Here is a 142,695-nt window from a genome sequence, read left to right as displayed (position 1 = left end):
AGCCCAACCGGGATTGTAACAGGAGGCAAGGGATTAATTGTGTATGTCTGTGGATGTCTGTCCACGTATATCCGGACACCCGGATAAAATGGGAGGGGTGGGGCTTGGGTGGGGAGGGGCTGGGTGGGGAGGGGAGGGGCTGGGTGAGGGGTGGAGGGTGGGGCTCGGTGGGGCATGGGAGGGGTGGGAGGGCTGGGTAGGGAGGGGCTGGTCACCCCGTGGTGCCCTTATAAAACTCAACGTTTCACCAACTCACGCCGGCTTGTGCCCGCCCTCACAGTCGGGCATATTTGCTGAATGCACCACCACGTGGTGCATTCAGCCGCTGTTGACCCTGGCCATTGACCGAGCAACCCAACGTTCCTACCAGCCCCCTCCGCAGGAGAATGTGTTTCATGAGACTCAGTGATGAGTGCTCTTGCCCCGACAGTCCTGTAGGAGGCGACACGGGGGACCCTTGCGTTTGTAGCGACATCGTGGGAGGTTGCTGTGGAATGCCGCCCCCTAGCGGGTCACGGCGTGAGGTGTGACGACACCACGTGGGTGTGGGTGCCGCCCCTAGGGGGTCACGGCGAGCGGTGTGACGACACCGCTGGCACCACGTGGGTGTGGGTGCCGCCCCTAGGTGGTCACACCATGTGGTGTGACGACACCACATGGGTGTGGTGCTGCCCCTAGGGGGTCACACCATGTGGTGTGACGACACCGCTGGCACCACGTGGGTGTGGGTGCCGCCCCTGGGGGGTCACGGCGTGTGGTGTGACGACACCGCTGGTACCACGTGGGTGTGGTGCTGCCCCTAGGGGGTCACGGCGTGGGGTGTGACGACCCCGCTGGCACCACGTGGGTGTGGGTGCCGCCCCCTAGGTGGTCACACCGTGCAGTGTGACGACACCACGTGGGTGTGGGTGCCGCCCCTAGGGGGTCACACCATGTGGTGTGACGACACCGCTGGCACCACGTGGGTGTGGGTGCCGCCCCTAGGGGGTCGCGGTGAGCTCCGACTGACAGCGCTGGGTAGCACCACGAGGCTCGGCGTGCAGTGCCGAGCCCTACAGGACAGAGTGGTGGGAGTGCCGGCAGTAGGAATGAGGTCGTGGTTGACCCCTGAGGACACGTGACCGGTTAAGTCTACACAGGGGTGGCCCCACGTGGGGGCTCGGGGTGGTCACGTGGTCCGGGTCGAGATCCTGCGGGACGATTCTGGAAGGTGGGCGTGGCCAAGGGCGGAGCCAAGGGCGTGGCCAAGGGCGTGGCCAAGGGAGGAGCCAAGGGCGTGGCCAAGGGCAGAGGCAAGCACGTGGACAAGGGCGTGGCCAAGGGCGTGGCCAAGGGCGGAGCCAAGGGCGGAGCGAAGGACGTGGCCAAGGGCGTGGCCAAGGGCGGAGCCAAGGGCGTGGCCAAGGGCGGAGCCAAGGGCGTGGCCAAGGGCGGAGCCAAGGGCGGAGCCAAGGACGTGGCCAAGGGCGTGGCCAAGGGCGGAGCCAAGGGCGTGGCCAAGGGCGGAGCGAAGGACGTAGCCAAGGGCGTGGCCAAGGGCGTGGCCAGGGGCGGAGCCAAGGGCGTGGCCAAGGGCGGAGCCAAGGCGTGGCCAAGGGCGTGGCCAAGGGCGTGGCCAAGGGCGGAGCCAAGGGCGGAGCCAAGGGCGTGGCAAAGGGCGGAGCGAAGGACGTGGCCAAGGGCGGGGCCAAGGGCGTGGCCAAGGGCGTGGCCAAGGGCGGAGCCAAAGGCGTGGCCAAGGGGCGTGGCCAAGGGCGGGGCCAAGGGGCGTGGCCAAGGGCGGAGCCAAGGGCGTGGCCAAGGGCGTGGCCAAGGGCATGGCCAAGGGCGTAGCCAAGGGCGTGGCCAAGGGCGGAGCCAAGGGCGTTGCCAAGGGCGTGGTCAAGGGCGGAGCCAAGGGCGTGGCCAAGGGCGGAGCCAAGGGCGTAGCCAAGGGCGGAGCCAAGGGCGGAGCCAAGGACGTGGCCAAGGGCGTGGCCAAGGGCGGAGCCAAGGGCGTGGCCAAGGGCGGAGCGAATGATGTAGCCAAGGGCGTGGCCAAGGGCGTGGCCAAGGGCGGAGCCAAGGGCGTGGCCAAGGGCGGAGTCAAGGGCGTGGCCAAGGGCGTGGCCAAGGGCGGAGCCAAGGGCGGAGCGAAGGACGTGGCCAAGGGCGGGCCCAAGGGCGTGGCCAAGGGCGTGGCCAAGGGCGGAGCCAAGGGCGTGGCCAAGGGCGGAGCCAATGGGCGTGGCCAAGGGCGGAGCCAAGGGCGTGACCAAGGGCGGAGCCAAGGGCGTGGCCAAGGGCGTGGCCAAGGGCATGGCCAAGGGCGTGGCCAAGGGCATGGCCAAGGGAGGAGCCAAGGGCGTTGCCAAGGGCGTGGTCAAGGGCGGAGCCAAGAGCGTGGCCAAGGGCGGAGCCAAGGGCGTGGCCAAGGGCGTGGCCAAGGTCGTGGCCAAGGGCGTGGTCAAGGGCGGAGCCAAGGGCGTGGCCAAGGGCGTAGCCAAGGGCGGGGCCAACGGCGTGGCCAAGGGCGGAGCCAAGGGGCGTGGCCAAGGGCGGAGCCAAGGCTGGAGCCAAGGGCGTGGCCAAGGGCGGAGCCAAAGGCTTGGCCAAGGGCGTGGCCAAGGGCGTGGCCAAGGGCGGAGCCAAGGGCGGGGCCAAGGGCGTGGCCAAGGGCGGAGCCAAGGGCGTGGCCAAGGGCGGAGCTAAGGGCGTGGCCAAGGGCGTGACCAAGGGCGGAGCCAAGGGCGTGGCCAAGGGCGGAGCCAAGGGCGTGGCCAAGGGCGGAGCCAAGGGCGGGGCCAAGGGCGGAGCCAAGGGCGTGGCCAAGTGCAGAGCCAAGGGCGGAGCCAAGGGCGTGGCCAATGGCGGAGCCAAGGACGGAGTCAAGGGCGTGGCCAAGGGCGGAGCCAAGGGCGTGGCGAAGGGCGGAGCCAAGAGCGTGGTGAAGGGCGGAGCCAAGGGCGGAGCCAAGGGCGTGGCCAAGGGCAGAGCCAAGCGCGGAGCCAAGGGCGTGGCCAAAAGGCAGAGCCAAGGGCGTGGCCAAGGGCGGAGCCAAGGGAGTGGCCAAGGGCGTGGCCACGCCGTAGAAGATCTCAGCCAGGTCCCCCAGAGGGTCCGGCGCTGTCGTTCATCCTGAATAAATCTTCGTCTACTAGTGTAGTAACTAGTGTAGTAACTAGTGTAGTAGTGTAGTAACTAGTGTAGTAGTGTAGTGATTAGTGTAGTAGTGTAGTAACTAGTGTAGTAGTGTAGTAACTAGTGTATTAACTAGTGTAGTAACTAGTGTAGTAGTGTAGTAACTAGTGTAGTAGTGTAGTAACTAGTGTAGTAACTAGTGTAGTAGTGTAGTAACTAGCGTAGTAACTAGTGTAGTAGTGTAGTAACTAGTGTAGTAACTAGTGTAGTAGTGTAGTAATTAGTGTAGTAACTAGTGTAGTAGTGTAGTAACTAGTGTAGTAGTTGAACTCACTACACATTTGTACGACAATTAATTAATTAATGGAAGCTATCCAGGGTCGCGTTTCTTGACTCGGCTTCCTGCCGCGGTCGATAACAAAGATGAGGGCAAAGGTCCCCCGTGTAGCCCACGTGGGATTTTGTGGCAAGTGCTGTTCGCCCAGAGGAGCACCTTGCCAGGCGTTTAACCACGTGCACGATGCGCGCAGATGGCTCGTCGATGACGTCTAATAGAGTACGGACGTCTCTCATTGCGTGTGTAGACGTAGGTTTGGGTGTCTCTGTGTGAGTCTGTGGGTCTCTGTGTGAGTCTGTGGGTCTCTGTGTGAGTCTGTGTATGTGTGTGTGAGTCTGTGGGTCTCTGCTGTGTGAGTCTGTGGGTCTCTGTGTGAGTTTATGGGTCTCTGCTGTGTGAGTCTATGGGTCTCTGTGTAAGTCTGTGGGTCTCTGTGTGAGTCTGTGGGCCTCTGCTATGTGAGTCTGTGGGCCTGTGTGTTAGTCTGTGGGTCTGTGTGTGAGTCTATGGGTCTCTGTGTGAGTCTATGGGTCTCTGCTGTGTGAGTCTGTATATGTGTGTGTGAGTCTGTGGGTCTCTGTGTGAGTCTGTGGGTCTCTGTGTGAGTCTTTGGGTCTCTGCTGTGTGAGTCTGTGTATGTGTGTGTGAGTCTGTGGGTCTCTGTGTGAGTCTGTGGGTCTCTGTGTGAGTCTATGGGTCTCTGCTGTGTGAGTCTGTGTATGTGTGTGTGAGTCTGTGGGTCTCTGTGTGAGTCTATGGGTCTCTGCTGTGTGAGTCTGTGTATGTGTGTGTGAGTCTGTGTATGTGTGTGTGAGGCTGTGGGTCTCTGTGTGAGTCTGTGGGTATCTGTGTGAATCTATGGGTCTCTGCTGTGTGAGTCTGTGTATGTGTGTGTGAGTATGTGGGTCTCTGTGTGAGTCTGTGGGTCTCTGTGTTAATCTGTGGGTCTCTGTGTGAGTCTATGGGTCTCTGTGTGAGTCTGGGGGTCTCTGTGTGAGTCTGTGGGTCTCTGTGTGAGCCTGTGGGTCTCTGTGTGAGTCTGGGGGTTTCTGTGTGAGTCTGTGGGTCTCTGCTGTGTGAGTAGTCTGTGGGTCTCTGTGTGAGTCTCTGGGTCTCTGCTGTGTGATTCTATGGGTCTCTGTGTGAGTCTGTGGGTCTCTGTGTGAGTCTATGGGTCTCTGTGTGAGTCTGTGGGTCTCTGTGTGAGTCTGGGGGTCTCTGTGTGAGTCTGTGGGTCTCTGCTGTGTGAGTAGTCTGTGGGTCTCTGCTGTGTGAGTCTGTGGGTCTCTGCTGTGTGATTCTATGGGTCTCTGTGTGAGTCTGTGGGTCTCTGTGTGAGTCTGTGGGTCTCTGTGTGAGTCTATGGGTCTCTGTGTGAGTCTATGGGTCTCTGTGTGAGTCTGTGGGTCTCTGTGTGAGTCTGTGGGTCTCTGTGTGAGTCTGTGGGTCTCTGCTGTGTGAGTCTGTGGGTCTCTGTGTGAGTCTGTGGGTCTCTGTGTGAGTCTGTGGGTCTCTGCTGTGTGAGTCTGTGGGTCTCTGTGTGAGTGACGATGACGATGAAGATGAAGATGAAGCAGTGACCACCCTCTTTGTTTGACGTCTCTGACTGCTCCTTTTGTTGTGGATTTTAATCAAAGTCGCCCCGGGGTTCATGACCGCCCAGGCACGCGAAGTTTGGTTGACGTTTCCACTACACGGGTCTTATCGGCAGTGCCAGACGGAAATCGATTTAACGCTGAGCAGGCGTAGTATAATAACGCTTTCGTGACTCAATGTCCTGACCTTTGGGTCACCCTGAGTAATAATAACCCGCCGTGTACATCTTGACGTAAAGCTTTCGTGACTGCAGGAATTGATTTTCTTTTGGTCACGTAGATTGGTGCACATTAATAAAAAATAATAAATATAAAATAACGAACGAAGACGTTTCGATCACAACCCAAGTGACCGTCATCAGGAGGAAGGAGGGGGACAACTGCTGAATGCCGACCGTTTAATGGTGATGTTAATGTGACACATTAACATGTTAATGTGAGAGAGTGGCATGTTAACGTGAGAGATTGGCATGTTAATGTGTCACATTAACATGTTAATGTGACACATTAACATGTTAATGTGTCACATTAACATGTTAATCTGTCACATGTTAATGTGAGAGAGTGGCATATTAACGTGAGAGATTGGCATGTTAATGTGTCACATTAACATGTTAATGTGACACATTAACATGTTAATGTGAGAGAGTGGCATGTTAATGTGAAAGATGAGCATGTTAATGTGAAAGATTGGCATGTTAATGTGTCACATTAACATGTTAATGTGACACATTAACATGTTATTGTGAGAGAGTGGCATGTTAATATGAAAGATGAGCATGTTAATGTGAAAGATTGGCATGTTAATGAGAGAGATTGGCATGTTAATGTGAGAGAGTGGCATGTTAATGAGAGAGATTGGCATGTTAATGTGAGAGATGAGCATGTTAATGTGAGAGAGTGGCATGTTAATGTGAAAGATGAGCATGTTAATGTGAGATCGGCCTCCGCTTTGATCGGAGCAGTCCTGCGTGAGTCTGCGGACGCCGCACCAACGTGCCGGCCGATGTCCTGCCCCCACTGACCACCACCACCACCACTCTTCACAAGAGCCGCGAGGTTCCTCAGCCAATCCGCTAAGGGCGGCTGTTCCCCCCTCGTTTGGAGAGAACATTCCGCCGTGCCCCGGGAGTGAACTCGTGGCCTCAAATTTGGGGGTGCCGATCCTCGTCCCGGCCACTTCACACTGGGCATGAAATCGCTCTTGCGGGCACGCCGAGACGAGGCAAAGAGGAGAACGTCGCCCGCAAAGATCAGCGATGCCACCTCCGTGTGACCCCGTAGCGGAGACTCTCACGGCTGTGACCTTCATACCCTGCCCAGGAAAATCACGAACAGGAGCGGAGGCAAGACGCACTCTTGCTGGAGTCCAACTCCACCAAGACCTAACACCAACGATACTGACGCTGCTCTCGCTCCGGGAACAGGGGGGCAGGATAGCACGCGCAAGCGGCACCGGTACATCGGACTCCCGCAGCACCTTCCACAAGACATTCCGGAGAACGCGATCATTAGCAGAGGTAGACTGGAGAAGACTAATCCCATGACCCCTCAAATATCTGTGGGAGGGGAAAGAGCTGGCCCGTTGTTGCACGCCTCTCACGGAATCTGCATTGTTCCTCCTGAATGTAAGGCTCGCCGGCACTCTGGCGATTGGTGTTGTTACCTGGGACGCTGAGAAGTGTGATTCCTTTGTAGTCGGAGCACATTCCCTGGGCTCTTTTCTTCAAAATGGGGACCATGACCCCAGTCTGACAATCCAGAGGTACTGTAACTACCTCCCATGCAACATTGAAGAGGCGCGTTAGCCACGACACTCCGCTACGTACGGGGAAGTGCTTGCTGACGGCGCGGAGTTTGGGCAACGCTACCTCGACTTGCTGCTCGGGGCAGCAGAGCCGCTGATTTTGGAGTCCACCCGAATCCCGGCCCCCTCAACACCACCATCGGTGCAGCATGGGCTGATATGACAGGGCTTCGACACGCACCATCTCTTCATCACCTGCTCCTGAGGACGCTCTCCAGCCTCGGGCTTCTTCGAGGTCAACGTCAGAGACTGCATCGGCACCGTGGCTGCAGAGGCGGTAGGGGCCGCCGTTCACAGGTCAACCTTCAACCAGCCATCTCCTCTGACCTCTCGACGCCTCGCCTCTACGGATCTTCACATCCGCATTCACACATCCGCCTCGGCCTACTCAACTCACGCTCCATTACCAACAAATCAGCCCTGATTCACAATACCATCTCGGACCACCACATCGGCCCTTTGCTCATTACTGAGACCTGGTGCAGGCAAGGCTCCCCGCCAGCCATCTCTCTGGAAGTCGCGCCCCCGGGAAACAAGGTTCTTCATAAACCTCGCGCAACTAACCAGCGGAGTGGTGGCTTAGCGTTCGTCTACAATGCCCACTTGAGAATTACAGAGCTCTATCCACCGATGGCTCCCGCCACCTCCGAGGTCCAGTCCGTGTCCCTCATTACTAACACCGAGTGCTTCTCCATAATTTCCATCCATCGCCCTCCAGATGGCAGCATCACTACCTTCTTAAACGAGCTCTCCGAATTTATTTACCTCATTCCCAACCCATTTCACAGGCTCGTGCTTACAGGTTGCTTAAATTGCCCCGGCAATGCCCCCAGCCTCCATTGATAGTCACCTTCAGTCAACCTTGGCCTGCCATAACCTGGTCATCACAAACTCAGGCCCCACCAGAGCTTCCTCAACAAATGTCGAGAGCATGCTCGACCTGCTTCTGGAACATGACCAGCATCGACGCATCATTGCGCTGGGCGTTTTCCCAACCGGTTACTCCGACCACCGCCTCATACTTTTTTCCCTTCAAATTCCCAAGCCAATCACCACCAAATTCACCCGCCACTCCCGTGATTTCAAGGGCATCGAGTTTTCTGCTTTACACCACCTCCTTGCAAATTCGCCTTCAATGTTATCCCCATCATCGGATCCAACCGTCTGCGCTGTCCAACTAGAAGCCGACATGAGAGCGGCTCTGGAGAAACTGGCTCCATTAAGATCACGAACCGCTAGGCAGTCTTCCCACGACACTCACTGGCTCTCAAGAGATGCCATCATTGCTAAGCGAACCAGGAGGCGCCTTGAAAGTATCGCATCTCGCAGTGGTCGACCTGCTGATCGACTTGCCTACAGAGCTGCCTGCAGGAAAACTAACAAACTTATCCTTATTCTTAGCTCTTTCGGTAAAGTCACGTTGAAGGGAAACAATAAAATAACAATATATATAAAACAATAAAAATTCTCACGACGTTTCGACCATAACACAAACGGTCGTCATCAGGTGTCACCTGATGGTCGAAACGTCGTGAGAATATTTATTGTTTAATATATATTTTATTATTTTATTGTTTCCCTTCAACGTGACCATACCGAAAGAGCTCAGAATATGAATTACTGCAGTCACGAAAGCTTAAAATCAAAACTTATCCTTGTCTCACGTTCCTCCTACATTGAAGAACGCATCAAAACAGCAACCGGAAAACCGCGCATTCCATGGAAAACCCTCAAGGATCTTCTACACCCTGGTAGCACCATAGTCCCTCACCTTAGCGATCCCCTGGCCTCACTGAAACTTGCCACCTCTTTTGATACTTACTTCACCGACAAGCTGATCACCATCGCAAACTCCGGCACGTCTACCCACACATTGAACCGTAGTACCCCGCTGCAGTTTCCTGAGATTGTAACCATTCGTCCAGACACCTTTCTGACTACGCTCAAGCCGGTGTCTACAAAAGACGTTTTCTCTTTAATTGAATCACTTCACACGAAGTCATCTCCACTCGACGTGCTCCCCACGTTCCTTGTTCAAGCAATGTGCTCCGGAACTCGCCATCATGATCAGGAACATCGCAGACGCCTCAAATCTGTTTTCCCCCTTGTTAAAGAAACCAAGTCTCGAGCCGGATAACCCATCTAGCTATCGTCCCATCACTAATCTCTCGAACCTCTCTAAACTCCTTGAAACGACTCAGCCCTCGCCCAGCTCAAACCGCACATCACCTCCTCCCCAAACTACTGCTGCTTCCAGTCAGCTTACCGTCAAAACTACTCCGCAGAAACAGCCAGCACTCACCAGAGTGCTCGATGGCATTTGAACGATCATTGATTCCGGTTCCATTGTTGCACTTGTGAGTCTGGACATTTCGTCAGCCTTCGACACCCTGTAAACCACTCGCTCCTTACTTCCCTCCTGAAATCCGACTTCGGTAAATGTGTTTCAGCACTCAAGCGGATAGTTTTGTACCTTTCTGATCGGCAATACTCAGTCAGGGTGGGCACGTCCACATCGCCTGAAACAAAAGCATTACGTGGCGTCCCCCCGGGCTCCGGCCTAGATCCCCTGCTCTTCACAGCCTACACTTCCCCGTACAGCCGGCCCATCGCGAGCTTCGGTGTTAAGCACCACTCGTACGCGGACGACACTATTCTGTTCACCGCCATCGATTCTAGCAATGCACCTGGATTCGAGAGGCTCTCGGAATGGACCGCCGCCTTGCAACAGTGGTGCACTGCACACAACCCTAGCGTTTAATCCGAAAAAGTCAGTGGCCGTCATGCTAGGTACCAAGCAACATCTCAACTCATCAGCACTCCCGACACACAAACACATCTTTGGTCACAGCATCAGGCTCACCGATCACTTCAGCTACCTCGGTGTCATCCTAGATTCAACTTTATCCTTCGACCGTCAAACCAATCACATCATCAGTTCATGTAACTTTCACCTGAAGGCTCTCAGACACCTACGTCCTCTCATCTCCACTGAAACTGCCAACACATTGGCACGTTGCATAGTTGGGTCTCGCCTCGACTATCGCAACTCTGTCCTAGTCCGGACCCTCCACTGGCAACCTAAAAAAACTTCAAAGACTACAAAGCAACCTGGGACGCGTCGTCATTGGCCGCACTCATCCCCGTCTCGACTCACTTGGCCTGTCTCCGTGCCATCCGCTGGCTACCCATCGCCAGCAGGGTCACATACAAGATCGCCTGCCTCTGCCACCGCGCCTTCACCACTGCCTGCCCGCCGTACCTCTCTTCATTATTGACGACTTGCAGCTCAGCACATGGCAGACGCCCGCACAGTGCGACTCACGACCTCCTCTCGATACCAAGATCCAGGATGGCCACAGTCTGGAACGCCATCACCCCTCTGCACATTCGCAGCATCAACCTCAATCGTCTCCTTCAAGAGACACTTTAAAATCTCACCTCTACAACCACGCTTCTGGGTGACTCTGAGCTTGGCTCCGCGACCTCTGAGTTGCGGCCGTTACGTCCGCAAATGTGCGCGCGTTACAAATTGCATTGTTATTATTATTATTAACAACTCTGGGCGAATCTCGTTCATCCCAGCAGCTCTGCCGCTACGAAGGCCCTCGACCGCCGCAGCGACTTCAGCAGCCGTGATGGATCAGACAGCACCCAGCTGTTTCCATGGCTGCCTCCTGAGAGGAGGGAATGTCCAAAGTGTCCCTTCCACCTCCCGACGATCTCCTTTGTTGAGGTCAATGGGCCCACGGGGACGCACCGCGGAGCCATTTCTGGCTGGGCCCGACCGAGGTACGTGGGGGTCACCCGGCCACCAGCAGCTCACTGGTCAACACCACCCCAGGCCTGGCTCCTCGTCCGGGTGAGGTTCTCTGATTTTTGTATTTCAGAACCATTCATGAGGGGATTTCCTTTTGGACCGTGATTTGTCTGAAACCTCCCCCCCCCCCAGATGTGTTCGCCAAAGGAGACCGTGCCAGGAGTACAGCACTCCAGGCTCCATAGCTCTGAGGCTCATTGAAACACACAAACCCTACCACCACGATAAGGTTATGATCCTTGGGTGATGATGATGATGATGACTAAAATAATAATAATAATTATAATTTAAATGTATGAAGCGCCCTTAAACGATCAGTTGTCAGGGCCCATAGTAGGAGGCCGCCTCTCTGATGTACAGCAGCCCGAGCGTGCGAGACAAACCAAAGACGACGCCAATCGACGTCGGCCACTCAACTTGACATCAGCTCAACAGAGTGGCCGATGGCGTCATCATCATCACGTGGACATTTATAGTGGCAGCAGCCACAAACTCTCTAAACGCGTGGTGGTGATGTTGATTCTTAAAGGTGGAAAGGGGTGGGGAGACACCAGAGGATGCGGAGAAACATCCACGCAGTGACCACCAGCAGGCATCGTCAGGGGTTGGAATCGAACTCACGGCCTCCTGTATACCAGGTGAGGTAGTCAACATCTCCTAACGACCGTCATTATGATGAGAGAGGGAGCCGGAGACTTAAAATAAACTGCAGCAGGCATCGTCAGGGGTCGAGATCGAACCCGCGCCCTCCTTCATACCAGGCGAGGTGGCCAACATCTCACCGCAATCGAATGTAGGAACTGTGGAAGCCAATCACTGTTGGCCGCTCTTTATTAAAAATAAAATGAGAATCCGGGGCGTGGGTGATAGGCGTTTTTATTTCACAAGAAAATGAACAGCGCATGCGTGCAGGTGCCTGTGTTCTGTTGGCCCAGTCGGCACAGCAGAGGGTACAAGTGATGGTGCGTCGGCCAGTCATCTCAGTCAGTCAACCCATGGCATGTATCTACAGTGAGGGAAAAAAGCATTTGATCCCCTGCTGATTTTGTACGTTTGCCCACTGACAAAGAAATGATCAGTCTATAATTTTAATGGTAGGTTTTATTTGAACAGTGAGAGACAGAATAACAACAAAAAAATCCAGAAAAACGCATGTCAAAAATGTTATAAATTTATTTGCATTTTAATGAGGGAAATAAGTATTTGACCCCTCTCAATCAGAAACATTTCTGGCTCCCAGGTGTCTTTTATACAGGTAACGAGCTGAGATTAGGAGCACACTCTTAAAGGGAGTGCTCCTAATCTTAGCTTTTTACGTGTATAAAAGACACCTGTCCACAAAAGCAATCAATCAATAAGATTCCAAACTCTCCACCATGGCCAAGACCAAATAGCTCTCCAAGGATGTCACGGACGAGATTGTAGACCTACACAAGGCTGGAATGGGCTACAAGACCATTGCCAACAGCTTGGTGAGAAGGTGACAACAGTTGGTGCGATTATTCGCAAATGGAAGAAACATAAAATAACTGTCAATCTCCCTCAGCCTGGGGCTCCATGCAAGATCTCACCTCGTGGAGTTGCAATGATCATGAGAACGGTGAGGAATCAGCCCAGAACTACACGGAAGGATCTTGTCAATGATCTCAAGGCAGCTGGGACCATAGTCACCAAGAAAACAATTGGTAACACACTACGCCGTGAAGGACTGAAATCCTGCAGCGTCCGCAATGTCCCCCTGCTCAAGAAAGCACATATACATGCCCGTCTGAAGTTTGCCAATGAACATCTGAATGATTCAGAGGACAACTGGGTGAAAGTGTTGTGGTCAGATGATACCAAAATGGAGCTCTTTGGCATCAACTCAACTCGCGGTGTTTGGAGGAGGAGGAATGCTGCCTATGACCCCAAGAACACCATCCCCACCGTCACACATGGAGGTGGAAACATTATGCTTTGGGGGTGTTTTTTTCTGCTCAGGGGACAGGACAACTTCACCGCATCAAAGGGACGATGGACGGGGCCATGTACCGTCAATTCTTGGGTGAGAACCTCCTTCCCTCAGCCAGGGCATTGAAAATGGGTCGTGGATGGGTATTCCAGCATGACAATGACCAAAGACACACGGCCAAGGCAACAAAGGAGTGGCTCAAGAAGAAGCATATTAAGGTCCTGGAGTGGCCTAGCCAGTCTGCAGACCTTAATCCCATAGAAAATCTGTGGAAGGAGCTGAAGGTTCGAGTTGCCAAACGTCAGCCTCGAAATCTTAATGACTTGGAGAAGATCTGCAAAGAGGAGTGGGACAAAACCCCATTTGGTGGAGTCAGGAGACTGTATCCTTTGCCTTGGGGTTCCTCCAGAAACAGCAAAAACCACTGTTAGTGGCCACGTGGAATGTTCAAATGCTCAATGTGGAGGAGAGGCTGCCAATCGTCTGTCGGGAGCTGGACCGGTACCGCCTAGATCTCTGCGGCATTCAGGAGGTCCGGTGGATTGGCTCATGCCACCATGAGGGGTGGACAGTCCCTTACTGCCAAACAACAGGATGTGGCTCTTCTTCTGAACAAAAGAATGAAGGCGCGTGGCGGTAAGGTGTGGGAAGTTGTCAGGCCCAGGCTACTTTAGGCTTGCGTTTCCATCAACCTGAGGTGAGGAATGGTGGTCGTCGTTACTTATGCCCCCACTGAAGGCGAACATCAGCGGAGGAATTACAATCTGGTACAGACACAATGGGAGGCTGATCGATACCCTGGTGTGGTGAAAGGATGGCTTCCTACTGGTCAACCATGTTAAGTATGCCAATGAACTGGTGATTGCTGCTCACTCAGAGGAGGAGTTGGACGTGTTGCTGCTGAACTTGGAGCGTGCCACCAAGAGGTGGGGCCTTACCATGAGCCCCACCAAAACTAAGCACCTGCCTGGGTATTTTGTGCCACCACCGCAACTCCCAATTGGTGATGGGGCAGTTGTAGAGAGAGTGGAAATACCTGGGCAGTGTGCTCATGACCGGCTTGGGTTTGACAGCAGAGGTCTCACTCCGAATTAGCCGAGCGGCATTATATTTTCATCGACTGTGTAACGCTGTGTGGAAACTACTTGATCTGTCGCTCCAAGCGAAGCTTCAGGTTTTATTTCAGCCACGGTCATTCCCTCCCTTCTCTATGTTTGTGAAACATGGACCCACCTAATGGAACATCTTCGCCGGTCAGAAACATTTAGGTTGGCCTGCCAACGATCCATCCTGGGTTTAACCAGGCTGGATTGTGTGAGGAGCTCACAAATCCTTGAAAGATCTGGATAAAGTTATATCGGTGAGCTCTTCCAGCAGGCAAGGCTGCATTAGCTGGGTCTTGTTGCCCGCATGCCCAACCACCGCATACCTTAACAGCTTTTGTTCACCAAGATAGAGGGAGCTAAACAGGTGTGGCACGGGCTAGAGAAGAGACGGAGTGATGTGGTACAGGGGGACGTGGAGTTGAGTGGACTTGCCAATGACTGGTACCAGCGGTGTAAAGATCGGCCTCTGTGGAGGAGGCTCGTGAAGGACGCTACTGGGCAGCTGGAGGTAGTCGCTGAGGAGTGACACTCACAACAACGGGCGGAGCGTCGGGTGGATAAAGCACAGCAAGTTGGCACAGTAAGGGGCACAGGTGGTGCATTTGTCAGTCATCTCAGTCAAGTGACCCATGGCACCTGCAGGGTCTGTCCCGTTACCTCCTGCCAGTGGGCCTTCGACACTTCACGTACATAGCCTGGCACAAAGGCCATGGTGATGTCACCGCCACTTAGTGGTGAATGGCGGTTGTTGTTGTTGTGCGGGTGTTTGTGGGTGTCTGTGGGTGGATGTGCAGGTGTGTGTGCGGGTGTTTGTGGGTGGATGTGCGGGTGTGTGTGCGAGTGTGTGTCAATGTCTTGGTGTATGTGGAACAGTGGTGCGTTGCTCATGGTCACTAACACACCAGTGAAGATTATCTGAATAGAAACTGGGCCTCCCATAGGTCGATGCAGACTCAAATGAGTACCTTGTGCGGTGTATAAAATCATCACCACGGGGGAGACAAAGGCGGCCGGGCGTGGTGTTGGCCACCCACCCCCTCGTGTACTGTTCATGCTTTCATAGGTGCTCGCTAACAGCACTTTCCCCAACCGTGTGTTAAGGCTATCGGGGCTATCTTTGTCTTTGTGTGAGTGGGGAGCGGTGGGCGCAGTGAGGAGCGGACTCAGAGCCGGATTCAGGCACGGGGCTGTGGGGGGCTTCAGGCCAGGTGCTTCCTCCAGCTGGAGGGCCTCCAGAGATTAAGTGACAAGTTATTTCATTTGTGAATGCTGAATTTTATTTCTTGTTAGCCTTGTAAACATTCATGATATTTTTCTTTAATTTTTTTGAAAATATTACTGGAGGCCTCACGGTACCTGTAGCCCAGGGAGCCGTCAAAATCTTAATCCGGCCCCGAGCGCACTGCGCTTCGAGCCTCGCCATGAGGTTTGGGGCTGTAGTGCCACCTCTTGGAAGGCTAACAGAACTCTCATGTTCATCCCTCATACGGCCAGCATGAGAGAGAGAGAGACACCCAGACTCAGGGCTCGAACCCAGGCTCTCGGTGTCTGTGGGCCGTCTGCTAGAGGTGGCTGAGGTCATAGGGGAAGGTGAGGTCGCACCCTCTCATCTTCTCCGCGTACAGCTTGTCAAACCTCTCGCTCTGCTCCACAGTGAAGTAATTCTTCCAGTCTCCCACGGTGCCTGGCGGGGGGAGGGGCACGGTGGGGGGTGGGGGAGGGGGAAGGTGGTGAGGGGGGGTGCACGGTGGGGTGAGGGTCACGACCCATCACCTCGTGACCTTCACTCTCCGCACCTCCGATTAACGTGATTGGCTCCGTACGGTAGTGCTAAGGAGGTTCAACATACACACACATACACACACAGATACACACACATACACACACATACGCACACAGATACACACACACATACACACACATACACACAGAGATACACACATACAGACACATACACAAACATACACACACATACACACATACACACACACATACACACACATACACACATATACACACATACACACACATAGACACACATACACACATACACACACATACACACACATACACACACATACACACACATACACACATAGACAAACATACACACACATACACACACATAGACACACATACACACACATACACACACATACACACAGAAACACACATACACAGACACACACATATGCACAACAACCGCCATTCGCCACTAAGTGGCGGTGACGTCACCACGATGCTTGTGCCAGGCCATGTGCACTTTGAGGCTCGTGAAGTGTCGAAACACACACACACACATAGACACATAGACACACATGGCGCTGCAGGTTACTTTGTTGATGGAGTTAAAGAGCGATTTGTGATCGTGGGCCACTGAGGCAGACTCCATCTCCTCAGCAACCCGCGACCATCACCCATCCTTGCAGCGCCTCACGACTCTTCGAACCTCCGAGCGAAGGCTGCGGTAAGCCTCCTCATTCTCCGACGTGGGATGCTGTAGCCGATGAGAGTGGGCCTGTCGCTTTTTCTCAGCCAGCCTGAACACCTCCTCTGTCAGCCTTAGGTCTCTGGGGAGGTCTGGACCGTGTAGCCAAAGCAGCCATTGCAGCTGCATGAGCCACAGTCCTAAACCTCGCCCATTTCCCCTCGACATCAGGAGGAGTGGGGGACGATGCCAACCCCAGCCGCAAGTGATGATGAAATTATCGCTTGCAACTTTCATCAGATAACTGAGACCAGGCCACTTTAGGTTGGAATGGGGTCCTGGGTGTACACCCACCACCGGAGTGGAAGAATGGCAGGCGCATTTTACAGATGACAAGTCGATGGTCAGTGGGCAGATCAGCTCCACGGTAGGTCCTGGTGTCAAGGACATGGGCCTGCATCCGCTGGTCCGTCACTATGGGCTGCACAAAAATCGAGCAGCCTCCTACCGTTGTTATTGAGCTGATCTGGCCCATGCCTTCCAATCACTCCAGACCAGGTGCCAGCATCATGACCAACTCGGGCATTGAAGTCACCCAACAAGATGACTCTATCCCGAGGGGCCACTTTAGCCAGCACCTGTGACAGGAGGTCATATAAGGCATCTGACTCATCGGCCTTGCCTGCATCCCTCCACGGATGTTCGTCTTCGTAACCAAGACCACCATTCCTCACCTCTGGTGGATGGGAAGGCGAGCCCAAAGTAGCCTGGGGCTTACAGCGTCCACACCTCACCGCCATGCTCCCACACCCCCTTAATTATTTTGTTCAGAAGAAGAGCCACTCCTTGTTGTTTGGCAGTCTCCTGCCCGAAGTAGAGGACTTTCTCCCCGTCATGGTGGCAGGAGCCAGAGCCGGTCCACCGGACCTCCTGAATACCACAGAGATCCAGGTGGTACCGGTCCAGCTTCCGACAGGGGAGTGGCAGCCTCTCCTCCACAGTGAGCATTTGAACATTCCACGTAGCCAACCATAGTGTTTTTTTGTTGTTTCTGGAGGAGCCCTGAAGGTAAGACAGACAACAACAACAACCGCCGTTCGCCACGAAGTGGTTGTGAGCGTCGCTCCTCTGCCCTCTGTTCTTGCTGGAGGGTGAATGGTTCCAAATGCCCAGTAGCAGCGTTCTTCATGAGCCTCACAAAGAGACCCAAAGACTACTCGCACGTAGACCCATAGACTACGCACACAGAGACACGTAGACTACTCACACAGAGATCCATAAACTCACACAGAGACCCATAGTACTCACGCAGAGACCCAAAGATTAGTGACACAGAGACCCGTAGACTACTCACACAGAGACCCATAGTACTCACGCAGAGACCCAAAGATTAGTGACACAGAGACCCATAGACTACTCACACAAAGACCCGTAGACTACTCACACAGAGATCCATAAACTCGCACAGAGACCCATAGTACTCACGCAGAGACCCATAGATTAGTGACACAGAGACCCGTAGACTACTCACACAGAGATCCATAAACTCACACAGAGACCCATAGTACTCATGCAGAGACCCATAGACTAGTGACACAGAGACACATAGACTACTCACACAGAGACCCGTAGACTACTCATACAGAGACCCATAAACTCACACAAATACCCATAAACTCACACAAAGACCCATAGACTACTCACACAGAGACCCGTAGACTACTCACACAGAGATATATAAACTCACACAGAGACCCATAGTACTTATGCAGAGACCCATAGACTAGTGACACAGAGACCCGTAAACTACTAACACAGAGACCCATAGACTACTCACACAGAGACCTATAGACTATTCACACAGAGACCCATAAACTACTCACACAGAGACCCGTAGACTACTCACACAGAGACCCATAGACTACTCACACAGAGACCAATAGACTACTCACATAGAGACCCATAGACTACTCACACAGAGACCCATAGACTACTCATACAGAGACCCATAGACTACTCATACAGAGACCCATAAACTCACACAGAGACTCATAGACTACTCACACAGAGACCCATAGACTACTCATACAGAGACCCATAGACTACTCATACAGAGACCCATAAACTCACACAGCGACTCATAGACTACTCACATAGAGACCCATAGACTACTCACACAGAGACGCATAGACTACTCACACAGAGACGCCTAAACTCACACAAAGACCCATAGACTACTCACACAGAGACCACCATCACCACCACCGTCATCACCGTCACCTTTCCTCATGAAGGGCCCCTTGCTCAGGTCCACCAACCCCGCGGGCATCGCCTCGTAGTTGGTCATCTTGTTGACCCTCATGGAGGCGAAGGAGCAGTGGTGGACGATGGAGTCGATCGTGGAGTCGTCCTGCGGCCGGTCGAGGAAGCGCGACACGCGGAGCACGCTGCCTCGCAGGTCCTGCAACAGAGACCCGAGGGGTCGAGGGGGTCAAGGTGGACGAGGTGGACGAGGGGTCAAGGTGGACGAGGGGTCGAAGTGTTCCATGACTACATCGGCATTCATCTCCATGACCATTGATATCTCTACTGCGCCTCCCATTGTCACCACCACCACCTTCATCATCATCACCTCCACAGCCTCCATCATCACCACATTCATCATCACCTCCACGATCATCATCACCACCTCCATCACCACATTCATCATCACCTCCACCGTCACCTCCATCATCACACATTCAACATCATTACCGCCATAACTGGACACACACGAGCACATGATTGTTGAGCCACGCCACAGGGGCTCATGTGGGTGGCGTGAACACGAGGCCCTTGCGGCGTCATCCATTGTCAGTTTGTGTGTGACTTTGTCCTTGGCTTCCCGTGGTCGATTGCACGGCGTCATCCCCTTCTCTGGCGTTAGCCGAGGCGGCTCTCCTTCCCCTTGGCGCAGTAGTCACCAAGTGCGTTCGAGGCCTCTGATTGGTGCAGGGAGGTTCTCAAAGAGGATTCGTCACCGGCCACACAATTGAACTGATTGGTTCAGAACGTGAAACGTAAAAGGTGGAAAGGATTCTCTAGGGACAAAAACGGAGGGGAGAGACGAGGAATGCTTGGGGAGAAGACGAAAAGATTTCCACAATCTTAAACAAACACAAGATCCAGGTTCGTTTCAACACAGTACACAACATCCGTGATTTAATCCCATCTGTAAAGGATGTGATTCCTGACATGCAATACCCTGGTGTCTGCAAATTGAGTTGTGGTTGCGGCAGCAGTAACATTGGGGAAATGAAATGACATGTTTCGGACCGCATTCGTGAACACAAGGCAGATCTGAAACACGGTAGGACCAATACCTCTGCCGTTACTGATCATTGTTTTAACGCTGTGGGCTCACACGAAATTGATTTTTCCAAAACGGAGGTACTCTGCAAACCTACCGGCTACCCTCAAAGATTTGTTCATGAAGCCATCCAGATGTATGAACACAGACACAACTTTAACCGAGAAGATGGGTACAAACTGAGCAATCATTGGAAGGATGTTATTAACCAGGTAAAGTCTTAACTGACTGTGATGTTTCCATCCTACCTGCTATGTCAGCTGTTATTTCCGACTCGCTGTGTGTCTCTCTCTATGCCTCTCTCTTAGATCTCTGCTGCTTACCCTCTTTTTCTACACTTACATGCTAATTTCTCACGTTAAGTTTAACACGTAGAAGGCTTTTGCGACCAATATCCATAATAAAGGTTTTTGGGTTAGATGGCGTTATTTATAAATGTGCCATAACCCTCCACCACCCGACACGGCCAATCAGCAAAAAAGTGTCACGTTGACAAAAGACAAATAGTTCACTACAACATTTACAGTTTGAGTACGACGTTTCGCTGGTAAGTACCTACATTAAAATTAAACGAGATCCAACTAATACTTTGGAACGTAAGACTACTGCAATAATTGCAAATTCATTAATCCCTAAGAATGAGCAATACCAAATTAAGCCAAGGGCCTCAAAACCACCTAGACTATATGGGCTACCAAAGATTCATAAAATCGGCATCCCATTACGATCCATAGTCAGTACAATTGGCTCTACCACATATAAATTAGCAAAATATATAACTAAACAAATACAGCCCAACATCGGTAGGACATCTTCATTCATAAGAAATTCAGAACATCTTGTGAATGTGATTAAAGATATTAAAATTAATCCTAGCGATAATCTGGTAAGTTTTGATGTGATTTCTCTATTCACTAAGGTTCCAGTGAACGAATCGCTTAAATTACTTGATACACTAGTAATGAATACAGGTTTACCAAAAAATATTCCGAAACTTGCTGACCATTGTTTAAATAACACTTACTTCTTATGAAGAGGGGATTTCTTTAAATAAAAGGAAGGAGCAGCAATGGGCTCTCCTTCATCCCCTGCTATAGCAAATCTGTACATGGAAAACTTTGAAATAAGAGCACTTGCCTCGAGCACATTAAAACCATCTTTTTGGTTTAGATATGTGGTTGACACATTGGTTGTCTGGCCACATGGTAAAGATACACTTAATGATTTTCTAAATCATCTCAATGCACAAAACGCAGCCATCCAGTTCACCATGGCAATGGAGGTGAATAACACACTCCCGTTACTAGATATTTTGCTTGGACATGGCCTAAACGGTAAAATAACACACAGCGTTTACAGAAAGCAAACGCACACTGATGCTTATCTGAATGCAGATTCGCATCATCATCCAGCTCAGAAATCCTCTCTTATCAAGACGCTCGTACATCGGGCTAAAACAGTGTCAGATGGTGAAAGTCTAGTGAGAGAGATCAAACACGTTAAAGAAGCACTACGACAGAATGGCTACAATAATGCTCAAATTAACAGAGCACTGAATGCCAAATCACGATCTCAAAGCAATACTGCTGAAAGCGATCAGATTGTTAAAACAATTAAAATTCCATATATCTCAGGAGTAACTGACAAATTAGCCCGTATTTTGCAAAGCAAAACATTACAGTAAGAATTGGTACAGTACACAAAAATCAAAAACTAGTATCTTGCACTAAAGACGCATTTCCTAAATTATCAATAGAAGGTGTATATCGGATTAATTGTTTATGTAGCAGATGCTATATTGGACAGACGGGACGTAACATCGGCATCAGACTAAAATAACATCAAAGAAATATTAAATTATCTCAAACACAACTGTCGGCAGTGGCAGAACATGCTTGTCAACAAGGACACCCAATTTATTTTAATAACGTTGAAGTGTTGTGTGAAACGAATTATTACTGGCAAAGGCTAGTTAGAGAATCCATTGAAATTGAGAGAAACAGAAATAACTTTAATCGCTCTGACAGCTACAGGCTTAGTGCGGCTTGGAAGCGTATTATTAAATAATACATATTACAATTCCTTATAGGGGAAACACATACTAATTAACGGATTACTAACGTAGCATATAATCACAATAACACACATTACAACTAATTGCTAATCTACAACTCATTACTAATCAAAACCATTGACTTATTACCAATCGACTATATTATTACAATACCCCCCCCCCCCTCCGCCTCAAATCACTGCACCTGAAATGAGTTAAATGATGACGTCACCCTGCTGCTGCTCTATTTAAGACCGTGAGCAAGTGGAGAGGGCTTCACCATTCTGGCGAATTGCCCGATGATGCTGGATGCAGTTACCAGCGGAACCCGTTCCCGTTCTTCCTGAAGTGCCACAGCGGCACACGTCGGCGTCCCGTGGACTCTCCGGCCACCCCGGGGTTTGCGGGGGCCCCAGGCCGGACGGCCGGGGGTGGCCTTGCTGCCGGAGGGTGGTGGGGGGATCTCACCGCAACGAGCGAATGGAGACGGCGGGGAAGGAGACGGGGACGCGGCGTGCGCCGAGGACCACGGAGGACGCCCGCGGGTCCGAGACAGACCGGAGGGACGGCGCGGGCCAGCCCGGGGCGGGGGAGGCGACGGGGGAGGTGCGGCGAGGGAAGGGTGCGGGGATGGTGGATGGACCGGAGGGGGCAGGGGGGGGGTAGGAGCGAAGAGGACGAGGAGAAACGTCGGGAGGCTGGGGAAGGAGCGCCCCCGAGCAGAGCGCAGGGGACGAAGCAGGAGGGATGCCATCAAGCCGGGGGCCGCGGGAGGGACAGAGGAGGGAGAGGACAGCGGACGCTGGTCCGGTGGGGGCGGGGAGACCCAGAGAAGGAGCGGGGAGGTGGCGCAGTGGAGCAGGGGCGGGCTTGACGCCAACGCACGCCAGGAGGCTCAACTGCGTCAGGATGGAGTTGAAGGACGACGTGGAGGAGGAGGTGACGATTGATAGAGCGACCTTCGTGAGGTCGGTGATGCTCGGGATGCTGCGGGTGGAGGTGGCGGACCTGTACTGTTTGATTGCTCTGCCGGGGGGGAGGGCTTTTGACGTGAGCTTCACTTCGAGCCTCCTGCTGCAGAATTTCCTCACCCGCTTCGAGGAGAGGGCGGGGGAGAAGCCTCTGGCATCCATGAGGACGCAGCTGCTGTCGGATCTGGAAACAAAGGTTGTGACTGTCTTCTTGTATAACGAGGCACTGCATGACCAGGACGTGGAGGTGTGGTTGAGGCAGCATTGCGTGCTACTATCCAACTGCAAGAGGGTGCAAGACTCTGTGGGGATATGGACCGGGGCCAGGCAATGGAGGGTGCGCCTGAAGATGGAGGGGGGGGGGGGGGGTGCTGAATCATATCCCGAGCGCCTTAAACATCGGGGGGAACGGGGTACGTGGTACACGCGGGCCAGCCCAAACTGTGTAGGAGGTGTGGGGGAAGGGGGCATCTGGCGGCAGCGTGCGAGGCACGGATCCGTTACAGGTGCAAGGCGCCGGATCACACGGTGGAGGAGTGCGGGGAGCCGGCCCAATGCAACCTCTGCGGTAGCAGAGGGCACCTGCGTAGGAACTGCTCGGAATCATCCGCCAACAGGGCGTGGGCGTACCGGGGTGGGCAGGAGGGGGAGGCGGTGGAGGCGGCGACCGGACGGGGATCGGACCGGGAGCTTGTGGGGGAGGGGGCAGAACCACCCCCCCCCCCGGGGGGGGGGGAGATGGAGGGAGATCTGCGGAGGGGGAAGCCACGACACCACCGGACCGGGAGGAGGGGGAGTAGGTGGAGGAGGGGAGGGAAGGCGAGGGAGATGCCCCAGGAATCCCCGTGGTGGACTGGGCAGAGGCAATGGGCGAGGAGGAGGAGGGCGAGAGGGAGCAACGGGTGGAGGAAGGAGCAGAAGGGGCGTGGGAGGAAACGACGGGGAGGAAGAGGACATTGGACGGAGCCCTAAAGGGGACTGGCCCCCAGCACGACACGGATCGTTCAGGCTCCTCACCGGACACGGAGGAGTCTGGGTGGAGGAGGACAGAAGGAGGGGGGCGTTTGAACCGGGGGAAGCCCCGGAGGTCGAGGGGGAGGAAGAATGTGCGGGAGAAGGTGGACAAGGACGGTTGCGGGGAGCGTGCAACAGAGTCGGAGACGGAACAAATTACACTCCGGCATGGACCTCTCGGCGGCGTCCATTAACGTGAGAGGAATGAAGGGGAAGGGAAGGAGGGGAGCAATTATGCAACTGTTAAAAGCCACCAGAAGGGACGTGACCTTCCTTCAAGAGTGCCACCTACCGTACACCCTGGGTTCAGAAAGACCTGCTGGAAGATCGGGACGGCCACTGCTTATGGTCGGGCAGCAACCGGAGTCGGTGCACTGGGGTAGTTACCCTCCTAGGCAGGAGGGGATTGAAGGGTGGAGGGAACCCAAGAGATGATCCCGGGCCGACTCCTTTGTGTGGACGTGTCCTACCGAGGCGTGGAGCTGAGGCTGGTGAATGTGTACGCCCTGGTACGATGCATGGAAAGGGCAGAGTTGTGGGATAGCTTAGCGACCCTACTGGTTACTAGGCGACAAGTCATCGTAGGCGGAGACTTCAACTGCCCGCTATACTTAACGGACCTGGTGTCGGCAAAGGGGAGGAGGAAACTGGACTCTTCCTCCAGAAAGCTGAGAGAACTGATGGCGGACCTCGGCATGATTGACGCTTTCAGGAGGGTGCATGGTGCAAGGCCCGGGTACACATGGTCGGACAGAAGAGGGGGAGCGCAGTCGCGGATAGACTTTATCTTCGCCTCTGCCAAAGTAGAAGTGGAGAGTGCGGGGGTGGAGCCGTTCTCCCTCTCGGACCACAACATGGTCGTGGCAGGGCTCGCGATCCCAGGTGGGGCGAGGAGAGGAGAAGGAATGTGGAAAATGAACGTGGGTCTATTGGATGACAAGAAAGTGGTGGGGGAGTTTGTGGAAAAATACAACGACTGGAGGACCTTGCAGGACTGTTTCCCCACGAGGGTGGAATGGTGGGGCCAGGTGAAGGGCAGGGTGAAAGCGTTTTTCCAGTACCATAGTAGGAGGAGGGGAGTGAACAGGGAGTTGAGGCAGTGAAATGCCAGGCTGGAGAGGATGTACAGGTTGCTTGAGCTAGACTTCCCAATGGGGGAAAGGATAGAGGAGTTGAAAGGGAGGGTAGCCTCAGTGTTGGAAAGGAGAGCTAGGCAGCTAGTGTACAGGGCGAGGGTTAGGGCAACGGAGGAAGGGGAGAAGTGCACGAGGTTCTTCTTCAAAGCAGGTAGGGAGGGGGATAACGCAGTTAGGGAATTGGTAAGCCCTGCCAGGGGCAGGCAGACGACGACGGCAGGGATGATGAGCGTAGCGGAAGACTTTTATAGGGAGCTTTACCGGAGGAAAGGGACAGATGGGGGGAAGCAGAAGGAGTTGCTGGGGGCACTCGGGAGGAGGATTGGGAACCTGGAGCCGCTGGGGGAGAAGATCCGGCAGGGAGAAGTGGAAGGGGCGGTAAAGGGCCTGAATAGGAATAGAACCCCGGATGGTATCCCAGCGGAATTCTACGTCAAGTTCTGGGAGCTTCTGAAGGAGGACATGCTGCAAATCTGTAGGGAGACTTTAGAGGGGGGCCGGGTGACGGACGATATGCGGGAGGGTTTAGTTACGCTGATTTATAAAGGGAAGGGGGATCGCAAGGACTTGGGAAGCTGGCACAAATTACACTCCTAGACACGGACTACACGATTTTAGCAAGGATAGTCGTGGCGCGATTAGGGGAGGTGGTGGTGGGGGGGGGGGTGGTAGAGCCGGATCAGACGTGCGCGGTCCCGGGGAGGAGGATCGCGGACTCTCTGGTGGTGCTGGGGGAGGCCATAGAAGGGGAAAGACAGAGGGGGTGTCCACTGGGGATTCTGAGTTTGGACTTGGACAAAGCCTTTGACCGTCTTTCGCATGAGTATATGCCGGCAGTGATGGAGAGAATGGGAATGAGTGGGCCCCTGGTGGAGTGGGTGGCACGGCTCTACAGTGGGCTCAGGGCTAGGATTTTGATCAACGGGGAACGCTCGGGGGTGATTCGAGTGGAGTCCGGGGTGCGGCTGGGGTGCCCGATGTCCCCGGTCTTGTTCGTCATGAGCATGGAACCTCTTGCGCAGACAACAAGGGATAACCAAAGGATTAGGGGGGTGACAATCCCGGGCAACAAGGAGCAAGGGAAAGTGACTTTGTACATGGACGACGTGGCCGTGCTGTGCAGGGACGCTGCGTCGGTGTGGAGAGCTATGGAGGAGACAGGGCGGTTCTGTGCGGCCTCCGGCTTGAAGGTCAACGCGAGGAAGAGCAAACTCATGGCCTTTGGGGACTAGAGGTTGTTCGAGGGTCGGCCGCCGGAGTTGAGGCTGCAGACGGAAGAGATCACGGCGCTGGGGGTGACCTTCTGTAGGGATAGATCAGCGGAACGTAACTGGGAGAAAAGGATGAGGAAGGCGAAGGGACGTTTGGGTAAGTGGGCAGGGAGGCGGCTCACGATGGCTGGGAGGATCATGGTGGTGAAAGGTGGAGATGCTGCCAACGCTAAACCACCTGGCGCAAGTATTCCCACCTGGTAGGAGGGAGGTCAAGGCCTTGACGACGACGCTATTCGGATTTATCTGGGGGGGAGGGATGGAGAGGGTTAGGAGGGCCGTGCTGTGCATGCAGGTCGGGAACGGGGGGAGGGGCGCCCCAAATGTGGAGTACAACCTGACCACGACCTTTGTGTGTAACGCGCTGAGACTGTTCTTCTCCGCAGAGCCGCGAGGCAAGGCGGCGTGCTACACGAGGTATCGCCTGACGTGGCTCCTGCGGGGCCTCGGGCTGACCCAGGCCGAGAGGAGCACACCCTTGGACCGGCCGGGGGGCCGGCTGAGTGACGTGGTGGGGGGCTACGTGGGGCAGCACGGCCTGAACCGGTGGGGGGGGGGGCCGGTGGAGCCCCAGAGAGGTGCGGGCCGAGGCGGAGAAAGGGGAGGCCTGTGAGGAGGTGCCAGGGGCGAGGAGGGCGGTACACCGGCAAATCTGGAGGAACGTGTCGTCGGCGGCACTCACAAAGGAACAGAGGGAGCTGTCCTGGCTGGCGGTCCGGGACGAACTGGGGACGAGGGGCTTCAGCTACGCCCGCCAAATGGCGCGCACCCCCCAAGTGCCCGAGGGGCTGCAACGGGTACGAGAGCGCAGTACACGTGATGGTGGCTTGCCCCTTCGCCCAGGAGGTGTGGAGGCGGAGCGGACCGTTGCTGGCCCGGTTCGCCCCGTCGAAGGCGACAACGTGGGACGTTATGTGGGGGGAATTGCCGGGAGTGCGAGGGGAGGACAGGGACCGGGGCGTGGGCCATGATAGGCGACAACAAAGGAGGCCTCGTGGAAGGCCCGCAAGAAGGATCTGGAGGGGTCCCAGATGTCCCCTTGGGAAACGTGCCACGTGGCGAGGAGGTTGTTGGAGAGGGTGGTGGAGGTGGCCCGGGTGAGGCTGGGACACGAATCCGCACGGGAAAAGTGGAAGTGGCCGCTGCCCAGGGTGGGTTAGGGCGGCCTGGGATGGGGGGGGTGGGCCGTTACGGGCGCCCGGGGGCGAGGTCGCGCGTGGCTGGAGGGGCGGGGCAGCCCCTCCATGCACAGATGTGACTCAGCGCTGTGTCGGGGGGGTGATTCCGGTCTCGCGGACGAGTCGGTGGCCGGGTGGGGCCTTCGGGGCCTGCGGGAGGGGGCGGCCCCTCGATCTTTGTTTTCTTTTTGTTCTCTTCGCCGTGAAACTGAATAAAAAATTTTTTAAAATCGTAATTACCAGCGAAACGTCGTACTACTCAAACTGTAAATGTTGTGGATTCACTCTTCAGCACACCGCTGTGCTAAAGTAGTGAACTATTTGTCTTTTGTCAACGTGACACTTTATTTGTTCTCACATTAACATCGCTAGCCCCAGCCACTGCGTTGTGACCCGTGGGCTACACCCATTTCAAACCTTTAAAAACAGTCTGGCTCAGCAGCAGCAGCAGCAGCAGGTCACGGCTTTCCCACCTGATGACGGACGCTTGTGTTGCGCCCGAAACGTCGTGATTTATTGTATTGTATGCCTACTACGTGGTGACTTCACCGACAGAAACAAAGAGTATAGAAGACGAAGTTCAAGCCTCGTGAGCCCCAAGTAGCGTTGTGCCCAAAATCAAGGCTCTTTGTGACACAACAACGCCTGTCAGCGTCACGATTCTCATACTGCTGCTGATGATGATGCTGCTGCTGCTACTGATAATGCTGCTGATGATGCTGCTGCGAATGCTGATGCCGCTGATGATTATGATGGTGCTGATACTAATGATGCCACCGCTGCTGCTCCTGCTGATGATTATTCTGCTGCTGCGGATGCTGATGCTGCTAATAATGCTGCTATATTATGCTGATGTTGATGCTTTTGCTACTGCTGATGATGCTGGTGATTACCTTGATCAGCTCTTCGTAAGTCACGAAGAGAAAGTTGGCCTTGTGTCTCATCTCGTACCATTCACGCACGTGCTTGAACCACGTCTCAGAGTTGTCTTTCGCTGCCATAGCGGAAGGTCAATAACAAAGAGACACAAAAGACAAAGATCCCCCATGTAGCCTCTATCATGTTGTAGGGGCAACAACATTGCCAACACTACCATCATCACCACCACCATCATCACCACCACCATCATCATCACCACCACCACTACCACCACCACCATCATCACCACCACCATCATCATCACCACCACCACTACCACCACCATCATCACCACCACTACCACCACCATCATCACCACCACCACCATCATCACCACCACAACCACCATTATCACCACCACCATCATCACCACCACCATCATCACCACCACCACCATCATCATCACCACCACCACCACCAGCATCATCATCACCACCACCACCACCATCATCACCACCACCACTACCACCACCATCATCACCACCACCACCATCATCATCACCAAGATCATCATCACCACCGCCATCATCACCACCACTACCACCACCATCATCACCACTATCACCTCCATTATCTGGTGCAGTGTGCAAACATCGCCAATGGAGAGACAAAGACGTCCAGGCGTGGTGCTGGCCACCCAGCCCCTCGTGTGGCACAGTGACGGTCTTCATAGGCGCTGCTGCTACTCGCTAACAGCACTCGCCCCTACATCCTGTAGGTAAGTGTGAGTTAGTGTGGTTGAGTGAGTGAGGGTGTGTGAGTGTGAGTGGAGTTTGTATGATCTCCTCGTGTTCTACAGAGTGAGTGGAGTTTGTATGATCTCCCCCTGTTCTACAGAGTGAGTGGAGTTTGTATGATCTCCTCCTGTTCTACAGAGTGAGTGGAGTTTGTGTGATCTCCCCCTGTTCTACAGAGTGAAAGTGAGTGGAGTTTGTGTGATCTCCCCCTGTTCTACAGAGTGAGTGAGTGGAGTTTGTATGATCTCCCCCTGTTCTACAGAGTGAGTGGAGTTTGTATGATCTCCTCCTGTTCTACAGAGTGAGTGGAGTTTGTGTGATCTCCCCCTGTTCTACAGAGTGAGAGTGAGTGGAGTTTGTATGATCTCCCCCTATTCTACAGAGTGAGTGAGTGGAGTTTGTATGATCTCCCCCTGTCATTCAGAGTGAGTGGAGTTTATATGATCTCCCGCTGTTCTACAGAGTGAGTGGAGTTTGTATGATCTCCCCCTGTTCTACAGAGTGAGAGTGAGTGGAGTTTGTATGATCTCCCCCTGTTCTACAGAGTGAGTGAGTGGAGTTTGTGTGATCTCCCCCTGTTCTACAGAGTGAGTGAGTGGAGTTTGTGTGATCTCCCCCTGTTCTACAGAGTGAGTGAGTGGAGTTTGTGTGATCTCCCCCTGTTCTACAGAGTGAGTGAGTGGAGTTTGTGTGATCTCCCCCTGTTCTACAGATTGAGTGAGTGGAGTGTGTGTGTGATCTCCCCCTGTTCTACATAGTGAGTGAGTGGAGTTTGTGTGATCTCCCCCTATTTTACAGAGTTAGTGGAGTTTGTATGATCTCCCCCTGTTCTAAAGAGTGAGTGGAGTTTGTATGATCTCCCCCTGTTCTAAAGAGTGAGTGAGTGGAGTTTGTGTGATCTCCCCCTGTTCTACAGAGTGAGTGAGTGGAGTTTGTGGGATCTCCCCCTGTTCTACAGAGTGAGTGAGTGGAGTTTGTTTGATCTCCCCCTGTTCTACAGAGTGAGTGAGTGGAGTTTGTGTGATCTCCCCCTATTTTACAGAGTGAGTGGAGTTTGTATCATCTCCCCCTGTTCTAAAGAGTGAGTGGAGTTTGTATGATCTCCCCCTGTTCTAAAGAGTGAGTGAGTGGAGTTTGTGTGATCTCCCCCTGTTCTACAGAGTGAGTGAGTGGAGTTTGTTTGATCTCCCCCTGTTCTACAGAGTGAGTGAGTGGAGTTTGTGTGATCTCCCCCTATTCTACAGAGTGAGTGGAGTTTGTATGATCTCCCCCGTTCTAAAGAGTGAGTGGAGTTTGTGTGATCTCCCCCTATTCTACAGAGTGAGTGAGTGGAGTTTGTGTGATCACTGTGATCACTGTATAGCCCACCAGCTGTTTAGATAGACATCACTGTATAGGCCACCAGCTGTGTAGGTAGACATCACTGTGATCACTGTATAGTCCACCCAGCTGTGTAGATAGACATCGCTATGATCACTGTATAGTCTACTAGCTGTGTAGATAGACATCACTGTGATCACTGTATAGTCCACCAGCTGTGTAGATAGACATCACTGTGATCACTGTATAGTCCACCAGCTGTGTAGATAGACAGCACTGTGATTACTGTATAGTCTACCAGCTGTGTAGATAGATATCACTGTGATCACTGTATAGTCACCCAGCTGTGTAGATAGACATCACTGTGATCACTGTATAGTTACCCATCTGTGTAGATAGACATCACTGTGTTCACTGTATAGTCCACCTGCTGTGTAGATAGACATCACTGTGATCACTGTATAGTCCACCAGCTGTGTAGATAGATATCACTGTGATCGCTGTAAAGTCCACCAGCTGTGTAGATAGACATCGCTATGATCGCTGTATAGTCAACCAGCTCTATCGTCAATGAGCGTTTGTAACCTGTGACTGTCATTAAAGTTGTAGCTGTTAGCCGATCAGATTTAAATATGAAGCCCTCTAAAGTTCGTGTCTCTGAAGTCATTACGTTACACTTGTAGTGAGTGGTGATGGTGATAATGATGCTGCTGCTGCCGACGATGATGATGATGATGGTGATTGGAGACCAACCTTGATCTTCGAGGAATATCTCAACGTATGTTTCGAAATCGCGAGGATCTGGAATGTGGCAGGAGATTTTGCAGAATTCGTATAAGGACACCAATGTGTCCTTGAGATTCCTTGCCAAGTAAATGACCTAGCCGGTTCACACATCAGAGAATCGTGGTCACGATCGTCGTCGTCATCATCATCAGCAGAATAATCATCAGCAGCATAATCATCATCAGCAGAATCATCATCATCAGCAGCAGATTAATCAGCAACAGCAGAATCATCATCAGCAACAGCGGAATCAATGTTCTATAATTATAATTCTCATCAGGACAGGGCCACTGTGAGCCCCGCTGTGAGAGATAGACAGAGAGAGAGACAGGGAGAGACAGAGAGAGAGACAGAGAGAGAGACAGGGAGAGAGACACAGGGACAAAGACAGAGAGACAGACAGAGATACAGAGAGACAGACAGCGAGAGACAGGGAGAGAGAGACAGGGAGAGAGAGACATGGAGAGAGAGACAAAGAGACAGGGAGAGAGAGACAGGGAGAGAGAGACAGGGAGAGAGAGACAGGGAGAGAGAGACAGGGAGAGAGAGACAGGGACAAAGACAGAGAGACAGGGAGAGAGAGACAGGGGGAGAGAGACAGGGAGAGAGACAGAGAGAAAGACAGCGAGCGAGAGACAGAGAGAGACAGGAAGAGAGAGACAGGGAGAGAGAGACAGGGAGAGGGAGACAGAGAGACAGACAGAGATACAGAGAGAAAGACAGCGAGAGACAGGGAGAGAGAGACAGGGAGAGAGATGGAGAGAGAGAGAGAGGACGCGCTTCGTTTGAGCTCCCCGTGGTAACTTTATAAATCTAACATACCCTCTTCTAATTAATTTCTTTTCTTCAAGTTTTTACTCAGCAGGAGTAAAAATTCTGCCTTTTGCACACACAAGTAGTACTTTTTGTGTGTTGCTCTATTTTTCTTAACTTTTGTTAAGCTTAACAGTTCAGGGTGAGGCCATTGCCTTTTGAAACACGGTGGTGTTTCTTAGGCGATGGGCTCAATTCCATAGTTAATTAAAGCATCGTTTTCATACTTTCCAGGTATTTTTTATACTCTACTTATTGTTCCTTTATTCTTCTGCTATTGTTTTTAATCTCAGTTTACGAATCTCAAACTATTTGAGATTTGTTATAACTTGCATTTTGTGTGAGCCACGTGGAGGCATCTACACTGTAGCGCAGAAATTTAAGGCCACACAAACAATTGTTTACTTTGAGGCTAAAGCAACCTATTAGTTAATGATTCCTTAACACACTGCGTTTTTTTTGTTTGCCTCCACGAGTGTGCAAGGACTCCAAGTTATATTTATTTAACGATGAGTGAATGTATTTAATAAACACATTTTTCTAAAAAGTAGATTTGTTTGCAAAATACATTCATTTATTTAACACGCAAATTTATAATTAGAAATCACTATCAAATTATTTTTTTAGTTACTGCTTCATAATTTATTAAATAAAAATAGTATATTGAATAAATAAATATATCTCTTTCCTTTTTTTTCATTATTTTCTTAAACGAGGATTCTTTATTCATCCTCAGTTTACATTCTCTCAAGGGCAGCTCTGTATAGAAGCACAGCACCACAGTCAGGTAGAAATTGAAGGCAGCAGGAACAAAATGGCCACCTACGCAAAGGTCGCAGCTGCCAATCTGCCTGGAGTCACGAGGCCCCCCACCAGGGCCTCTGCTCCAAGGCCAACCCCCCCAAGCACGCTGCGACCACTGCCGCTGCGTGAGAACGGCATCCGCTGCTACGCCTCGAGCTCCGTCACGATCGAGGCGTACGTCGAGGCCCTAGCCGCCATCGTCCCGCCAGCCACCATCACCCACGCCTCGAAGGTCAGCGGGAAAGCCGTCTTCTTCCTGACGACGAAGAAGGTGGCCGATGCGGCCGTCGAGAAGGGGATGACCGTGGGGGGACTCCACGTCCAGCTGGAACCCATCGCTTCGGTGGCGGCGCGAATCGTCGTTTGGAACGTGCCGCCCTACATCCCCGACAAGGCCGTGTTGGAGCACGTGTCCAAGCTGGGCACCATCGTGGTGCCAGTACGTGCCCTGGCACTGGGGTGCAGACACCCTGCTCTCAATCACATTTTATCTTTCAAGAGGCAGGTGCACGTCCTGCTGACTCCCGGACAGCAGGAAGAGGACTCGTTTGTCATTGTCAATGCAGGCATTGCCCATAGACTGTTTTACGCCAAAGATTGCATCAGATGCAATGATTGCCTCAGATGCAATATTTGCAAAGAAGAGGGGCACTTCCGAAGGGATTGCCCTAAACCGACGACGGCGAGGGTCAGAGAAAAGAGCGGGGAGGAGGGAGGCAGAGCAAGGGGGGGCAAAGCAGCAAGAGCCCCCATTGCAACAAGCCCCCCAACAGCCCACACCGGATCCGCGAGCCACGAATCCTCCTACACCTGAAGTCGTGGCCCCAACTTCGCCGCCTCAAGCTACAAATCGCAATAGGAAGAATACAGAAGGACCCGGATCTCAAGGGTCAAATTCAGAGGAGGAACCGCTCCCAGACCTCGAACAGGAAGAAGCGGTGAAACCCCCCACACCAGGGGAGGAGGCAGAACAGCTGCCAGACGCCGAAGACGCGGTTTTTGCCTTCCCGGACGCCACGCCGAGTGAGGCGCGGGCGGCGAGGAAGAAACCCGCCAAGAGGAAGAAGCAGCGTGCGTCTGGGGAAGGGTTTCTACAGCAGGAGACCGTGGACGTGCCTGCAGATCTAAGCTACCCGTCGGAGGCCGTTTGACTGTGGGAAGGGCTGCGTGCAGGTGCAGCACTTGTCGTAGTTATAAAGAAAAAAAAGAGAGAGAGCGAGAGAGAGCCAAATGGAGTAGGAAGAGAGGGGGCAGAGAGAAAGGGCGGGCGGAGAGGGGGGTAGAGAGAAAGGAGAGGCAGAGAGGGGGGTAGAGAGAGAGAGGGGGCAGATACAGGGGTAGAGAGAGAGGGGGGGGCAGAGAGGGGGGTAGAGAGAGAGGGAAGGGGAAAGGATAAAAAAATATTTTGTTGGGTCTTTCATTTAAGAGGGTGGGGGGGGGTTAGATAAAGCAAAGCATAAAAAAACGAAATGATGAATGGAGCAAAGTGCCGACTACACCGAGCATCTTCTTGTTTCCTCTGATCGTGAAAAAAAGAGAGAGACAGGGAGAGAGAGACAGGGAGAGAGTGAAGAGGGAGAGAGGGGAGAGAGAGAGGACGCGCTTCGTTTGAGCTCCCCGTGGTAACTTTATAAATCTAACATACCCACTTCTAATTAATTTCTTTTCTTCAAGTTTTTACTCAGCAGGAGTAAGTATTCTGCCTTTTGCACACACAAGTAGTACTTTTTGTGTGTTGCTCTATTTTTCTTTACTTTTGTTAAGCTTAACAGTTCAGGGTGAGGCCATTGCCTTTTGAAACACGGTGGTGTTTCTTAGGCGATGGGCTCAATCCCATAGTTAATTAAAGCATCGTTTTCATACTTTCCAGGTATTTTAGTACTCTACATATTGTTCCTTTATTCTTCTGCTTATGTTTTTAATCTCAGTTTACGAATCTCAAACTATTTGAGATTTGTTATAACTTGCATTTTGTGTGAGCCACGTGGAGGCATCTACACTGTAGCGCAGAAATTTAAGGCCACACAAACAATTGTTTACTTTGAGGCTAAAGCAACCTATTAGTTAATGATTCCTTAACACACTGCGTTTTTTTTGTTTGCCTCCACGAGTGTGCAAGGACTCCAAGTTATATTTATTTAACGATGAGTGAATGTATTTAATAAACACATTTTTCTAAAAAGTAGATTTGTTTGCAAAATACATTCATTTATTTAACACGCAAATTTATAATTAGAAATCACTATCAAATTATTTTTTTAGTTACTGCTTCATAATTTATTAAATAAAAATAGTATATTGAATAAATAAATATATCTCTTTCCTTTTTTTTCATTATTTTCTTAAACGAGGATTCTTTATTCATCCTCAGTTTACATTATCTCAAGGGCAGCTCTGCATAGAAGCACAGCACCACAGTCAGTTAGAAATTGAAGGCAGCAGGAACAAAATGGCCACCTACGCAAAGGTCGCAGCTGCCAATCTGCCTGGAGTCACGAGGCCTCCCACCAGGGCCTCTGCTCCAAGGCCAACCCCCCCAAGCGCGCAGCGACCACTGCCGCTGCGTGAGAACGGCATCCGCTGCTACGCCTCGAGCTCCGTCACGATCGAGGCGTACGTCGAGGCCCTGGCCGCCATCGTCCCGCCAGCCACCATCACCCACGCCTCGAAGGTCAGCGGGAAAGCCGTCTTCTTCCTGACGACGAAGAAGGTGGCCGATGCGGCCGTCGAGAAGGGGATGACCGTGGGGGGACTCCACGTCCAGCTGGAACCCATGGCTTCGGTGGCGGCGCGAATCTTCGTTTGGAACGTGCCGCCCTACATCCCCGACAAGGCCGTGTTGGAGCACGTGTCCAAGCTGGGCACCATCGTGGTGCCAGTACGTGCCCTGGCACTGGGGTGCAGACACCCTGCTCTCAATCACATTTTATCTTTCAAGAGGCAGGTGCACGTCCTGCTGACTCCCGGACAGCAGGAAGAGGACTCGTTTGTCATTGTCAATGCAGGCATTGCCCATAGACTGTTTTACGCCAAAGATTGCATCAGATGCAATGATTGCCTCAGATGCAATATTTGCAAAGAAGAGGGGCACTTCCGAAGGGATTGCCCTAAACCGACGACGGCGAGGGTCAGAGAAAAGAGCTGGGAGGAGGGAGGCAGAGCAAGGGGGGGCAAAGCAGCAAGAGCCCCCATTGCAACAAGCCCCCCAACAGCCCACACCGGATCCGCGAGCCACGAATCCTCCTACACCTGAAGTCGTGGCCCCAACTTCGCCGCCTCAAGCTACAAATCGCAATAGGAAGAATACAGAAGGACCCGGATCTCAAGGGTCAAATTCAGAGGAGGAACCGCTCCCAGACCTCGAACAGGAAGAAGCGGTGAAACCCCCCACACCAGGGGAGGAAGCAGAACAGCTGCCAGACGCCGAAGACGCGGTTTTTGCCTTCCCGGACGCCACGCCGAGTGAGGCGCGGGCGGCGAGGAAGAAACCCGCCAAGAGGAAGAAGCAGCGTGCGTCTGGGGAAGGGTTTCTACAGCAGGAGACCGTGGACGTGCCTGCAGATCTAAGCTACCCGTCGGAGGCCGTTTGACTGTAGGAAGGGCTGCGTGCAGGTGCAGCACTTGTCGTAGTTATAAAGAAAAAAAAGAGAGAGAGCGAGAGAGAGCCAAATGGAGTAGGAAGAGAGGGGGCAGAGAGAAAGGGCGGGCGGAGAGGGGGGTAGAGAGAAAGGAGAGGCAGAGAGGGGGGTAGAGAGAGAGAGGGGGCAGATACGGGGGTAGAGAGAGAGGGGGGGCAGAGAGGGGGGTAGAGAGAGAGGGAAGGGGAAAGGATAAAAACATATTTTGTTGGGTCTTTCATTTAAGAGGGTGGGGGGGGGGGGTTACATAAAGCAAAGCATAAAAAGACGAAATGATGAATGGAGCAAAGTGCCGACTACACCGAGCATCTTCTTGTTTCCTCTGATCGTGAAAAAAAGAGAGAGACAGGGAGAGAGAGACAGGGAGAGAGTGAAGAGGGAGAGAGGGGAGAGAGAGAGGACGCGCTTCGTTTGAGCTCCCCGTGGTAACTTTATAAATCTAACATACCCACTTCTAATTAATTTCTTTTCTTCAAGTTTTTACTCAGCAGGAGTAAGTATTCTGCCTTTTGCACACACAAGTAGTACTTTTTGTGTGTTGCTCTATTTTTCTTTACTTTTGTTAAGCTTAACAGTTCAGGGTGAGGCCATTGCCTTTTGAAACACGGTGGTGTTTCTTAGGCGATGGGCTCAATCCCATAGTTAATTAAAGCATCGTTTTCATACTTTTCAGGTATTTTTAGTACTCTACATATTGTTCCTTTATTCTTCTGCTTATGTTTTTAATCTCAGTTTACGAATCTCAAACTATTTGAGATTTGTTATAACTTGCATTTTGTGTGAGCCACGTGGAGGCATCTACACTGTAGCGCAGAAATTTAAGGCCACACAAACAATTGTTTACTTTGAGGCTAAAGCAACCTATTAGTTAATGATTCCTTAACACACTGCGTTTTTTTTGTTTGCCTCCACGAGTGTGCAAGGACTCCAAGTTATATTTATTTAACGATGAGTGAATGTATTTAATAAACACATTTTTCTAAAAAGTAGATTTGTTTGCAAAATACATTCATTTATTTAACACGCAAATTTATAATTAGAAATCACTATCAAATTATTTTTTTAGTTACTGCTTCATAATTTATTAAATAAAAATAGTATATTGAATAAATAAATATATCTCTTTCCTTTTTTTTCATTATTTTCTTAAACGAGGATTCTTTATTCATCCTCAGTTTACATTCTCTCAAGGGCAGCTCTGTATAGAAGCACAGCACCACAGTCAGGTAGAAATTGAAGGCAGCAGGAACAAAATGGCCACCTACGCAAAGGTCGCAGCTGCCAATCTGCCTGGAGTCACGAGGCCCCCCACCAGGGCCTCTGCTCCAAGGCCAACCCCCCCAAGCGCGCAGCGACCACTGCCGCTGCGTGAGAACGGCATCCGCTGCTACGCCTCGAGCTCCGTCACGATCGAGGCGTACGTCGAGGCCCTGGCCGCCATCGTCCCGCCAGCCACCATCACCCACGCCTCGAAGGTCAGCGGGAAAGCCGTCTTCTTCCTGACGACGAAGAAGGTGGCCGATGCGGCCGTCGAGAAGGGGATGACCGTGGGGGGACTCCACGTCCAGCTGGAACCCATCGCTTCGGTGGCGGCGCGAATCGTCGTTTGGAACGTGCCGCCCTACATCCCCGACAAGGCCGTGTTGGAGCACGTGTCCAAGCTGGGCACCATCGTGGTGCCAGTACGTGCCCTGGCACTGGGGTGCAGACACCCTGCTCTCAATCACATTTTATCTTTCAAGAGGCAGGTGCACGTCCTGCTGACTCCCGGACAGCAGGAAGAGGACTCGTTTGTCATTGTCAATGCAGGCATTGCCCATAGACTGTTTTACGCCAAAGATTGCATCAGATGCAATGATTGCCTCAGATGCAATATTTGCAAAGAAGAGGGGCACTTCCGAAGGGATTGCCCTAAACCGACGACGGCGAGGGTCAGAGAAAAGAGCGGGGAGGAGGGAGGCAGAGCAAGGGGGGGCAAAGCAGCAAGAGCCCCTATTGCAACAAGCCCCCCAACAGCCAACACCGGATCCGCGAACCACGAATCCTCCTACACCTGAAGTCGTGGCCCCAACTTCGCCGCCTCAAGCTACAAATCGCAATAGGAAGAATACAGAAGGACCCGGATCTCAAGGGTCAAATTCAGAGGAGGAACCGCTCCCAGACCTCGAACAGGAAGAAGCGGTGAAACCCCCCACACCAGGGGAGGAAGCAGAACAGCTGCCAGACGCCGAAGACGCGGTTTTTGCCTTCCCGGACGCCACGCCGAGTGAGGCGTGGGCGGCGAGGAAGAAACCCGCCAAGAGGAAGAAGCAGCGTGCGTCTGGGGAAGGGTTTCTACAGCAGGAGACCGTGGACGTGCCTGCAGATCTAAGCTACCCGTCGGAGGCCGTTTGACTGTGGGAAGGGCTGCGTGCAGGTGCAGCACTTGTCGTAGTTATAAAGAAAAAAAAGAGAGAGAGCGAGAGAGAGCCAAATGGAGTAGGAAGAGAGGGGGCAGAGAGAAAGGGCGGGCGGAGAGGGGGGTAGAGAGAAAGGAGAGGCAGAGAGGGGGGTAGAGAGAGAGAGGGGGCAGATACGGGGGTAGAGAGAGAGGGGGGGCAGAGAGGGGGGTAGAGAGAGAGGGAAGGGGAAAGGATAAAAACATATTTTGTTGGGTCTTTCATTTAAGAGGGTGGGGGGGGGGGTTACATAAAGCAAAGCATAAAAAAACGAAATGATGAATGGAGCAAAGTGCCGACTACACCGAGCATGTTCTTGTTTCCTCTGATCGTGAAAAAAAGAGAGAGACAGGGAGAGAGAGACAGGGAGAGAGTGAAGAGGGAGAGAGGGGAGAGAGAGAGGACGCGCTTCGTTTGAGCTCCCCGTGGTAACTTTATAAATCTAACATACCCACTTCTAATTAATTTCTTTTCTTCAAGTTTTTACTCAGCAGGAGTAAGTATTCTGCCTTTTGCACACACAAGTAGTACTTTTTGTGTGTTGCTCTATTTTTCTTTACTTTTGTTAAGCTTAACAGTTCAGGGTGAGGCCATTGCCTTTTGAAACACGGTGGTGTTTCTTAGGCGATGGGCTCAATCCCATAGTTAATTAAAGCATCGTTTTCATACTTTCCAGGTATTTTTATACTCTACTTATTGTTCCTTTATTCTTCTGCTATTGTTTTTAATCTCAGTTTACGAATCTCAAACTATTTGAGATTTGTTATAACTTGCATTTTGTGTGAGCCACGTGGAGGCATCTACACTGTAGCGCAGAAATTTAAGGCCACACAAACAATTGTTTACTTTGAGGCTAAAGCAACCTATTAGTTAATGATTCCTTAACACACTGCGTTTTTTTTGTTTGCCTCCACGAGTGTGCAAGGACTCCAAGTTATATTTATTTAACGATGAGTGAATGTATTTAATAAACACATTTTTCTAAAAAGTAGATTTGTTTGCAAAATACATTCATTTATTTAACACGCAAATTTATAATTAGAAATCACTATCAAATTATTTTTTTAGTTACTGCTTCATAATTTATTAAATAAAAATAGTATATTGAATAAATAAATATATCTCTTTCCTTTTTTTTCATTATTTTCTTAAACGAGGATTCTTTATTCATCCTCAGTTTACATTCTCTCAAGGGCAGCTCTGCATAGAAGCACAGCACCACAGTCAGTTAGAAATTGAAGGCAGCAGGAACAAAATGGCCACCTACGCAAAGGTCGCAGCTGCCAATCTGCCTGGAGTCACGAGGCCCCCCACCAGGGCCTCTGCTCCAAGGCCAACCCCCCCAAGCGCGCAGCGACCACTGCCGCTGCGTGAGAACGGCATCCGCTGCTACGCCTCGAGCTCCGTCACGATCGAGGCGTACGTCGAGGCCCTAGCCGCCATCGTCCCGCCAGCCACCATCACCCACGCCTCGAAGGTCAGCGGGAAAGCCGTCTTCTTCCTGACGACGAAGAAGGTGGCCGATGCGGCCGTCGAGAAGGGGATGACCGTGGGGGGACTCCACGTCCAGCTGGAACCCATCGCTTCGGTGGCGGCGCGAATCGTCGTTTGGAACGTGCCGCCCTACATCCCCGACAAGGCCGTGTTGGAGCACGTGTCCAAGCTGGGCACCATCGTGGTGCCAGTACGTGCCCTGGCACTGGGGTGCAGACACCCTGCTCTCAATCACATTTTATCTTTCAAGAGGCAGGTGCACGTCCTGCTGACTCCCGGACAGCAGGAAGAGGACTCGTTTGTCATTGTCAATGCAGGCATTGCCCATAGACTGTTTTACGCCAAAGATTGCATCAGATGCAATGATTGCCTCAGATGCAATATTTGCAAAGAAGAGGGGCACTTCCGAAGGGATTGCCCTAAACTGACGACGGCGAGGGTCAGAGAAAAGAGGGGGGAGGAGGGAGGCAGAGCAAGGGGGGCAAAGCAGCAAGAGCCCCTATTGCAACAAGCCCCCCAACAGCCAACACCGGATCCGCGAGCCACGAATCCTCCTACACCTGAAGTCGTGGCCCCAACTTCGCCGCCTCAAGCTACAAATCGCAATAGGAAGAATACAGAAGGACCCGGATCTCAAGGGTCAAATTCAGAGGAGGAACCGCTCCCAGACCTCGAACAGGAAGAAGCGGTGAAACCCCCCACACCAGGGGAGGAGGCAGAACAGCTGCCAGACGCCGAAGACGCGGTTTTTGCCTTCCCGGACGCCACGCCGAGTGAGGCGTGGGCGGCGAGGAAGAAACCCGCCAAGAGGAAGAAGCAGCGTGCGTCTGGGGAAGGGTTTCTACAGCAGGAGACCGTGGACGTGCCTGCAGATCTAAGCTACCCGTCGGAGGCCGTTTGACTGTGGGAAGGGCTGCGTGCAGGTGCAGCACTTGTCGTAGTTATAAAGAAAAAAAAGAGAGAGAGCGAGAGAGAGCCAAATGGAGTAGGAAGAGAGGGGGCAGAGAGAAAGGGCGGGCGGAGAGGGGGGTAGAGAGAAAGGAGAGGCAGAGAGGGGGGTAGAGAGAGAGAGGGGGCAGATACAGGGGTAGAGAGAGAGGGGGGGGCAGAGAGGGGGGTAGAGAGAGAGGGAAGGGGAAAGGATAAAAAAATATTTTGTTGGGTCTTTCATTTAAGAGGGTGGGGGGGGGTTAGATAAAGCAAAGCATAAAAAAACGAAATGATGAATGGAGCAAAGTGCCGACTACACCGAGCATCTTCTTGTTTCCTCTGATCGTGAAAAAAAGAGAGAGACAGGGAGAGAGAGACAGGGAGAGAGTGAAGAGGGAGAGAGGGGAGAGAGAGAGGACGCGCTTCGTTTGAGCTCCCCGTGGTAACTTTATAAATCTAACATACCCACTTCTAATTAATTTCTTTTCTTCAAGTTTTTACTCAGCAGGAGTAAGTATTCTGCCTTTTGCACACACAAGTAGTACTTTTTGTGTGTTGCTCTATTTTTCTTTACTTTTGTTAAGCTTAACAGTTCAGGGTGAGGCCATTGCCTTTTGAAACACGGTGGTGTTTCTTAGGCGATGGGCTCAATCCCATAGTTAATTAAAGCATCGTTTTCATACTTTCCAGGTATTTTAGTACTCTACATATTGTTCCTTTATTCTTCTGCTTATGTTTTTAATCTCAGTTTACGAATCTCAAACTATTTGAGATTTGTTATAACTTGCATTTTGTGTGAGCCACGTGGAGGCATCTACACTGTAGCGCAGAAATTTAAGGCCACACAAACAATTGTTTACTTTGAGGCTAAAGCAACCTATTAGTTAATAATTCCTTAACACACTGCGTTTTTTTTGTTTGCCTCCACGAGTGTGCAAGGACTCCAAGTTATATTTATTTAACGATGAGTGAATGTATTTAATAAACACATTTTTCTAAAAAGTAGATTTGTTTGCAAAATACATTCATTTATTTAACACGCAAATTTATAATTAGAAATCACTATCAAATTATTTTTTTAGTTACTGCTTCATAATTTATTAAATAAAAATAGTATATTGAATAAATAAATATATCTCTTTCCTTTTTTTCATTATTTTCTTAAACGAGGATTCTTTATTCATCCTCAGTTTACATTCTCTCAAGGGCAGCTCTGTATAGAAGCACAGCACCACAGTCAGTTAGAAATTGAAGGCAGCAGGAACAAAATGGCCACCTACGCAAAGGTCGCAGCTGCCAATCTGCCTGGAGTCACGAGGCCTCCCACCAGGGCCTCTGCTCCAAGGCCAACCACCCCAAGCGCGCAGCGACCACTGCCGCTGCGTGAGAACGGCATCCGCTGCTACGCCTCGAGCTCCGTCACGATTGAGGCGTACGTCGAGGCCCTGGCCGCCATCGTCCCGCCAGCCACCATCACCCACGCCTCGAAGGTCAGCGGGAAAGCCGTCTTCTTCCTGACGACGAAGAAGGTGGCCGATGCGGCCGTCGAGAAGGGGATGACCGTGGGGGGACTCCACGTCCAGCTGGAACCCATCGCTTCGGTGGCGGCGCGAATCGTCGTTTGGAACGTGCCGCCCTACATCCCCGACAAGGCCGTGTTGGAGCACGTGTCCAAGCTGGGCACCATCGTGGTGCCAGTACGTGCCCTGGCACTGGGGTGCAGACACCCTGCTCTCAATCACATTTTATCTTTTAAGAGGCAGGTACACGTCCTGCTGACTCCGGGACAGCAGGAAGAGGACTCGTTTGTCATTGTCAATGCAGGCATTGCCCATAGACTGTTTTACGCCAAAGATTGCATCAGATGCAATGATTGCCTCAGATGCAATATTTGCAAAGAAGAGGGGCACTTCCGAAGGGATTGCCCTAAACCGACGACGGCGAGGGTCAGAGAAAAGAGGGGGGAGGAGGGAGGCAGAGCAAGGGGGCAAAGCAGCAAGAGCCCCTATTGCAACAAGCCCCCCAACAGCCAACACCGGATCCGCGAACCACGAATCCTCCTACACCTGAAGTCGTGGCCCCAACTTCGCCGCCTCAAGCTACAAATCGCAATAGGAAGAATACAGAAGGACCCGGATCTCAAGGGTCAAATTCAGAGGAGGAACCGCTCCCAGACCTCGAACAGGAAGAAGCGGTGAAACCCCCCACACCAGGGGAGGAGGCAGAACAGCTGCCAGACGCCGAAGACGCGGTTTTTGCCTTCCCGGACGCCACGCCGAGTGAGGCGCGGGCGGCGAGGAAGAAACCCGCCAAGAGGAAGAAGCAGCGTGCGTCTGGGGAAGGGTTTCTACAGCAGGAGACCGTGGACGTGCCTGCAGATCTAAGCTACCCGTCGGAGGCCGTTTGACTGTGGGAAGGGCTGCGTGCAGGTGCAGCACTTGTCGTAGTTATAAAGAAAAAAAAGAGAGAGAGCGAGAGAGAGCCAAATGGAGTAGGAAGAGAGGGGGCAGAGAGAAAGGGCGGGCGGAGAGGGGGGTAGAGAGAAAGGAGAGGCAGAGAGGGGGGTAGAGAGAGAGAGGGGGCAGATACGGAGGTAGAGAGAGAGGGGGGGCAGAGAGGGGGGTAGAGAGAGAGGGAAGGGGAAAGGATAAAAAAATATTTTGTTGGGTCTTTCATTTAAGAGGGTGGGGGGGGGGGGTTACATAAAGCAAAGCATAAAAAAACGAAATGATGAATGGAGCAAAGTGCCGACTACACCGAGCATCTTCTTGTTTCCTCTGATCGTGAAAAAAAGAGAGAGACAGGGAGAGAGAGACAGGGAGAGAGTGAAGAGGGAGAGAGGGGAGAGAGAGAGGACGCGCTTCGTTTGAGCTCCCCGTGGTAACTTTATAAATCTAACATACCCACTTCTAATTAATTTCTTTTCTTCAAGTTTTTACTCAGCAGGAGTAAGTATTCTGCCTTTTGCACACACAAGTAGTACTTTTTGTGTGATGCTCTATTTTTCTTTACTTTTGTTAAGCTTAACAGTTCAGGGTGAGGCCATTGCCTTTTGAAACACGGTGGTGTTTCTTAGGCGATGGGCTCAATCCCATAGTTAATTAAAGCATCGTTTTCATACTTTCCAGGTATTTTTATACTCTACTTATTGTTCCTTTATTCTTCTGCTATTGTTTTTAATCTCAGTTTACGAATCTCAAACTATTTGAGATTTGTTATAACTTGCATTTTGTGTGAGCCACGTGGAGGCATCTACACTGTAGCGCAGAAATTTAAGGCCACACAAACAATTGTTTACTTTGAGGCTAAAGCAACCTATTAGTTAATGATTCCTTAACACACTGCGTTTTTTTTGTTTGCCTCCACGAGTGTGCAAGGACTCCAAGTTATATTTATTTAACGATGAGTGAATGTATTTAATAAACACATTTTTCTAAAAAGTAGATTTGTTTGCAAAATACATTCATTTATTTAACACGCAAATTTATAATTAGAAATCACTATCAAATTATTTTTTTAGTTACTGCTTCATAATTTATTAAATAAAAATAGTATATTGAATAAATAAATATATCTCTTTCCTTTTTTTTCATTATTTTCTTAAACGAGGATTCTTTATTCATCCTCAGTTTACATTCTCTCAAGGGCAGCTCTGTATAGAAGCACAGCACCACAGTCAGGTAGAAATTGAATGCAGCAGGAACAAAATGGCCACCTACGCAAAGGTCGCAGCTGCCAATCTGCCTGGAGTCACGAGGCCTCCCACCAGGGCCTCTGCTCCAAGGCCAACCCCCCCAAGCGCGCAGCGACCACTGCCGCTGCGTGAGAACGGCATCCGCTGCTACGCCTCGAGCTCCGTCACGATCGAGGCGTACGTCGAGGCCCTGGCCGCCATCGTCCCGCCAGCCACCATCACCCACGCCTCGAAGGTCAGCGGGAAAGCCGTCTTCTTCCTGACGACGAAGAAGGTGGCCGATGCGGCCGTCGAGAAGGGGATGACCGTGGGGGGACTCCACGTTCAGCTGGAACCCATCGCTTCGATGGCGGCGCGAATAGTCGCTTCGAACGTGCCACCCTACATCCCCGACAAGGCCGTGTTGGAGCACGTGTCCAAGCTGGGCACCATCGTGGTGCCAGTACGTGCCCTGGCACTGGGGTGCAGACACCCTGCTCTCAATTACATTTTATCTTTCAAGAGGCAGGTGCACGTCCTGCTGACTCCTGGACAGCAGGAAGAGGGCTCGTTTATCATTGTCAATGCAGGCATTGCCCATAGACTGTTTTATGCCAAAGATTGCATCAGATGCAATCTTTGCAAAGAAGAGGGGCACTTTCGAAGGGATTGCCCTAAACCGACGACGGCGAGGGTCGGAGAAAAGAGCGGGGAGGAGGGAGGCAGAGCAAGGGGGGCAAAGCAGCAAGAGCCCCCATTGCAACAAGCCCCCCAACAGTCCACACCGCACCCGCGAGCCACGCATCCTCCTACACCTGAAGTCGTGGCCCCAACTTCGCCGCCTCAAGCTACAAATCGCAAGAGGAAGAATACAGAAGGACCCGGATCTCAAGGGTCAAATTCAGAGGAGGAACCCCTCACAGACCTCGAACAGGAAGAAGCGGTGAAACCCCCCACACCAGGGGAGGAAGCAGAACAGCTGCCAGACGCCGAAGACGCGGTTTTTGCCTTCCCGGACGCCACGCCGAGTGAGGCGCGGGCGGCGAGGAAGAAACCCGCCAAGAGGAAGAAGCAGCGTGCGTCTGGGGAAGGGTTTCTACAGCAGGAGACCGTGGACGATGAAGGCGACATCACCACGGAAATCGACCCGTCTACTGTTGTCATAGAGACTCACTCCCCACTAGATATACAGGAAGCCCTTGACCAAGAGGAAGAAGTTGGCGGAGAGAAACTCACCAAGGGCAAGGACGAAATGGATGGGAATGAGGAGGAAGGTCCCCATCCCACTGCTGATCCAAAACCAGCGGAAGAGACACCGGGCCATCCACCGGAAGAGCCTGAGCAGGAGCCATCCCAGGCCATCCCTGACGCCGGGGGAGAGGACGCCGCTGGGCCATGCGCCAGCCCAGCCGCTGCAGCTCTTCCAGTGGAGCCGGACGTCGAGGAAATCGATTCAGATCGGGAAGACTGCTTCAGCGTGGGGAGCGAGAGCAGCCAGGGGTCTACACTCCTTGACCCTCAGACTCCCCTTATCTCCTCGGAAGATCTCTGGAAATTCCTCGATGAGACCAACATGAGGAAGGACAGAGCGGACATTGCCTTGGCTCGATGGAAGGACAGCAAGGCAATAAAGGCCTCTGTGACTCAAGCAGAGAGACTCCTTGTCAAGCAGAGACTCGAGTCCCGGGGCAAGGAGAGGGCAAAGCTGAGATTTTTCCGCAAACAAATTATAAGGTGGGAGGCCACGGGGGAAAGGAACAAGCAACGCCTATGTATATCGGCTCCCTGAACGTGAACGGGTGCAGGGAGGCAGTGCGGAGGTTTTCCGCAATGTCTCTTGCGAGGAAACACGCTGCCTCTGTCTTCTTCATTCAGGAGACGCATCTCACGGTCGAGCACGAGGATGACTGGAGGAAGGAGTGGGGAGGGGACTCCTTCTACAGCCACCTTGACAATACCTCCTGTGGAGTCGCGACCCTGTTCGCTAAAGGGTTTCATCCCGAGCTCATCACCCACACCGAAGTGGTGAAGGGAAGGCTGCTCGCGGTAACGGTCAGGGTGGGCGATGTCACCACCCACCTACTGAACGTGTACGCGCCTGTGACCAACAAGGAGAAGATCCCGTTTCTGCACCTCCTGAGGAGGCACCTGGCCGGGATCCCGGACAACGAGTGCGTGATTGTGGGTGGCGACCACAACTGCACACTCGGCACCCTGGATCGTTCGGGGGGACAGCCGGGGGGAGTAGGGCCTAAGAGGAAAATGCAGGGACTCCTGGAGGACGCCGCCTTGGTGGATGTGTGGTGCATACATCACTCGGGCCAACGCCAGTTCACGTACACGAGGATGAGGCGCGATGGCTCCGTGACGCAGTCCAGGCTCGACAGATTTTACATCTCTAAGAGCTTTGTGACGTGCACCATAACGTCTGGCATCAGGGCGGCACCCTTCACGGACCACAACCTCATTGTGCTCCATGTCAGGCTGGAGAGGGCCCGTGAGGGCGCGTCCCACTGGCATTTTAACAACTCACTGCTGGAGGATGGCACCTTCTTAGAAATGTTCGAGGACTTCTGGGAAGAGTGGCGAAAAACCAAAACGCAGTTCGACTCTCTGGCCCAGTGGTGGGATATGGGGAAAGTGCACACCAGGCTATTGTGGCAACAATACACCTGGGGGAGCACCAGACTGAAGAACGCGGACATCACCGACATGGAAGCCCGAGTCCTCAATTTGGAGGGTCGCCTCGCCGAGGACAGCGACCCTGCTCTTCTCCAAGAATACGAGGAGAATAGGGAGCGTCTCAAAGGGCTACAGGAGGAGCAGACAAGGGGAGTGTTTGTGCGATCCCGGGTGAAGCTCATCACCGACCTCGACACGGGATCCCCGCTTTTCTACTCCCTCGGGAGGCAGAATGGGAGACGCATATCCATGGAGTGCCTCTTTGATGGTGACGGTGTCCTGGTGCACGAACTCCAGCAGAAGTCGACCATCATCAGAGACTTCTACGGCAGCCTGTTCTCCCCTGATGAAACATCGGAACCAGCCCAGGCGGAGGCATGGAGTGGTCTACCCACCCTGGGTGAAGACGGGAAAGAGCTGCTAGAGCAAAAGCTCACCAGGACTGACCTTAACGCAGCTGTAAGAGGACTGGCCCCGAATAAATCCCCAGGGTTAGACGGGCTAACAGGGGAGTTTTACGCCGATTTTTGGCCATCCCTGTGGGAGGACTACAGAGAGGTGCTGGAGGAAGCCTCAGTCACTGGGGTGATGCCTCAGTCTTGGAGGAGGGCGGTGCTCACTCTGCTTCCCAAGAACGGAGACCTGAGGCACCTACAAAACTGGCGTCCGGTGTCCCTCCTGAACACAGACTACAAAATATTGACGAAGGCTCTCTCCCTGCGACTGAAAGGGGTGATTACACAAGTCGTAAACGGGTACTAGTCCTAGACCATCCCCGGACAAACCATCCACGACGGCATCTTCCTGGTCAGGGACCTCATCGCGGTGTCCCAGAGGTTGGGCATCCCAATCGCGTTTCTGGCTCTTGACTAGGAAAAGGCGTTTGACAGAGTGGACCACAAGTACCTGCTGGGAACCCTCAAGACCTTGGGTTTTGGGGATGCCTTTGTCCGAACGATCCGCCTACTCTACACCAAGGCGGAGTGCATGATCAAGATCAACGGCGCCCTCACTGCCCCGGTCAAATTCGAGCGAGGAGTGAGACAGGGATGCCCATTGTCGGGCCAACTTTATGCCCTGGCATTAGAGCCTTTCCTGAGTCTCATAAGGCAGAGACTCAGCGGCCTGGTGCTGAGGGAACCAAGCGTCAAGTTGGTCCTGACGGCATACGCCAACGACGTCCTCCTCATCCTGCGCTCCCTGGCTGATGTCGCCCTGCTGCATGACTGCCAGGAGGTCTTTTCGAAAGCCTCCTCATCAAAAATGAACTGGCAAAAGTGCAGCGGCCTGCTGGTGGGAGCCTGGGACATGACCGTGTGTCCCGAGAAGGCAAAAGCCATCAATTGGAGCACAACATCGCTGCACCACCTGGGAGTGTTCCTCGGACCAGAGGAGGAACCACCGCAGAGGAACTGGGTCGAGCTGGAGGAGAAAGTGAAGGAGCGGCTGGGCACCTGGGGTCGCCTGTGCAAGTTCCTGACCTTCAGGACAAAGACGTTGGTGGTGAACCAGCTGGTGACGTCCATGCTGTGGCACCGACTCTTCTCCCTGCACCCCCCATGAGCCTCGTCAACGCACTTCAGAAGCGAGTCCTCGACTTCTTCTGGTCGGGTGGAGGACACCGGGTTGCGGCTGGGGTCCTGGCCCTGCCACTGGACGAGGGCGGTCACGGGCTGGTGTGCGTGCGGAGTCAGCTGGCCACCTTCCGACTGCAGGCAGCGCAAAAGTTCCTGCACGCCGCCCAAGCACCGGCCTGGAGCGTCACGGCCTCCTTCCTCCTGAAACAGCTGGGTGGTCTGCAGTGCTCCAAACAACTATTCTACATGGACCTGCAGGGCCTCCCGCTGGGACAGCTGCCACCCTTCTACAGAAGCGTCCTGCAGACATGGAGCTCCCTCGACCGTCAGGAGGCTGAACCAACCGCGATCGGCCAAGGATCTGGTCTTCGAACCGATCCTCAGGAACCCACAGACAAAGCTGCCATCCACCACCAACACTCCTGGCATGGAGAGGCGCCTCGCCAACGCGCGGCTCACCAGAATGGGAGATCTGGTGGAGCCTGAAACACGGGGCCGGTGGCTCGGACCAGCAGACATGGCCGCAAAGACAGGGCTGCAGTCGCTCCGGGTGGCTGCCCAGATCCTGGCCGAAGCCAAGGGGGCCTTCTCAGTGGCAGCGGGGAGAACGCCCCCCATCGGCGTTGGGGATGACGAGTCCCCTCTCGATCCCCCTCCACCGGAGCTCTCAGTCGTGCCGCTGCATCGCCAATGCCGACAAACGAAGGCGGATCACAACCTGTGCCGGCTAGAAGACCTGCCGGAGGTGGCCTTCGCAAATGTATAGAGGAAGGTGCTCTACTCTTACATGGTCCGGTTCCACCAACAGGACACCCTGAGGAGCCACAAGGACCATGCCTGGAGGAGAGCCCTGCCCTGCGTCTCTCCGGAGAGGCCTCGCTGGAGGCAACTCTACTCCAGCCCGACGTACAACCGCATCGGCGACCTCAGCTGGAGCATCGCCCACGGCACCATCACCACCAACGTCTCCCTGGCGCGCTTCACCGACACGTCCCCGGAGTGCCGGTTCTGCGGTAAAGTGGAGACGGTGGCGCACCAATACGTGGAGTGCAAGAGCCTGGACTCGCTGTTCAAGGTCCTGAGAAACATCCTCCTAAGATTCAGCCTCCACTTCTCCCCGACGGTCCTCATCTTTGGATACCCAAAGGGCGGCGGACCCCAACATCTTCAGGGGCTGGTCAACGTGCTCTTCGGCTACGCCAAGCTCGCAATATACAGGGCGATGAAGGTGACACTGGAGGGGCAACGTCCAGCCAGCAGCCTGGGCATCTTCTGTGCTCTGGTCGGAGCCAGGGTGTGGCTGGAGTTCCGCCATGCGCGGCTGACCCACGCCGTGCCGGCATTCAAGGAGCAGTGGGCACTGGAGGAGGCCGTGTGCTCGGTGGCAGATGACGGAGAGCTCTGCATGCAGATCTAAGCTACCCGTCGGAGGCCGTTTGACTGTAGGAAGGGCTGCGTGCAGATGCAGCACTTGTCGAAGTTATAAAGAAAAAAGAGAGAGATCGAGAGAGAGCCAAATGGAGTAGGAAAAGAGGGGGCAGAGAGAGAGGGGGGGCGGAGAAGGGGGTAGAGAGAGAGGAGAGGCAGAGAGGGGGGTAGAGAGAGAGGGGGGGCAGAGAGGGGGCAGAGAGAGAGGGGGGACGGAGAAGGGGGTAGAGAGAGAGGAGAGGCAGAGAGGGGGGCAGAGAGAGAGGGGGGGGGCAGAGAGGGGGTTAGAGGGAGAGGGAACGGGAAACGAGAGAAGAAAAAAAAGGAAAAAAAATTGTTGGGTCTTTCATTTAAAAGGGGGGGTTTACATAAAGCAAAGCATAAAAAAAGAGACAGGGAGAGAGAGAGACAGGGAGAGAGAGACAGAGACAGACAGAGATACAGAGAGAAAGACAGCGAGAGACAGGGAGAGAGAGACAGGGAGAGAGAGACAGGGAGAGAGACAGGGAGAGAGAGATAGGGAGAGAGAGACAGCGAGAGAGAGAGACAGAGAGAGAGACAGGGAGAGAGAGACAGGGAGAGATAGACAGGGAGAGAGAGACAGGGAGAGAGACAGGGAGAGAGAGACACACAGAGAGACAGACAGAGACACGGCCACCCACGAGTCCCGGCCTCACCTTGCCCTTGCCGCCCTCTGTGAGCTGCTGTGGGGCCAGATGGAGCTGCAGGTGCGTGGTCATGAGCCGGGGTGAGGGCTGCAGCTCGAGCTGCTGCTGCTTGAAGGCACCCTCCAGGTAGGGGGCCCTCGCCCAGGTGCACGACGTTGCCACCGCCTCCAAGTCACCGTCGCTCAGGAGCAGGCTCACAATCTCCTGCATCCACGTGGTGCCTGTGGGGGTCAGGAGAGAGGTGGAGAGAGAGAGAGGTAGAGAGAAGTAGCAAGACAGAGTGGTGGACAGAGAGCCTCGGAGAGACTTTTGACTTTTAAACCACTTTTACTGCCGCCAGCAGCACCAGCAAGCATAGCACACAAAAACCGCCACATGGTGGTGGTATTCCTGCATGCCACGCCGATGACCGAGCGTTCAAAGAAGACGCACGCGTCACCGGCATGTGAGTGGTACACTTGCTCCTTGAGCAAGGCCACGAACACTGGAACCACAGAACAGCCATCAGTATCGCCTTGCGACATCGTTTTCTTCGTCTTGTACACCGCCATCTTCGCTTGAGCGCAGAGAGGGAGAGCGAGGTGATGGCGCTTGTTAGGCAGGTAAAGCACCCCATTTACGAAGCTGCTGTTGTAGAAGGGCACCTCCGATTTCCTAAAAATGGTCCACCAAAAGACGGAACATTGGATTGAGTCGCTGGCAGTGTAAGTAGGGGGCAGATCCTATCTGGCACCGCAGAAAGTGCACAAATCTGTTATTCCCGGCGAGATTCGGCTGAGCGACACGGCCGATGGCAACGTGCAGTGTGCCAATCTCCACCGGAGGTCACCACAGCGTTTGGCTACGGGAGACTTTGTACATGTGTAGTGGAGTAAACAATACGCATAGGAATTGGCCACATACAATACATACAGACAGACAAGGAGAACGGGTCACTTGAGGTCGAACAGGTAGTCGAGTCGCGGGTGGCGTAAACAACCCGAAGTAATTAAGGGAGTCGTGGCACGAGGGCTGTGATTGGTCGAGAGGCTGTTAGTGTTAAGTGGTGGCGTCTGGATGTCTGATGGAGGGGACAGGTGCGAGCTGGCGGGAAACGGCCAGCGAGCCACGTGGCAATTAATTAAGGCTAATGCGAAAGGGGATAAAACGCGAGGTGATTTGAATGGAGTGGAGTTGCTGCTTGGGAGTTGTTGTTGGAGAGTTGTTGCTGGGCAGTTGTTGGCGAGATACGAAGAAGACAGCTGGCAATGTTAGGGAAGAATAGATAGAGAGCCGGACCCCCAAGACAGTAAATAGCGATAGGGTGAGTCAGCGTTAGCGGAGATAGAGTCACTGTGTGTGAATAGATAGATGGAGTCACTGTGTGTTAATAGATAAATGAGGTCACTGTGTGTGAATAGATAGATGAGGTCACTGTGTGTGAATAGATAGATGGAGTCACTGTGTGTGAATAGATAGAAGGAAAGTCACTGTGTGTGAATAGACAGACAGGATAAGGTGTGTGAAGAGATAGAGGAAGAACCACTGTGTGTGGAAGGAAAGTCACTGTGTGTGAATAGACAGACAGGATACTGTGTGTGAATAGAAGAAGAACCACTGTGTGTGGAGGGGAAGTCACTGCGTGTGAAGAGATAGCGGCGATACTGTGTGTGAGGAGATAGAAGACGAAACACTGTGTGTGGAAGGGGATGCACGGACGATGCTGAAGTAAATCGGAGTGTCCGAGTTGGCGGAGCACGGAGAGAATTACTGTGTGTACGGAACGATGGAATAAAAGTGACGGCGGAAAAAGAGACGGTTGTCATCCGAGTGAATTCACGGCACTACACAGGTAACGAGCTGAGATTAGGAACACACTCTTAAAGGGAGTGCTCCTAATCTCAGCTTGTTACCTGTATAAAAGACACCTGTCCACAGAAGCAATAAATCAATCAGATTCCAAACTCTCCACCATGACCAAAGAGCTTTCCAAGGATGTCAGGGACAAGATTGTAGACCTACACAAGGCTGGAATGGGCTACAAGACCATTGCCAAGCAGCTTGGTGAGAAGGTGGTCAACAGTTGGTGCGATTATTCGCAAATGGAAGAAACACAAAAGAACTGTCAATCTCCTTCGTCCTGGGGCTCCATGCAAGATCTCACCTCGTGGAGTTGCAATAATCATGAGAACAGTGAGGAATCAGCCCAGAACTACACGGGAGGATCTTGTCAATGATCTCAAGGCAGCTGGGACCATAGTCACCAAGAAAACAATTGGTAACACACTACGCCGTGAAGGACTGAAATCCTGCAGCGCCCGCAAGGTCCCCCTGCTCAAGAAAGCACACATATACATGCCCGTCTGAAGTTTGCCAATGAACATCTGAATGATTCAGAGGACAACTGGGTGAAAGTGTTGTGGTCAGATGAGACCAAAATGGAGCTCTTTTGCATCAACTCAACTCGCCGTGTTTGGAGGAGGAGGAATGCAGCCTATGACCCCCAGAACACCACCCCCACCGTCAAACATAGAGGTGGAAACATTTTGCTTTGGGGGTGTTTTTCTGCTAAGGGGACAGGGAAACTTCACCGCATCAAAGGGACGGTGGACTGGGCCATGTACCGTCAAATCTTGGGTGGGAACCTTCTTCGCTCAGCCAGGGCATTGAAAATGGATCGTGGATGGGTATTCCAGCATGACAATGACCCAAAACACACAGCCAAGGCAACAAAGGAGAGGCTCAAGAAGAAGCACATTAAGGTCCTGGAGTGGCCTAGCAAGTCTCCAGACCTTAATCCCATAGAAAATGTGTGGAGGGAGCTGAAGGTTCAAGTTGCCAAACGTCAGCCTCGAAACCTTAATAACTTGGAGAAGATCTGCAAAGAGGAGTGGGACAAAATCCCTCCTGAGATGTGTGCAAACCTGGTGGCCAACTACAAGAAACGTCTGACCTCTGTGATTGCTAACAAGGGTTTTGCCACCAAGTACTAAGTCATGTTTTGCAGAGGGGTCAAAAACGTATTTCCCTCATTAACATGCAAATCAATTTTTGACATGCGTTTTTCTGGATTTCATTGTTGTTATTCTGTCTCTCACTGTTCAAATAAACCTTCCATTAATATTATAGACTGATCATTTTTTTGTCAGTGGGCAAACGTACAAAATCAGCAGAGGATCAAATACTTTTTTCTCTCACTGTAGGTAAAGACTTAGAGAGAGAGACACCCAGACCCAGGGCTCGAACCCAGACTCTAAGTATCTCTGACACGGCCATCGTGAACCGCCTGAGAGAGAGAGAGACCCAGACCCAGGGCTCCAACCCAGTCTCTGAGTGTCTCTGACACGGCCATCGTGAACCCCCTGAGAGAGAAACAGACACCCAGACCCAGGGCTCGAACCCAGATTCTCAGTGTCTCTGACACGGCCATCGTGAACCCCCTGAGAGAGAGAGACACCCAGACCCAGGGCTCCAACCCAGACTCTCAGTGTCTCCGACACGGCCATCGTGAACCCGCTGAGAGGGAGAGAGACACCCAGAACCAGGGCTCCAACCCAGACTCTCAGTGTCTCTGACACGGCCATCGAAAACCCCCTGAGAGAGAGAGACACCCAGACCCAGGGCTCCAACCCAGACTCTGTGTCTCCGACACGGCCATCGTGAACACCCTGAGAGAGAGAGAGAGACACCCAGACCCAGGGCTCCAACCGAGACTCTCAGTGTCTCCGACACGGCCATCGTGAACCCCCTGAGAGGGAGAGAGACACCCAGAACCAGGGCTACAACCCAGACTCTCAGTGTCTCTGACAAGGCCATCGAAAACCCCCTGAGAGAGAGAGAGAAACCCAGACCCAGGGCTCCAACCCAGACTCTGTGTCTCCGACACGGCCATCGTGAACACCCTGAGAGAGAGAGAGACGCCCAGACCCAGGGCTCCAACCCAGACTCTCAGTGTCTCCGACACGGCCATCGTGAACCCCCTGAGAGGGAGAGAGACACCCAGAACCAGGGCTACAACCCAGACTCTCAGTGTCTCTGACAAGGCCATCGAAAACCCCCTGTGAAAGAGAGAAACCCAGACCCAGGGCTCCAACCCAGACTCTCAGTGTCTCCGACACGGCCATCGTGAACCCCCTGAGAGAAAGAGATACCCAGACCCAGGCCTCAAAACCAGACTCTCAGTGTCTCTGACACGGCCATTGTGAACCCCCTGAGAGAGAAAGACACCCAGACCCAGGGCTCCAACCCAGACTCTCAGTGTCTCTGACACGGCCATCGTGAACCCCCTGAGAGAGAGAGACACCCAGACCCAGGGCTCCAACCCAGACTTTCAATGTCTATGACATGGCCATCGTGAACCCCCTGAGAGAGAGAGAGACCCAGACCCAGGGCTCCAACCCAGACTCTCAGTGTCTCTGACATGGCCATCGTGAAGCTCCTGAGAGAGAGAGACACCCAGACCCAGGGCTCAAAACCAGACTCTCAGTGTCTCCGACACGGCCATCGTGAACCCCCTGAGAGAGAGAGACACCCAGACCCAGGGCTCCAACCCAGACTCTCAGTGTCTCTGACACGGCCATCGTGAACCCCCTGAGAGAGAAACACCCAGACCCAGGGCTCCAACCCAGACTCTCAGTGTCTCTGACACGGCCATCGTAAACCCCCTGAGAGAGAGAGACAGACACCCCGACTCTATTGTGTTTGTTGTTGTTGTGACTTTCTGACCTTCCCCTACTGGGTATCTGTGACAAAGATCTTGACGGCTCATCACTCCAGTATATAAATAATCTTCTGATTCTGACACTGGGACACCTGCGGCAAAGAGCTTCATGGCTCATGGGATTTCCTCGCTCCTCCTGACCCTGGTGGTAGACTCGGGGCGTCGCAGGGAGTCTCTCACCGGACTTGGCATAGGTGGCGATGAAGACGTCGTCATTCCGCACGTGCAGGGAGCGAACCCGCAGGACGGACTCGGGGGTACAGAGCGGAGAGATGAACTGCATGCCTCCCACCTCGAACAGCCCCGAGGCCGGAACGTCGGTCGACATGGCCCCCCTTAAACTCCAAAGGATAATTGTGAACACATGCACGCATACACACACACGCAGCAGAGACCGATAGACTCATCACACAGCAGAGACCAATAGACTCATCACACAGTAGAGACCCATAGACTCATCACACAGCAGAGAACCATAGACTCATCACACACAGAGACCCATAGACTCATCACACACAGAGACCCATAGACTCATCACACAGCAGAGACCCATAGCTCATCACACTGCAGAGACCCGTAGACTCATCACACTGCAGAGACCCATAGCTCATCACAGCAGAGAGCCATAGACTCATCTCACCGCAGAGACCCATAGACTCATCACACAGCAGAGACCCATAGACTCATCACACAGCAGAGACCCATAGCTCATCACGCAGCAGAGACCCATAGACTCATCACACAGCAGAGACCCATAGCTCATCACGCAGCAGAGACCCATAGACTCATCACACAGCAGAGACCCATAGACCAACTCATACAGCAGAGACCCGTAGACTCATCACACAGATACCTATAGTTTTGGGGTATCTGTGCAAGTCTACGGTCTCTGCATGAGTCTATGAATTTCCATGGATTTCACAATCCCGCGTGCTCACCTCTCTTCCTCTCTCTCTCCCTGTGGGTGACTTTAACACTGGGACCAGAGTCTAACCTCGACTCTCCTAGGGCTAAGGACGCTGCTGTGCGTTGTGTGTCCCTGTCCTATATAAGAAGTCCGTGGCAGTGAGCTCCGCCCTGCCGCACTCAAGCGGATCGGGGGAGTAGCCACGCGCTGTGCATCAGGTGCTCTCAGGCCATGACCAAGACCTTCGAACCCAGAGATCAATGCCACTGTTAAATTATTTCAAGAGACCTTGGAACTTGTATCTTTGTGCAACTCAATCACCCACTCACCAACTTACTCAACTCACTCACTCACCCAGCCACTCACTGTCTCACCCACTTACCCACTCATTCACCCATTCAATCATCCACTCACCATCTTACTCACCCACCCACCAACTATTTTCCTCGCTCACCTGCTCACCATCTCACTCCAATACCAATGCTCGCCATTCACCACTAAGTAACGGTGACATCACCATGGCGCTGTGCCAGGCCAGGTGCACTTTGAGGCCACGTGAAGTGACGAAGTCTCGCTGACAGGAGGACTCGGGCTCAGACGCAGGTGCCATGGGTTGGCTGAGATGACTGGTGGATGCACCTCCAGCTGTACCCTCTACTGTGCCAACTTGCTGCGCTTTAGCCGCCCGGCGCTCCGCTCGTTGTTGTGAGCGTCGCTCCTCTGCCCTGCGTTGTTGCTCGAGGGGCGACTGCCGCCAACTGCCAAGTAGCAGCGTCCTCACGAGCCTCCTCCATCTCACTCACTCCCCCACTCACTCAATCACCCACCTACCCACACACCCACCCACCCACCAACCCACTCCCCCACTCACTCACCCACCCACTCACCCAGTCACCCAACCACTCACCCACTCACTCACTCACTCACCCACCCACCAATCCACTCACCCACCAACCCACTCACCCACCCACCCAGTCACCCACCCACTCACCCAGTCACCCACCCACTCACTCACCCACCCCCCCAGTCACCCACCCACCCAGTCACTCACTCACCCACTCACCAACCCACTCATTCACTCACCACCCACTCACCAACCCACTCATTCACTCACCACCCACTCACCAACCCACTCATTCACTCACCACCCACTCTTTCATCCACCTACCTACTCAGAAGCCCACTAAATCACCTACTCACCATCTCTTTCACCCACCCACTCACCCACCCACTCACTCACGCACCCATCCACCCACTCATCATCTCATTCACTCACCTGCCCACCTATTCAACCACTAATTCATTCAACCACTCACCATCTCACTGACAAACCCACTCACTCACCCACTCACCATCTCGCTCACCACCCACTCATCATCTCACTCACCCACTCCGTCACCCATCAACTCACTCACCCACTCACCATCTCACTCACCCATCCACCATCTCACTCACCCACTCACCATCTCACTTACCATCTTGTTCACTCACCCACAAACCCACTCACTCACTCACCCACCCACTCACTCACTAACCAACCCACTCACTCACCCACCCGCTCACTCCCCATCTGATTCAATCACCATTCCCTCCCCATCTCGCGTTGCCCATCCTCAAGGTCGCTCCCCACTGGGCCGACCTCTTCACCCCTCAGCCCGAGCCTCTCCCCGATAACAAAAGTCAAAGTTTTACTTTAACAGACAGTGGCCCCACAACTCAAAGTCAAATTCACGGTCCCCTCTGGGCCAGTTTTGACTTACGGTGTTTCATTGACAGGAGCGGCAGCAGCCCCAGCGAGGCGTTGCTTGTAAATCACAGCCGTTCAATGCAAGCCAAACAATTGGCCGGTTTGGTATGCAGCGGTGTAGAGAGTTCATCTCCCTGGCCTACTATACAGGAGGTCGTGGGTGCAATCCCAATCCTGACCCCTGCTGTATATTTGTTGGAGACACTGAGAGTCTGGGTTGGAGCCCTGGGTCTGGGTCTCTCTCTCTTTCAGTGGGGTTCTCAATGGCCGTGTCAGAGACACTGAGGGTCTGGGTTGGAGCCCTGGGTCTGGGTGTCTCTCTCTCTCAGGGGGTTCACAATGGCCGTGTCAGAGCCACTGAGGGTCTGAGTTGGAGCCCTGGGTCTGGGTGTCTCTCTCTCTCAGGGGGTTCACGATGGTCATGTCAGAGACACTGAGAGTCTGAGTTGGAGCCCTGGGTCTGGGTGTCTCTCTCTCTCAGGGGGTTCACAATGGCCGTGTCGGAGACACTGAGACTCTGGGTTGGAGCCCTGGGTCTGGGTGTCTCTCTCTCAGTGAGGTTCACTAAGCCAGAGACATTGAGAGTCTGGGTTAGAGCCCTGGGTCTGGGTGTCTCTCTCTCTCTCTCTCAGTGGGGTTCACTAAGCCAGAGACACTGAGAGTCTGGGTTGGAGCCCTGGGTCTGGGTGTCTCTCTCTCTCAGGGGGTTCACAATGGCCGTGTCAGAGCCACTGAGAGTCTGGGTTAGAGCCCTGGGTCTGGGTATCTCTCTCTCAGTGGGGTTCACAATGGCCGTGTCAGAGACACTGAGACTCTGGGTTGGAGCCCTGGGTCTGGGTGTCTCTCTCTCAGTGGGGTTCACAATGGCCGTGTCGGAGACACTGAGACTCTGGGTTGGAGCCCTGGGTCTGGGTGTCTCTCTCTCAGGGGGTGCACCAAGCCAGAGACACTGAGACTCTGGGTTGGAGCCCTGGGTGTCTCTCTCTCAGGGGGTTCACTAAGCCAGAGACACTGATAGTCTGGGCTAGAGCCCTGGGTCTGGGTGTCTCGCTCACAGTGGGGTTCTAAATGGCCGTGTCAGAGGCATGGGGGTGGGCGGGAGGATGGAGGGGCGGGGGTGCCTCCTTGTGTCCACCTCCCTGGTGGTCAAAGCTGCGAGTTGGGAGCCTCCCTGAATAACAACAGCAGCCATCATGATGAGATTTCTTTTCTACAGGAGTTGATTCAACAGAACACAGACGTTTCTAATTTAAAAGTTAATGTTCACGTAGTGAGTCCAACCGAGTCGCTGACGTTATCTTGGGAGCAACACTATTTATTCCGCAACACAACATTACACAATCTACACTTGGGTCACAAATGCCCATCTAACCACGCTACGGCAGCACCAGACAAGGTTCCCGGACTGCGTAGCTAGAGACTTCTTCTCCCCGACGTGGATCTTCTTCACAGCAGCACACCAAGAACCCCGTCATATCCCCCTGGGCCGGCTCCGCCCTTCGCCCCGCCCACCTTCCAGGTCTCTCGAGCTCCTTCTAGAAGGTTCCCGAGAGCTCCTTCAGACCACGTGACCGCCCAGCGGCCCCCGTCCACCGGTAGCCCCCCTCCAATATCATCCGGTCACGTGTCAGCAGGTCAACCGGCGTATCACGCCCCAACGTAACCCTGGCTGGCTCTCTCTCGCTCCCTCACCGGGAGCCCGCACGGCACACAGCACGTGGTGCTTCCACGTGAACCAGCGCTCACCCAAGCCCCGCTGGGGCTGGTACTACACCCCGTAACCGGGCTGCCCATAGTGACAACACATTACCCGCCGTGGCTCCTTAAGCCCGGCACCACACAGTGACAATTACAGTCACTGCATATATACACGTTAATACTTTAAAAGTTAACAAATATCAATAGCGAATGTTTGTTGAAGCGGGAATGATGCTGTGCCGTTTGCCTCGCACGGAAAGATGATGGGCGACGTCACGGAGCGTAACGATTCGTAATGCAGGGTGCTTCAAAACAATGTGAACACTTCAGAGAATTTGCAACAACACCACGTGGCATGTGCTGCTGCCTCTGGAGACCACCTGGAGGAGATTCCAGAACACGTGTTGACAATGATGGCGAACAAGCGGAGACTCTTTGACTTTTTTAACCTATGAACATACATTTGTTATCACGTTGAAGTGTATTGTCCGTTCGTTTTCCATTAAATCGATAGTCCCATGTAAGTGTTAACACATTTTTGAAGCACCCTGCAGTTGCCCTATCCATGGAAGCTGAAGCGGCGATTGATGCGGAGTTGTTCCGGCGTGGCGAGTCCCCGCACTCAGGCGACGCCGCTCGCCCAGCTCTTGAAGTGCCCTCTGCGGCGCTTTCGCTTCGAGCCTCCTTCAAGGCTCACGTTTATTGCCGCCACTATTATATTTTTGGTCAGCCGAGTCACGCTCGTGTGTAGTGTGGGTCGAGTCTAACGAGAGTAATGGATATCGAAACTGACGCGATTTCAGATGGTTTGCCTCATTCTAAAATGTTTTAGGCCAGCTCCCGCCGCCTGCTTTCACACCATAGCGTGTAACTGTACAACACGGTGCGCTTACGCTGTACCCCAGGACCACCCCCCCCCCCCCTATGTCTCCACACTCATAGCTGTGGCTACGTGTTCCCCAACACATGCCACACCGTTTAAGGCACGTTTAGCCTTGGCTGGCGTTTACCACCCACTTTTGGGCCACATTCTCAAGAAAGGCGACTTCGAGGTGACGCTCGGCGCCTGCTGGCTCTAACTCCACAGCAGTGCAGCGTCAGCCTCCCCGCGCTCCGCTGCCCGTCCCTGCTCCCCCACCTGGTGTCCAGGCTGGACGCTTGGGAGGTTTTTGGGGGCCGCTCCTGTTCAGCTCGCGAGCAGATATAGCTGGCGTCTTCCCCTACATTTACCCTCTACTGCCCTGGTGGGGGTGGGGTGGTCCCTATTTATAGGAAGCCGGCCGCACTTGTGTCGATTGCCAACTTGTTTGTTGCAGGCGTCTCGAATTTTCGTCAGCCGCTTTCCCGATCACAGGTGGACCCCACCCTCCATCGTGTTCTGCCTTTCCACTTATTCGTGCCATGTGACAGTCTCTCCGCGCTCCAACAGTTGACAGAGCCCTCCTCATGCCTCCAGGTGTGGCGTGTCACGCCCACCCCACTCCAGCAGTAGAGACTGGACCCACACCTCTCAGCACGGCACCCTCAGCCCCAGGTACCAGCACTCAAAGAGCTTCTGGGGCTGCACTGCTTGAGGCTATCGCAGCTCTGGTTGTGGTTCCTCCACACTCCCAACAGTGGACCAGGCCCTCGTGCTGGTTCCTGGTGGCTCCTGCGCTTGCTTCCTCCACCCCCCCCCCTTTTACAGCCGGTAAATGGGCATGAGTGGCCCTTTCCCACACACATTCTACTAAGACCGGTCCCCCCCCAGCTATCACTGACACCAGAGGGAAGCCAGGGGTGTGAGCCTCAACCTTCACGCCTCACACGGACGTTGCCCGTTACTTGCAATCAGCACAGCGGGTTTCTGGGTGACGCAATCCACATCAACGTCAGATTCGCTTAATGAGGTCGTGATGTGATTATTCGATGTGTGCTGGGTTAGGGATGATGACGTCACTGGGAGCATGTGGGTGCCATTTGGGGGGCCCCGGGCCCCCCTATATATGAAATGTCGGCTCGCCGTGTAGCTAAGGCTTTCCGCGTGGTTAAAAAAGGTAACCCTTTAACGGTGTGGATTTGTATTTGGAACGGACTTTAATTTTTATAAGATTACTAGCTTTACTGCCCGGCTTCGCCCGGGACTTGGATTCACCACGCCCGGCCGCCTTTGTCTCCCCAGTGGCGATGTTCACACAGCAGAGCAGTGACTCGTTTGAGGCTGAGTCGACCTAGGGGAGGCCCAGGACCGGTTAAAATAATCGTCACCGGTGGTGGCCGTCAGCGGGAATCGAACTCGGGTCGCCAGGTTCGTAGCGCAGCGCGCTGACCGCTACACTGCAATGCGTTACGCTTCCACATGCGCGGGTCACGTGACAGATTTGACGTCACAGCTCACTTGCCGTGCAAAAAAAATATGCATTGAGCTCCCCTCCTCCCAAAAAAAACAAAAGTCTATTTTTATGTTTGCATGGTGTACAGTCTGGAAAGTACCCATATGGCAAATTTCAGGTTTGTTGCATGTCGGGAAGTACGCTAAACATTTTGAACAGACACATAATCACAACTTGCCTTTAATATATATGGAGATGTACGTAGTTCTAGGCCACCTGGAGGTCAGAGTTATCTACTGCACCCTACACTCAACACGAACTTGGTGCTGAAACTGCCGCAACAAGGTGAGGTGACGTCACCACGGCGCTTGTGCCAGACTAGGTGCACTCCGAGGCCACGTGCAATGTGGAAAGCTCTCTGCTGGCAGGAGGTCACGGGACAGACCCAGGTGGCATGGGTTGACTGCCGTGCTAGGCTAGGTGCAGGATAAGGTCTGGGGACAGACCCAGGTGCCATGGGTTGAATGAGATCACTGACGGATGCACACACGCATGCCGAAAGACAGACTGTTCAGACAAGTGCTGGTCGCGAGCACCTATGAAGGCCGGCACGGCACACGAGGGGGTGAGTGGCCAATACCATACCCGGCCGCCTTTAGTGGCGATGTTTACACACCGCACCAGGTACTCATTTGAGACCGAGTCAGATGATCGTCACTGGTGTTGGCTGCAAGCGGGAACCGAACTCGGGTCATAGCCGGGTTCGTAGTGCAGTAGAGCGCTAACCGCACTACACCACCGCTTGTACACACACACACGGATGTGCACACACATGCATGTGCGCACCCACACATACACATGGATGTGCACACGCACACACACACATGCATGTGCGCACACACACACACACATACATGTGCGCACGCTAACACATACACAAGGATGTGCACACGCACACACACGCGGAGTCGTTGATGCTAAACGATGCTTGAAAAACTCACTCGAGACACGGGGGAGGGTTCTCGCTCACTTGTCAAATTTAGTGGCCGTTCCAGGGTTTAAAAAGTACTGTACTGTACCCGTACATTCCAAACGTCCTCATCGCTACGCTCGGCACGACGCTCGGCACGATCCCTCCCCCCCAAATCCCCCCCCCAAATCACCCCCCCCAAATCACCCCCCCCCCCCGCTAACCCCCCCGCAAGTGCTCACATTTCAACGTCAGTGCAACCCCGTAAAATTTCGCGAGAACTCACCCCGACCCTGAGACCTGGCCTCAACTCGAGACACCGACCCCGAGACTCGTTTCCGCTGCCACATCTGAGCCAAGCCAGCACGGTACAGGTGGTGTTTTTCCACTGCCACGTCCGAGCCAAGCAAGCAACCAACCGAGGCAGATCCCTAACCGCTGCTGCCGGCCACACTCGGGAGACGGAGTCTGAAGAATCTGGCTGGGGGCCAAGCAGGGCCAGGGGGGCGGGGCTAACGACGCAATCATTCACCGCACACAATCGGTCGGTACGCGGTGAGGATGCTGCGTCGTCACGACGTCATCATCGCTACGTCGTCACAGTGCCGTCACCGCTACGTCACCACGTCGTCACCGCTACGTCACCACGTCGTCACCGCTACGTCACCACGTCGTCATCGCTACGTCACCACGTCGTCACCACCACGTCACCGCTACGTCACCGCGTCACCACTACGTCACAGCTACGTCACCGCGTCACCACTACGTCACAGCTACGTCACCGTGTCACCACTACGTCACAGCTACGTCACCGCGTCACCACTACGTCACAGCTACGTCACCGTGTCACCGTTACGTCATCACGTCGTCGTCACCGCTACGTCACCACGTCACCACCACGTCACCACGTCACCACCACGTCACAGCTACGTCACCGTTACGTCATCACGTCGTCGTCACCACGTCGTCACCACTACGTCACAGCTACGTCACCGCATCACCACTACGTCACAGCTACGTCACCGCGTCACCGTTACGTCATCACGTCGTCACCACTACGTCACAGCTACGTCACCACGTCACCGTTACGTCATCACGTCGTCGTCACCGCTACGTCACCACGTCGTCGTCACCGCTACGTCACCTTCGTCATCGCCACGTGACCGCTACATTGTCACCGCTAATGTCACCGCCACATCACCGCACCGTCGTCACGGCGTGGTTGTCGCCGTCACCGCATCGAGGCGAGTCGCTCCGCCTTGAACTTGGAGACGCGTCTGGGTGGAGCAGGAGGCTCGCCGGAGTGCGAGCCGTCACCCACCGCCTCCGCACCTCCTCCCCTTCCGTCGTCGTGGCGTGCCGTGGCTGTCGGCGGCGGCGATGGCGGTGGAGCGCCACGGGACGGTGGCGGTGGAGCGCCAGGGGACGGTGGAGCGCCACGGGACGGCCGTGCCGATCTCTCCGAGACAACTCCAGAAAACGCCTGCGCAGAGGGGGGGGCAGACAGCACGGGGAGACACGGACAGGGAGACAGACAGGGAGACAGATGGAGACGCGTGAGGGATAAGGGGATACTAGGAAGGACGTGGGGACAGGGAGACAACATGGAGACATGGGACATGAAGATAAGAGTTCAAACGGAGATGCTGACGATGTTATTGATCACAATGCTGTTACCAATGCTGATGATGCTATTGATAATGCTGCTACCAATGCTGATGATGCTATTGATAATGCTGCTATCGATGCTGACGATGCTACTGCTATCGATGCTGACGATGCTATTGATAACGCGGCTGCTGCTGATGATGCTATGGATAATGCTTGTGCTGATGCTATTGATAATGCTTCTGCTGCTGCTATTCAGAATGCGTATGCTACTGATGATGCTATTGATAATGCTTCTGCTACTGATGCTACTGATAACGCTTATGTTACTGGTGATGCTATTGGTAACGCTTCTGCTGCTGCTGATACTATTGATAACGCTTATGCTGATGCTATTGATAACGCTTATGCTGATGCTATTGATAACGCTTATGCTGCTGCTATTGATAACGCTTATGCTGCTGCTATTGATAACGCGGCTGCTGCTGATACTCATGCTCACATCAGGCAGTTGACATCTTGACATCTCCTCCACCTCCTCGCTGCTGTTGTCAGTGGTGGTGGGCGACCGACTCGTGATGGATGACTCACAGGTGGAGTTGTTGTTGTTGTTGGTGGTGGAGTTGGTGGCAGCTGAGTTGGCAGTGGTGGAGTCGATGTTATTGTTGTTGCTGCTGCTGGTGACGTCGCTGGTGACGTTATTGTTACCGGTGATCATACCGACGATGTTGCCGATGATGTCGCCGGCTGTGTCGCCATCACCCTCCTCTGAAGGATGGAAGACCCCATCTCCGGCACAACCACCACCACCACCACTACCGGCAATGATAGCGCTAATGATGGAGTCGCTGATGCTGCCGTTGCTGCTACCGTTGTAGCTGCTGCTGCCGTTGCTGCTTCCGCTGTAGCTGTTGCTGCTGCTCCCACCGTGGCTGCCGTAGCTGAACTCGTCACTACCCAGACCGTCTTCGTGGCTGCGCGACTTCAGGATGGACTTACGTGGGCGGCGGTGACCGCTCGCCACGTCCACGAACCACCTGCTCCAGCCGGGGCACGCACACATGCACACACACATGCACACACGCACATGCACACACATGCACACACATGCACACACGCACACACGCACGCACACACACACGGGTAACTCGTTTAAGGCCGAATCGACCTAGGGGAGGCCCAGGACCAGTTCAGATAATCGTCACTGGGTGTTGGTAGCCATGAGCGGGAATCAAACTCGGGTCACTGGGTTCGTAGCGGAGCGTAGCGCTAACCGCTACACTACCGCTCCCCCTCGCATACACGGGCACAAATTGATGGACACACGCACAGATTTACACACACAAACACGGACACACAACAACAACACGGCGTCTGTGCCAGGCCAGGAGCACTCCGAGGCCACATGAAGTGTCGAAGGCTCGCTGACTCGAAGTCACGGGACACACCCAGGTGCCATGGGTTGATTGCTGTGCCAGGCTAGGTGCAGGAGGAGGTGGTCACAAGACAGACCCAGGTGCCATGGATTGACTGAGATGGCTGGCAGATGCACCACCTGTGCCCCCAACTCACTGCCTTCAATCCGCCCGGCGCTCCGCTCGTTGTTGAGCGTCGCTCCTCTGCCCTTAGTTGTTGCTGGAGGGCGAGACTGCCTCCAACTCCCCAGTAGCAGCGTCCTTCACGAGCCTCCCCCATAGAGACCGATCTTGAGACTGCTGGTACCAGTCTTTGGCAAGTCGACTCAGCTCCACATCCTCCCATGCCACATCAGGCCATGTCGCACCCGTTTAGCTCCCTCTATCCGGCCAAACAGAAGCTGCTTGGGCAAGCGGTGACTGGGCATGCGGGCGACGTGATCCAGCCAACGCATCCTTGCCTGCCAGAGGAGCTCCTCACACAATTCAGCCTGGTTAAACTCAGGATGGATCACTGGCAGGCCAACCTGAATGTTTTTAACCGGCAAAGATATTCCATTAAGGGGGTCTACGTTTTGCAAGCATAGAGAAGGGAGTGCATGATTGTGGCTGAGAAGACCCGAAGCTTCGTGTGGAGCGACAGACCAGGTAGCTTCCACACAGAAGCATTACGCAGCTGATGAAAATATAATGCCACTCGGCTGATTCGGAGGGAGACCTCTGCTGTCAAACTTGAGCTGGTCAAGAGCTCACTTCCCAGGTATGGAAAGCTTTACACTCCCTCCACAGCTGCCCTATCACGCAGACACACGGACACACAGACACACTGAGACACAGACATACACTCACACACGGACAGGACCTGTAGATGTCGGCCGGGGAGCGGAGAGTGGTGGTGCCGCCATTGCTACCACCGCTGTGCCTGCGCCGACGATGCTGCTGCTGCTGCTGCTCCCTCCGCTCGCTGAACTTGAGCGTCGTGTTCCTGCCGGTGTCGATACGCACCTGGGGGGAACGCGTGGCGGGTCGCTCGCCCACTCGCTCACCCGCCGGCTCACCAGCTCGCTCGCCAACCCACCTACCCAATCGCTCACCCACCCACCCACCCGCATACCCGTCCGCTCACCCACCCACCAGCTCGCACACTCGTTCGCTAACCCGCCCACTCACCCACTCATCCGCTCGCTCACCAACCCACCCACCCACCCGCTCGCTCACCTACCCGCTCGCTCACCTGCTGAATGAGTGCACTAATGAGTCACCGAATGAGAGCGAATGGGAGTACGAGTGAGCGTGGCCACCTTCTTGGGTTCCGTAGTGTGAGAGAAGCGAATGGTGGGCGTGCCCTCCCACTCCGTGACGTCTTCGCCAAGCCCCTCCCCATCCAACGCAGCCTCCTCCCACTCCTCTCTGGGTAGACAAAGACAAATATCCCCTGTGTAGCCTCTAACAGACTGCAGGGGCAAGTGTTCTGAGCGAGTAGCAGCGCCTATGAAGGTTGACACGGCACACGAGGGGGTTTGGTGGCCAGCACCACGCCCGGCCGCCTTTGTATCCCCAGTGACGATGTTTACTACGACACACCGCACCAGGTACTCATTTGAGGCCAAGTCGACCTAGGGGAGGCTCAGGATCGGATAAAATAATCGCCGTGAGTGGGAATCTAACTCGGGCGGCCGGGTTCTTAGCGTAGCGTGCTAACTGCTGCGCCATCTCTTTCTGGGTTTAAAGAGAAACATCCCCACCCTGTAAATGAGTGCATGAGTGAGTGACCGAATATGTAAACGAGTTAATTAAATGCTGAGTTAACAAATCTTTGAATGCGTCACTGAATGAGTCTATGGGTCTCTGTTTGTTGAGTTAATAGGACTCTACTGTGTGATGAGTCTATGGGTCTACTGTGTGCTTATTCTATGGGTCTCTACTGTGTGATGAGTCTATGGGTCTCTATCTGGTGAGTCTATGGGTCTCTATCTGGTGAGTCTATGGGTCTCTACTGTGTGGTGAGTCTATGGGTCAGTGTGACAATTCTATGGATGTTACTCACTTAGAACTTTTGGTGGTTACCGATAGGTGACGGTGTATTTGATTGGACTCTGAATCTTCCAAAATATCTCCACCACCACCAGCATTGTCATCAGCAATATCACCATCAACAACATCATCATCAGCAGGGTTGCTATCTTCTGCCCTGTTGGTAAAGATAAGGGTTTGGCATGATCATCATCAGCAACAACTACTGATATCACAACACTGCTATCATCATCAGCAGCGGTAATGAAAATCACCACCACTGCTTTCATGACTACTAACATTAAATACAAAGACGCCCCGTGGAGCCTTAACAGATTGTTGGGGCAAGTGCTGTTAGCGAGTAGCAGCAGCGCCTATGAAGGCTGGCACTGTGGCACACGAGGGGGTGGGTGGCCAGCACTACGCCCTACCAACTTTGTCTCCCTGGTGGTAATATTTACTACACACAGCACACCAAGAATGCATTTGAGGCCGAGTAAACCTAGGGGAAGCCCAGGACGGGTTCAGATAATCGTTGTCACTGTTATTGGTCATGAGCGGGAATTGAACTCGTGTCACAGGGTTCGTAGTGCAGTGCGCTAACCGTAGCGCCGCCGCTCCCTACCACCACCATCACCACCACCATCATCATCACCATCGCCACCATAACCACCACAATCACCATCATCACTGTTATCAAAGACAAAGGTCCCCCGTATAGCCGGAGCGAGTGGCACCGATGAAGGCCGGACAGAACGGCACACGAGGAGCTGGCGATGTTTACGAAACACTACCACACAAGGTACTCAATTTACGGCTCAGTCGATCTAGGGGAGGACCCGCGACCGGTTCAGATGATCGTTACCGGTGTTGGTGGCCTTGAGTGGGAATCGACCTCAGGTAGCTGGATTCGTAGCACAGTGTAGTGCTAACCGCTGCACTACCGCTCCCCATTGTCATCACCACCACCTTCACCACCACCATCATCAGCACCATCACCGCTACCACCAAAGAAAAAGATCCCCAGAGTGTTGGGGCAAGTGCTGTTAGCAATCACCTATGAAGGCCAGAACAGCACACGAGGGGGTGGGTGGCTAGCAACCACGCCCGGCCGCCTTTGTCTCCCCAGTGATGATGTTTACGCACCTCACCAGGTATTCATTTGAGGCTGAGTCGACCTAGGGGAGGCTCAAGACCAGTTCAGATAATCGTCACCGGTGTTGGCCGTGAGCGGGAATCGAACCCCGGTCGCCGAGTTCGTAGAGCAAACCGCTACACCACCGCTCCCCACGACCACCGCCATTACCACACCCACCATCACCTGTATACTTCATCCATCGCCTCCTCCTCCCTCTCCAGCTCATCCAGCCTCGCCCAGATACGATTCAACTCCTCCGCGTCCTCTTGCTGGTGACGGGGGCCGGGAGGTGCGGCCGGGGTCTCGCGGGGAGGGGCGGGGGACCCCGAGTGGGGGCTGTGGGCCACCCGCGGCTTTCCTGCACAGACAACGCTCCCAAGATGAGACTCCGGGTCCCAGGGTCAGAGGACCAGGTACCAGGGCCAGTGCCTCGCGTTGAACTCAGATCTCAGGGTCACGACCTCACCTTTCTTCCTCTGTTCATCTCTCTCCGTCAACTCCTCCCGTATTTCCATATTTCCCCTTTCCTGTTGACGGGCAAAAAAAATAAAGTCAACTCTTATTTGACGTCGACGAGGATGATGCTGACGAAGACAACGATGTGCAGGCTCCCCCATCTCTAACCTTGTCCAGCCTTGGAAGTTAATGACGATGATCACCATGACAACGACGATGACGTGAAGGCCACCCTTATCCCTCACCTTGTCGAGCCCTGCGAGCTCGCTGGTGAACCTCTGACGGGACTCAATGCTGCCCTGCGCTCTGCCCAGGTCGTCTATCGTCTTCTGGACGTCTGGGGAGACACGTGGGGGGGGTGGGTGGGTGGGAGGAGCAAGACAGACTCAGAAGATTTATACTGAAGGAATTCAAGAAGCTCTGAAGCTCTTTGGAACAGATGTTTCAGTAGGTTGCACAGGGGCAGAACATTACAACAAACACAATACACAAACACGACAGCGGTCAAAGTATAGGAAAAGCAAAAAAATTACTTAAAATATATATGTACAAACACAACAAAACTAGTTTTTATCTTACCAGGTAAGACACATAGAAGTACAGTACAACGGTGACCCAGTACCACAGCCCGTCCGTCGCCCGTTCTTGCCGGAGGTTCAAGCCCGGCAAGCAGCCCCGGTGAATACTGCGGTTGTACGTGTGTCTAGGTCGACTCAGCCTCAAATTAGTACACATCTGTGAAAAAGAGCTTTGTAGCTCAACAGATTCCTCCAGTGTCAATAAATATTCTGATTCTGAGTAGCTGGTGCAGTGTGTAGTAAACACCCATCACTGGGGAGACAAAGGCGGCCGGGCGTGGTGCTGGCCACCCACCCCCTCGTGTGCCGGTGGCAGCCTTCATAGGCTGCTACTGTTATTCTAGAACAGTACTTGCCCCCAACAGTCTGCCAAGGCTACACGGGGGATCTTTGTGTTTGTGTGTGCACGTGTGTCCGTGTGTGCGTCTGTCTGTCTGTGTGCATGTCTGTCTGTGTGCATGTCTGTCTGTGTGTGCGCGTCTGCCTGTGTACGTCTATCTGTGTGTGTGCGTCTGCCTGTGTGTGTGCGTCTGTCTGTGTGTGTGCGTCTGTCTGTGTGTGTGCGTCTGTCTGTGTGTGTGCGTCTGCCTGTGTGTGTGCATGTCTGTGTGTCTATGTGCGTGTGTCTGTGTCTGTGCATGCGTACGTTGCATGCGGTGCTCTGCGATGCCCTCAGCTTGCTTGGCCGATAACGAGGCGAACCAATTGTCTCCCAGCAGCACCGTCACCTCATTAGTCTTAATGAGGTGGCCAGGCATGAAGGCGAGGGGCCCCATGGGTACCTGTGAAGACAAAGATACCAACCCCAACGTGAATCGCCTTCAACAGACCGTTGGGGCGAGTGCTCTTAGTAGCGAGAAGCCGCACCTAGGAAGGCCGGCACAGTGGCACACGAGGAGGTGGGTGGCCAGTACCACGCCCGGTATGCGTCTGTGTGCATGCGTGGACACGCACCATGATGCTGTAGTGCAGGCGATCGGGAAGGGTGCTCAGACGGTCTCGCAAGACACTGTAATCCATCCGAACCTTCTCCCTAAACGACACGCACAACACACAGACCGGGTTTCAGGGTAAGTGTATAGAGTTGAGACCGGGTCTCAGGGTAAGTGTCTCGGGTTGAGACTGGGTCTCAAGGTCAGTGTCTAGGGTTGAGACCGGGCGTCAGGGTTAGTGTCTAGGATTTAAACCGGGTCTCAGGGTCAGTGTCTAGAGTTGAGACCGGGTCTCATGGTCAGTATCTAGAGCTGAGACCGGGTCTCAGGGTCAGTGTATAGGGTTGAGACCGGGTCTCATGGTCAGTGTCTAGAGTTGAGACCGGGTCTCAGGGTCAGTGTCTAGGGTTGAGACCGCGTCTCATGGTCAGTGTATAGGGTTGAGACAGAGTCTCAGGGTCAGTGTCTAGAGTTGAGACCAGGTCTCAGGGTCAGTGTCTAGGGTTGAGACCGGGTCTCATGGTCAGTGTATAGGGTTGAGACTGGGTCTCAGGGTCAGTCTCTAGGGTTGAGACAGAGTCTCAGGGTCAGTGTCTAGAGTTGAGACCAGGTCTCAGGGTCAGTGTCTAGGGTTGAGACCGGGTCTCAGGGTCAGTGTCTAGGGTTGAGACCGGGTCTCATGGTCAGTGTCTAGGGTTGAGACCGGGTCTCAGGGTCAGTGTATAGGGTTGAGACCGGGTCTCAGGGTCAGTAGAGTTGAGACCGGGTCTCAGGGTCAGTGTCTAGGATTGAGACCGGGTTTCAGGGTCAGTGTCCAGGGTTGAGACCGGGTCTCAGGGTCGTGTATAGAGTTGAGACCGGGTCTCAGGGTCAGTGTCTAGGGTTGAGACCGGGTCTCAGGGTCAGTGTCTAGGTTTGAGACCGGGTCTCATGGTCAGTGTATAGGGTTGAGACCGGGTCTCAGGGTCAGTGTCTAGGTTTGAGACCGGGTCTCAGGGTCAGTGTCTAGGGTTGAGACCGCGTCTCATGGTCAGTGTATAGGGTTGAGACAGAGTCTCAGGGTCAGTGTCTAGAGTTGAGACCAGGTCTCAGGGTCAGTGTCTAGGGTTGAGACCGGGTCTCATGGTCAGTGTATAGGGTTGAGACTGGGTCTCAGGGTCAGTGTCTAGGGTTGAGACAGAGTCTCAGGGTCAGTGTCTAGAGTTGAGACCAGGTCTCAGGGTCAGTGTCTAGGGTTGAGACCGGGTCTCATGGTCAGTGTCTAGGGTTGAGACTGGGTCTCAGGGTCAGTGTCTAGGGTTGAGACCGGGTCTCAGGGTCAGTGTCTAGGGTTGAGACCGGGTCTCATGGTCAGTGTCTAGGGTTGAGACCGGGTCTCATGGTCAGTGTCTAGGGTTGAGACCGGGTCTCAGGGTCAGTGTCTAGGGTTGAGACCGGATCTCAGGGTCAGTGTATAGGGTTGAGACCGGGTCTCAGGGTCAGTAGAGTTGAGACCGGGTCTCAGGGTCAGTGTCTAGGATTGAGACCGGGTTTCAGGGTCAGTGTCCAGGGTTGAGACCGGGTCTCAGGGTCGTGTATAGAGTTGAGACCGGGTCTCAGGGTCAGTGTCTAGGGTTGAGACCGGGTCTCAGGGTCAGTGTCTAGGGTTGAGACCGGGTCTCAGGGTCAGTGTCTGGAGTTGAGACCGGGTCTCAAGGTCAGGGTCTAGGGTTGAGACCGGGTCTCAGGGTCAGTGTCTGGAGTTGAGACCGGGTCTCAGGGTCAGTGTCTAGGGATGAAACCAGGTTTCAGGGTCAGTGTCTAGGGTTGAGACCGCGTCTCAGGGTCAGTGTCTAGAGTTGAGACCGGGTCTCAGGGCAGTGTCTAGAGTTGAGACCGGGTCTCAGGGTCAGTGTCTAGGGTTGAGACCGGGTCTCAGGGTCAGTGTCTAGGGTTGAGACCGGGTCTCAGGGTCAGTGTCTAGGGTTGAGACCAGGTCTCAGGGTCAGTGTCTAGGGTTGAGACCGGGTCTCAGGGTCAGTGTCTAGGGTTGAGACCGGGTCTCAGGGTCAGTGTCTAGGGTTGAGACCGGGTCTCAGGGTCAGTGTCCAGGGTTGAGACCGGGTCTCAGGGTCAGTGTCTAGGGTTGAGACCGAGTCTCAGGGTCAGTGTCTAGGGTTGAGACCGAGTCTCAGGGTCGTGTATAGAGTTGAGACCAGGTCTCAGGGTCAGTGTCTGGAGTTGAGACCGGGTCTCAGGGTCAGTGTCTAGAGTTGAGACCGGGTCTCTGGGTCAGTGTCTAGAGTTGAGACCGGGTCTCAGGGTCAGTGTCTAGGGTTGAGACCGGGTCTCAGGGTCAGTGTCTAGGGTTGAGACCGGGTCTCAGGGTCAGTGTCTAGGGTTGAGACCGGGTCTCAGGGTCAGTGTCTAGGGTTGAGACCGAGTCTCAGGGTCGTGTATAAAGTTGAGACCGGGTCTCAGGGTCAGTGTCTGGAGTTGAGACCGGGTCTCAGGGTCAGTGTCTAGAGTTGAGACCGGGTCTCAGGGTCAGTGTCTAGAGTTGAGACCGGGTCTCAGGGTCAGTGTCTAGGATTGAGACCGGGTTTCAGGGTCAGTGTCCAGGGTTGAGACCGGGTCTCAGGGTCGTGTATAGAGTTGAGACCGGGTCTCAGGGTCAGTGTCTAGGGTTGAGACCGGGTCTCAGGGTCAGTGTCTAGGGTTGAGACCGGGTCTCAGGGTCAGTGTCTGGAGTTGAGACCGGGTCTCAAGGTCAGGGTCTAGGGTTGAGACCGGGTCTCAGGGTCAGTGTCTGGAGTTGAGACCGGGTCTCAGGGTCAGTGTCTAGGGATGAAACCAGGTTTCAGGGTCAGTGTCTAGGGTTGAGACCGCGTCTCAGGGTCAGTGTCTAGAGTTGAGACCGGGTCTCAGGGTCAGTGTCTAGAGTTGAGACCGGGTCTCAGGGTCAGTGTCTAGGGTTGAGACCGGGTCTCAGGGTCAGTGTCTAGGGTTGAGACCGGGTCTCAGGGTCAGTGTCTAGGGTTGAGACCGGGTCTCAGGGTCAGTGTCTAGGGTTGAGACCGGGTCTCAGGGTCAGTGTCTAGGGTTGAGACCGGGTCTCAGGGTCAGTGTCTAGGGTTGAGACCGGGTCTCAGGGTCAGTGTCTAGGGTTGAGACCGGGTCTCAGGGTCAGTGTCTAGGGTTGAGACCGAGTCTCAGGGTCAGTGTCTAGGGTTGAGACCGAGTCTCAGGGTCGTGTATAGAGTTGAGACCGGGTCTCAGGGTCAGTGTCTGGAGTTGAGACCGGGTCTCAAGGTCAGTGTCTAGAGTTGAGACCGAGTCTCAGGGTCAGTGTCTAGAGTTGAGACCGGGTCTCAGGGTTAGTGTCTAGGGTTGAGACCGGGTCTCAGGGTCAGTGTCTAGGGTTGAGACCGGGTCTCAGGGTCAGTGTCTAGGGTTGAGACCGGGTCTCAGGGTCAGTGTCTAGGGTTGAGACCGGGTCTCAGGGTCAGTGTCTAGGGTTGAGACCGAGTCTCAGGGTCGTGTATAGAGTTGAGACCGAGTCTTAGGGTCAGTGTCTAGAGTTGAGACCGGGTCTCAGGGTCAGTGTCTAGAGTTGAGACCGGGTCTCAGGGTCAGTGTCTAGGGTTGAGACCGGGTCTCAGGGTCAGTGTCTAGGGTTGAGACCGGGTCTCAGGGTCAGTGTCTAGGGTTGAGACCAGGTTTCAGGGTCATTGTCTAGATTTTAGACAGGGTCTCAGGGTCAGTGTCTGGAGTTGACATCGGGCGTGTGCAATGAAACGTCATCTCACCAGTGCTGTATCTTGGCCCTGCAATCCGAGACCACCTGTGTTGTGCACAAGACAAATTATTATTTGTTTATTGCTGTGGTTGTTCCCACCCGATGACGGGCACTTGTGTTGCGTCCGAAACGTCGTGATTTAAGTTATTTCATACCTACGTGACTTTACCGAAAGAACCAAAGAGTATAGATTCCTGCAGTCACGAAAACTTCAAATCTATTATTTTGATGACCACCACCGCCAACGCTGCTTCCGCAGCGTTGGCGGTGGAGCACGAACAACAACAAAGTCCAACTCGCAATGCCTTGACGAACGCGTTTTCGTTTTTCGGCTCGCATTAACAACAATCACCATTCAGTCCATTCACACCACCCCTAGTTGCCACTGCTATTCAGAATGGCCTGAAATCAAATGCATCGTTCCGGATGACCGCTGCAAAGTATTATCTTGAGTTTTAATTATAGTGTGCTGATCTTTAAAGGTGTATTGAAAATGTTTGAATCTGCTACTGATAATCCTGCTGTTATGGACCGCCTCATGCAGCCAATCATGACTGCAAAGCTTGATAGTACATGTTATGTAGATATCGCTTGTTAAATTTGAATCACAGTTCCTATGATCACTGTTACATTGTTTTTGATAGTTTTATTTTGGTGAATTTGAAAAGTTTTGGTTAAGCCATGTTTGTTTGTTGTAGTACAGAGTTAGCCTGATAACTTGAATCTACATCGTCTTATGGTTGTTATTGTTTGACTTGCAACCCACTGGGATTTTTGCACACAGCGTTAATATACGGTGCTTTTTCTCGAAGACTTTGCTGTTTTTTCCTGGATCTTTCTGTTGCGGGTAGTCGCTTTAAGATGTTTCTTGTTCATGTTTTTGTTTGTTTCGGTTGCACCCGAGCCAAGAGCCGCATGGCTCACAGGGTTATACCTAATAAATTAAACTGAAACCACCTACACATTCAAGAGTTCAACTCTCAAACATCTATCCCGAGGGCGGATTCACCGGGTTGCCCATCAACACCACCACAGCAAACACTGGGTTAAACCACCACCACTACCACCACCACGACAATTACTGGGTTAAACCACCACCACCACGACAATCACTGGGTTAAACCACCACCACCACGACAATTACTGGGTTAAACCATCACTACCACAACAATCACTGGGTTAAACCACCACCACCACGACAATTACTGGGTTAAACCACCACCACCACGACAATCACTGGGTTTAACCACCACCACCACCACAATCACTGGGCTAAACCACCACCACCACCACAATCACTGGGATAAACCAGCACAGCACCGGGTTAGGGCGCCACCACCTTCGTGTGCTCGTCTTGCAATCGCTGCACGCTGCCAGGGTCGCCCATTATGAGCCGGCAGGACGTGTTGTTGTTGACGCTGCTGTTGTTGTCGTTGTTGACGCTGCTGTTGTTGTTGCTGTAGTTGACGCTGCTGTGAAGATCAGGACGAGGTGGAGCACCATTCACGATCCTCCTCCTGCTCTATCCCCCCCACAACGTGTCAACACCACCACCAACAACACCACCACCACGCCAAATAAACTCTCCAAGATCCGCGACTCTTCCTGCAGTCCGCGAGGCGAGCGAGCGAGCAGCAACCGAGTTGAGCGTCTACAGCCAAGTCCTGTACGGGTGCTTTCGCGTCGCCGGCGACGAGGGAGCGCGCATTTCAAAAGCAGGCCGCTCGCCCTCTTCCTCTGTGGCGACGGCGGCGACTTGGTGAATCGCTCCGGGCCTCGATGATTTTGTTAGTTTGTCTCGCCAGAGGTTGGGGGAGTGAACAAACCTCGCCCCTGCTGCCTCCTGCCTGCTGCTGCCTCGCCGTGTGTCAACAACAAGAGCCACTCGAGGCCGCCATGTCACCTCCAGCGCGCGATGCACCACGGGAGAATAAACAGGGCGGAAGCGTGGTGACGTCACCCCACCCCCCACACTGCCTCGTTAATATTCATGAGTCACTGCCTCGTTAATATTCACGAGCCACTGCCTCGTTAATATTCATGAGCCACTGCCTCGTTATTATTCATGAGTCACTGCCTCGTTAATATTCATGAGCCACTACCTCGTTAATATTCATGAGTCACTGTATTGTTAATATTCATGAGTCACTGCCTCGTTAATATTCATGAGCCACTGCCTCGTTAATATTCATGAGTCACTGCCTCGTTAATATTCATGAGCCACTGCCTCGTCAATATTCATGAGCCACTGCCTCGTTAATATTCATGAGTCACTGCCTCGTTAATATGCATGAGTCACTGCCTCGTTAATATTCATGAGTACTGCCTCGTTAATATTCATGAGTCACTGCCTCGTTAATATTCATGAGCCACTGCCTCGTTAATATTCATGAGTCACTGCCTCGTTAATATTCATGAGCCACTGCCTCGTTAATATTCATGAGCCACTGCCTCGTTAATATTCATGAGTCACTGTCTAGTTAATATTCATGAGCCACTGCCTCGTTAATATTCATGAGTCACTGCCTCGTTAATATTCATGAGGCACTGCCTCGTTAATATTCATGAGTCACTGCCTCGTTAATATTCATGAGCCACTGCCTCGTTAATATTCATGAGTCACTGCCTCGTTAATATTCATGAGCCACTGCCTCGTTAATATTCATGAGTCACTGCCTCGTTAATATTCATGAGCCACTGCCTCGTTAATATTCATGAGTCACTGCCTCGTTAACATTAATGAGCCACTGCCTCGTTAATATTCATGAGCCACTGTCTCGTTAATATTCATGAGCCACTGCCTCGTTAATATTCATGAGTCACTGTCTCGTTAATATTCATGAGCCACTGCCTCGTTAATATTCATGAGCCACTGCCTCGTTAATATTCATTAGCCACTGCCTCGTTAATATTCATGAGCCACTGCCTCGTTAATATTCATGAGTCACTGCCTCGTTAACATTCATGAGCCACTGCCTCGTTAATATTCATGAGCCACTGCCTCGTTAATATTCATGAGTCACTGCCTCGTTAATATTCATGAGCCACTGCCTCGTTAATATTCATGAGTCACTGCCTCGTTAACATTCATGAGTCACTGCCTCGTTAACATTCATGAGCCACTGCCTCGTTAATATTCATGAGCCACTGCCTCGTTAATATTCATGAGCCACTGCCTCGTTAATATTCATGAGTCACTGCCTCGTTAATATTCATGAGCCACTGCCTCGTTAATATTCATGAGTCACTGCCTCGTTAACATTCATGAGCCACTGCCTCGTTAATATTCATGAGCCAGTGCCTCGTTAATATTCATGAGCCACTGCCTCGTTAATATTCATGAGTCACTGCCTCGTTAACATTAATGAGCCACTGCCTCGTTAATATTCATGAGCCACTGCCTCGTTAATATTCATGAGCCACTGCCTCGTTAATATTCATGAGTCACTGCCTCGTTAATATTCATGAGCCACTGCCTCGTTAATATTCATAAGTCACTGCCTCGTTAACATTCATGAGCCACTGCCTCGTTAATATTCATGAGCCACTGCCTCGTTAATATTCATGAGCCACTGCCTCGTTAATATTCATGAGCCACTGCCTCGTTAATATTCATGAGCCACTGCCTCGTTAATATTCATGAGTCGCTGCCTCGTTAATATTCATGAGCCACTGCCTCGTTAATATTCATGAGTCACTGCCTCGTTAACATTCATGAGCCACTGCCTCGTTAATATTCATGAGCCAGTGCCTCGTTAATATTCATGAGCCACTGCCTCGTTAATATTCATGAGTCACTGCCTCGTTAACATTAATGAGCCACTGCCTCGTTAATATTCATGAGCCACTGCCTCGTTAATATTCATGAGCCACTGCCTCGTTAATATTCATGAGTCACTGCCTCGTTAATATTCATGAGCCACTGCCTCGTTAATATTCATAAGTCACTGCCTCGTTAACATTCATGAGCCACTGCCTCGTTAATATTCATGAGCCACTGCCTCGTTAATGTTCATGAGCCACTGCCTCGTTAATATTCATGAGCCACTGCCTCGTTAATATTCATGAGTCACTGCCTCTTTAACATTCATGAGCCACTGCCTCGTTAATATTCATGAGCCACTGCCTCGTTAATATTCATGAGCCACTGCCTCGTTAATATTCATGAGCCACTGCCTCGTTAATATTCATGAGCCACAGTTTTTTCCTCCCCCCTCCTCCCTCACCCCTCGGCTCCTCCTCCAATCCCCACCCCCCCGCTCCCCCCGCCCCTCATCGCGCCTCATCGACAGCAATGGCGGACTGCTGCTCAGGCGCTGCTGCTGTGTCCAGCACCAGCAGCAGCACCAGCACCACCTCCACCTCTAGTAGAGGTGGAGGTGGTGCTGGTGGTGGTGCTACTAGAGGTGGAAGTGGTGCTGGTGGTGGTGCTGGTGTGGTGGTGGTGGTGCGCGTCAAGAGGAAGCTGACGGCGGCTCCAGAGCCGCCGGAGGCGCTGCTGCTGCTCGCCTCCAAGCGGGCCCGGGACGACCGGCGCGGAGACGCCGGAGCCGTGGAGAGCAGAGTGTGCACCTTGGCTGGCACGGTTCGCTCGCGGGTAAAGACGGCTGTGTGTGTGGGGGTGACTGTGTGAGGGTGACTGTGTGAGGGTGGAGAGCAGAGTGTGCACCTTGGCTGGCACGGTTCGCTCGCGGGTAAAGACGGCTGTGTGTGTGGGGGTGACTGTGTGAGGGTGACTGTGTGAGGGTGGAGAGCAGAGTGTGCACCTTGGCTGGCACGGTTCGCTCGCGGGTAAAGACGGCTGTGTGTGTGGGGGTGACTGTGTGAGGGTGACTGTGTGAGGGTGGAGAGCAGAGTGTGCACCTTGGCTGGCACGGTTCGCTCGCGGGTAAAGACGGCTGTGTGTGTGGGGGTGACTGTGTGAGGGTGACTGTGTGAGGGTGGAGAGCAGAGTGTGCACCTTGGCTGGCACGGTTCGCTCGCGGGTAAAGACGGCTGTGTGTGTGGTGTGAGGGTGACTGTGTGAGGGTGACTGTGTGAGTGGTGTGAGGGTGGAGAGCAGAGTGTGCACCTTGGCTGGCACGGTTCGCTCGCGGGTAAAGACGGCTGTGACTGTGTGTGGGTGACTGTGTGTGTGGTGTGAGGGTGACTGTGTGTGAGGGTGACTGTGTGTGAGGGTGACTGTGTGAGGGTGACTGTGTGAGTGGTGTGAGGGTGACTGTGTGTGTGGAGTGAGGGTGACTGTGTGTGTGGTGTGAGGGTGACTGTGTGTGAGGGTGACTGTGTGAGGGTGGAGAGCAGAGTGTGCACCTTGGCTGGCACGGTTCGCTCGCGGGTAAAGACAGCTGTGTGTGTGGGTGACTGTGTGTGTGGTGTGAGGGTGACTGTGTGAGGGTGACTGTGTGAGTGGTGTGAGGGTGGAGAGCAGAGTGTGCACCTTGGCTGGCACGGTTCGCTCGCGGGTAAAGACGGCTGTGTGTGGGGGTGACTGTGTGTGGGTGACTGTGTGTGAGGGTGACTGTGTGTGTGGTGTGAGGGTGACTGTGTGAGTGGTGTGAGGGTGACTGTGTGAGTGGTGTGAGGGTGGAGAGCAGAGTGTGCACCTTGGCTGGCACGGTTCGCTCGCGGGTAAAGACGGCTGTGACTGTGTGTGGGTGACTGTGTGTGTGGTGTGAGGGTGACTGTGTGTGAGGGTGACTGTGTGTGAGGGTGACTGTGTGAGGGTGACTGTGTGAGTGGTGTGAGGGTGACTGTGTGTGTGGAGTGAGGGTGACTGTGTGTGTGGTGTGAGGGTGACTGTGTGTGAGGGTGACTGTGTGAGGGTGGAGAGCAGAGTGTGCACCTTGGCTGGCACGGTTCGCTCGCGGGTAAAGACAGCTGTGTGTGTGGGTGACTGTGTGTGAGGGTGACTGTGTGTGAGGGTGACTGTGTGAGTGGTGTGAGGGTGACTGTGTGTGAGGGTGACTGTGTGAGGGTGGAGAGCAGAGTGTGCACCTTGGCTGGCACGGTTCGCTCGCGGGTAAAGACGGCTGTGACTGTGTGTGGTGTGAGGGTGACTGTGTGTGAGGGTGACTGTGTGAGTGGTGTGAGGGTGACTGTGTGAGTGGTGTGAGGGTGGAGAGCAGAGTGTGCACCTTGGCTGGCACGGTTCGCTCGCGGGTAAAGACGGCTGTGTGTGGGGGTGACTGTGTGTGGGTGACTGTGTGTGAGGGTGACTGTGTGAGGGTGACTGTGTGAGGGTGACTGTGTGAGGGTGACTGTGTGAGGGTGGAGAGCAGAGTGTGCACCTTGGCTGGCACGGTTCGCTCGCGGGTAAAGACGGCTGTGTGTGTGGGTGACTGTGTGAGGGTGACTGTGTGTGAGGGTGACTGTGTGAGTGGTGTGAGGGTGACTGTGTGTGAGGGTGACTGTGTGAGGGTGGAGAGCAGAGTGTGCACCTTGGCTGGCACGGTTCGCTCGCGGGTAAAGACGGCTGTGACTGTGTGTGGGTGAGGGTGACTGTGTGAGGGTGACTGTGTGAGGGTGACTGTGTGTGGGGGTGACTGTGTGTGTGGTGTGGGGGTGACTGTGTGAGGGTGGAGAGCAGAGTGTGCACCTTGGCTGGCACGGTTCGCTCGCGGGTAAAGACGGCTGTGTGTGAGGGTGACTGTGTGTGTGGTGTGAGGGTGACTGTGTGTGAGGGTGACTGTGTGAGGGTGACTGTGTGAGGGTGACTGTGTGAGGGTGGAGAGCAGAGTGTGCACCTTGGCTGGCACGGTTCGCTCGCGGGTAAAGACGGCTGTGTGTGTGGGGGTGACTGTGTGTGTGGTGTGAGGGTGACTGTGTGTGAGGGTGACTGTGTGAGGGTGACTGTGTGAGGGTGGAGAGCAGAGTGTGCACCTTGGCTGGCACGGTTCGCTCGCGGGTAAAGACGGCTGTGTGTGAGGGTGACTGTGTGTGTGGTGTGAGGGTGACTGTGTGTGAGGGTGACTGTGTGAGGGTGACTGTGTGAGGGTGACTGTGTGAGGGTGGAGAGCAGAGTGTGCACCTTGGCTGGCACGGTTCGCTCGCGGGTAAAGACGGCTGTGTGTGGGGGTGACTGTGAGGGTGACTGTGTGAGTGGGTGACTGTGTGAGTGGTGTGAGGGTGACTGTGTGAGGGTGACCGTGTGTGTGGTGTGAGGGTGACTGTGAGGGTGACTGTGTGAGTGGGTGACTGTGTGAGTGGGTGACTGTGTGAGGGTGACTGTGTGAGGGTGACTGTGTGAGGGTGACTGTGTGAGGGTGGAGAGCAGAGTGTGCACCTTGGCTGGCACGGTTCGCTCGCGGGTAAAGACGGCGGTGTGTGTGGGGGTGACTGTGAGGGTGACTGTGTGTGAGGGTGACTGTGTGTGTGGTGTGAGGGTGACTGTGTGAGGGTGACCGTGTGTGTGGTGTGAGGGTGACTGTGTGTGTGGTGTGAGGGTGGAGAGCAGAGTGTGCACCTTGGCTGGCACGGTTCGCTCGCGGGTAAAGACGGCTGTGTGTGTGGTGTGAGGGTGACTGTGTGAGGGTGACTGTGTGAGGGTGACTGACTGTGTGAGGGTGACTGTGTGTGGGTGACTGTGTGTGGGTGACTGTGTGAAGGTGACTGTGTGAGGGTGACTGTGTGAGGGTGACTGTGCGAGGGTGACTGTGTGTGAGGGTGACTGTGTGAGGGTGACTATGTGAGGGTGACTGTGTGAGGGTGACTGTGTGAGGGTGACTGTGTGAGGGTGACTGTGTGTGGGTGACTGTGTGAGGGTGACTGTGTGAGGGTGACTGTGTGAGGGTGACTGTGTGAGGGTGACTGTGTGTGAGGGTGACTGTGTGAGGGTGACTGTGTGTGTGGAGTGGGGGGTGACTGTGTGAGGGTGACTGTGTGAGGGTGACTGTGTGAGGGTGACTGTGTGTGTGGAGTGGGGGTGACTGTGTGAGGGTGACTGTGTGAGGGTGACTGTGTGTGTGGAGTGGGGGTGACTGTGTGAGGGTGACTGTGTGAGGGTGACTCTGAGCGTGACTGTGAGCTAGACTATGACTGTGTGAGGGTGACTGTGTGAGGTTGACTGACTGTGTGAGGGTGACTGTGTGAGTTTGACTGGGTGTGAGGTTGACTGGGTGTGAGGTTGACTGGGTGTGGCTGTGAGAGTGACTGTGTGCTAGTATGAGGGTGACTGTCAGGTTGACTGTGAAGGCGACTGTACAAGCAACTGACTGTGTGTTTGGGTGGCTGCGTACGTCCATAGTCAATACTATTTTAGTATTTGCAGTGGTACGTTCATCAACAGTAGCATCCGCAGGATGATCGGCATTGCTCAAAAGTGAGGGGTGGTGGTATCACTGACTGTAGTGAGTGGGAGTCATGGGCACGGATAATACTGTTTTGTTATCAGCAGCAGAATCAGCAGCAGCATCATCATCATCAGCAGCATCAAAATTATTATTAAAGGCATTTTTTTTTATCAGTAACAGCCGCAGTATCATCAGCAGCAGCAGCATCTGTCTCATGATAATAATTTCGAAAGGCATTTTCATTATCAGCCGCAGTATCATCAGCGGCAGTAGTAGGTAGCAGCAACAGTCTCATAATTATTATTAATCGAGGCATTAACAGCATGCATGCTGAACTTCTTTCTCACCGTATGTAGCCAACCGTGATAATCGGAGGTGCAGCGACGGACAACAAACTCTAAACAAAAAGCAGTTCTAAAGAAATTAGTTTTCAATAAAAAAAATGTAGTTAGATCGCGTAAATATATAAACATTGTGTCGTTAAAACCCGCCACCACCCGACACAGCCGACTAGTAAGCGTTGTCACGTAAACAGAACGTGCAGTACAAGCTGACAGAACTCTGCCAGTTCTGGATATTCTGCTCGGACGGGGTCGAAATGGAAACATAACACGCGGCGTTTAACCGAAAGAAAACTAATACTGACGCCCATCTGAAGGCAGTCAAGCAATCACCCCGCGCAGAAATCTGCTCTTATCAAGTCGCTCATTAATCGAGCTCAGAAAGTGTCAGATGGTGGCAGTCTGAGAAGTGAAATTCAACGTGTTTAGAGAAGCGCTGCAAATGAACGGTTACAATGATGCACAAATAAACAGGGCATTGAATGCCAAACCAAATCAAGTAACACGAGCATTGACACTGCGCAAAGTAATTAAAACGATCAAAACACCGTGCATTGCGGGAATAAACTGGTAAGCTAGCCAGATGTTTGTAAAAACAAAACGTCCGAGTCAGATTTGGCACGGTACATAAAATACAGAAATTAATATCTGGTACAAGAGAATGTGTGTACAGGATTGACTACACGTGTGGTAAATGTTATGTTTGACAACAGGACAAATGATCAGCACGACACTAAAAGAACACCAGAGAAACATTAAATTATCCCAAACGCAACTGTCAGCAGTAGCAGAACACGCGTGCCAACAAGGACACTCAATTGATTTCGATAATGTTGAAGTTTTGTGCAAAACTAGCTACTCCTGGCCAAGGCTAATTAGATAATCTATTGAAATTGAAAGAAATATAAATAATTTTAACCGTTCGGATAGCTACCGCCTTAGTGCTGCGTGGAAGCAAATCATCAAATAATACATTGTTTAAATGCATGTCTACAAAGGGCTTTCCGTTGGTATCTCAATCCACACAATAGACAGGAAGGACAAGATCAAAGGGCTCGCATATTGCACATGCATCATCTAAGGTGGACTCAGTAATCCCCCCCCACTTTGCGCAAGAGCACAGAAGGGTGGTCACCCCATCTACGCCTCTATATAAGGAACCGAACGGTAAGACTTCTCCACAAATCTGTCTGTCGCCTGATGATGCTAGTTGTAATTACCGGCGAAACGTCGTACTCGGATTGTAAATGTTGTGGCTTGGCTCTCCAACACACCGGTTAGTGCTGTACTAGTGACGAATTGGCACGTTCTGTTTAAGTTACAACCCTTACTAGTTGGCTGTGTCGGGTGGTGGCGGGTTTTAACGACACAATATTTGTATATTTACATGATCTAACCCAAAACAACCTCTATTATGGATGATATTGTTCGCGAAAGCCTACGTGTTAAACTCATAGACTAACATTGTTCATAAATTCACGATGGCCATAGACTGACATTGCCTATGAACTAACATTGCTCATTCAGTGGGTGAGTGATTAATTTGGGTGGGTGAGTAAGTGAGTGTGTGGGTTCATGTGTGGGTGAGTGACTGGGTGAATGGTTGAGTGAGTGAGGGGTGAATGAGTGAGTGGGTTAATGTGTGGGTGAGTGAGTAGGTGAGTGATTGAGTGAGTGGGTTAATGTGTGGGTGAGTGAGTAGGTGAGTTGATTGAGTGAGTGGGTTAATGTGTGGGTGAGTGAGTAGGTGAGTGATTGAGTGAGTGGGTTAATGTGTGGGTGAGTGAGTAGGTGAGTGATTGAGTGAGTGGGTTAATGTGTGGGTGAGTGAGTAGGTGAGTGATTGAGCGAGTGGGTTAATGTGTGGGTGAGTGAGTAGGTGAGTGATTGAGCGAGTGAGTTAATGTGTGGGTGAGTGAGTAGGTGAGTGATTGAGTGAGTGGATTAACGTGTGGGTGAGTGAGTAGGTGAGTGATTGAGCGAGTGGGTTAATGTGTGGGTGAGTGAGTGGGTGGGCGAGTGAGTCGAGTTGGGACGATCGTAGTGAGCTGCGCATCGTCGTCATCATCCCATCGCTCTCCCAGACGGAGCGATCGTTTGTTTTAATGGCCACACCCGTTGGGTGGTGGAGAGCCTCACCACACACAACTGAAATGTATTTTTGTGCCCCTCGCAAGGACGACTCTCCGGAGAGCGTGCGGCAAGCGTTGCTGTGTGCGCGGTCTCAATATCAGCATCATCACAATAATCAGAGCAGGAAAACTCATCAGCAGAAGAAGAGACCGATTCATCAGCGGGAGGAGCATAAACAGAACGAACAGCATCCGCCTCACCAGCAGCAGCAGCAGCAGCATCATGATCAGCAAAAGAAAAACAAGCCACAGGTTCAGCATCATGAGCACAATCAGCCTCAGCCACATCATGAGCAGCACAGGCGCACGGCGTATCTACCACAGCCGTTGCAGCAGTGCCGCCAGGAGCGTCGCGCCGCCTGGAAGGAGCGGCGCTACCGCGTGGTGGCACAGCAGCGCTCGCGCCTGCCGGGGGCGAGCGGCGGCCGTCCCACTGCTGGGGCTGCGAAGGAAGAGGTGGAGAAAGCGGAGGAGGTGGTGGAAGGGAGGGAGGTGAAAGAGGTCGTGGTGGTGGTGGGGAAGGGACAGGAGGAGGTTGGAGGTGGTGGTGGTGGTGGTGATGATGATGCGGAGTTGGAGATGGGAAGGTTCTTCCAAGTGTTTGACGTTGTACAGGAGGGCGACGACGATGAGGACGATGAGGTGGAGGAGGTTGCGGTGGAGGCTCGGAGGAAGAAAAGGGGAGAGGTGAGAGCTGTGAGAATTCCATTGTTGTCATAGTCATGAATTAGTCGTCATTGTCATGCATTTGTCTTGAATTTATTTCGCACCGTACATAGGCAATTGTGCTAATCGCAGGTGCAGGGGAAGGACGACAAACTCTTTATGAGTCTATAGGTTTCTGTGTGAGTCTGTGGGTGTCTGTGTAAGTCTATGGTTCTCTTTACGATGAGTCTGTGGGTATCTGTAAGTGTGGGTCTCTGTGTAAGTCTATGGTTCTCTTTATGATGAGTCTGTGGGTATCTGTAAGTGTGGGTCTCTGTGTAAGTCTATGGTTCTCTTTATGATGAGTCTGTGGGTATCTGTAAGTCTGGGTCTCTGTGTAAGTCTATGGTTCTCTTTATGATGAGTCTGTGGGTATCTGTAAGTCTGGGTCTCTGTGTAAGTCTATGGTTCTCTTTATGATGAGTCTGTGGGTATCTGTAAGTCTGGGTCTCTGTGTAAGTCTATGGTTCTCTTTATGATGAGTCTGTGGGTATCTGTAAGTCTGGGTGTCTGTGTAAGTCTATGGTTCTCTTTATGATGAGTCTGTGGGTATCTGTAAGTGTGGGTCTCTGTGTAAGTCTATGGTTCTCTTTATGATGAGTCTGTGGGTATCTGTAAGTGTGGGTGTCTGTGTAAGTCTATGGTTCTCTTTATGATGAGTCTGTGGGTATCTGTAAGTCTGGGTCTCTGTGTAAGTCTATGGTTCTCTTTATGATGAGTCTGTGGGTATCTGTAAGTGTGGGTCTCTGTGTAAGTCTATGGTTCTCTTTACGATGAGTCTGTGGGTACCTGTAAGTCTGGGTCTCTGTGTAAGTCTATGTTTCTCTTTATGATGAGTCTGTGGGTATCTTTAAGTCTGGGTCTCTGTGTAAGTCTATGGTTCTCTTTATGATGAGTTTGTGGGTATCTGTAAGTGTGGGTCTCTGTGTAAGTCTATGGTTCTCTTTACGATGAGTCTGTGGGTACCTGTAAGTCTGGGTGTCTGTGTAAGTCTATGGTTCTCTTTATGATGAGTCTGTGGGTATCTGTAAGCCTGGGTCTCTGTGTAAGTCTATGGTTCTCTTTATGATGAGTCTGTGGGTATCTGTAAGTGTGGGTCTCTGTGTAAGTCTATGGTTCTCTTTATGATGAGTCTGTGGGTATCTGTAAGTGTGGGTCTCTGTGTAAGTCTATGGTTCTCTTTATGATGAGTCTGTGGGTATCTGTAAGTGTGGGTCTCTGTGTAAGTCTATGGTTCTCTTTATGATGAGTCTGTGGGTATCTGTAAGTCTGGGTCTCTGTGTAAGTCTATGGTTCTCTTTATGATGAGTCTGTGGGTATCTCTAAGTGTGGGTCTCTGTGTAAGTCTATGGTTCTCTTTACGATGAGTCTGTGGGTACCTGTAAGTCTGGGTGTCTGTGTAAGTCTATGGTTCTCTTTATGATGAGTCTGTGGGTATCTGTAAGCCTGGGTCTCTGTGTAAGTCTATGGTTCTCTTTATGATGAGTCTGTGGGTATCTGTAAGTGTGGGTCTCTGTGTAAGTCTATGGTTCTCTTTATGATGAGTCTGTGGGTATCTGTAAGTGTGGGTCTCTGTGTAAGTCTATGGTTCTCTTTATGATGAGTCTGTGGGTATCTGTAAGTGTGGGTCTCTGTGTAAGTCTATGGTTCTCTTTATGATGAGTCTGTGGGTATCTGTAAGTCTGGGTCTCTGTGTAAGTCTATGGTTCTCTTTATGATGAGTCTGTGGGTATCTCTAAGTGTGGGTCTCTGTGTAAGTCTATGGTTCTCTTTATGATGAGTTTGTGGGTATCTGTAAGTCTGGGTCTCTGTGTAAGTCTATGGTTCTCTTTACGATGAGTCTGTGGGTACCTGTAAGTCTGGGTGTCTGTGTAAGTCTATGGTTCTCTTTATGATGAGTCTGTGGGTATCTGTAAGTGTGGGTCTCTGTGTAAGTCTATGGTTCTCTTTATGATGAGTCTGTGGGTATCTGTAAGTGTGGATCTCTGTGTAAGTCTATGTTTCTCTTTATGATGAGTCTGTGGGTATCTATAAGTCTGGGTGTCTGTGTAAGTCTATGGTTCTCTTTATGATGAGTCTGTGGGTATCTGTAGTTTTGGGTTTCTGTGTTAATCTTTGTATATCCTTTGGTTCTTTCGGTAAAGTCACGTAGATAGAAAAAGAATAATAAAAAAGTGAATAAAAGTAATGAAAAGAATAAACAACAAAAAAACACTAATGTAGCCTGTAGCCTGGTTATTAAGTTTGGTGAGTGTACTGGCAGTCTATAATGTAGACTGTAGCAATGGTTATTAAACTGAGTGAGCGTATTGGCAGTCTGTAATGTATACTCTAGCAATGGTTATTAAACTGAGTGAGTGTATTGGCAGTCTATGATGTAGACTGTAGCAATGGTTATTAAACTGAGTGAGTGTACTGGCAGTCTATATTGTAGACTGTAGCAATGGTTATTAAACTGAGTGAGTGTATTGGCAGTCTATAATGTAGACTGTAGCAATGGTTATTAAACTGAGTGAGTGTATTGGCAGTCTATGATGTAGACTGTAGCAATGGTTATTAAACTGAGTGAGTGTATTGGCAGTCTATGATGTAGACTGTAGCAATGGTTATTAAACTGGGTGAGTGTATTGGCAGTCTATGATGTAGACTGTAGCAATGGTTATTAAACTGGGTGAGCATATTGGCAGTCTATAATGTAGACTGTAGCAATGGTTTTTAAACTGAGTGAGTGTACTGGCAGTCTATAATGTAGACTGTAGCAATGGTTATTAAACTGAGTGAGTGTATTGGCAGTCTATGATGTAGACTGCAGCAATGGTTATTAAACTGAGTGAGCGTATTGGCAGTCTATGATGTAGACTTTAATACCGATCTCATTTACACTAACTTCTGCTGCCATCACATCTTCCAATGCCAAACGAATTTGTTCAGGGCTAGCTTGGCTCTGATCTCAGAGAGAATTAGACTGCTCCGTACAGAAATAGATCACGTAGACAAGACACTCTTGAAATCACACTTAACATTGACAGAAAAAAATGCTACATCTGATTGGGAACATATAGATAACATTACTGCTTCATCAGCTGCTACAATATCACCTAAATGTAAAGATAACCTGATTTCTAAGAAGAAACCAGATTCACACGTTAAAAAGTTATACGTTGACAAGGTTGTTATTAATCGGAGTAATAGCCCAATTTCCGATGGTCTAAAGTCGGTTTTGGCTAAAGGTTTGAACTTCGCATCACCCCCAAACACATACCAGTGGATGCCATCATTGCCCAGGTCGATGTAGCTCTTAAGGGTTTGTGACACATCGCTGCAGATGTGACAAGATCTGAAATCGCTGCAACCCTCAAAAGCACTAAGATACCAGTCAGCAACATCAGTAAGGATGAGCGTTTTGAATTATCTCAATTGAAAGAGGGATAATATCGTCATCCTCTCAGCTGACTAGGGCAATGCCACGGTCATCATGGACAAAACCGTGTACAATAACAAAATTCAGGACCTACTTAATGATGGTAGCTACACAAAAATTAAAAGGAATCCCACCAACAGCCTCGTTACAAAAACGAACAGCATCACCACTGATTCAGCTCCTTAAAACCTTCTGCTGCTAGACCACCCAGATTATATGGCTTGCCAAAAATCCACCATTGGCTCACCCACCTACAAACTGGCCCGATATCTGTCTGAGACCTTGCAGCCATTCAATGGTCAGACCACCTTTTCTATACTTAACTCAGCTCACCTGGTATCGTCAATTAAAGACATCTCACTGTCCCCAGGTGATTTGCTCGTTAGTTTTGACGTAGTTTCTTTGTTCCCCAAATTTCCTGTGCCCAATACCATTGCAATCATTGAAGATTTGGTCCAACAAGGATTGAATGCTGATGTACCAGCCCTGGTGAGACACTGCCTCACCAATACATACTTCACCTGGAATGGAACATCCTACAAACAAACTGAAGGCACCCCCAATGGGTTCTCCCTTATCTCCAGTTGTAGCCAATATTTTCATGGAAAAATTTGAGATGGACACCATCCAGACATCCACTCTATGCCCGTCCTTGTGGAAGAGGTACGTGGATGACACGTTTGTCATCTGGCCACATGGCCGACCGGCTCTGAACCAATTCCTCAACCACATCAATTCCATACACCCAGCCATCAAATTCACCATGGAGGTAGAAAAGGATGGCATGCTACCCTTCTTGGATGTCCTAATCAAAAAGAGACCAGATGGCTCAGAGCCATTCTGTCTGCAGAAAAAGTAACCCATACTGACGCCTACCTAAAACCTGATTCCCACCACCATCCATCCTAGAAGAATTCCCTCATCACAACGCTGCACCATAGAGCTCAATGCATCTCTGACCATGAACACCTAACCAGTGAACTCAAACACGTACACCAAGCTCTTAAGGCGAATGGATATTCTGACTACACAATCCGCAAAGCCATCACCCCAACCGTGAGGAAGGAGCCATCTCAGGATCCAATAAAAACCATCACCTTGCCATACATAGTAGGAGTAGCCAAAACGATTTCCACAATCATGAACACAAGATCCAAGTCCGATTTAACACAGTACATAAAATGTAAGTCTATGTATGTTGAACATCTTTCGCCCCTCCCTCCCTCTCACAGCGAGGGCGGCGCCCCTCCCCCTCGGCCATCCTCTGCAACTCCGTGGAGCTGATCCGCGAGAAGCTCCGCATCTCCGACTCACCACCACCATCCTCGCCGTCACCATCCTCACCATCACGACCATCACCGGTGGCACAGCAGAGGCGCCGCACGGACTACGTCTACGACCTCTACTACTGCCACGCTGGCGGTGGTGGCGGACCCGGAGGAGATGGAGCGGCGGATGCCAGCATGGAGCTGCAGGAGGAGGGCGGAGGAGGAGGAGGAGACGTTGGACTCACAGATATCGATCGAGTGCTGTCCATTCAGCCGTACTTCTTCGCCGACGAGGACGGACGGCTGGTGGGTGGTGGTGGTGTTGTTGTGGTCTAGCCAAGGGTCACCCTCAGTGGCAGCTGTCAGTGATAATGTGCGACGTTGTACTGTACTGCTATATTGACTGCCCCCCCGACCCCTTTCCACCTCTGGTCATCAGGTGGCGGACGAGGAGGTGGCCGAGGAGGCCTTCGAGGAGGAGGACGATGAGAACGACGAGGGGAACTGGCGCAATGACTATCCTGATGAGCGCGACTTTGACGAGGAGAAGCAGTTCTTCTGCGGTGAGACGCGGGGCCCACCTAGGTCGGCTCAGCCTCAAAGCCGGTGCGGGACGTCTGTAAAAAGCTCCATCAGATTTATCTCCAGGAAAAATCGAGATTTTGTTAGTAAATATTCCCATTCTGAGTTCGATCACTGCTCACAGCCAGCATCGGTCGATGGTGATTATCCCAACGGTCCTAGGTCTTACCCCTAGGTTGACTCAGCCCTAAATGAGTACTTGGGGCAGTGTGTATAAAACAGCACCGGAGAGACAAAGGCAGCAAGGTGGGCGTGGTGCTGGCCACCCACCCCTTCGTGTGCCGTGCTGGCCTTCAAAGGTGCTCGCTAACAGCACTTACCCCGGCAGTCTGCTAAGGCTATATGGGGAATCTTTGTCTTTGTATGATTGTTCCGTTTTCGCCTCCCATTTATCTGCTTTCCTGTGTCCCTGTCTCCCCGTGTTTCCCTTTGTCTCCCTGTGTCACCCACGTGTCTCCCCGCGTGTCTACCCCGCGGGTCTCTCCCTGTCCGTGCGTCTACCCCTTGCATCCACCCCGCACGTCCACCTTGAGCGCATCTCACAGACTCGGAGCTGTCAAGCGACAGTGGGGAGGAGAGCTACTCGCTCGGTGGACGCTACCGGTCTTCGGTGGGGGAGGACTTCCAGTACGACTACACACTCGACCTCGTCGCCAACGACTCGGACTGACTCGCTCAATCACCCTAGCTCGCTCACCATAGCACTCGCCTTTGAGCTATAACCACAACCTTGACCCTCACCTGTGGTCCTAGCCCTGACCCTCACCTGTGGCCCTAGCATGCGTCAGGGTCTGAATCGAACACACGACCTCCTGCATGCCAGGCGAGGGAGATAACACCTCGCCTCCGTTAAGCGAAAACAATTACCCCATGAATAATGTAATAATTATAACCTTTGGCGAAATCACAAAATATTTATTTATAGCGGAGGAATCTTGACTCCTCCAGATGTCCAGTGTGAAAGCGACGTACGACCACGCATGCCAGGCGGTGAGATGGCGGCACAGCTGAGGCACGACCCCGCTCTGCATTGCCATATCGTTCCACGCACTCTACCACTGCGCTGCGTCGCCCGTACAGCTCAAGAAAGTGGCTCATCGTCGACCGCTCAGGAACGGCGTTATAACATCGCTTGTGTTCCGCATTCTAACGGGTGACGCGTTATGACAGGGTGGCATGTCATAATCGTTGACACGTTATAACGGTGCGTGCGTTCCGCGTCATCATGGGCGGCGCGTGTCGCAGTGACGACGTGCCGAATCGACAACACCGTCCTGAGAAAGCTTGGCAGAGTGTCGTGGGACTTGGTAAGACTTATTATTACGATGATAATGATAAGAATGATGATTAATGAATAATAAAATATTTGTTGCCTTGACAATGACCCACCCTCATCTGTGACCCCTGTTCCCTGGGCTGATAACGAACTCTGTGTACAACTTCGGTACGCTCGATCCCGTTGTACAGAAAGGATGGATGGAGATTAGTCTGCACCCTCATCCGTGTCTCCCTTCGTGTGAGGTGGACACGGGGTGGACACAGGCAGGGTGGACACAAAGGGAGACAGGCGTGGGTGACACTGGGTGGACACATGGGGTGGGTGGACATGGAAGGGTGTACAGACAGGCAGGGTGGACATGGGGTGGACACACGGGGTGGACACGTGGGAGGGTGGACACGTGGGAGGGTGGACATAGACGTGTGAGTTCCTTTCATTTGAAAAAAAATTAAACTGACTCCCATTAAATTGAAAGACTCTGCTGTACAGTAAATACAAACTGGAGAATTTAACAAATAAATTGCCACCATCCTATGTTGTTTTTCGCCAAAATTCACCAAATCTGCATCGTGTCATTTTTCTTTAAGAAGCCCTTGCTATGCTATTATAAACGTGGATTTGCTCTCCAACACACCGGTGTGCTGAACTAGTCACGAATTGGCATGTTTTGTTTACGTGACAAACTTTACTAAGTGTCGGGTGGTGGCGGGTCATCGAACCCAAAAACCTGTTATGAATGCTACGCTATAAAAAAAAATCGGTGAGTTTAACGAATATCCTCACGCAAAATTTGGCCAAAGTTGGCCACATTTTTCTAGTCATTTCTGAGAAGTGAATTCCTTCATTGGCTCTCGTCTTTCTACGCCGTGGTGATTATCGGCAGCCTAGGCCTAATTTAGGCGAGTCTTCTCATAGAATATCGGGTTTTTTTGCCAGCGTTTTTAAACATTTCCCCGTAATCGATTTTTTTTGTCATCTTCCTGTGATTGTCACCCTTAATGACCCCCTCCCCCCAAAACATTTCCCAAAATGTATTTCGGAATAAAACTTAAAGTTGACAATTCACAATTTATCAATGCATTTTCCCATAGGTAGAAAGTAATTATAGCAAAACATTGCAAAAAAAAAGTCCTTATTTTGCTTGCCTGAAAGGTTTTTGACAAAAAAAAATTCCACCGTGAAATGAGCAACCCAAATTATTTGCAATTTCTATGTTGCAAGAATTGTACTAAAAACAATGGGGGTGGGGGGGGGGGTTATTTATGTATTTCCCAAGATTCATTTTCTCTTACGACTAAAAAAGTAAAGAAACTGAAAATAAAACAATCATTGTGGTACATTCTCCACCCAATTCTGGTACAAAAAACACATTTTAGCAAATGTTTGTATGCACAACATTTTAAAAAATATCAAAAGTTACATTTTTGCATTTTATGAATTTGTTATTGTCCCTGAATTGATTGAAAAAAATATTTCTAAAAAAAAATTTTCCAATCGAAATCAGCAAATATATTAAATATCTGATTGAATTAAGGGTCATACTGTATTTAGAGTGGAAGAAAAGTTCACGAGTATAGCAGAGCAGGGGGATATGAAAGAGATGTTTAGCTGAACAAGAACATCTTTGTCCCGTCGAAAACAGATGCAGGATAGCTCAGGAAAGTTTCTCTAAATTTTAATGACGAAATTGGGAGTCGGTCCCTTTAAGTAAAATTCAACATCTGATAACTCGGCCAAATAATATTTGTGGCAGAAATTTAGATTTGTTTTCTTAAATGCAGTATACAACCACGACCATGAAAATTTCGAATAGAAATTTTGGCAAAAGCTAAATATTGTCAACCAGATCGACCTGGTGGACAGTTTGAAAATGTTTCCTGCCTTCAAAAAAGTTAGATGATAACGCTATTCAGAAACCCCCAGAGAAGGTCAAAATCAAGCAAAAAGTAAAGAGTTCCGAATTCCAAAAATTGTAATGGAGCGAGACTAGAGGGTCGTACTTACAATCTGAGCATTCCATGCTCTCGGCCGTTACATTGCATGAGAACATTTGTCAATCAGATGTCATAAAACTCCTCCTCTTTGCAAAATGGAAAAGTTAAACATTTTAAATGCTCTATATAAACCTAATTAGGGTGATGGTTATGTTTAGGATTTCGGGTTAGGGGTTAGGGTTGGGGTTAAGGTTAGGGTTAGTTAGGGCTAGGGGTTATAATTAGGGTTAGGATAGGAGTTAGGGGTTTGGGTTAGGATTAGGGGTTAGTGTTTGGGGTTGGGGTTAGGTTCAGGGTTAGGGTTTGGATTAGAGCTCGGGGTTAGGGTTAGCTTAGGATAGGGTGAAGGTTTAGGGGTTAGGGTTACCGTTGGATTAGGGTTTTGGGTTAGGGTTATGGGTCGGTGTCGGCATTAGGCTTAGAAGGTTTGGGGCTAGGGGTTAGGGGTTAGGGTTGGGGTTAGGGGTTAGAACGATTAGGGTTAGGGCTTAGGATTATGATTGGGGTTAGAGGGTTAGAGGGTTTGGGGTTAGGGGGTTAGCGTAAGAGGATTAGCGTAAGAGGGTTAGCGTAACGGTTAGAGGGTTAGGGGGTTGGGGTTAGGGTTGGGTTTAGGGTTAGGGGTAAGGGTTAGGGGTTAAGGGTTTAGGGTCAGGGTCTAGGGTTAGGGTCAGGGTCTAGTGTCAGGGGTTAGGGTCAGGGTAAGAACTTAGGGTTAGCGTTAGGGGTTCGGGGTTAGGGTTAGGGGTTACTGTTGGGTTAGGGTTATTAGGGTTAGGGTTTATGGTTTTTAATGTTAGGGTTTAGGGTTATGGTTAGGGGTTAGGGTTATTAGGGTTAGGGGTTAAGGTTGGGGTTAGGGTTGTTAGGGTTAGGGGTTAGGGTTAGTAGAGGGTTTTCCACGGTTTAACTTGATTCCTGTGTCGTGGTCAAATTTTGTAATCAAAATTTAGTATACTTCCTGTTGTCCAATCAATTCTAAATTTTGCACACGTACTCAGATCCCGTGACAATGCATGCCTGTATCAAAATCGGCATTAATTTGCTACTTTAAAGCAAGTAAAAAATTTGTATGGACGCCTTATTATTTATATATATTTGTGTAGGTCAAAAACGCCGCGGTCCCTAAACTCTCGAATCGCGTGGCCCAAGAAGCAGGCGCGAGGTGCCTCAGGCGCGTACGCGCTGCGTGGACGACTTCCGAATGTAATCAATGAATTAAAACTCTTTGGTTCTTTAGGTGAAGTAACGTAGATAGACAACAAAATAGAATAAGAGACAACACGCGAGTCGGCGTTGATGTGGGAGCAGACGCCGCATCATTGACGCACTTCTCGACCGTGAGTTAAACGAAGTTGTTAATAAAACCGTTGTTTATTTAGTCGCCTTCACACTCTAAGTGGCACACAGTAGTAGTATTGTGGTGAAATTTCGATTTAAAGCTTTCGTGACTGCAAGGATTCATCTTCTTTGGTTCTTTCGGTAAAGTTGTGGTGCCGCCGCAGCGGAGCCGCTCCAGCCGAACCGCGCCCACCACCGCGACGCCGTCACCGATGCCGCGGATTTCCCGCCACTCTCCCGGAGCCGGTGCCTTCTCAGACGTCCGCGTTTTGGCCCCTGCACAGTCGTGAGGCCGCTGCAGCAGGGCCATTCTGCCGAGGTCGTGACCACCGCCGCAAAGCCGCCACCGGGGGATGGCGACGCCGACGCGGCGCACCCTCACCACCCCCTCCCCCACCCCCTCCCCCCCCCACACGAACGTACACACGCCCCACGTAGAGCCGGGAGGGGAGGTCACCCGGCTGATAGGTTTTTGTCCAGAAGTCCCTAGTGGGATCGAACTTCATGGTTTCCTGCGGCCGGGAAATTGGGCGATCTTCCCCCTGTAGCTGACATGCACTGTGGCGCCGTGACCTGATATTAAAGTTGCATGGTCACGGCAAGGGCCATCGAGCCACCGCGAGTGGAGCCACACACGCACAAGCACGGGTCAGTGGACTGGTAGCGGGAGAACAGAGAGCGGACCTCGGTGAGATCATTGCGGCGACGTCACCCGACGTCGCCGGGCATCGATAGGGCGGGAGAATCCGAGCCCCTGATTGGACGGGAAGCCAAGGGTCTGAAAGAGCAAAATTCCTTTGTTGTAGGTAGGATAAAAGGAGGGGGATTGAGGTAGCAGGGGGGTTCTTCTTCAAGATCATCGCGGTCCCGGGAGCAGGAGAGTCAGCCATCCTAGACATCCGTGAGACGTACTCCAGCATCGACAAGCTCGCCGCCTCATCCCCTTACAGCGGTCAGTACATCGGGGAGAAGTAAGTATGAGTGAGAGAGGCGTAAGTTTAGGCGTTTTAAATCCAGGATAGAGAGCGGGACGATCAGTAGGAGAAATTGAATCGAAGACCTCCGAGGGATAGATTAGCGTCCACTGACCCATACCATCACACGTAGATAAAATTGGTTACTCGAGGTAAATAAAATTCGCTAGTGGGGGGATAAAACTGTTGCGTGGTCTTTTGGGAGTGTGAAGTGGAGGGCAGAGTGCGCTGGGTGTCTACGTGTATGCGCGGCTGTGCACCTCGAGACGAAGCGTGGGGTGTTTACGTGCCCGCACGATTGCTCACAATAGTGCTTAGCGATCGCGTACCTGGGTGGCTGTGTCGCGGTCACGCACACGCACACGTGTCTGGTCGCGAGATAGCGAGTTAGAGCGCCGAGCGCGCGCGTATTCGCGCGACTGTTTGAGCGGGACCTTTAACTCAGAGCCGAGCGAGCGTCCCCAATCAGCGGCGCGCGCACGGCAGAAACCCCGCCCGCCCGTCCCCCCGGCTCCAACCCCCTCGCGTGCGATTGGTCTGTTTACGGGCAGAGGGTAGGGGCGTGTTTGTTATTGTCGGCACACGTGGAGCGCGAGTGGGAGGGAAACACGCGCCGCGCCTGTTTGTTTACGGGCGGTACGGAGATTTACTGGCGAGCGCGCTTACAGCCCCACCCCGCCGTTGAACAGTGTAGCGCATCGCAAGCGCAAAGCATACGAGCCGCTAATTAAACTATGCAAACGCGGTCGACATCCCAGGCAGAGGTACAGGGGGGCGAGACGTTAGGGGTCGGTAGTCTGGACCTGACAGAGCAGCCGGGGGGTAGCGGTGTGAGTGGAACGGGGGAGTCGGTGGGCAACGGCCCCGACAATTCAGTGATGGCGGGGGACGGTAGCCCCCACAGTTTGGCGTCAGAAGCGGTACGAACCCCCGCGTTACCCCACGCGAAAATAAGGCATATATTCACCGGCCGGGGTACCCCTTCGTGGAAAGCATTTGCCCGCAACGTCCTAGGGGCTAAGGAAATTAATGGGTGGATGGACGCGCAGACGCTACGTCAACTTAATATGAATCTGGATGGGCGGGCAGCCGATTTTGTGGAAGCCCTACCCGCTAGCGCGCAGACACAGCTAGAGGAGCTGATGCGCCGACTTGATCTGCGCTTCGGTACGCGCGATGAGGAGGAGGCAAATGCGGCCTTAGAGGCACGCCGTCGCCAACCCGGCGAGGACCTGCGCGATTATGCCGAGGATGTGCACGAGCTAACAAAGATCGCACGCCCGGAGTACACGACGGAAGTGATTGAGGAGCTGGCCGCAGAGAAAATCCAGCGATACTTAACTCGCACGGCGTGGTGGCAGCCAGACATGAACTGTACGCGCCTCCCCTTTAACGCCCTTGTCGAGCGCGCGCGCAAATGTGAAATAATTTCTAGTGAGCGCACGCAGCTTCGAGGACTAGGACGAGAGCGCGCCATCGCGAGCCTGGGCCCAGGGGAGGAGGAAGAGGAGGAGGAGGGACTCGCCCGCATGGTAAGGGGTCGAGCAAGAGAGTCTCCGGGGCCCCGCGAGACAACCCCGAGCTGGGTAGCGGGGATACAGATGGGCATCAAAGATGTAGCCGGCCAGGTGACCCAAGTAGGTGATAGGGTGACCCATGTACGCGAGGAAGCGAATAGACATGTGAAAACCATCCAGTCCGAGATGGGGGAGCTACGCTCCACAGTAGGGGGGCTGGGCGGGCGGGTCTCCCAGTTAGAATCCGACCTTGGGCAACTGCGTACGGGAAGGGGGAGAAGGGATGGGCAGGGGACCTCCTATGGGACCACCCCCCGGGCATGCTACCTGTGTGACCAGCGAGGGCATCTCGTGAGGGACTGTCCCCAGATCGCCTGCGCTAGAAAGTTGCCAGGGTTAAACGCCAACGCCCCCTAGAGAGTGGACCACCTAGGGGTGCAATCAACGAGGTCCCGAAACAAAACGGCGATAATAATAATGATGAGCAAGTGACCCCCACACAGGTCCCGGCCACAACACCCAAGGACGCGGTGAGGACGGGCGACTGGCTACGGGAGCTGGTGGCAGGAATCACGGGGGCCACGTCGCTGGTGGAAGGACAGGTGAACGGGCAGCGCACCCGGATCCTACTGGACACGGGGGCCGTGGCCTCACTCGTGAGCGCCGCGCACTGCAGCGTGCTCGGGGTTGACGTGAGCCGCCTGCAGGCCCCGGATTGCGCGCTGCACACAGCGAGCGGAGCCGGGATGGGGTTGCTGGGAAGGATCTCCCTCGAGGTCCGTCTCGGAAACCAGGTGTGCACTCAGGAGTTCTACGTCTCGAGTGTGCTGTGCCACGAGTGTATCGCAGGTACCGACCTCCTGGAAAAGCTGGGGCTCAACGTGCAGCCCCGACAGCGGTGCGCCACCGTGGAAGGCAGCGGGGAACGGATTCCATTCCTGGGACGGGAGCCGAATCGCCCCCGCTTCACACCTGTGGCCGCTACCCTGACGACGGCCGTCACCATCGGGCCGCTCGCCGAGATGCTGGTGCCTGTGGCGACACCCTCGACCGACCCCGCGCACCGACCATCGGGGGAGGTAATGCTAACTCCTCACCCGGAGTTGGCAAAACGATACGGGGTTGTGGGGTCAGCCACGTTGGTAAACGCCGATGGGGGCCGATTGTTCATGCGTGTGTTTAACCCCCACGGCACCCCAGCAATACTACGCCGGCGCACCACAGTAGCCACCGTGCACCCCCTACACGCGCGCCACTCCAGCGACTCGATATTCGCACTCTGGGCGGAGGACCCCGGTCGCCCCGAGGACCACCAGGACCTGGCCTGGCGAGTCGGCCTGACTCCCCACGCCGAGGTCGTCCCCCTTCTTGACGCGGTACACGTACCTTGGGCAGATTTCCCCAAGGGAGAGGCCGATCAGCTACGCGGGTTACTGCGGGAGTACGCCGACGTGTTCAGCGAACACGATTCAGACGTGGGTCGCACAGATCTCGTTAAGCACCAAATCAACACCGGGGCCGCCCGACCCATAAAACTCCCCGCGTACCGCGTGGGCGCACCCGAACGCGCCCAGATCAAAGAGGCGGTCAGGGACATGCTCCGCGATAACATAATTCAGCCCTCGGCGAGCCCCTGGTCTGCCCCGGTGGTACTAGTAATGAAAAAGGACGGGTCAACCCGTTTTTGCGTCGATTACCGCAAACTAAACGCAGTCACCCTCGGCGACGCCTTTCCCATACCGCGCATCGACGACACCTTTGACAGCCTCGCCGGAGCACGGTATTTTTCCACCCTCGATCTGGCGTCCGGGTACTGGCAGGTGGAGATGACGGAGGAGGATCGGCCAAAAACCGCATTCACCACCCCGATGGGACTATTCGAGTTTCGAGTACTCCCGTTCGGGCTCACCAACGCGCCCGCGACGTTCCAGCGGCTGATGGAGTTGGTGATGCGGGGCTTGCAGTGGGAGCAATGCCTGATTTACCTGGATGATGTGATCGTGTTCAGTAGATCTCTGTCTGAGCACTGGTCCAGGTTACGGGAGGTGTTCCAGCGACTGCGAGCGGCTCATCTCAAGCTCAAGCCGCGTAAGTGTTACATCGCACAGCGCGAGGTGGGGTACCTCGGACATCGCGTCAGCGAGGTGGGGGTGCGCACCGATCCGGACAAGGTACGCGCCATAGTGGATTGGCCACAGCCAAGAAACCTGACGGAGATAAGATCATTTTTGGGGCTCGCCACCTATTATCGTCGATTTGTAAAGGGATTCAGCGAGATTGCACGCCCCCTCACCCAACTCACTTCCCCCAAGAACCCCTATCAGTGGACGGAGGCCTGCCAGACGGCCTTCACCACCCTCAAAGACCACCTCACACACACCCCCACACTGGCTTTCCCCGATTTTACCACCGACTTTATTTTGGACACCGACGCCTGCAGCAGCGGGCTGGGTGCGGTGTTGTCGCAGGTGCAGGAAGGAATGGAACGGGTGATTGCGTACGCCAGCCGGACCCTGAGCGGGGCCGAGCTGAACTACTGTGTGACCCGTCAGGAATTGTACGCGGTGATCTTCGCGTGTAAACAGTTTCGGCCGTATTTGTACGGCAGGAAATGTCGGGTGCGCACGGACCATTATGCTCTGCAGTTCCTCCTCACCTTCAAGGAACCGCGGGGGCAGATGGCCCGATGGCTGGCGCAGCTGCAGGAGTACAACCTGCAAATCGAGTACCGGGCGGGGCGGACGCATGCAAACGCGGACGCATTATCACGGCGACCCGCGGTGTGTGCTGAGACGAGGGCGGAGGAGGCCTGCCCGTGCTTCACGGGGGGACGTTGCCGACAGGCAATGGACCCCCGGGAACCCGCTGAACCTAACCCCCCCCCGGCGAGAGAGAGTGCGGTATGCGCCACAGAGACCCCCACAGGTGGAGGCGCGGACCCAGTCGACCGCCCGGAGAGCGCAGGGCCCACGACTCGGGACCCAGCGGACCACCCCGCCCCGATCGGACGGATCCAGGAGGACGTCGGCTGCGCCTTCCCGGGCCTGAACGACGAGCAGCTGAGGCAGACCCAGCAGCGGGATCCGGAGCTGGCGGCGGTGGAAGCGGCCCTGCGGGAGGGGAAAAGCACCCTACCAGGGCCCTGGAGCGGTTTGTATGCCCGGTTGTGTGTGCAGAACGGGGTGGTACGGGAGTTAACCGAGGCCAGCCAGCCGGGGTGCATCTGTGTTCCCGCCCAGGTGCGACCCCAGCTGCTACGGCTGGTACACGACCACCCGCTCGGGGGCCATGACGGGGAACGGCGCACTCGGGAGACTCTGCGTCGCCAGTATCTCTGGCCCAAATTGACGCAAGATGTGGCCGCCTGGGTACAGGGCTGCCGCGCTTGTCAGCAGTGCGGACCGAAACCGGCACAATACCAGGTACCCCTAAGGCCGTTCCGCGTCAGTTGGACGAACCAGCTGGTCGGCATCGATCTCCAGGGGCCGTTCCCACGATCCCACCGGGGCAACCGCTATATCCTCGTAGCGGTGGAATACTTCACCCGCTACCCCGTGGCGGTGGCCATCCCCGATAAAACGGCCCTGGTAGTGGCCCGGGCGTTCGGGGAGCACTATGTACTTAAGCACGGGATCCCGGAGCAAGTCCTTACCGACCAGGGTAGCGAGTTCGAGGCCGAGTTGTTTCAGGCGCTGTGCCGGGAGTTCGGAATCCAGAAAGACCGAACCACGGCGTACCACCCCCAGGCGAACGGTATGGTTGAGCGTATGAATCAGACTCTCGCCGGAAAGCTCAAGCGTATGGCAGCCGCAAACCAACGGGATTGGGACAAACACCTCCCCTACGCCATGTTCGCCTACGCCACCACGGTGCACACATCGACGGGACAAACCCCGTTCCTAATGATGTTTGGTCGTGAGTCTCGTCTACCCACAGACTTGCTGTTCAGCATTCCTCCACCCCAAACGGAGGAAGGGAGTCACCCCGTGGAGCATCTGATGGAGACCCTACGAGGGGTCCGGGACCGGGCCTACCCGCAAGGGGAGGCCGCGCATCGGCGACAGGAGCAGAGCACCCGACCCCGCGTGGAGCCCCCCCTTTTCTTGACAGGCACCAAGGTGTGGCTACACACCCCTCGCGTCGGGGCCGGACAGGTGGGGAAGCTGACCACCTACTGGCGGGGACCCTGGACCGTGGTACGGCAGATCTCTCCCTGGACGGTACTAATCCAGGGTGGAGAGAGGGGCTGAGAAACGGTGGTTAACGTCCGCCACTTAAAACCATGGAGGGCAGCCCCGGCGGGGGAGAACCTCGCCGCCCGAGTACCGCGAAATCCCGGTGCCCCTGCGCCACCCGTGCTCGGGGGCCTCGCGCACTACATGGGCCCCGCCGGGCCCCCAGCCCCGAGGCGTCCCGGCCCCGCCAGAGGACGGCGAGGACGCCGCCCCTTAAACCCCGCTGCCGCGGAGTTTGTCCCCCAGCCCCCAGGTGCCGAGGGACAGAAGGAGCCGCTGGAGTGGAGAAGGAGACCGCCGCAGGAAACCCCGAGGACGGAGCCACCTCCCCCGAGGCCAGCCACGAGGTCCGGGTGGATCCCCCGGACCCCGCAGCGCTACCTCGTGGGCGCGGCCCAGGCGAGGTGCTCCAGTCAACCCGGGACGGGGACTGGCACCTCGGGGGGCTATGTGATGCCGCCGCCACGGAGCCGATCAGCGGGCGGCCCACCTGCGATCTCGCCGCCCCGAGCGACGAGGCCGACATTGCTCCACCCCACCACCTCCCCACCCCCCCCACCGGAACACACACGCACGCACTCCCCCCACCATTAGAGCGCGTGGGGAGACACCCTGGCCGACAGGTTTTCACCCAGAAGCCCTCGTAAAGGGATAATCTTCACGGTTTCCTGCGGCCAGGGAATTGGACGGTCTCCTCCGACGCTAACACGCACCGTGGCGCCGTGACTTGAGTAGAAATGACATGTTCACGGCGGGGCTGCCCCGCCACCGCGGTTAGTACGCACCTCACGCACACGGGTCGGCAGGGCAGGTAGGGAGGAGGGCAGAGCCACGAGCGGCGGGAAAGCAGGGTCGCCCTCTGGCTGGATGGCCGCTGAGCAGGTAAATTTAGATGCGGACGTCGCTGAAAGCAATGGCCCGGGGGATGCTGGGATACAGATGGGCCTACCGATTGGCGGGTGATCCCAGCGAGCTGATTGGCCCGCGAGTCGGCACCAGGTAGCCCTTTTGATGTAGAAAGAATAAAGCGAGTGAGGGCTAAGGAAAAAGGTTCTCTGGCTACTCGAGTCAACCCCAGGCCTGTCAACTCCCGAGCCCAGCCGCGCGAACGTCCGTGGGACGTATCGACGCGCCGCGAGGACCAGCCGGCAGTGACGACGAACCGTGAGTAAGAGAGAGAGAGAGAAAGAGGGAGTTGGGATTTAGCTTAAGAGGAAAACCGGAGAGGGTAAAGGGGAGAAGGACAGGTAGAGTGTAGTGCCGACTATCGAGAGATAGATTGGTCCTGCCCCGCTGATCCCGACTGACTCGGTTAAATAAGGGCTCGCCGACGCGGTGGAATAAATCGTTGGCGGTTACATAACGGACTGGTGTGGTTTTTGCGAGGGTGTGGAAAGAGAGTGGAAGCGTGGGTGCGCTTGCTGTTCTCGGTGGTCGCCGCGTGTGTGGAGCGGCGCCGCGTGGAGTGTGTGCGCTACAAACCGTCGGCTGCGGACTCCCACGTTGCAAGCGGATACCCATCTCGCACGCATGCCCATCGCATAGCCCTTTAAACCCGTTTAATCCAATCCCCCCAATCGCCGGAGTGAGCACGAACGACGTCGCTTACCCTCCGACCTTTGACCCCCTGTTACCCGCGTGTGATTGGTGCGTGGGACGGCGCGGGCGGGGAGCGTCGCGTTTGGGTGCCGGCGAAGCGCTAGCGGGTCCCAGGGAGGTCGAGGGTGATGCCTCACCGGCAGGAAACCCGGACTCGGGGGGGGACGGCACAGGGGGGGGAACAGGAGCGCGACGACCTTTCCCCGCCCGGGGAGGAGTGCGGCGGCGGCAGCTCCCACACTAGTGGAGAGTCTGGGAGCGTCGGTACTTCGCGGACAGGGTCGCAGGCAGGAGAGATCCCGGGGGCCGGCGACCCTAACAGCAATCCGGCCACGTCGTCGCGATCTTTTTGTTTGTGTGAATGCGCGCGTGTGTGTGTGTCTTTGTACTTGGGGTGCGGTAGCATAACGGTGAATGTATTGCGCTACGAACCCCGCGACCCGAGCTACAATTCTTGCCCGGGGTCAACTATTATCTGAACGATTATCTGAACCGGTCTTGGGCCTCCCCTAAGTAGACTCGACCTCAAATGAGTACCTGGCGTGGCGTGTAAGCATCGCCACTGGGGTGGCCGTGCGTGGCGCAGGCCACCCACAACCCTTCCTGTGCTGTTCCTGGCCTTCATTAGGTGCTGCTCGCTAACAGCACTTGCCTCCCCAACAGTCTGTTAAAGCTATACGGAGAGGGGGGTGTACAATCAGAAGACGTAAAAACCAAAAAGCGACAAAACGCATCGCACAAACGCCGGGCTCGCTCTTCTGTCCAGCTGCAAATGTTGTTTTTAAATTGAATATGCCACCGCTTGACAGTAGAGGAATGTTGTTGCCGATGATGTTGTTGTTGTCATTGTTCACGCACAGCGCTCATCTTAAGACCGGTCGGATCGCTCGCTCGGCACGCGGTGGTTTGTGCGCGCAGCGTGCACATCCACAACCTCGCCACGCTGCCCAGCTACCACCACCACCACCCCCGGGTGAATGGAAAACGCAAGCACACACAGCGAGAGAAATAACGCGCAACGTTTAAACCAAGGGCCCTTCGCAGGTGGCAAGGGCGACTGACAACAGTGCCCTCCCCTACCCCCCCCCCCCCCCACACTGGGTGGAGAACGGCGAAAGAATCAAAACTGTTACAGACGCCAAAAAGGCAGAGGGAGAGAGACCTGAATAATTCACTCATTCTGTGCCGCATGTGACCTTGATTCGTCTTCATCGGGAATGACTGTACACGCGTTTCTATGCAATTCGTTCTGTGACATAATGCAATCTTGTGTGCTATACAGTACATGCCAAGCGGTGCATATAAAGCATGTTGTGCATGCACAGTATATACACACACACATAAGCAGTGACCGTACGTTGAATTATATATACACACACACAACCAATGGCCCGAGATCAATATGCAATATTACGTCGCAAATATGTATTCAGATGTCGAAAAATCGACACCGTTTAATGTAGGCCGCAAAACAACAAAAACACGTTTGTATAATAAATACACCCCCCAAAAAAATACTTGCAAGGGTTAACGTGCATTGCAGAAAATGCACCAATAAACGCGATAACAATTAAACAGCGTTATTGCAGCGTACGCATTTATACACACAAATACAAATACTGAACTGCACACACAAGCCACACCCCAACAACCATTGTGGGTGAACACAACCCCAAAAAAGGGAAGGAATATAACAACAGCAGCAGCACACAAAAAAGGGATTTTTTTTTTAAACCACATTTACAAATTAAGGAGGCCGGCATTGCAGCAATACTTCGATTGCCTTTGGAGGAGATTCGTCGCTCTCTGCCGTCTCCTCGGAGCTGGAATCACCCGCTTTTAATTCTCAACCTGCCGGCGAATGAAGCCGCGGGTCGACTCAAATGTCAAAACCGTGCCATCGGGGGCTCAAGATGTCATGAACCCCCCGACGCAGACGAGGAACGCTGCTGCAGGAAGAACGCGCGCTGCTCGGGGTGGCTCTCACCGCCGCTTGAGCTGCATGAACAAGCGGCGTGCTCACAAAGACAAAAGTCCACCCCACCACCACCCCGTGTAGCCTGCGGTAGATTGTTGGGGCAAGTGCTGTTCGCGAGCAGCACCACCTGCGAAGGCTGGGATGGCACACGGAGTAGAGGGGGAAGGTGGGAAGGGGGGCAGCTGTGGGGGGGGCTACCGTCCCCCGCCATCACTGAATTGTCGGGGCCGTTGCCCACCGACTCCCCCGTTCCACTCACACCGCTACCCCCCGGCTGCTCTGTCAGGTCCAGACTAACGACCCCTAACGTCTCGCCCCCCTGTACCTCTGCCTGGGATGTCGACCGCGTTTGCATCGTTTAATTAGCGGCTCGTACGCTTCCCGCTTGCGATGCGCTACACTGTTCAACGGCGGGGTGGGGCTGTGAGCGCGCTCGCCAGTAAAACCTCCGTACCGCCCGTAAACAAACAGGCGCGGCGCGTGTTTCCCTCCCACCCGCGCTCCACGTGTGCCGACAATAACAAACACGCCCCTACCCTCTGCCCGTAAACAGACCAATCGCACGCAAGGGGGTTGGAGCCGGGGGACGGGCGGGCGGGGTTTCTGCCGTGCGCGCGCCGCTGATTGGGGACGCTCGCTCGGCTCTGAGTTAAAGGCCCCGCTCAAACAGTCGCGCGAATACGCGCGCGCTCGGCGCTCTAACTCGCTATCTCGCGACCAGACACGTGTGCGGGTGCGTGACCGCGGCACCGCCACCCAGGTACGCGATCGCTAAGCACTATTGTGGGCAATCGTGCGGGCACGTAAACACCCCACGCTTCGTCTCGAGGTGCACAGCCGCGCATACACGTAGACACCCAGCGCACTCTGCCCTCCACTTCACACTCCCAAAAGACCACGCAACCCTTTTATCCCCCCACTAGCGAATTTTATTTACCTCGAGTAACCAATTTTATCTACGTGTGATGGTATGGGTCAGTGGACGCTAATCTATCCCTCGGAGGTCTTCGATTCAATTTCTCCTACCGATCGCCCCGCTCTCTATCCTGGATTTAAAACGCCTAAACTTACGCCTCTCTCACTCGTACTTACTTCTCCCCGATGTACTGACCGCTGTAAGGGGATGAGGCGGCGAGCCTGTCGATGCTGGAGTACGTCTCACGGATGTCTAGGATGGCTGACTCTGCTGCTCCCGGGACCGCGATGATCTTGAACAAGAAGAACCCCCCTGCTACCCCAATCCCCCTCCCTTTATCCTACCTACAACAAAGGAATTTTTGCTCTTTCAGTCCCTTGGCCTCCCGTCCAATCAGGGGCTTGGATTCTCCCGCCCTATCGATGCCCGGATCCCAGCTCGGGTGATCTCACCGACGTCCGCTCTGTTCTCCCGCTACCAGTCCACTTACCCGTGCTTGTGCGTGTGTGGCTCCACTCGCGGTGGCTCGATGGCCCTTGCCGTGACCATGCAACTTTAATATTATATTAGCTAGAAAATAAAATTGATTAAAGCAGAAGGTTTGCGCGTGATTCTTCCTGAAATTCTGCGTAATATTGTTCTGCGTATGAGATCTGAATCCTGGGGACCTATCATAAGCACACTGTCACCACACATAATCCATAACACACATAATTCATAATCTTCTTTGGTTCTTTCGGTAAAGTCACGTAGAATGAGAATAAAATAATAAATTGATAAAATAAAATAACACAATAATATTCTCACGACGTTTCGGCCACAACACAAGCGGCCTTCATCAGGTGAAGGGACGAAACTGTCTGGTAGGACAGCGCTGGAGTGAAAGAGCCACGTTCAGATCACGACCTTTAAGCCTGTGTTATTTTATTTTATAAATTTCTTATTTTATTCTCATTCTACGGGACTTTACCGAAAGAACCAAAGAAGATGAATCATTGCAGTCACGAAAGCTTTAAATCGAAATATAATTCATAATGTTCAATCGAGAGTAATCGTATCATTATCGATAATACGGAATTAAAGAGCAGAGTCGAATCGACTCTCTCTCATGCACGCTCCCAATACCTGCACAACTGCATACGATTAATCGCGTTCAAATTCATAACACAATCCTCGTCACCGAGGCTCGACCTAATTATCATAACGACCTGCATTATCATAACCACGCCCACTCGCATAAATTAATACGATTATCTCTCGATCAGCATAATTTATGCGCATAATTACAGCAATTAACGTAATTTAACACTCACTCACGCTGCTGCTGACTCACACATCATACACTCACTCACGCTGCTGATGACTCACTCACACATCATACACTCACTCACACTACCACAGACTCACTCACACATCATACACTCACTCACACTACCACTGACTCACTCACACATCATACACTCACTCACTCATCATGCGCTGACTAACACATAGTGCGGTGACTCACACATCATGCACTCACTCACACTGCCGCTGACTCACTCACACATCATACACTGACTCACTCATCATGCGCTAACACATCATACACTGACTCACACATCATACACTGACTAACACATCGTGCGCTGACTCACACATCATACACTCACTCACGCTGCTGCTGACTCACTCACACATCATACACTCACTCACACTGCTGCTGACTCACTCACACATCATACACTGACTCACTCATCATGCGCTAACACATCGTGCGCTGACTCGCACATCATACACTCACTCCCGCTGCTGCTGACTCACACATCATACGCTGACTCGCACATCATACACTCACTCACACTGCTGCTGACTCACTCACACATCATACACTGACTCACTCATCATGCGCTAACACATCGTGCGCTGACTCGCACATCATACACTCACTCACGCTGCTGCTGACTCACTCACACATCATACGCTGACTCACTCATCATACACTCACTCACGCTGCTGCTGACTCACTCACACATCATACACTGGGAGTGTCGTGCTGCCAGCTATGGCTGCAGGTTTTGTCGTACGTGTTATGTATATCGTTTATTGTTAAATTTAAAATCACAGTTCCTATGATTACTGTTGTTACATTGTTTTTATAGTTTTATTTTGGTGATTCCAAAACATATAGTTAATCTAAATTGTCTTATGGTTGTTGTTTTTGGCTTGCACCACATATATTTTTGCACACAGCATATTAATACGTTTTTTTTGTGTGGAATATTTGCTGGTTTATTCAAGGATGTTTCTGTTGAGCGTTGTCACTTTAAGATGTTCTGTGTTCAAAATTTGTTTGTTGCGGTTGCATCCGATTTAAGAGCCGCATGGCTCACAGGGCTATACCTAATAAATGAAACTTGAAACTCTCGGTGGGAAACCCCTACAAGCCACATCCAGTGCGACGCAGCTGATGCCCATGACGCACCAATTCGCGCCCACCACCTCCCGTCCAGCGGCACACGAGGGGCCAGATTTGGAACTGTCCATTTACTGCAGAATTTTCGCCAATATATATTTTTCTATTAAGGGGATGTTATAGTTGAGTTTTGTTAACTGTGCACCAGTCAATGTAGCAGCGTCACCAAATCATTTCTCCCTTCACGGCTCAGACACATTCACCGCTTCAAGTTGTAGGTTACCGATTTTGGTTAAACCATAGTAGATACATATCTACAAAGCTAATCGTACATTTAAATAACAAAAATGGGGAAATAGCTAATTTTGTCGCGGATTTTTTGCTGGGAAAATCCGTATGTGCTAAAAGGGGTTTTAAAACCCGTGATTTTGAGATATATTGCGATTTCTAGAACCTAAATTCAGACTTGAAATGGTGTTTGCAAATAGGCACTATCCCTAATGGCCCAATTATATATGGGGATCTGTCTTTTTTCTGCTGTATATTGTATCTTAAAGTGGGAAGCGGCCGTGGTGTAATGGTTAGCACACTGGACTTGCAATCCATGAAACACTGTTCACATGTTTCTTATTGAAAAATCTCCGCTTGTCCACCCAACAGTTGAGTGCAAAGAGTCGACCCGCAGGTCGCGTGTGGCGAGGTAAAGCATGTGCGCTCCAACTCTTCCAAGACGTCTGGCCAGTGTGTAAGAGTAGGCCAAATACCCTCCAGAGGACCCCTTTAGACTGGACGTCCTTCCACTCGCAGAGGCGTGAGCAAGTGAAATAAATCCTGGACATGTTAGTCATGTACTGTATTGTGGATGCATATTGTGCATGTGTTAATATTATGCGCACGTGTGTACATGTACAGCCCACTGTTGGATACGTCTCCTTGCCATTTATGTCCCTCCACATTATTATTTTTTACAAATTCCATTTGTCACACGACCTTCTTGAATTATTTTTGTTGTTGTTGCAGCATTTATTTAATGCAATATTTCATGATTGATTCGGGTTGGCGAAGCAGAGGGACGCAGATGTGACGTACCGCCGAAAATAGAAATGAAGTTAGCCAAGCCATACCAGAACATGTTTAGAATACGATTCGGCAAAAACTGAACTCATTGTAAATTACAAAAATATCGAGAAGCCTTTCAAAGCAGCCGCGCCCGACTGCCGTTTTCATTCTCCTCGAAGTCACCAGGGGGCGCGCGATCACCGAATTCGGTGTTGAACGCGAGGCTCGGTGATGCGCTATTTTCAAAGCAAACTACTGTAGTTCAATAGCAAGCTTTGTCCATCGTGATAAGATCGAGTGAGGTGCAGGCTTCAGAACTTCACGTACTGTAAACATTAATAGTCAATGCCACCCCTTCAGCCGCCCATGAATTCCTCGCGTTCTTGAAAAACAAAGCACAATCTTTAGAGTTCAGACCACCAAACCATGGAAACCCAGCCAGCCATAAACAGTCCAGAATTAAGATCCTTCTGGGCTTCACGCCAGGATCATATTTATGGGTTCCGTCCTCCAGGCTTTTGCATTCTGCCATCACTGTCCCATTTGTGAACCCTCATTCAGAGCGATGAATGAGGGTTCACCCTGTCAACGTTAGACTTCGTCGATGCGGTAGGCACGATGTCAAACTTAGGCATTCAAAATAACCAATGTAGGCTAAATATACACGAGCATATGTGAAACGAGCACTCGATTTGGACCGGTACATTTTTCAAAACACGAGAACATTGTTCATAAGAGTTGTTTTGGGTTATAGAGGTGTGAGGCTTTATAGAGGCGTACATTTTGTTGTGTTATAGGGGCGTGATTTGTGGAGAAGTCCACCTGTTTCGTTCCTGATGAAGCTAGTTGTAATTACTGTCGAAACGTCGTACTCAGATTGTAAATGTTGTGGCTTGGCTCTCCAACACACCGGTTAGTGCTGTACTAGTGACGAATTGGTATGTTCTGTTTTCGTGACAACCCTTACTAGTTGGCTGTCGGGTGGTGGTGGGTTTAACGATACGTTTATATATTTACGTAATCTAACCCAAAAAAACAAAACCTCTATTATGGATATTGGTCGCGATGGGGGGGGGGGGGGGCAGACTAAAAAATGATCCTTACAGCTAGTTGTGCTGCTGAACATCAGGCTACGTTGTTTAGCTTTGAAAAACATTCACACCAAAAGACATACAGTACTGCAAAAACAGGCCATCACTTTCATCGTTGCAGCCGGTGCAAACCACTCACAAATATTACCATTTTTAATGGACCATTATTGCGGAGGTGTAAATGTTTGCACAAATGCATCTAATACCCAGTCTTGCCTTGTTGTTCAGAAAGCCACAGGTTTTGTCGATCAATCTTATTAAGCTTGAGAGTACCTTCAAAAGACAGTCGTAATCTGAACTTAAAGAACCCTTACCAGCAGCGCAATTTAGATTTATGCTGTTTTATAAATTCAATGGAAATGAAGACCATTATCTGCTCCAGGGCAGATTTTAAACTAAGCTAAGACAAGTATTTGCCACCTTCCTAAATACCTTAACACTGAATGTGCTAGCCCACCTTGAGGCCAGCGGGGGCAAGCTAATACTGGACATAGCACGACGCATTTACATTTTAAGGCATGGTTTCCATTTGGAATAAGTGATTGCCTGCGAAAACATGTCAGCAACCATATAACTGTGAAACGCCCTGTACTGGTTATTTCCTTTTAAGGCCATCACCTTTCTTGGTTAATGAAAAATAAATGCCACTCAAGATGCCAGTTGCTCTAAATACACGATTGCAATAAAACTACACCAAAGCCCTGGATTTTCAAGTTGTCTGTTGCTTTTTTTCTACCAAATGAAGCAGACCGATTTAAAATGAGAATATTTACTTAATCAGTGGGTCAATTTGACTTGCGAAGTGGATTCTGACATTTTAAATGCTTCTAGTTAAAAATCGGTTGTCCATTGCACTCAGGAATTCCATGCCTTATTGTTATTGCCAATATACAGTAAATGTGTTCATTTATTTACAAGTTGACTGAATGACCTTTATAGCGAACGGAGCATTATGCACTACACAATACAACCCTATACTGTTCATTTAGAGTATTCATCACAGGCTAGTGTCCCGTAACAAAGTGGCCCCTATTTCAATGGAGGGTTGCACAGAAACAATACAATTGAGTGCAAGAGAGAGCACAGTAACCTTCTAAACCATGCACTGGCAAAAGCGGGCTGGGACATCTGTGATCAGACTATGCGAGATGGTTCAAGGTCGACTTGATAACAAATTAAACAACTTATTTGGATGAGGGTTTGTTGAGGGGTTGTGTACATGGTGGTTAAAAACAAGGGGGGCCCTTCATGATGAGGAAACCAGATGGTAAAAAAAGAAATGATTGCAAATTTGACGAACATAGATAAGCTTGGACCTCATGAGTTGGCAAGGTACTTCCTATCCCCATAACCGCTGGAAATAAATAACACTGGGACACAAAATGTGATGGTGTTGAATCTTTTATCGTTAAGGAGATTTGAGAAATGTTAAATTATAACCCGGTTACCATACAAACAGAAGTACAGGAACCCCTGGCTAGTCAGTGTGTTAACAAAGTGTCTTCACTTCAGCTCAGACATTCCTTAATTCGCTTTGCCATAAACATACATCTCAAAATAAATAAACCTATCCGTGACGTCAGCAACTTGGGAGTAAAGCACTCAAAAGCTGCCAAAAAATAAGCCGAGTCACCTTGCTTTAAGTTAACCAAAAAGTTGTTAATTTAATTAAATGGAAACTAAATAAAAACAAATAAGGCACCTTCAAACTGCAACAGAAAAAAAGTATCATGAGCGTTATACATTTAAAAAAGGCTATAAACTAAAACTACAGTGTTTATTATAATATACAATGTCATCTGGCTGAAGTATGCAATTTCATTAGGTAATATAGAAATACCTTAACAGTGATCACTGTGCACACACACAAGCTCTTTTTTACATTCATTAGTAATAATATTAATAGTTAATAGATCTAGAGGGTGGCCAACAATGCGCTCCATCCCACACATTTCACGCCTATGATTGTACTCGGAGAAAAAGCGCACTTCAAGGTTTAAATTTGTTACTATTGTGTGTTAAATACTGCTCACTGGCTTTATAAGCCCTAACGTTTAATTAGAAACAGCAGACGGACGATGCATTAGCAAAACTTACAGAACACCCACGGAATGATTCAAAACTCCGGTCACTTAAGATCCTCAGAGCTCAAAACATAATTTTATATATTTATATATTGTATTCGAATCATATCTCAAACATATCTCAACTGGATTTTATTTGTAACCTCTGTAACATATACATAAGCAGTAGTCACCATCGTTTCAGGGGTCCACGCACATACGAGCAACATTCAAGCGCTCCACAAATTGTGTCAATGCAGTAGTTGTAGCTTGTGTGTGTATAATCTTATTTTATATATATCTGTGTCCATTTGAAGAATTGCCCCGGTAGCGAACACGTAGAGGCTTGTGACTCTACAGCGACACGCGCACTTTGTAAAAGTTGTGCTCGATTCCTTAGTCCACACGGTAAACGCATTTGCAAGCACAAGTCCCATGAATCCTGTAAACGTAAAACATGGTGGCGGCTTCTTTTGAAACGGATGGTTACTGCGTTCAGGGTTTTTTTTACATGGGTTTCTCAGAAACATTTTCAGCAAGATTCCTTCATTTTCTGTTTTAGGTTGTTTATATTTGTTTGAACTTTTTAAAAAGATTAAATGTAAACCAATATTATCGTTGCTACCGTTAGGAGTGGTGATTTGCAGTAATATTCTGTTTGGTGATGCTGCTCCTTGTCTGCGTTGAACATGTGCGGCTTTATACTGCTGTCTTTAAAGCTGAGAAGAGAATATTCTTCAGTATTTGACATAATTCACGGTCAACATCTTCACTTCCTCTTGAAACTTTCAAGAGGCTTTAATAGTCGACTGCTTCACACAAGAGAGAATTCTGCAAATGTATTTCAGCTGAAACTAAATCACGGAAATTTGCATGAAAAATAACAAACCATTACTTGACCAGGATATTGTTTTGAAAATTCTTCAGTTCAAGATCCTCCAACTTCTTCCACAACTCCTCCCTCTCCTCTTCCTTTTTCTTTTCACTATTACAAGCACAAACAATTGGTTTTAACAGAATGTTACCATACATGGTGGACTTCTGTTTGTATGTAAAAAGTAAAGTTTTGCAAAAATTAGGGAAAAAAGTTTGAAAGGTATTTTGCACCTATTTTGAGGCTAAATTTAAACCAGAATGTCTTGTGGCAAATGTGTTTGAGTAGCCTGAGGAAGCAAAGCACTGCTTAATTATCAGAACCCTCCCCAGTATTGAAGATTAGCTTCCAGGTGGACCTTCAATATGGCAACAACTTAAGCTTTAGAACATCACTATAAAAAACTCAATTGTACTGCAACAGCTATGTGCAGTGCAGTGTGAAAACACAGTTCAACATAACTATTGTAAATGTAAAATTTTGTTAAAAGTAGGAAAGAATCAAACTTTTGGGTAAATTACATAAATAACAAAACATTGTTTTATTTGGCAGCTACATATGCCTGCACTTGTAATTTCAACATGGATAAGTATATTCATTTGAAAAATGAAAGACCCTCTTCCCCACCTATTAACTACAGAAACCTCCAGCCCATGAAAAGTTTTGATATGTGCACATTTCTTGCCTATAGGTTTTAATGTGACCAACATTAGGACGCACTAGCTTCAGTCTTTAACGTATCCATCCATCCCGCGATCAGCATTAGGGAGCACGCACCGCTGCCGCTCGTTGTTGTAGGACTCCGTCAGTTCGCCAAACAGTTCGCAGTTCATGTCCATCATAGTCTTCATCACGTTGAAATTCAAAACTAAGATCGTCCTGCATGCAACACAGGTTGGGCGAGGGTGGAAACACATTGAAGCATCCACCTTGTTTCGAGTGGAGGCACAACAATACACATTGAAAGCACGACAATAGCCAACTAGAACATTAACAACGGACCTCCTGCCATACTATATTTGCATTCCTGCCAACACGGTCCCAAGAGTATTTCTGGAAGAAAAATAACTTTTCCCTTGTCCAAGCAACACACACCCACGCATTCGGCCAGCACGGTAGCACTCAACTGGTTCCAGTGCTCTTCGGACATCTTGTACAGGTTGCCAAACATGATGGGAAGGATGACGTTGGAGTTCTCCTCGATGAGACTCAGGATGTACTTGTTGTTCCAGTAGCAAAGGGCGTGCTCCGCCACCTAAAAAAGCACAATCACGCGAGAATGGACATTACGTGGGAGACCAGTCGAAGCAGGGCCTTATATAGAAACACACCATTTCACACTGCACTAGGGACAAGTCAACAGGCTCAAAAGAAAACGTAAAAAAATACATGCTGTGAAATTAATTGTGCGATGAGCCACACCAATGTGATCGAATACTGTTTTTATTATGGAGAATCGATGATAAAAGTAAAAAAAGTCTTGTTATAAAATTTATTTTGAAATTCTGAGCAGAGCATGGATGTTATGCCACCAAGCAAATTCAAGTGCCAGTGCAATGCGACATTATCTATGTTACAGATTTTAAGTATTGATTGCCACCACGAAGATGCTCTGCTGTAGGCGACTGACAAGGTTTCTAATAGTGTGTTTTCCTGGAAGCACAAAGCACAGTCAATCATGTTGGAAGAAAAGGCTCTTTAATGGGAAGAATTTTAACTAAAATAATTACGTGCAAATGTGGGCTAGCCACACAGCGAGATATCTGCTTGAAAAGCGGCTCCTGGATCTTCACGAACTGCGTCGGCTCAATAACGTCCAGGACCTCCTCCACCTCACCCAGAAACATCACCTGTGGGCACAGGGGGGGGGGGGGTTATACAATGATGAGGCACTGTGTGCAACACATCACGCCAACAATGACCACATAGAAACATTTCTTCATGGGGACCTTTCAACTAAACAATCAAAATATGTTTTTCTGTTATCATCAGCCATGGTCAGGGATTGGCAACCTGCGGCTAGAGGTGCATGCAGCTCTTTAAGGACTACTTCATGACGTTATTTATTAAGGACTGTCTAATATTCACATGCATTGCGGCTCAAGAAATCGTTTTTTACCCAATAAAATGTTTTTGTCTCTTCTTGTTATTTTGGTTGCCCACCCCCTGGCCATGGGCAATCTACTGATGGATAAAGGCATCCCTAAGCTACTGCCATCTTTCAATCTTGCGATGTAGAATTCCACCTAACACATGCATACTAGCCAATTTCATTACTCCCCATATCCTCAGGGGACATCCTCTCAAACGCTTCATTCCTTGGCTACCCCTCTGTCATTATTCTCAACCACCGGCCATCATCCCTTCTTAGCGACGTGGCCTGCTCAATCCAACTTACTTTTCTTATGTTATAATTATGTCCTCTAATCCATGCACTCTTCTTTTTGTTTCTGAAAAAACTATAAATACAAGGTTACAATGTTTTCACATGGTCTGATGTGCCATTATAACACGTCACGAAATAAAAATGGCACGGTTTTTAAATTACCACCTGCAAGAGCTTTATCAGATGCACAGTGTATACTGTTATAACAATGACTGGTGTTCCAAAAAAAAATAAGTGGTACAAACCTCCTTTTGGCTGCAGGTCTTTGGCCAGTACTTCAACAGTCCCCTCACAACCTGGAAGACATCACCCATTGACCAATTGACTAAATAATACGCATTTTAAAATGTCTATCTTAATGCACCATTTCATCAGAAGTCAATCCATCAAACCTCAAGACTTACAATCTCGGCGAGGGTGGCATCTTTCTCCAAAAACAGCATCACGCAGTACGCCAACTATAGAAGAACAAAAAAAAATCAACAAACAGCCAGAACCAGGCACACCAAGGTGATTCAAATATATGCAGCTGAAATCTGATATATGAGAGAACAAAATTACATGCGGTGTATCTCTGACAAATAGGCCCTTGTGCAAACGGCCTTGACATTGATGGCCCCACCTGGGCATGGAAGATGGAGAGGCCCCTGGCGGTGTGTAGTGGGAGAAGGACCCGCACCAGAAACTGCTTGTGCTCGGTCTTAAGCGGCAGAGCAAATCCATCGATTATGCTGCAAAGACATCGCCATGGGGGGGGAGGGGAACGGAGGGGAGGGGCAGCAAACCATCAAACAAGCAACGTAAATGTCAGCTCCATACTTGTTGGTGTGTACGCTTTGAGCTGTTTACATAACGGTTCACCTCATTCCCCCCCCCTCTCCTTCCCCCTCGACGCGCTCTCTGGATACTTAAGCCTCTTAACGATGCTGGGGTATTCTTAGTTCTTTCGGTAAAGTCACGTTGAAGGGAAACAACAAAATAATAAAATATAAATAAATAAATGCAAACCGACACACCTGAAGACGACCGTTTGTGTTATGGTCGAAACGTCGTGATAATTTTTATTGTTTTATATATATTTTGTTGTTTCCCTTCAACGTGACTTTACCGAAAGAACTAAGAATATGAATTACTGCAGTCACGAAAGCTTTAAATCAGAATTTGATGCTGGGGTAATTTAAGACTGTTGATCTCATTGCTGTAATCTAAAAGTCTTACTGGGCGTGCCCACGTTTTGTCGTCACGAGTGTTTCATATTTCCAGCCATCCCATATGTACTAATTTTTTTTGTAATAATAATTTAAAGCATACAAGTCTCTAATTGCTCAAATATATGACAAGATTATTAGTAAAACAAGGGAAAAGTGCCGTGTTCTCATAACTTCATCATTTTTAGTCGAAGCAAACAACGTTGGCTTGAGGCTGGTTGGTTCTTGCGGTCGATAGTGATGCAGTGCTTGTGTGGTGAAGCAATGCAGCAGGGACCGTGATTTACAACAAAAACACAAATTTGACAGACATGTTTACATCGACACAGCCGGTGCCTCACGCAGGCAGGGCTGCCCTGCTCTCACCTTCCCAAAATCTCCAGAATTTCTCCCACGCCATTGAACTGCTCCGTTTCATATATGTACCTATGGGATGTACACATCGCTCATGATTATCGACAAGTTTAATCCCTTGGCACACTACACGCAAAGTTTTTGTGCCATTGGTATTCTAAAATACGTCGGAATCTCAAAATTAAATCCACACCTCCACAAAGTGCCAAGGGTAAGATACAAATGTGGAAATGAATTCATAATTGTCAACGTCACTGCACAGAGAACATCATGTTTACAGTACTTGTGCTTCACTTTTAACATCCTACTTAGATAAGCCATGTTTTCAGCTAAACCCAAATGCTATAACCCCTAGTTTTACAATGAATGTTCACCTCAGGCAGACCGCTCACCGTAATAAAATGTTGTTGATCTGCGTGCGGATAAAGGCCCGAAGGCCCAACAACTTCCCATAGATCCTGTGCAGGACCGTCCTGAGGAAATCCCGCTCACGTGGGTCCTCACTGTCAAACAGCTCCAGCAGCTGCCGGAAGAGCCCGAGCAAACAGTTTACTACAACCAAGGATGCATTTTCTCTGTCAGGTATGACAACACTGTATGAATTAGGTGGACATATATTCTTGGTTCTTTCGGTAAAGTCACGTTGAAGGGAAACAATAAAATAATAAAATATATATAGAACAATTAAATTCTCACGACGTTTCGACTGCAACACAAGCAGTCATCATCAGGTGTGATCATCAGGTGTGATGATGACTGCTTGTGTTGCAGTCGAAACGTCGTGAGAATTTTATTGTTTTACATATATTTTTTATTGTTTCCCTTCAACGTGACTTTACCGAAAGAACCAAGAATATGAATCACTGCAGTCACGAAAGCTTTAAATAAAAATGTAGGTGGATATAATTAAAAGTAAAGACGTCCAATGGAAATGATATCACTGTTGATATAATTTACATGTGTATGCGGTGTATTGTGTTGTCAGGCATGGAGATAATCTGATTGAGAGGGTGCAGGATTGCAATCTTTGTTTAAGCTGCAGTATGATTTCTGAAAGCAGTGCAGCTGTTCTTAAGGATGACGAGCAGGTAGATACAGAATCAAACAAAGTGAATAGCTAACAGTCAAGTACGAGGTTACATGCAAAGTAATAAAACGCAGTGCATTATTTGGAATTGTAAACTTTTCAGTTGTTTTTAATTAAATTAAAACCTTATTGGATGTTTCAAATTATCAAAAGATGCATTTAAATAGTCGTCTGCTTAAATGTTGTAGCTTTACAGCATAAGTGCACAGGAGATAAATTGTGCACCCTTTAAAAATAAAAGCTATTTTGTTTTTCAATGTGAGATTTGAAGGACCTTTTAACTTGCCACTTCCATGTTTTATGGAAACATCTTAAATGGACAACTGTGCTTTCCACATGAGGTCTTTCATTACTGACACCACCAGTGCGCAGCGTATAATGGGGTACATTTAACCCAATTATATTTTAACACGCACCTATGATAAACTGAAACATCTGGGGGGAGGGGGGGGAAACAAAAACATATCGTTTGCAATAAAAACACTTTTTAAAAATACTGGTCCAACATGGCAAGCGGCCAGCATAATTGTGCCCAGCAACACGGCCCATTACCATCTCCACAAGAGCGCGTCTCCAACGCCTCACCTTCTATCACTCGACAGGCCAATGCTGTTATTTTAAGAAAGCCACAACCATGGATGCCAACACTTTTGGTGCACCGCACACAATTTGTTTTTATAAAATTCAATGTGCCCAGTCTACCGCAGTTCAAGATGTGAAAACAGGAGCCTGCAGTTTGCTGCGCATCGAGCTACTTCATGTATCATACAGGAGAGAACACAGAGTCAACTGTAACAGTGGGAAAACAGCAACTGTATGACTATGATCTTGTGGCAGAGGATGTCATTACCTCATTTTTAACACTACAGCCTAATTATGTCACACCTATTACTCTTGGGGAGTGTTGTATATATATGTGAAAATAATAAAAAATAATAAAAATTAAATGGTATTTGCATAATTTACCCGAAATTATGTTAATTGTGTAATTATGCGCATAAATTATGCTGATTCGAGAGATAATCATATTAATTTATGCGAGTGGGCGTGGTTATGATAATACAGGTCGAGCCTCAGTGACGAGGATTGTGTTATGAATTTGAACAACGCAATTGATCGTATGCAGTTCTGTAGGTGTTGTGAGCACGAATGAGAGAGAGTCGATTCGACTCTGCTCTTTAATTCCGTATTATCGATAAGGATATGATTACTCTCGATTGAACATTATGAATTATGTGTGTTATGGATTGTGTGGTGATAGTGTGCTTATGATAGGTCCCCAGGATTCAGATCTCATACGCAGAACAATATTACGCAGAATTTCAGGAAGAATCACACAAACCTTCTGCTATAATCAATTTTATTTTCTAGCTAACTTAAATTTTTGGATAATATGAAACTCAATCTCGGGATTTTGGAATTTCAACACAGCGTTAACATGATACCATCACGATTGCGTTGTTTCACCTCGATAGCGGCACCTGTGGTTAATTCCCGACGCGTAACGCAATCAATCGGTTGTTGAGAGAGAGATTAAACATGCATAACTATTATATCAAACCTTAACTCTATTATATGCAAATTCGTATACTTGAATTATTACACAAGACGGCACTCGGTCTTTGATTCGTATCCAATCCTTAACACATTCTGATATGCGAAATGATTATGCTTGAAATCGTCAGCACAGTACCACGGCGATGTTCGTTCATTGATTCATCAACGATTATACAATTAAAGCGTTCGACTGAAATAATTCTGATTGCCTCATCAACGTAACTCAATGGGTGGCGATGTTTTTCGTTATCAGCTAATAGTTGACGCAGTTATCATGAGTCTTATATGTTTGAGCAAACGCCTAGGTTAATTTCCTTGTCAAAAAATATTTTGTTCGTTGTGTAGCGGTGGGGGAGTGAGGAGGGGGGAGAGTGTGGGGGGGGGCATACGAACGGCTGCCAGTTTCTGTCCACCGCTGGCTGGATGAGTCAGCACGACGCTCGCCGTCGTCGCGCCGATGGGTGTTGAGTGCGGGGCCGCTGCCCTCTCAGCCCTGGTGACGCGAAGTTGCGCGCTGTGGCACGCTGTTGGCACGCTGTTGGCATGCGCTGGTGCTGGTGCTGGTGCTGATGGCACGCTGGTGGCGCGCGCTCCCTCTCCTTGAAGATGCGCGAACGCGCCCGTGCTGGTTCGCTGACAGCAGTTTCCTCCACTGCTGGCTGAGCTGCTGCACGCTCTTGCTTGGCGTTCCTGGCCGCGCTCTTTCCGCTGCTGTAGTATCTGACGCTGCACTCGCGGGCGACAGGTCAAGTTTTCTTCTGCAGAGTGAGCCGAGTCGCACGTGCTCTCTTTGTTGAGGTTGTTGGCGGCTCTCTGACAGCAGGTTTCCTCCACTGCTGTATGACTCAAGTCGCACGCGCTTGGTCGCTGGTTTGCTGAAGTTGTTGGCGGCTGTCCAAGCTTTTCTGCTGCTGGTTGAGCCACGTTGCACGTGCTTTCTCTGTGGAGATGCTCGAGCGCTCTCAGAGCTGATTCGCTGATACTTTGTTGGCGGCTGGCCAAGATTGTTTTCTTGTTGAGTGAGTTGATTCGCACGTGCTCTCTCTGTTGAAGTGCGCGAACGCGCGCGCTGGTTCGCTGACAGCAGGTTTCCTCCACTGCTGGCTGGATGACTCACTTTTGTTGATACATGGCGACTCAGCGATCCTCGCTACTCAGCGAGGCTCGGAGCCAGCCGCTCCATGCGACTGCTCGTCCTGTGGACGTCTTGACTCGCTGATCTGTCTTGACTCGCTGCTTCACTGAACTTTTTGAAAATGCGCTGACCGTTATATTCAAAGACATTCTTCTGCAGTAAAGGGAGGGGGGGCGTGGTCTGTGTGTGTGTGTGCGTTCGTGTGTGTGTTTGTGTCCTGGTTCTGTTCGGGTCTTCCTCAAGCCATAACCCATCAAGTAAACAGAAGCTTCGATTCATCTCGAAGGTGTCTGTCTGTCGACGCTGTTCATCCAGAGAGAGGGGCGGGTCCCCCCCAGGCGGGTCCCCCCCCCCCCCTTTTTCGTACACGTTTCCGACACACAAAGAAATGGTTAAGATTTTTAAAGTTTAACATTTCACATCACAGTTGGTATTACCGTACCCATATATGATTCTGCTTGTGGTTCGGGGTATTTGATTTTGTTTCCAAGTGAAGATGCTCTTCCGAGCGTATGCATTTTCTCACGTGCTGCGGGGAGAGACAAAGGTGGCCGGGATCTTCCAATCTCTCTATACTTTGTGTTAACGTCGCTCAAATATCACTTCGACTCCACATTCAACCAGCCTGATCCACCCCGTTACCTTGGTTCCTACTTAGTTTATTAATTTTCGTCACTCTGTGTCTTATCATATATAAATGTGTGGCGGTTTATTTAACTTAAAGCTCGCTCGCTCGTTTGCTGCCAGTGTGCAGGGTGGGGTGGGGCCACTATTAAGTCCCGTGTGTGTGGCAGATGGCTCCTGCGATAACGATCCGTTTGCCCTGGCGTGAAATTCCTCTCTCGCGCTCTGCGGGAGAGACAAAGGTGGTCGGGAGTACCTATCTCTTTATACTTTCGACTTTATATTTCTCAAATACCATTTGGTCCCATGTTCGCCAAGACTCGTGTTTGTAACTACGTCCTCCCGACACCCCTCTCGGTTTACCGAGGTTCGCATTGTTATGATGGAATTATTAAAAAGAAATATAATTTTCATCCTGAGTTTAAAGAGGTCCGTTTCTTGATTGTTGGAATCCATATCCCTTGGTTCTGTAAGGTTCTATAATGGAATGTCGTGTAAGGTCAACACGTTATTCTTCATTTTATGTGTGACTGATGTGTAGCCACTTCTTTAACTTAAAAACGTGTTCCCTGGCTGTTGTGTGTGTTTTATCATTAACCCGTCTGGCTGGAAGATGGCCCCTTGTGATAAGGTGTGGTTCCTGCTTCTCCGCGCTGCGAGAGAGACAAAGGTGGTCGGGGTTGCTTGGGATATTGTTTAAACTCTTTCGTAAGTTTGCCCGTTCGCCTCATTCCTTCTCGATAACCTTTGATGTGACTCGGTATTCCTGCTCCCAAGTTTGTGATTTAACAGTAAGAGTATTAAAAGGTGAAAATCATTTGATGTCGAATTAATAATTGGATAAGGATTCACTGATGTGTCTGGTGGCCTGTTCTTAATTGGAGTGAGCGTTAGGACCGCTAATTTTATCTTATTCTTGTTGTTGCCTTTTATTTTTTTACCCGTTGTTTTACTGGCAAATAAGGAAAAAAAATATGTATACGATTTACCCTGTTGGCGTCTCCGTGTCTACTCTCTTGGTGTTCTGACCTCGGAGGGACCTTTCCTAAGGGGCCCATCAAACTCTTGTTCATCTGGAGATTTTCGCAGATAGCTGTTAACATCCTCGCCTTGAGAGTTTTATTATTTCTTTATTTATCCATGGCCTGTTTATGATCGACATCTGGTTTTTCGTGTTTTTGGGTTTGTGGGTTTTATTGATTATTTTTTTTCGTTTGTAAAAAAAAAAATGATATATAATGGCAAATATTATTGTTAATATCAATTTTGGAAAAGGCTCATATACAACAGGAGGGTGTAAAAATGTCAGTCTTTCAATGGTGAACATTTTTTTGCGGGATTTATACACAAGCAGTCCCTATAACCTGATGATGGCAATTTCAGCAGTTGTCTGAAAATTATATAAAAAAACTCCTCTGCTATGTAACTGGCAACAAGGTGTGAAAGACAAGGGGATTGCAGGCCCTCACTCAGCTATAACACTCACCTGCAGTGCAAACTTCTTGCCTATGTATTTCTTGGCAATGCTGGGATGGAACTCCTGCTGTTCCAAAAAACTTATAAAAAATTCATAGACGATCTAAGGAGAGGTTCATAGGAGACAAAAACAATGCAGGAGTGTGAGAAAGTGATGCAAAAGGCACAATTCAGTCCCCTTTAACGCAAACACATAGGGCAAACACACTTATTATATTTCGATTTAAAGCTTTCGTGACTGCAGGGATTCATCTTCTTGGTTCTTTCGGTAAAGTCACCACGTAGAATGGAAATAAAATAATAAAAAATAAACATAATAAAATAAGATTCTAAATAAGATTCTAATCTTATTTTATTATGTTTTATTTTTATTCTTTTATTTCCATTCTACGTGACTTTACCGAAAGAACCAAGAAGACACTCATTATAATTTCGTATAATTGAACACAAACTTAATAAAGAAAAAATAACTCAATTTCTAATTTACATAAATACACTGCACTGTATCTGAAAAGGCATCCTCTGGTCTAACACCGTTTGGGACAAGGCTAAAAAGAAAGCTGTCTCTGGTGTGGACCAATCAGTTTAAAAGACAATGCATATATTATCAGAGTACGTTTTTTGTTTGCATTCTGACCACAAGTATTGTGGTTAATGCAGACATGATTCCTTGAAATAGGTTTCAGTTTGGTGTTTTAACATCTTAACACCTGTTTTGTTCCCAGAAAAAAGGGAAAACCCTATTATCATACTTAGTCCTGACAAAGGAGGTCCCATGATGTACACTGTATCTGTACTGTGCTGTAAATTCTCAAATGGACCCTACCACGAGGTATGACATTCAAACGTGCATGATACCACGATGGGGACACCCCTACACAACAGTTGTCTAATCCAAGCCTAAAGCTGGAATTCCGGTGTTACACTCGGCGACTTACATGTTGACAACTGTATTAAAAAAGCAGCATCCGAGTGCCTTTCAGGATATGTCACTGTCAAGTATGCAAATAAATGCGAGGGTGACTTCACAGGGTGGTGGGGGGGGTGACTTGGACCTGCAAGTGAGGCCAGGACGCTTCTAGCGTAGGTTCATCCTCCTCTGGGTCAAACTCTGGATTCTCACTTGGCGGCAGGATTCTGAAGATGTTGTACGCCACCTGGAGTAGACACACGGATACTTTTTTCAACAGCGGACTCAGACTTGATGTGATGGAGGGACATTTCACCCCAGAGTCACAGAGCCATATGCAAAGAGACACTCGTTGGCAAATCAGGAATGTATTGAACCGTTTACAGTGACGAAAGAAGAATTGCTTATAATTCCATTTTGAAATTACTGATAATTGCAGGGCAGTGATTCTGAAAGAAAAGCTATAAACCTCAATCACCGTCATTATTAGAAAAAACCTGCACATGCATTGGAATCGTAAAAAAGCACCCATCATACGAGCACTTCGGGGCATTCTAGGTAGCTGGAGAGCCATGTAGTTGGTCTTTTCACCAATTAGGATAATTTTTACCAGGTTGGTTGGTTCGATTTCAGATTGCCAAGTAATGGCAAAAGTAGGACAACAGTGTGACAGGATCAAAATCCATGTTTCAAAATTCCAATTACCACATTTAAAGTAACACTTCTTTCTATAGCTTTCCAAAAGCATAAAGTACACTATTTTACAGTGACCATGATTCCATCTGTTTCAACAAATGCTCGTCCTGTGGACGTCTTGACTCGCTGATCTGTCTTGACTGACTTAACTGAACTTTTGAAAGCCGTTATATTCAAAAGTAATTCTCTCCGCGCAGTGGAAATGGGGGGGCGTGGTCTGTGTGTGTGTGTTTGTGTGCCATCTGCTACACCCCTGGGGGGGGGGAAGGGGCGACCCTCTTCGAAACATCAAGCTTTCCTCACTAGGGTGTGAAATTCCTTTCTCGCGCTCTGCGGGAGATACAAAGGCGGCCGGGAGTACCTCTCTCTCTGGCTGCTTTCGATTTAATGTTTCTCAAATACCATTTGGTCTTATGTTTACCAAGGATCGTGTTTTGTAACTATGTCCTTCCGACGCACCTTTCGGGTTATTCCGAGGTTCGCGTTGTTACGATGGAGTTATTATTTATTTTATAATAAAGATGTTTATCCTGAGTTTAAGAGGTCCGTTTCTTGATTGTTGGAATCCATTTCCCTTGGTTCTGTAAGGTTCTATAATGGAATATATTTTAAGGTTAACACGTTATTATTAATGTTACGTGTGATTTGTATTGCAATTCCTTTAACTTAAAACTTGTTCGCTGGCTGTTGTGTGTGGGGTGGGGTGTATTTCCTCATTAACCCGTCTGGCTCGCTCCAGATGGCCCCTTGTGATAAGGTGTGGTTCCTGCTTCTACGCGCTGCGAGGGAGACAAAGGTGGTCGGGGTTGCTTTGCATATTGTTTAAACTTTTTCGTAAGTTTGCCCGTTCCCTCATTCCTTCTCGATAACCTTTGATGTGACTCGGTATTTCTGTCTCCAAGCTTTGTTTTAACAGTAAAAGTATTAAAGGTGAAAATCATTTGATAGCGAATTAATTATTGGATAATAATTCACTGATGTATCTGGTGGCCTGGTCTTAATTGGAGTGAGGGCGAGGACAGCTAACTTTGGCTTATTCTTGTTATTGCATTTTGTTTTAATGACAAAGAAAACAAATATTTTAACCCGTGGGCGTCCTCGTGTCTAGCTTGCGGAGGGCTTCCCTCTGCGTGACCTCCCTTAGGGCACATCAAACTCTGCATAAAAACACACAAACCCAAAAACACGCAAACACAGATGGAGATCATAAACAGGCCATAAATAAATAAAGAAATTATAAAACTCTCAAGGCGAGGATGTAACAGCTATCTGCGAAAATCTCCAGATGAACACCAACAGAGTAGACACGGAGACGCCAACAGGGTAAATCGTATACATATTTTTTTTCTTATTTGCCAGTAAAACAACGGGTAAAAAATTAAAAGGCAACAACAAGAATAAGATACAATTAGCGGTCCTAACGCTCACTCCAATTAAGAACAGGCCACCAAACACATCAGTGAATCCTTATCCAATTATTAATTCGACATCAAATGATTTTCACCTTTTAATACTTTTACTGTTAAATCACAACCTTGGGAGCAGGAATACCGAGTCACATCAAAGGTTATCGAGAAGGAATGAGGCGAACGGGCAAACTTACGAAAGAGTTTAAACAATATCCCAAGCAACCCCGACCACCTTTGTCTCTCTCGCAGCGCGGAGAAGCAGGAACCACACCTTATCACAAGGGGCCATCTGGAAAAGCCAGCCGGGTTTGATGAGGAGACACACCCCACCCCACACACGGCAACCAGGCAAACTAAGTTTTAAAGAAAATTGCAATATAACATTAATAATAACGTGTTAACCTTAAACGATATTCCATTATAGAACCTTACAGAACCAAGGGATATGGATTCCAACAATCTGGAAACGGACCGCTTAAACTCAGGATGAAAATTATTTTTCTTTTTAATAACTCCATCATAACAATGCGAACCTCGTTAACCCGAGAGGTGTCGGGAGGACGTAGTTACAAACACGAGTCTTGGCGAACATGGGACCAAATGGTATTTGAGCGATGTTAACTCAAAGTATAGAGGGGAGAAGGTGCTACCGACCATCTTTGTCTCTCCCGCAGAGCGCGAGAGGAATTTCACGCCAGGGCAAACAGATCGTTATCGCAGGAGCCATCTGTACACACACACACACGAACACACACGCGAACACACACACACACGAACTCTCACACACACAGACCAGGCCCCCCTCCTTCACTGCACAGAGAGAAGAATTGTCTTTGAATATAACGGTCAGGCGCATTTTCAAAAGTTCAGTCAAGATAGATCAGCGAGTCAAGACGTCCATAGGACGAGCAGTCGCATGGAGCGGCTGGCTCCGAGCCTCGCTGAGTAGCGAGGATCGCTGAGTCGCGATGTATCAACAAAAGTGAGTCATCCAGCCAGCAGTGGAGGAAACCTGCTGTCAGCGAACCAGCACCGGCGTTCGCGCACTTCAACAGAGAGAGCACGTGCGACTCAACTCACTCAACAGAAGAAAAAGCTTGGCCAGCCGCCAACAAAGTATCAGCGAATCAGCGCTGAGAGCGTTCGAGCATCTCCACAGAGAAAGCACGTGCAACGTGGCTCAACCAGCAGCAGAAAAGCTTGGACAGCCGCCAACAACTTCAGCAAACCAGCGACCAAGCGCGTGCAACTTGAGTCATACAGCAGTGGAAGAAACCTGCTGTCAGAGAACCGCCAACAACCTCAACAAAGAGAGCACGTGTGACTCGGCTCACTCTGCAAAGAAAACTTGACCTGTCGCCCGCGAGTGCAGCGTCAGATACTACAGCAGCGGAAAGAGCGCGCGCCGGCGCAGCTCATCCAGCAGTGGAGGAAACTGCTGTCAGCGAACCAGCACAGGCGTGTTCGCCCATCTTCAAGGAGAGGGAGCGCGCGCCACCAGCGTGCCATCAGCACCAGCATCAGCACCAGCGCGTGCCAACAGCGTGCCATCAGCACCAGCATCAGCACCAGCGCGTGCCAACATTAACCACCAGCGTGCAATCAGCACCAGCATCAGCACCAGCGCGTGCCAACAGCGTGCCACCAGCGTGCCACAGCGCGCAACTTCGCGTCACCAGGGCTGAGAGGGCAGCGGCCCCGCACTCAACACCCATCGGCGCGACGACGGCGAGCGTCGTGCTGACTCATCCAGCCAGCGGTGGACAGAAACTGTGACAAGCCGCTTGAATGCCCCAACCCCTCCCCCACACTCTCCCCTCACACCCCCCACCGCTCCGCAGTGAACAAACATATTTTTGACAAGCAAAGCAACTTAGGCGTTTGTTTAAGGCGAGGAAATCAACAACCCTCGCACATTAAAACATACAAGAAGATTCAGGATAAGTGCGTCAAATATTAGCTGATAACGGAAAACATTGCCATCGAGAATCGTGAATACGATCACTTGGGAGTATTTGAGTCGTTCGTTTTTTTATTGCATAATCTTGCTGGTATCCATGAATGAACCAGACGAATCTATTAACGCATATTGGTGCCTTTATGAATAATACTGGTTGAGTGCCTTTTCAATGAATAGCGTTGCATAATAATCAGTCGTCCTACTGTTAACAACGTGACAAGAAAATGTGTTAAGGATTGGATACGAATCAAAGACCGAGTGCCGTATTGTGTAACAATTCAAGAATACGAGTTTGCATATTATAAGGTTAAGGTTTTGATAGAATAGTTCGCATGTTTTTAATCTCTCTCTCAACAATCGATCGATTGCGTTACGCATCGGGAATTAACCACAGGTGCCGTTATCAAAGTTAAACAACGCAATCGTGATGGTATCATGTTAACGCTGTGTTGAAATTCCAAGGTCGAGAGTTTTCATATTATACAAAAATTAAAGTTAGCTAGAGAATAAAATTGATTAAAGCATAAAGGTTGTGTGCGATTCTTCATGAAATTCTGCATAATATTGTTCTGCGAATGAGATCTGAATCTTGGGGACCTATCATAAGCACACTATCACCACACATAATCCATAACACACAATCAATAAACGTTAAATCGAAGATAATCGTATCCTTATCGATAATACGGAATTAAAGAGCAGAGTCGAATCGACTCTCTCATTTATGCTCACAACACCTACAGAACTGCATACGATCAATCGCGTTATTCCAATTCATAACCCAATCCTCGTCACCGAGACTCGACCTGATAATCCAGGGGTCGGGAACCTATGGCTCGCGAGCCAGATGTGGCTCTTTTGATGATTGCATATGGCTCGCAGATAAAACAAAATATTCTCACTTGTTTTAATCCATCCATCGATTTTTCACTGCGCATGTCCTGTTCAGGGCTGCAGGAGCAATTGTCCATTATTTTAATTGGATGATACTGGCCTACGTTTGCCGTTGCTGGGTAAAACAGGTAAACGCCCCCTTTTGAATCAGTCTGAGACTGCGTCTGCTCGGTCATTAGCTCAAAGCTAACCCTTCGACGAAGAAGATGGCGAAAAGAAAAAAAGACGACGAGTATCGTACATTTCAGGACGAATGGACCGAAGAATTCGCCTTTGTGGAGAGAGCGGGTTCTGCGGTGTGTCTAATTTGCAATGACAAAATTACATCGTTGAAACGGTCGAATGTAAAGCGGCACTTCGACACGCGCCACGCTACCTTTGCATCAAAATACCCTGCGGGAGACAGCAGAAAGAAAGCGTGCCAAGAGCTTCTGAGCAGGGTGCAAGCTAGCCAGCAGCAACTCCGCGTATGGACCCGGCAAGGTGACTATAATTCGGCTAGCTTTGCTGGTTCTTTAGCAATAGTGAGGAACGGAAAACCATTCACAGATGGCGAGTATGCTAAAACGTTCATGCTGGATGTAGCCAATGAACTTTTTGATGATCTTCCGAACAAAGACAAGATAATCAAACGGATACAAGACATGCCTCTGTCGGCAAGAACTGTTCATGATCGTACCATCGTGATGGCAAACAAAGTGGAGGAAACGTAAGTGAAGGACATAAATGCAGCGCCGTTCTTTTCTCTGGCTTTGGATGAGTCAACAGACGTGAGCCATTTGTCGCAGTTCAGCGTGATTGCAAGATATGTTGTTGGTGACACACTGCGCGAAGAAAGTCTTGCTGTTCTGCCATTAAAAGGGTCCACAAGAGGTGAGGATTTATTCAAGTCTTTCATGGAGTTTGCTCAAGAAAAAAGTCTACCTATGGATAAACTTCTCTCAGTGTGTACTGATGGTGCTCCGTGTATGGTGGGGAAAAACAAAGGATTTGTGGCGCTTCTCCGTGAACATGAAAATAGACCCATCCTAAGTTTCCATTGCATTATACACCAGGAGGCACTTTGTGCTCAGATGTGTGACAGGCAGTTTGGCGAAGTGATGTCGCTGGTCATTCGTGTGATCAACTTTATTGTTGCCCGAGCCTTAAATGATCGCCAGTTTAAAACACTGCTGGATGAAGTTGTAAATAACTATCCTGGTCTGCTTTTGCACAGCAATGTGCGTTGGTTGTCAAGAGGGAAGGTGCTTAGCCGTTTTGCGGCTTGCCTGAACGAAATCCGGACTTTCCTTGAAATGAAAGGCGTCGGGCATCCTGAGCTAGCCGACACCGAGTGGCTCCTCAAGTTTTACTATCTCGTAGATCTGACTGAACATCTGAACCAGCTCAACGTGAAAATGCAAGGCATTGGAAATACAGTGTTATCCCTTCAACAAGCTGTATTTGCTTTTGAAAACAAGCTGGAGCTTTTCATCACGGATCTTGAAACAGGTCGTTTACTACATTTTGAAAAACTGAGCCAATTTAAAGATGCATGCACAGCAAGTGAGCCCATTCAAAACCTTGATCTCCACCAGCTAGCTGGCTGCACATCCAGTCTCCTACAGTCCTTCAAAGCACGCTTTGGAGAATTTCGTGAGCACACTCGTCTTTTTAAGTTCATCACCCATCCAAACGAGTGTTCACTGAACACAGCCGACCTGAATTACATCCCTGGTGTCTCCGTCAGAGATTTTGAAGCAGAAGTGGCTGACCTGAAGGCCTCAGACATGTGGGTGAATAAGTTCAAGTCACTGAATGAAGATTTGGAAAGAATCACACGACAGAAAGCGGAGTTGGCGAGCAAGCACATGTGGACAGAAATGAAAAAACTCCAACCCGAAGACCAGCTGATTCTCAAAACTTGGAACGCGCTTCCTGTCACATACCACACACTGCAGCGTGTGAGTATTGCTGTATTGACCATGTTTGGATCTACGTATGCATGTGAGCAGTCATTCTCACATCTTAAAAACATCAAGTCCAACCTACGATCACGTTTAACGGATGAAAGCCTCAACGCTTGCATGAAGCTTAACCTCACCAAGTACCAACCCGACTACAAAGACATCAGCAAATCCATGCAGCACCAGAAGTCGCATTAATGGTGAGTGTTATAACAACATTATTTAAAAGAATAAATTCAGAGGCTTATTATACTGACATTTAGTTGAATTCACTTTTAAAATATATTATATGGCTCTCACTGAAATAAATTTCCAAATTTTTTGCTTTCATGGCTCTCTTAGTCAAAAAGGTTCCCGACCCCTGTGATAATCCATAACGACCTGCATTATCATAACCACGCCCACTCTCATAAATTAATACGATTACCTCTCAAATCAACATAATTTATGCACATAATTACACTAATTAACATAATTTCGGATAAATTATGCAAATTTCATTTAATTTGTATTCTTTTCATCAATTTTCATAACACCTATTGTGTTAAGGTAAAACTTAAAGAAATGGAAAGTGACTCAGCATCTTTTATTACAATTACAAGGGCAGAAATGATTTAGAAGTAGTTCAATAACGATCATTTCGGACCGAATCACGCAACTCTTTTTCCCATAAAGTCTATTATTTGTCGAGGATGGTTTTGCCCAAAACGGAATTTTCCAGGAATGTAACCCCCATATTCGGCGAGGTCTTCCTGTGTATCCAACTTAAATGCATCAGGACATTTACATTCACCACATTAATGTCGACTCGGCTCTTGAGACTCATACGATTTAGGAAAACAATACTCTTTCCAAAAATCACAGTTCTAATTGATCACCAGATTCCTAGATTGGCCATACAATCAGTTCTGTGAATGCAAACATCTCAATGAAAGGGTGGCCAATGGACACAGGATGGGTACTCACCATGCGGATGATATCCGTGTAGACGGACTCTGTGAGCACCCCACGCCCTGCCGTGATGTAGTCCACCAGCTCGTTCAGCGCAGCGAGCTTAATTTCCTTGCCCTTGAGGTCTGACACGGAGTCCAGGAAGTCGAAGATGACGCAGCACTGCTGCAGCTTCTTGCAGAATAGCTCCTCCTGCTCCGACGCGGGGGTGTCTGTGGACACGGGTCATGGATGCAGGCCATGAAATTGTGCGGCAGCGCCAAACAATCCTCCGACAAAATTACTGCACCTTCCTCCGTGTAGGAACAGCAGACGCAGGCACCAATAAATGCTCAGTGTACATGTCCTGAATAATGTGTGTTTTTTTATGTTGCCGCTAGAAATTTTAGATTTAAAATGTAGAAATTCGAGGAATTTGTATAAAGCCTATAATCCACCGTGTGCCAACCTCGTATGCTCACGTCACGTCACGATTCAACAACCAAAAGTGTTTGTTTTCATTGCCCAGTATAAAATACGGTTTCCTTCACAACACCAGTTGCCTCCTTTTTAACTCTCAGCAAAAGGTTCTAATGTATGCAGCATTGCTTGAAAGTTCATATAAACCGCAGCCACTGTAATCGCCTGTTTTTAAATACAATGTTTCCACTGGTTACGTCGGTTTCAAGACACCATTATTGCCGAATGCCTAAAAGACCTCTCCTGGATTAACAATTTATGTATTTAGCAAACAAGCCATTACTGTAGTGAGACCAAGTGTGTATACTACTGTATTAATCTGAAGTTGACGCAATTTAATGCTCATCAATTACAAATCAAAATGTCAAACCATTACTGAATACTGTAAACATATTAATGCATTAAAGATTAAGCCATTCGTTTGTATGGTTTAAAATCAAAATGACACGTGCACTACAAAAGTGAAAGCAAACCAAAAAATGTACATACATCTTTTGTCATTGGGATTTTTCAAACACCAAGTCCATTTTCAATGCCGGGTCCCCACTTTCGATTTCGCCGACCAGCTACGCACTCACCCGCGAGCGCGGGCAGCGAGGCGAGGTGAGCTCGCGTGCGAATCTGCGATAATCCCTGCGAGCGTCGAGCGCGTCCGGCCGTCCGCAGGGAGCGCCGGCTGAAGCCGTCCACCTTCTCCGCCGCCGTGGCCCTGGCCGACAACATCTTGCCGCCCCCGAGCTCATACAGCGCGGCAAGCCGCTTCTCCGTCGGGCGAGCTTTTGCCTTTCCCTACCCCGCTTCGCGTCGATGGTCTGGGTCTCTTATTCGCTTGTTGCGCCCCAGGATGCCGTTTTGAAAAACGAAGCCCTCCCCGCTCGCTTTCGCAGCCAATGGGGCCCAGCGCAGTGATGTCACCTGGCAGGCTACCAGGGTCCGGCCCTCTCTTGGAAGAGACCAATTATGGCAGGGACACGGGGGGGTGTCCGGTGTTCTCTTACAATGACGTGGTGCCAGCATCAACAGCAGCTGCAGTCAGCTTCTGCCTGCCCCCCCTCCTCTCGCATCTAAATAATTCACGGTGGTGCATCCCTTTTGCGTTCCTCCCCCCCCCCGTAGCCATGGGGAAAATCAAAGCACAGTAAAAAAAAACGGACACCAAAACGCACGCAGCTTCTCACCAACACCAAAACAAAGTACGCTGCGAGTTGCCATCGAGTCGTGGCTTCGAGCGTGTAGGACGTGTTTATTTTTATAGTTACAGCGTAAAAGAGTTGAGAGTTACACGCGCGCGCGCTCTGCGGTGCGAAGTTGTGTGTGTTGTTGGTGAGCGAGTTTGCTTCTAAGTGGGGGAGGTAGTAGGCGCCCCCTCTCCCCTCTTCCCTCGTGGTACCCCCCCCCGAACGGATAGACGTGGGGGGTGGGCGTCACCAACCCCCCCCCACAGCCACCACCACCACCCAGCGGACGGCGTCGTGCGAGCCTCGCTCATTCAGGGCTGAGCGGTGGTGCTTGTCGGGATTGCGAGCGATGGCTGCCCAAGGTTAAGCGGAGGTGGAGGGGGGGCCCGAGGGCAGCCGCGCCTTGCGCACAACGACAACGCAGGGACGCGCCTATACCGGGTAGGAAGGACAAACCCTTATTGTTTCAAACGGGTAGCGGCTGTTACGAAGGCAAATTCCATACCCACTACCAGCCCGGCCCGCCTCTCACCACCACCACCACCTTCCTTTCGTCTTCTCGAGTTCGTTTAGTGCCACACTCGGCAGTCGCCAAACTCTCCGTTGTTGGAAGTGGGTTCCAACAATCCAAGAAGGAGGAGGTGGTGGGAGAGGGGGGTCCCCGCTTCTCTGCGGAGTTTCCCGTGAACGAGGTGAAGAGTCGCCCCCCGCATGCTTGTCGATTGCCCAGGTGGGTTGGGACTTGAGTTATTGTTCCAAGTTTAAATGTGTCATTTGTTAGTGCCTCAACCATCAAAATAAACATCTGTGTTGGAATTGTGACCAGACTTATTATAAATATGGACTCAACGCAGTGTGTGTGAGTGGGGAGTGGTGGTGCAGTGGTTAGCGCACTGTGTGTGTGAGTGGGGAGTGGTGGTGCAGTGGTTAGCGCACTGTGTGTGAGTGGGGAGTGGTGGTGCAGTGGTTAGCGCACTGTGTGTGTGTGTGAGTGGGGAGTGGTGGTATAGTGGTTAGCGCACTGTGTGAGTGGGGAGTGGTGGTATAGTGGTTAGCGCACTGTGTGTGTTAGTGGGGAGTGGTGGTGCAGTGGTTAGCGCACTGTGTGAGTGGGGAGTGGTGGTGCAGTGGTTAGCACACTGTGTCTGTGTGGGGGGAGTGGTGGTACAGTGGTTAGCGCACTGTGTGTGTGGGGAGTGGTGGTGCAGTTGTTAGTGCACTGTGTGTGTGTGTGGGGGGAGTGGTCGTGCAGTGGTTAGCGCACTGTGTGAGTGGGGAGTGGTGGTGCAGTGGGTAGCGCACTGTGTGTGTACCAGGTCATACCACTTGCTCCTACAGCCCTGCGAGAGGCTACCTGGGGGAGCTTTGTGTGTGTGTAACGACACTTGCCGCTGCAGCCCTGCTAGAGGCTACCTGGGGGAGCTTTGTCTGTAGCTGTGTAACAGCACTTGCCCCTGCAGCCCTGCTAGAGGCTACCTGGGGGAGCTTTGTAGCTGTGTAACAGCACTTGCCCCTACAGCCCTGCTAGATGCTACCTGGGGGAGCTTTGTCTGTAGCTGTGTAACGGCACTTGCCCCTACAGCCCTGCTGGAGGCTACCTGGGGGAGCTTTGTAGCTGTGTAACAGCACTTGCCCCTACAGCCCTGCTGGAGGCTACCTGGGGTAGCTTTGTAGCTGTGTAACAGCACTTGCCCCTACAGCCCTGCTGGAGGCTACCAGGGGGAGCTTTGTCTGTAACTGTGTAACGGCACTTGCCCCTACAGCCCTGTTGGAGGCTACCTGGGGGAGCTTTGTCTGTAGCTGTGTAACGACACTTGCCCCTACAGCCTGCTGGAGGCTACCTGGGGGAGCTTTGTCTGTAGCTGTGTAACGGAACTTGCCCCTACAGCCCTGCTGGAGGCTACCTGGGGGAACTTTGTGTGTAGCTGTGTAACGACACTTGCCCCTACAGCCTGCTGGAGGCTACCTGGGGGAGCTTTGTCTGTAGCTGTGTAACGGCACTTGCCCCTACAGCCCTGCTGGAGGCTACCTGGGGGAGCTTTGTCTGTAGCTGTGTAACGGCACTTGCCCCTACAGCCCTGCTGGAGGCTACCTGGGGGAGCTTTGTCTGTAGCTGTGTAACGGCACTTGCCCCTACAGCCCTGCTGGAGGCTACCTGGGGAGCTTTGTCTGTAGCTGTGTAGCAGCACTTGCCCCTACAGCCCTGCTGGAGGCTACCTGGGGGAGCTTTGTCTGTAGCTGTGTAACGGCACTTGCCCCTACAGCTCTGCTGGAGGCTACCTGGGGGAGCTTTGTCTGTAGCTGTGTAGCAGCACTTGCCGCTGCAGCCCTGCTGGAGGCTACCTGGGGGAGCTTTGTCTGTAGCTGTGTAGCAGCACTTGCCCCTACAGCCCTGCTGGAGGCTACCTGGGGGAGCTGTTCATTGTCGTCGCGTTGTGAATGCGACGACTCACAATCGCAGAAGCCTATATCCCATTTGGCAAATAAAGTGATAATGACAACAGAGGGAGGTGGCCAGGTTGGCTCGGAGCTTTGAGCTGCCACCAGCTGCGATTCCGGGTTTTCAAGTTTTATAGCGAGTTGTTGATGTTCTCAGCTCAGGCATCAATAACTAAAAAAAACAATCACGTATCTGGTTATGTGCTCAATTTGGCTCCGTGCGTGTTCGGAGAAAATAAGAAATATCGGTTTGACCGATAAATATTTATCTGTGCTTGTCCACAGGGTGGCCTAAAAGTCAGGACACATGGGGTTATATTTATTTTAACAAATCACATAGGGATTATTTTTTTCATTTCAACAAATGTTCAAACTGACTGCCATTAACATCAGTGCATTCATTAATTCCCTTTCAAAATTTAGGAATTTTTAGAGCTTTCGACAGACGTAAAGACGAATTGAACTCGTTCGTCTTTTGTAAAGTGTCTTTCCATTTTTGAATGCCATCTGAATTTGGAAGACAAATACGTATAAATAATGATAGCTCAAATAAATAGCTCAAATATTAACTTAAAATTTTAATATTTCAATGCCAGTGTTAAAGTAAATCAAATAACCCTATGTGTCGCAGAGTGTGTGGGAAAGTGCTTCCTTCTTGCGGCTGCACTGCTCTGGTAGAGTTCTCAATGCATCATTTGTCATAATTACTAGTCAGAATGAAATACCTTTATAAACATGTTACCTTACAAGCTTTTACCCAACTTCCATTGGATTCTTCGTCTTTTGACATAACACTGACTACGATTGGCATAAAGTCTAGGGAATTATATTTTTTGTGAAAGTAACATAACGTGCCACGTTGTTATGCGTTTAATCGGATCACGATGTCTGATTTCTGCAACGTGATCTGAAAATATTTGACTTCAGTATCATGTAAACACACCGTCCGTTTTTGTTAGCTCATTGTGAAATACGGGCAAGTGTAGATTATTATGGCGCACGATCATTGTCTTAAATAATTCCTTTGATCGTCTTTGATTCGTATTGAAGCAGCCACAACGCATGATGTGATCAGGGGATTCCGATAAGCAACACGTCATCGTTTTTATGATTAATAAAATCATGTTCTGGATTCACACCTTCCCCCCCCCCCCCCCCACTTTATTAAAACCTCGTACCTCCCACTACATCTCAACCCAATGAGGAGGAGAGTTTTCCTAACGAGTCGAGCCGCGTTGTCTCTTTTTTTTAGTAAGTATATAGAGTACTGTACTTTTAAATCGCCGATCGCACTCTCTTCACTTTTGTGCTGCCGTCAAAACCGCTTTGGGATTTTGTTTTGACATTTAAAGAACTCGCAGTCAGGTCAAAGCATCTCAAGCGCAAAGATGCTTTTTGCAACTTTGTTTTCTCCATCCTGCTTTTACAATAAATGATAGACTTTATTTTCCAAAAATGGTGCCTAGAAGCGTTATCACTTAATCCGATTCCATAGATTATAGTGTAACTTATCAAAGGGGATACATTTGAGGGACCTAAAATATATATCGATTTGGTATACTGCACATGCATTTTAAGTGACACATGCGGCAAACACTTTAACCTCTGGTTGCTCACAGCAAGAAACAAATCAACTTCCAATTTCAAAGATGTGACCTTAATTTTAAAAAGTGGCAACATTGAGCAAACGACACTAAGCGAGGGACAACGTGTTCTCCAACATTAAATCGAACCATCGTTAGACACCGCAATTCAATCTCCCTTCGGCTCTACCAGGTTAGAATTAAGGCGGTGTCATTAAATCTTTTATAAAAATGGGACTGCATCTCATTGGGGTTTTTTTAAAATATAATACTCTCTCTAATGGAAATTATTTTTCCCCTTCCACAGTATACAAAGTCGTTATCCAGTAGCTACACGATCCTCTGTAGATTGGATATGAAAAAAAAATTGTGATTTTATTGTTATCTGGGTGTTTTTCGTGAAATCAGCCTGTATGATAAATTACGTTGTGTATAACTACCATAAATAAATCGTTATACGTATATGTTCGTGCAATGAGCTATTCATTCTGTGTCTTGTGTTAATATTGTTTGTCCAGGCGAGAGATGGTTAAGATTCCTTGTCTGGGCAATTACAAAGGTCCTTCAAAGCAAACTAGAGGCAACAAACATGTTGTGATGAGGGTGCTGAACATTTTAATGGTCAGACAAGTCAAGTGGCATACACGTGTAATGGCGACTTGACACACTTCACTTTATTGAAGACACGTTCACTTGACATCAGGCGGAGACCCCACTGCAACAGCCCCGAGTCTCCCGCGCATCTCCCTTATATACCAACATGAGGCCACGCCCCCTTTCTCGATCATTCTCGATAGACTCTGGACACTCGCTCCACCGGCACTCTTCCGTCACCTGACCAAGCTCCCTTCTTGATCATCCTGTAACCACCAGTCCCTTCGCATTCACAAGTGACTCCCCTGTCATTACCTCCCGTGGCCACCAGTCTCTTCGCATTCACAACTGACTCCCCTGTCATTACCTCCCGTGGCCACTAGTCCCTTTGCATTCACAACTGACTCCCCTGTCATTACCTCCCGTGGCCACCAGTCCCTTCGCACTCACAACTGACTCCCCTGTCATTACCTCCCGTGGCCACCAGTCCCTTCGCATTCACAACCGACTCCTCTGTCATTACCTACCGTGGCCACCAGTCCCTTCGCACTCACAACCGACTCCCCTGTCATTACCTCCCGTGGCCACCAGTCCCTTCGCATTCACAACTGACTCCCCTGTCATTACCTCCCGTGGCCACCAGTCCCTTCGCATTCACAACTGACTCCCCTGTCATTACCTCCCGTGGCCGCTAGTCCCTTCGCATTCACAACTGACTCCCCTGTCATTACCTCCCGTGGCCACCAGTCCCTTCGCACTCACAACCGACTCCCCTGTCATTACCTCCCGTGGCCACCAGTCCCTTCGCATTCACAACTGACTCCCCTGTCATTACCTCCCGTGGCCACCAGTCCCTTCGCATTCACAACTGACTCCCCTGTCATTACCTCCCGTGGCCACCAGTCCCTTCGCACTCACAACTGACTCCCCTGTCATTACCTCCCGTGGCCACCAGTCCCTTCGCACTCACAACTGACTCCCCTGTCATTACCTCCCGTGGCCACCAGTCCCTTCGCATTCACAACCGACTCCCCTGTCATTACCTCCCGTGGCCACCAGTCCCTTCGGATTCACAACTGACTCCCCTGTCATTACCTCCCGTGGCCACCAGTCCCTTCGCATTCACAACTGACTCCCCTGTCATTACCTCCCGTGGCCACCAGTCCCTTCGCACTCACAACTGACTCCCCTGTCATTGCCTCCCGTGGCTGTCCAGTCCCTTCGCATTCACAACTGACTCCCCTGTCATTACCTCCTGTGGTCACCAGTCCCTTCGCATTCACAACTGACTCCCCTGTCATTACCTCCCGTGGCCACCAGTCCCTTCGCATTCACAACTGACTCCCCTGTCATTACCTCCCGTGGCCACCAGTCCCTTCGCATTCACAACTGACTCACCTGTCATTACCTCCCGTGGCCACTAGTCCCTTCGCATTCACAACTGACTCCCCTGTCATTACCTCCCGTGGCCACCAGTCCCTTCGCACTCACAACTGACTCCCCTGTCATTACCTCCCGTGGCCACCAGTCCCTTCGCATTCAAAACTGACTCCCCTGTCATTACCTCCCGTGGCCACCAGTCCCTTCGCATTCACAACTGACTCCCCTGTCATTACCTCGTGTGGCCACCAGTCCCTTCGCATTCACAACTGACTCCCCTGTCATTACCTCCCTTGGCCACCAGTCCCTTCGCACTCACAACTAACTCCCCTGTCATTACCTCCCGTGGCCACCAGTCCCTTCACACTCACAACTGACTCCCCTGTCATTACCTCCCGTGGCCACCAGTCCCTTCGCATTCACAACTGACTCCCCTGTCATTACCTCCCGTGGCCACCAGTCCCTTCGCACTCACAACTGACTCCCCTGTCATTACCTCCCGTGGCCACCAGTCCCTTCGCACTCACAACTGACTCCCCTGTCATCACCTCCGGTGGCCACCAGTCTCTTCGCATTCACAACTGACTCCCCTGTCATTACCTCCCGTGGCCACTAGTCCCTTCGCATTCACAACTGACTCCCCTGTCATTACCTCCCGTGGCCACCAGTCCCTTCGCACTCACAACTGACTCCCCTGTCATTACCTCCCGTGGCTGTCCAGTCCCTTCGCATTCACAACTGACTCCCCTGTCATTACCTCCCGTGGTCACCAGTCCCTTCGCATTCCCAACTGACTCCCCTGTCATTACCTCCCGTGGCCACCAGTCCCTTCGCATTCACAACTGACTCCCCTGTCATTACCTCCCGTGGCCACCAGTCCCTTCGCATTCACAACTGACTCCCCTGTCATTACCTCCCGTGGCCACTAGTCCCTTTGCATTCACAACTGACTCCCCTGTCATTACCTCCCGTGGCCACCAGTCCCTTCGCACTCACAACTGACTCCCCTGTCATTACTTCCCGTGGTCACCAGTCCCTTCGCATTCACAACTGACTCCCCTGTCATTACCTCACGTGGCCACCAGTCCCTTCGAATTCACAACTGACTCCCCTGTCATTACCTC

The 142,695-nt window shown here is 51.2% G+C and overlaps 4 protein-coding genes across 10 annotated transcripts; 1 reads left to right on the top strand and 3 right to left on the bottom strand.

The window, feature by feature from the left end:
• Positions 1-11,144: 11,144 nt before the first annotated feature.
• On the bottom strand, positions 11,145-57,391 carry LOC116957040 (sulfotransferase 2B1-like). 2 transcript variants are annotated; one of them, XM_076054990.1, is made up of 7 exons: positions 56,680-57,391; positions 55,922-56,076; positions 51,052-51,263; positions 30,865-30,991; positions 28,030-28,130; positions 18,445-18,625; positions 11,145-15,420 (listed from the first exon to the last, which is right to left on the bottom strand). In XM_076054990.1, exons 2-7 carry the CDS (start codon positions 56,067-56,069, stop codon positions 15,299-15,301), a joined length of 891 nt encoding a protein of 296 aa, XP_075911105.1. In that variant the 5' UTR covers positions 56,070-56,076; positions 56,680-57,391; the 3' UTR covers positions 11,145-15,298. The 2 variants fall into 2 exon arrangements, with proteins under 2 accessions (XP_075911105.1, XP_075911104.1); XM_076054989.1 differs by having other exon boundaries at positions 55,922-56,082; positions 56,680-57,390.
• A 6,204-nt stretch (positions 57,392-63,595) lies between these two features.
• URI1 (URI1 prefoldin like chaperone) lies at positions 63,596-77,250 on the bottom strand. 2 transcript variants are annotated; one of them, XM_076054988.1, is made up of 12 exons: positions 76,614-77,250; positions 75,304-75,338; positions 71,538-71,616; positions 71,230-71,365; positions 70,251-70,342; positions 70,016-70,076; positions 69,733-69,907; positions 68,446-68,589; positions 67,700-67,808; positions 67,261-67,403; positions 65,486-66,020; positions 63,596-64,858 (listed from the first exon to the last, which is right to left on the bottom strand). In XM_076054988.1, the coding sequence occupies exons 3-12, from the start codon at positions 71,601-71,603 to the stop codon at positions 64,607-64,609; spliced, it is 1,713 nt and encodes a 570-aa protein (XP_075911103.1). In that variant the 5' UTR covers positions 71,604-71,616; positions 75,304-75,338; positions 76,614-77,250; the 3' UTR covers positions 63,596-64,606. The 2 variants fall into 2 exon arrangements, with proteins under 2 accessions (XP_075911103.1, XP_032834819.2); XM_032978928.2 differs by having other exon boundaries at positions 76,633-77,250.
• Positions 77,251-79,558: 2,308 nt separating this feature from the next.
• Positions 79,559-93,411, top strand: SLC7A6OS (solute carrier family 7 member 6 opposite strand). Of its 2 annotated transcripts, XM_076054987.1 has the most exons (6): positions 79,565-79,666; positions 79,700-79,890; positions 86,100-86,741; positions 91,413-91,754; positions 91,888-92,011; positions 92,576-93,411. In XM_076054987.1, the coding sequence occupies exons 1-6, from the start codon at positions 79,588-79,590 to the stop codon at positions 92,698-92,700; spliced, it is 1,503 nt and encodes a 500-aa protein (XP_075911102.1). In that variant the 5' UTR covers positions 79,565-79,587; the 3' UTR covers positions 92,701-93,411. The 2 variants fall into 2 exon arrangements, with proteins under 2 accessions (XP_032834824.2, XP_075911102.1); XM_032978933.2 differs by having other exon boundaries at positions 79,559-79,890.
• A 20,382-nt stretch (positions 93,412-113,793) lies between these two features.
• LOC116957018 (serine/threonine-protein phosphatase 2A 56 kDa regulatory subunit alpha isoform-like) lies at positions 113,794-136,205 on the bottom strand. 4 transcript variants are annotated; one of them, XM_076054985.1, is made up of 14 exons: positions 134,976-136,205; positions 133,954-134,150; positions 126,228-126,329; positions 125,183-125,275; positions 123,515-123,601; positions 119,686-119,816; positions 119,306-119,365; positions 118,354-118,462; positions 118,136-118,189; positions 117,977-118,027; positions 117,076-117,195; positions 116,473-116,600; positions 116,031-116,224; positions 113,794-115,456 (listed from the first exon to the last, which is right to left on the bottom strand). In XM_076054985.1, the coding sequence occupies exons 1-13, from the start codon at positions 135,118-135,120 to the stop codon at positions 116,071-116,073; spliced, it is 1,431 nt and encodes a 476-aa protein (XP_075911100.1). In that variant the 5' UTR covers positions 135,121-136,205; the 3' UTR covers positions 113,794-115,456; positions 116,031-116,070. The 4 variants fall into 4 exon arrangements, with proteins under 4 accessions (XP_075911100.1, XP_075911101.1, XP_075911099.1 ...); XM_076054986.1 differs by having other exon boundaries at positions 116,066-116,224; XM_076054984.1 differs by having other exon boundaries at positions 116,123-116,224; positions 134,976-136,203.
• Positions 136,206-142,695: the final 6,490 nt, after the last annotated feature.

The sequence above is a fragment of the Petromyzon marinus genome, chromosome 69 (assembly GCF_048934315.1).
Source record: "Petromyzon marinus isolate PM22_M1 ecotype Great Lakes invasive population chromosome 69, UKy_Petmar_22M1.pri1.0, whole genome shotgun sequence".
Lineage (NCBI taxonomy): Eukaryota > Metazoa > Chordata > Hyperoartia > Petromyzontiformes > Petromyzontidae > Petromyzon > Petromyzon marinus.
Note: the sequence above shows the minus strand (reverse complement) of the source record. Positions and strands in the feature narration are given on the sequence as shown.

Coding starts and splice junctions, on each gene's coding strand:
- LOC116957040 (XM_076054990.1), bottom strand. CDS start 56,069: ATGTCGACCGACGTTCCGGCCTCGGGGCTGTTCGAGGTGGGAGGCATG. Junction 51,264..55,921: donor CGCCACCTATGCCAAGTCCG/GTGAGAGACTCC, acceptor TGACCCCCACAG/GCACCACGTGGATGCAGGAG. Junction 18,626..28,029: donor CTTACGAAGAGCTGATCAAG/GTAATCACCAGC, acceptor TCTCTGTTGCAG/GACCTGCGAGGCAGCGTGCT.
- URI1 (XM_032978928.2), bottom strand. CDS start 76,680: ATGGGCGACCCTGGCAGCGTGCAGCGATTGCAAGACGAGCACACGAAG. Junction 69,908..70,015: donor AGATGAACAGAGGAAGAAAG/GTGAGGTCGTGA, acceptor TTGTCTGTGCAG/GAAAGCCGCGGGTGGCCCAC. Junction 67,404..67,699: donor ACACTACGGAACCCAAGAAG/GTGGCCACGCTC, acceptor CGTTCCCCCCAG/GTGCGTATCGACACCGGCAG.
- SLC7A6OS (XM_032978933.2), top strand. CDS start 79,588: ATGGCGGACTGCTGCTCAGGCGCTGCTGCTGTGTCCAGCACCAGCAGC. Junction 86,742..91,412: donor GGAGGAAGAAAAGGGGAGAG/GTGAGAGCTGTG, acceptor TCCCTCTCACAG/CGAGGGCGGCGCCCCTCCCC. Junction 91,755..91,887: donor CCGACGAGGACGGACGGCTG/GTGGGTGGTGGT, acceptor TCTGGTCATCAG/GTGGCGGACGAGGAGGTGGC.
- LOC116957018 (XM_076054984.1), bottom strand. CDS start 135,120: ATGTTGTCGGCCAGGGCCACGGCGGCGGAGAAGGTGGACGGCTTCAGC. Junction 134,151..134,975: donor CTCGCTGCCCGCGCTCGCGG/GTGAGTGCGTAG, acceptor CCGTGTCCACAG/ACACCCCCGCGTCGGAGCAG. Junction 118,190..118,353: donor TCTCCATCTTCCATGCCCAG/GTGGGGCCATCA, acceptor GTTCTTCTATAG/TTGGCGTACTGCGTGATGCT.